We start from the raw sequence: 144,179 nt of genomic DNA, 5'->3' as shown, positions 1-144,179 counted from the left end.
CGACTTACACTGGTGCACACATGTAAAACCTTGCAATTTCGTATGTCACCCCACATAATAAAAAAAAATCTCAGTGGTGAAAATCACATTAGATCACATTTGCATGGAAAAAAACATTAACAGTGAACAGTATGCAAAAAAAATTCACATTTCCAACAATATATCCCACTACCCCCAATGTGTATAATAACACAAGAGTCACGGGTGTCCTCAAACACGTTTGTTCATACATGAGTTATAAATGACAATTTTAATGTCATACAACGAAGTACCTGCCAGGCCTGCCCGTTGAGTCTCCTCCCCTCCTCGGGTCAAAAGGAGACAGGTGGCTCTCGTGGCCCCTCCCAATACCCCCAAACTTTTCCGGGTGCAGGGTGCACTCCCCCCTGCTCTTCTCTAATGCTGGGCAACTTTTTTACATGTGCTCCCCCCAACTTCTGGAGGAACACACAACAATTCCGCTGAGCTCGCTCTCCTCGCTTCCCACGCAGATGGGATGAACGGCACTACAAGTCTCAACAAAACTTCACACATGTGCTTCTGCTTTTAAACAGTCTCTGAAACACTTTGGCACTACCACCATTTTGTACTTGACACTTTGTCCTACAGCGGAGTTACACTGGTAACTTTAAACAATGGGGTCAATCTCCGCCTCCTGAACGCTTGGTCTCGCTGGGACACCCAGAGAAGATCAGACACGGTGTCTACCAAGGGGTTTGCTCCGGCTGGATTTACTGCATTTAGTCTCTGTATCCTGCGAGCACTTGTTCCATCTTACTGTGCTCGAGCCCCACGTTGGGCGCCATTTTGTAACCCCCCTTCAGTGTGCGGTGTGATACAAAGATGTATTTGGAGTGATACACCTCCTATTGCCTCAGGCTAGCTCTCCAGGGTGTGGGCAATACCTGAGAAGGGGGTCCCTGCCCATGCAGGCTTTATAACAGTCACACATATAGATACAGGTATAGATAGACACATGCAGCAACAGTTCTTTTGAATAACTTGGGCGCCAGACCTTCTCTTACAAAAATATACCACTTTATTTCTCTCCTCCTGCACATGACTTTACAGGACAAGAATATGGTTACAGCAGCTTCTCCTCTCCCTCCAGCTCATATACTTGGCATGTCAGATGGTATAGGACAATCTTATGGATATGGTTACATTACATCACACTCTTCTTCACCTGCACAGTCTTTAAGCACAGTCACAATGAATGTTTTGCATTTTACACACACAGGTCCACCTGGCCCTTTGCTGGCTGGTGCTTGTAGTTCTCCACTTCATACATGCAGGTCCCACCTAGCCCTTCGCTGGCTGGTGCCTGTAGTTCTCCACTTCATACATGCAGGTCCACCTAGCCCTATGCTGGCTGGTGCCTGTAGTTCTCTACATTATACGTGCAGGTCCACCTAGCCCTATGCTGGCTGGTGCCTGTAGTTCTCCACTTCATACATACAGGTCCACCTGGCCCTATGCTGGCTGGTGCCTGTAGTTCCACAGCTTCACACACATCTCACATAACTTCTTTTGCACTCTGCCTCTCCTTTGTCTCTTCTAAGACAATATACAGAGTGTCTCATACCCAGTCTGCCTCTCTCTGCTCCCCTTCTCTTTCACATGGGACAGCAATATACAGACTTTTCTATTGCAGCTATCACACTCTCAGCTGCCGCCCATCCCTATCCTACAGGAATGGCTCCTATAGCCACACTGCTACCACAGTGACCCCCCCTTTAATGGCTGCTGGGGGGCTTTTATGCATAAGGGACTCCTCTGGTACCTTAACAGTAAAAGCTCCTGGGAAATTCCTCTTCCCCATCTCTTCAACACATATACTTGCGTCTTTTACCCCTCTCATGGGTGCTGAACACTTCACTGAGCGGCTCACACTGCAACCTTCCAGCTCTTTCTCTGTGGTCTCTCACAGACTTTATCTCAGTGGTCTCACTCCAGACCTATTTCTCCTTTGGCGTTAGATGGGCATCGTGGCAGTCACCACGGCCCCGCCAATCTCCCCCTGCCAGGGGAGCACGAGGGCTACATTTCTGCTTCCAGCTCTGAAGCTTCCCAAAGATGTCTGCTCTCTCCCAAATTCTTCTTCCCAACTCCCTTTGTTCTCTCCCCCTCCTCCCTCTGCTCTGCCAGCTACACACCCAGTCTTCCCACCCCTGCTTGTCTATCTCTCCAGCCCCTCCTTTACCTGAAAACTGATCCCAGGGTCTCAGGCATGTAATATCTACAACAGGAAGCAAGCTCTAACACTGAGAGGGGTGTTTTTACAAATACCATCCCTTAGAGGGTGTTACATTCTCCCCCCATTAGGTAGGTATGCTTTAAAATATATACATTATTTTGGTATACCTGGCTAATCACTTGCACATGCAGGCACAACCGACTTACACTGGTGCACACATGTAAAACCTTGCAATTTCGTATGTCACCCCACATAATAAAAAAAAATCTCAGTGGTGAAAATCACATTAGATCACATTTGCATGGAAAAAAACATTAACAGTGAACAGTATGCAAAAAAAATTCACATTTCCAACAATATATCCCACTACCCCCAATGTGTATAATAACACAAGAGTCACGGGTGTCCTCAAACACGTTTGTTCATACATGAGTTATAAATGACAATTTTAATGTCATACAACGAAGTACCTGCCAGGCCTGCCCGTTGAGTCTCCTCCCCTCCTCGGGTCAAAAGGAGACAGGTGGCTCTCGTGGCCCCTCCCAATACCCCCAAACTTTTCCGGGTGCAGGGTGCACTCCCCCCTGCTCTTCTCTAATGCTGGGCAACTTTTTTACATGTGCTCCCCCCAACTTCTGGAGGAACACACAACAATTCCGCTGAGCTCGCTCTCCTCGCTTCCCACGCAGATGGGATGAACGGCACTACAAGTCTCAACAAAACTTCACACATGTGCTTCTGCTTTTAAACAGTCTCTGAAACACTTTGGCACTACCACCATTTTGTACTTGACACTTTGTCCTACAGCGGAGTTACACTGGTAACTTTAAACAATGGGGTCAATCTCCGCCTCCTGAACGCTTGGTCTCGCTGGGACACCCAGAGAAGATCAGACACGGTGTCTACCAAGGGGTTTGCTCCGGCTGGATTTACTGCATTTAGTCTCTGTATCCTGCGAGCACTTGTTCCATCTTACTGTGCTCGAGCCCCACGTTGGGCGCCATTTTGTAACCCCCCTTCAGTGTGCGGTGTGATACAAAGATGTATTTGGAGTGATACACCTCCTATTGCCTCAGGCTAGCTCTCCAGGGTGTGGGCAATACCTGAGAAGGGGGTCCCTGCCCATGCAGGCTTTATAACAGTCACACATATAGATACAGGTATAGATAGACACATGCAGCAACAGTTCTTTTGAATAACTTGGGCGCCAGACCTTCTCTTACAAAAATATACCACTTTATTTCTCTCCTCCTGCACATGACTTTACAGGACAAGAATATGGTTACAGCAGCTTCTCCTCTCCCTCCAGCTCATATACTTGGCATGTCAGATGGTATAGGACAATCTTATGGATATGGTTACATTACATCACACTCTTCTTCACCTGCACAGTCTTTAAGCACAGTCACAATGAATGTTTTGCATTTTACACACACAGGTCCACCTGGCCCTTTGCTGGCTGGTGCTTGTAGTTCTCCACTTCATACATGCAGGTCCCACCTAGCCCTTCGCTGGCTGGTGCCTGTAGTTCTCCACTTCATACATGCAGGTCCACCTAGCCCTATGCTGGCTGGTGCCTGTAGTTCTCTACATTATACGTGCAGGTCCACCTAGCCCTATGCTGGCTGGTGCCTGTAGTTCTCCACTTCATACATACAGGTCCACCTGGCCCTATGCTGGCTGGTGCCTGTAGTTCCACAGCTTCACACACATCTCACATAACTTCTTTTGCACTCTGCCTCTCCTTTGTCTCTTCTAAGACAATATACAGAGTGTCTCATACCCAGTCTGCCTCTCTCTGCTCCTTCTCTTTCACATGGGACAGCAATATACAGACTTTTCTATTGCAGCTATCACACTCTCAGCTGCCGCCCATCCCTATCCTACAGGAATGGCTCCTATAGCCACACTGCTACCACAGTGAACCCCCCCTTTAATGGCTGCTGGGGGGCTTTTATGCATAAGGGACTCCTCTGGTACCTTAACAGTAAAAGCTCCTGGGAAATTCCTCTTCCCCATCTCTTCAACACACATACTTGCGTCTTTTACCCCTCTCATGGGTGCTGAACACTTCACTGAGCGGCTCACACTGCAACCTTCCAGCTCTTTCTCTGTGGTCTCTCACAGACTTTATCTCAGTGGTCTCACTCCAGACCTATTTCTCCTTTGGCGTTAGATGGGCATCGTGGCAGTCACCACGGCCCCACCAATCTCCCCCTGCCAGGGGAGCACGAGGGCTACATTTCTGCTTCCAGCTCTGAAGCTTCCCAAAGATGTCTGCTCTCTCCCAAATTCTTCTTCCCAACTCCCTTTGTTCTCTCCCCCTCCTCCCTCTGCTCTGCCAGCTACACACCCAGTCTTCCCACCCCTGCGTGTCTATCTCTCCAGCCCCTCCTTTACCTGAAAACTGATCCCAGGGTCTCAGGCATGTAATATCTACAACAGGAAGCAAGCTCTAACACTGAGAGGGGTGTTTTTACAAATACCATCCCTTAGAGGGTGTTACATAAAGTTAACACAATTAGCAAACGGACATTCACAGTTAATACACCTTACTTTGTTTTTAAGATAGTGTGAAAAAATAAGAACGGAGAAAACAAACACGAAATGAACAATAAAGTTTATTGACACATGAGAAAAACCTCGTTTTAAAGAACAGCAAGAGTTAAACACTTAATTAGATAATTGCCAACAAGCTAATAACAAGCTGATCGATAGTCCATATAAACATGACATGTGACCATCAAAACAGCACATACGGCTGCAAACATCAGAACATAATTAGCATACAGCGACTGACAGCGCCTGACTACGATTGACTCGATCGTTCGTTCAGATCAGTCGGTAGCTAGAGGAGGTGCAGTGCTAACAAATGGGCGTCACTTTGTTTACGATCGCCCTGCCGTACGATCGGATTTTGCGGTCGTTGGTTGTACGACCGAGCGGCCGCAACGACCGACTCTGAATGAGGTCCTTAGTCTCTTCCTCAAAGCCCGATCGTGTCATACACACAGAGGAATCAGAGCAGGCTTTCCTTAATCTTAAGGATAGTCTGACAAGAGCACCTGCATTAGGAATACCTGATTATGAAAAACCTTTTGATTTGTATTGAACGGAAGCTGATGGTTGTGCAGTAGGTGTCCTCACACAAAAACATGTTGATGCCAGTAGGCCCGTAGCATATTACAGTGCACAATTGGACACTGTGGCAAGATCACTCCCAACGTGTTTAAGAAGTGTAGCAGCAACTGCTCTATTGGTCAATAAGAGTGAGGATGTGGTACTAGGCCATGATATGATTGTCTATACTCCCCATGCTGTATCTGCTTTGCTAAACTCTGCCCAAACCAGACATGTCTCAGCTAGATTCACAAAATGGGAACTAGCCTTAATAGCACCTGCAAACATCACCATCAAAAGGTGCAGTACGTTAAACCCAGCTACGTATTTACCATATGTGCAACATGATACACAAAGGGTGGAGAGAGGTGAGTCGCTGGTGAAAGGTGAGTTCTGCAGGTATAGTGATGCACATGATTGTATGGAATATCTGAATCAAACCTTTACTGCAAGACCTGACATACGGTATACAACTTTAGAAAATGTAGATGTGACATTTTACACGGATGGGAGTTGTCATAAACAAACTGACACTGGAGAATTATGTACAGGTTATGCTGTGGTAAATGATGAGGTCCTTATAGTAGCCGAACCTTTAGGCCCACCACACTCGGCTCAAGTGGCGGAACTGGTGGCACTAAAGAGGGCGTGTGAATTAGCGGAAGGTAAATCTGCTAATATCTACACTGACTCTAGGTACGCCTTCGGGGTAGTGCACGATTTCGGCGCTCTGTGGCGTCTGAGAAAATTTATGACAGCAGCAGGCACACCAATTGCACATTCCAGACATATAATAGGACTATTGACAGCAATCCAATTGCCTAAGACAGTGGCGGTAATTAAGTGTAAAGACCATACATGTGAGGATGATCCGGTGTCACTGGGCAACAACAGGGCAGACGAAGCTGCAAAATGGGCAGCAGGATTAAAAATGAATGTACCAACTGAACAAATGATGACTTTTCAAACGATCGACATGCTGAAATTAATTGAGATGCAAAATTTGTGTTCCATTCAGGAAAAGGCAGTCTGGAGGTCCAAGGGATGTGGGCAAGAGTCTTCTGGACTCTGGAGAGATGGACAAGGTAAGCCAGTGGCTCCCAAGGCGTACTACCCAAGCCTGGCTGAGGCAGCGCACGGTCTGACTCATTTGGGAAAGCAAGGTATGTGCAAATTGGTGAGAGCATACTGGTGCGCACCGGGTTTTGCTTCTCAAGCGGAGAAGAGAGCAATGTCCTGTCTGACCTGCTTGAGGAAAAACATTGGGAAAATGATCCCTACCGAACCATCCCACATTCCTCCGACTGACGGACCTTTTCAGGTAATACAAATTGATTTAATCCAATTACCACCCTGCAGGAATCTCAAGTATGTATTAGTGTGCACTGATGTGTTTTCTAATTGGGTTGAGGCATACCCAGCTGCCACTGATACTGCTGCGTTTACTACCAAGAAAATTGTTCAGGAGTTTGTATGCAGATATGGTATCCCTAAAATTATCGAGAGTGATAGGGGTACTTAATTCACAGGTGATGTTTTCCAAAATATGTGTAAGCTGTTGGGTATTAATAGTCGACTTCATACCCCCTACCGAAGTGCCAAGGTGGAGAGGATGAACGGGACTATTAAAAACAAATTAAGTAAAATCATGTAGGAAACTGGACTGGGTTGGCCAGAAGCACTACCACTTGTCCTTCATAGTATCAGGACAACTCCTAGACTCCCTCTCAATATGTCCCCCTTTGAAATACTGTTTGGTAGACAACCTTATTTGATTATAAGTCTGCAGGAAGATTTGAAAGGTAACAACGAGGTAACTGTAAGGTATCTTATAACAATGAGTAAACAGTTAAAACTGCAACAGCAGAAACTGAAATTGTTGTCCCGTGATATGCCTGAAACAAACTGATGATGTTGAACCTGGAGTATTTGTTATGATCAGAAATTTCTTGCATTCAGGTTGTTTGACTGATCGGTAAGAAGGCCTGTATCAGGTGTTGCTGACGAGCACAACTTCATTGTAGGTGGCGGAGAGAGATACCTGGGTCCATTCCACTCACTGTAAGAAGGTCAACCAACTGGTGGAGAAACAAGGCGGAATCGAGACAGATAACGTAGACCTGTCAATTGCGAGTCTGTTTCGGGAAGTTTAAAGGTTACAGTGAGATACCTTAGCTAAAGAAATTTGGAATCTACATAAAGATACCGTGATGTGCAAGCATATCGCATGATACTGTGTGAGTGGGGTCTGCCATTAAAAAGAAACCTTTATCCACCTTTAGCATTTATTTTCTAGTGAGTTAATGGTACGCAGTACCTTTCACTGATACACAATAAATAAATAAATACTAACGCGCTGTCAATCAAGCAGCTGGTATAAGGATAGTCAGTCCCAATAAAACAAGAAAGGATTCTAATAATGTAAAGACCAGCGCTGAGAGTTGTCACTAAGGCAATAAAAGATGGTACTCAAAAATATGCTAAGATGTGGGGAGATGTCATTGATCACGATCGTATAATATCAACACGCTTGTAGTCCGGTCATATGACTGGACGGATCATGTGTTCCTGTTCTGCACCAATCAGTGTAGGGGTATGCACCGGGTCCCGATCATGTGATGTAAGTAATATTGACACCATCTTAATAAGGTTAGCCATTGTTGTTATTGGCAGCCAATAATCATAGTATTATCAAATAATCTCCATTAGAAGTTATATATAGTGTCCCGTTCATAAGAAAACATAAATAAAACGAACTCATGAGTTCTTATACTACATCAACAGATAGCGAATATAAAGTAAATCATATTCACGTTGCTTTAAGCATGATAAATGGTATTAATAAAAATGACCCCTATCAATAATATAACTTAATACAGCATAAATAAAGAGTATATATACTACCCCACTCACATAAAGTAAGATGTATCAATACATAATTGGTGTAAATGACCACTGGTATAGTGGTTCACAACCAATAAAATTCTATCTACAAAAAAAAAGGTGATATAGAAATGGAAGCTAATAAGGTTGGATCAATAGTAATAAGTCTTAATCAAAATGATTCCACAAAATTAATAGAAGATGGCAACCATAAAGTTAATGAAACCTGTACAGACAAAGGTAATAGCAGATAAAGCAGAAAGCCCTAATATGTCTAAATGATGGCAAAGAGAATTAATTAACATATGACTGAATTCAATTCTATGTATTCGTTGAGACCCTCTGGATGTAACGAATTGAATTTCAGCATCCAGAAGACCTCTCTTCTGCACAACATGTTAAACCTGTTACCCCCTCTAGATGTAGGTGGGATAATCTCAAGTCCCATGATGCGAAGACATGTCGGGTCACTATTGTTTGATATTAAAATGGCGTGGAACACTATGTAGAACATTCTTACTCATGATGTTTCTCCGATGTTCCATAAACCGGGTTCTGAGTGTTCTGGTAGTACGAACCACATAAAATAACCCGCAATTACAAGTCAACAGATATATTACATATTTAGAGTCACAATTAATGAACTTATTTATTAGATATTTGTTTTCTTGTCCGGGTATATCAATTTCTGTGGTGCGTCTAACCATGTGAGTACACATAGTACATTTAGGTTTCCCACATTTGTAGAATCCTGGAGGTCTACAGGGTAACCACCCAGATTTTATAAGATTTCTATTATTTCCTCCATCAATTTTAAGATGGCTAGGGGCCAGTATCGTTTTCAGAGATTTATTTTTTCTAAAAGTCACTATTGGTTTAATTGGTAAACCTCCCTTAATATGTTGTCTTGTCTCAATATTCTATAATTTTGAGATATAATGTTCCTAACTTCACGTGAACTATTATTAAATGTACATATAAATGCTAGCTCCCTATTAGTGTCGTGTTCTATATTATGGTTATGATTTTCTTTGGGACAAAGAAGATCAGATCGATCCATCTGGAGAACTTCTCTATATGTTTCATCCAGTAATTTCTCAGGATATCTCCTCTGTTTAAAGGAGTCTCGCATTTCTCTAGCTTGTACAGAAAAGAGATCTACCGTAGAGCAATTACGTCTAAGACGCATGAGTTGGCCCTTAGGTATATTGCATTTCCAAGGACCAAAATGAGCACTCTTATAATGTAGATAAGCATTAGTATTTACTAATTTTGCAAAATTTGACGTAATAATCTGATTTTCGTGAACTTGAAGATTTACATCCAAAAAATCAATCTTAGTAGAATTGAAATTAATAGTGAATTCCAAATTGTGAGAATTCGTGTTAAGGGAAGAAACAAAGGAAGTGGCAGAAGAAAGATCCCCATCCCAAATAATAAAAATATCGTCAATATAACGGCCATAGAAGACCAGGTTCGCAGCCCACCTGCTTCCCCACACACGGGTTTCCTCAAAGTCGCCCATGTATAGGTTGGCATAACTGGGCGCAAACCTAGTCCCCATGGCCGTTCCCATCACCTGTAGATAATAAGTGTCAAGAAAAAGAAAATAGTTATGTTGAAGAATGAACGTCATGCACTGTAAAAGAAATTTCTTGTGGTCCTCCTCCAGGTCATTGTCCTTATCTAATCTCCTCGCTATAGCTTCCACCCCATTGGAATGTGGAATGTTGGTGTATAATGCAGTGACATCCAAAGTAAGAAATGCAAATGATGATTTCCAAACAATATTTTGTATTAAATTGAGAAAATGCATGGTGTCCTTAAGGTGTGACCTGAGGGACTGAACACGTGGTTGCAAATAAGAATCCAAATAAAAAGAAAGATTAGAAGTGACAGAATTAACACCCGAAATAATAGGATGACCCGGGGGTGAAGTGAGGGATTTGCGAATTTTAGGAAGAAAGTAAAAAGTCGGAGTCGTGGGAAAATGTGGAAATAAAAATTGAAATTCAGTTTTGGAAATAATTCCAGAGGTAACTGCTGGTTCTAGTAACTGTTTTAATTCAATCAGATAAATACTGGTCGGATCCCTATTCAAAATAGAATAAAAATGGGTATCTCCCAGTTGTCTCAAAGCCTCTTTAGTATAGTATAACCTATCCATCACAACAACACCCCCCCCTTGTCTGCTTCCTTAAAGACAAGGGAGGTGTCTTGTGTAAGGGTTCTCAGGGTTAGTTTCTCCTGTTTAGATAAATTAGAGTCAAACTTGACACTCCCTTTTTTCCATAAACACAATGTTTTAAAATCATCTAAAGTGATCTTCTAAAAGGCTTCCACACTACTGCTTTTAGCTCAAATGGGAAAGAACTCCGATTTCCGTTTGAATTTATCTAAATTATTTGTTATATCAAAGAGTTTCTTTACAGAATCTTGGTCACTATTTACAGGGCCCATCACATTGTTTTTCTCCCACAATTCTTCTAGTGTGGACAGCATTATGTCATCAGTGCTGTCCAATATAATAGGAATTGATTCATCTTTATGTTGATCCAGATGTTTTTTTGCAAAAAATCTTTTTCTACATAAAGTGCGTATGAACCGATTAAAATCAACGTAAAGGTCAAAAATATTAGGTTCACTAGTTGGTGAGAACGTTAAACCTTTACTTAATAATGAGAGTTGAGAATTATCCAGCTTTTTAGAGGAGATATTAAAAACATTCCTAGTGTCTAATTGTTCTCTATTTGCACCAGTTACACATTTCTTACATTTTTCCTTTTTTCCTCCTCTCCTCCCTCTGGGCTTGAGCCTCTTCGTCTTTTTGGTGTTCCTCCATAGTGTCCCGCTATCACATGCGGATACTCTCTGTTCGTTTTCTGTCGGGCCCCTAAAAAATCCCTCTCTGTCCTATATGATCTTGTCCCTTCTTTCTGTATTGTTTTTTCTACTACAGGGTTTCTCTGGTGTGAAATGTTTTTATTTCTCCAATTATACTGTTGGGGTGATTGAACACGTTGTTCTTCCATATGGTCGGATTGAGCTGTGTATCTATTAGGGTGGGAGTAATCATATGAAAAATCTCTCCTCATGTCTTTTCTATTTCTAGAACCAGTCTCTCTATTGGTTGTTCTCAAATGATCAATAGTTTTCCTATCTTCATTAGGTATCTTGTGTTTGAATCTAAATAATCTCACTTCATTGTTCTCATAATCATTCAAATCCCTTCTAAATTTTTTCTGTTTCTGTTTTGTCTCCAAGAGATTTCCCTCAAATTTGATCACTTTATCATTAATAAGTCGTGTAAAGATACCTTTATGGGAGTTCACACTGTGTTTTCTTTGTGAGTTGGGGTACGCTTTATGCCCTCTTCAGATATCTATACATGTGAATCTTTGTCCTCCTCATCATTGTTGAATGTGTTACACACCAGTGACACTGCCATGTTCTTCTTTTTTCATGTATAAACTTCATGGAGGGAAAGATTTGAGTTTCATAAGGAAGAATATAACAAAGAAAGAAGCATACGGAGCACTCCCTAAGGGACGTTTCACGACTTGACCTTATAAGTATACACCCGTTACAGCGCCTATTTGTGTATCCCTTGATTCGTCTATTTTTCTTTATGTATATTTGTTTGGATCAGATGTTTCCATTTCAGAATTAGGGGGTCCTTCGTTTGGCTGCTGTCAGCGCATACAGTTTGAAACCCTACAACTTTTTTCATTGCGCAAGGGTACCCATGCCTCGGGAAAAAATAAGCAGTGGGGGCCACACAGGGAGAAAGTGGCTCCGCCATCCAAAAAGAAAAAACACAATATATCAAAGCCAATAAAATGTCAGAACATAGTGTGTGAACCATTGATATTTATAAGTATTAATGAGTAAAACCACACAGTGCACATGCATTGACTCTATAGTAGTCTAGTTGAAACATTTAACTGGGCTAACACAGAAAAAGTGTAAACATATTTCACGTACATAGAAAAGGAAATGGTTACTGGGAAACAGGGCCGGCGCTAGGCTTTGCTGCGCCAGCGTCGTCCTGTGTTGCCACCCCTTCCCTCCTCCGCTCCCTCCAGCTGAAGTTACATAGTCACTATAATGCAGGGAGGGAGGGTGGGCGTTTCCAGCACCCGCCGGATACAATGGCGCTCCAGGTGACGGCCCAGCTTGCCCGGGCCTAGAGCCGCTACTGCTGGGAAATATAAAATAGCTACCAGCAAAACCATAAAATATACAGTTAGCATAGAAAAAAGGGAACCTGATTTTTAGAACATGTGGGAGCGTAGGCTGCTGACAACCAACACAAAATATCTTCCATCTCAATCAGGTGGTCATCTGAAAGATATTGTTTATCTATCATAAAATAGAACCACTTTAAAGCTCTTGACAAAGTTCAAGTAGGATCAGTAGACTTTGGGGAGTCAGGACCTCTTGATTTCTTCTTTTGGTTTCGGGCCTGTTGTCATTGGTCCCTCTTCTGACGATTCAGCGGTGGTAAAGCAGGCAGCATAAACGTTTACCAATCTGGTAAGTTCCAAACCCAGCTTCGAACAAAAACAAGGCAGGTCTTCTGGAGATTGAAGGGTTAGGTTTTTCCCAGCATTGGACACTTGCAATGAGAGTGGAAAACCCCATCTATATTTGAGGTCGTGTTTACATAACGACTCCGCTAAGGGTTTCAGCAATCTTCTTTGTTGGAGGGTGCACCAGGAAAGATCCTGGAAGATCTGTAAACGCGTCCCATTGAACTGTACTCCCTCCAGGTTGCGCATCTTTCTGATTATTACATCCTTCTGAAAGAAATAGTGGACTCTGCATATAACATCTCTAGGATGGTCAGTTGCTGTTCCCCTCGGACGTAGGGCTCTATGTGCTCGATCAATCTCTACGGAATCATTCGGGTCTAATTTAAAAATTTCACCAAAAATTTTTGTAAGGGCATCAAGTAAACCCGATGGCGGGACATCTTCTGGAAGTCCACGTATCCTAATATTATTTCTATGGCCCCTATTATCAAGGTTGTCAACTATGTTCTGTAAGGCTTTCATATCTGCCGCTTGTTGAGATTCCTGATCCCGTAATAAGGATAGTTGTTCATCAGCAGACTCTCTGTCTTCTTCTAAGGTCACGATACGGGAACCTAGATGTTTGACGTCAGCTTGAGCAAGGGAAATCTGCGTTTGGAAAGATTCTAGAATTTGTGACTCTAGTGCCTGCATGTCCAGTTTAGGAGGGAGGGATTGAACATGAGTTAGGATTTTGGTGATTTCTCCTCTAATTGAGACAGTTGCGTATCAGAATCTCCCAGTGAGCGAGAGAGGGTAATAGTTGGAGAGGCTTGAGATGCAATAGGAGGTTCACCTGTTGGGGAGTCTGTTGTATTTGAAATTGAGAGATACGAGCGTAGATTTAGCTGAGATAGAGTGGACCTTGGTGTCCGAGATTCCTTTTTCTGGGAGTCTTTTTTGTTCTTGCCCATTAGTAACACTTTGTGAAATGAGTCATGAGGTTAGATGGCATAGTAAGTGAACGGATGGCAGAGGACACATCTCCCTGATGAAGAGTCTACATGGCAAGGAAAGAGCTTTTACATGGAGTAATCGGTATTAGGGGTTGCACTCCTTTAACTTTTAGCCAGAAGGTGGATTGAAGAAAAAGTATATATCTATAGGTAAATCCGGTATATAATATCTCACCGGTTAAAGCATTTTTACACCCTATATGTGGGGAAAGGGGAGCTTCAGCAGATATCCGACTAAAAGAGGATGTGAGTTAAATGAGTAGTGGGAGATAGGGTATATAATTGGTGTTATTTATTAAATATGTGAAGTAAGCTATCAACCTGCAATTGCAGCGAGCTATCACCAGAGGGAGCCAAATCCTCAAAAGCCAGAGATGTAATATTCAGAAAATCAAGACAGGGTGACAAGGTCTGTAATATAATGATCTAAGCGATGTGGTAGCTTTTGACACTTCTGATAATTGACCAAATAATTCACAGTAACCAAAGTGTCATTAACATATTTAAAATGTTGGCCCCATGGTAGAATAGAAAACTGTATAATGCCTGGTGAGGAGGGAAGGTATAATGAATGTAGAGCTCTTAATTCTCCCTTATCTGTGCAAGCGGGCATGAGGGACTGCGGATTCTGCTGGAATATATGAGCCAGCCACTGTGACCTGGAAGTCATAAGGTCACCTGATGCGTGTCTGAGCGTCTGGAACTCCGGGGCCAACAATGGCCGCCGTGGGAAGAAGCCGCCTGTGCTTCCAAGAGACGCCATCAGCAGAGTCAGGTGTCCGGCAGACTCCGGGTGTCCGGTCAGAGCAGGGTCCAGGGGTTCTCCGGCGGTCACAGCAGCAGCTGAGGAAAGCCACGTCCGGCTGCTTCCCCAACTCAAGTCCCCTGCTTTAGAAGGGCATACCTCCCAACTGTCCCGCTTCCAGTGGGACAGTCCCATTTTTCTGGGACTGTCCCATCTGCGGGCCACAGTGTCCCACGGTGGGGGGGAAGTTGGGGAGAGCACAAACCACTGCTCTGCTATGCAGAGCAGCGGGTGTGCAGGAGGAGAACAGATGCCATGCGCATGTGTACGGACTGCCTGGGGGCTGCCCAGCGTCTCGGAGAGTGCTGGGCACGCCCCCAAAGTGATGAAAACGGGAAGCCGCGAGGCTCAACCCCATTTTCCATAGGCTCCACCAAATGTGCTCAAATGCTGGGAGGTATGGAAGGGTAACTAGGTTGCAACCTGCAAACGTGCTTAGAAGCATGCCCCGGCTCCGCAGTGTGTACCCCGCAGGTCAGGCAGGTTGGGGCTCATCTAGGAGTGTTAAATGGGGCACCACGTAGGAGTAGAGGAGAGTTGATGAGGCCTATTAGGAGGCGCTAATCGAAAGCTCTAGTAAAGCATGACTGCTTTCCTTGCTAGCCAGGACACGCAACTGGAGTTTTAAACGTCACCAGCAGTCTGCCTACAGTGTGTATAGCGCTGTTTCAAAAGTCACCTACAGTCTGCCTACAGTTCGCATAGCTCTGTTTCAAATGGCACCTGCAGTCTGCCATCGGTGTGCACAGCACTCAGCTTCCAACATCACCAGCAGTTTGCCTTCAGTGTGCACATCACTAAGCTTCACACACCACCTGCAGTCAGCCTTTAGTGTGCATAGCACTCAACTGCAATACTATCTGCAGTCTACCTACAGTGTGCATAGCACTGTTTCAAAAGACACCTGCAGTCTGCCAACAGTGTGCATAGCACTGTTTCAAAAGACACCTGCCGTCTGCGGTCGGTGTGCGCAGCACTCAGCTTCAAACATCACCAGCAGTCTGCCTTCAGTGTACACAGCATGAAGTTTCACACATCACCTGCAGTCTGCCGTCAGTGTGCACAGCACTTAGCTTCAAACATCACCTGCAGTCAGCCTTTAGTGTACATAGCACTCAACTCCAATACCATCAGCAGTCAGCTTCCAGTGTGCATAGCACTAGGTTTCACATGTCACCTGAGTCTGCCTTAAGTGTTCATATTACTCAGCTTCATTACCTACAAAATGCCTTTTGTGTGCATAGTACTCAGTTTTAAACATCACCTGCAGTTTGCCTTCAGTGTGCACAGCACTTAGCTTCAAACGTCACCAGCAGTCTGCCTTCAGTGTGCACAATATTGTTTCAAAAGTCACCTGCAGTCTGCCAACAGTGCGAATAGCACTGTTTCAAAAGACAGTCTGCCGTCAATGCGCACAGCACACACCAACTGCAATCTGCCTTTAGTGTACACACAGGGCCGGCCCTAGCCCAAATTTTTTGGTAAGCGAGTAAGTTTTTTGGCAACCCCCTATGCAGTGCCCGCGGTAGTGGTCCCCCTTGTGCCCCCATTAGTAAGCTTATATAGTGCCCCCTATGCAGTGCCCCCAGTAGTAATCCTCCCTTCTAGTGCCCCCATTAGTAATCCCCCCTTCAAGTGCCCCCAGTAGTAATCCTCCCTTCTAGTGCCCCCAGTAGTAATCCTCCCTTCTAGTGCCACCAGTAGTAATCCCCCCTTCAAGTGCCCCCAGTAGTAGTCCCCCCTTCTAGTGCCCCCAGTAGTAATCCTCCCTTCTAGTGCCCCCAGTAGTAATCCTCCCTTCTAGTGCTACCAGTAGTAATCCCCCCTTCAAGTGCCACCAGTAGTAATCCCCCCTTCAAGTGCCCCCAGTGGTAATCCCCCTTCAAGTGCCCAAGTAGTAATCCTCCCTTCTAGTGCCCCCTGTAGTAATCCCCCTTCAACTGCCCCCAGTAGTAATCCTCCCTTCTAGTGCCCCCTGTAGTAATCCCCCTTCAAGTGCCCCCAGTAGTAATCCCCCCTTCAACTGCCCCCAATAGTAATCCCCCCTTCAAGTGCCCCCTGTAGTAATCCCCCCTTCAAGTGCCCAAGTAGTAATCCCTTCTAGTGCCCCCTGTAGTAATCCCCCCTTCAACTGCCCCCAGTAGTAATCCTCCCTTCTAGTGCCCCCAGTAGTAATCCCCCCTTCAAGTACCCCCAGTAGTAATCCTCCCTTCTAGTGCCCCCTGTAGTAATCCCCCCTTCAACTGCCCCAGTAGTAATCCTCCCTTCTAGTGCCCCCTGCAGTAATCCCCCCTTCAACTGCCCCCAGTAGTAATCCTCCCTTCTAGTGCCCCCAGTAGTAATCCCCCCTTCAAGTACCCCCAGTAGTAATCCTCCCTTCTAGTGCCCCCAGTAGTAATCCCCCCTTCAAGTACCCCCAGTAGTAATCCTCCCTTCTAGTGCCCCCAGTAGTAATCCCCCCTTGTAGCTCCCCCAGTAGAGACACACGAAATAAAGAAAAAATAAAAAAACACTTACCTGAACCCCCCGCTCCTGCTCCCGCCACCGCTATCAGCTACTCCCGACCATTCTCCAGGGCCGCTTTGCATTATGGGAGAGACTTCATGACGTCATGAAGTCTCTCCCATTACCCACTGCGGGAGCCATCTTCCGGAGCAGCAGCAGCCGATGAGAGTCTGACAGACTCTCATCAGCTGCTGAAGCAAACACACAGCTGGCGGCTGTGTGTTTGGCACTGTGTAGCGCTGACCGAACTCCGTCCGGTCAGCACTACACGCGCGGTGCAGCTGTGTCACAGAGACACAGTCTGCACCGCGGTAATTCTGCATGGTCGCGGCCGCGGCGCCCTTCACCATGTGGCGCCTTACGCGGCCGCGTACCATGCGTAACCATAGAACCGGCCCTGTGTACACAGCACTCAGCTTCACACATCACCTGCAGTCTGCCTTCAGTGTTCATAGCACTGAGCTTCAAACATTAACCCATACATGCCTACTCTCCCGATTTGGGCAGGAGCCTCCAGAAATTCGGGTGCTGCTCCCATCCCCCTGAAATGTAGGCATGTCTCCCTGCCCCTCCAATCCCCCCCGCAATACTTACCCAAACACCCGCAGCGGGAGGGCTGATGACGCGATTCTCACTGATGCCAGAAATCTCTGCATTTTGTAGCGGGGGCGGCTTTGCAGGCCCCACCCCCTGCTAAGCCGACCTGGCTGCTCCCTCCCGGAAAGGGCAGCCAGGATATCAGCAAGTATGCATTAACCCAGTCTTCCTTCAGTGTGCTCAACATTGCATATCTGTAAGAGATATCGGCACTGCCGCATATGCTATTAAGCTATTAGAAGAGCGTAATACTAACAATTCAGAGTCTCAGTGGAGACATCAGCATTGCTGTATAGGCTGTAAATTTATTAGATGAGCACCGTGCTGACAATTCAGAGCTCCTGTGGATATATCGGCATTGCCGTAGTTGTTATAAATTTAGGAAATGGGGGCAAAAAAGTGCAAAGTGGGGGTACAAACTTTTAAACTAGCGAAATAGACTTTTGGGGGCTCTGCAAGTAAGAAGGAGGTGTTTTTTTGATTGCAGGTGTTTGCTGAAGGTGCGTGTTTTTTTTAAATGTAAAACTGCTCTCTACTGACCTCTACCTTTCATTCTGTGGCAGCTTATCCTTAATATCTGCAACTGGGTGTCTCTATGAATCTTGGCCATGTGTCATAGATGAATTATAGAGACATCACTGATTTTTTCAACATAAAGTAAAACAAAATCCTTTATGAGAATATTCCCTATTAATTATTTTCTTTTAAAGATTTGTGATGGTACTCTGGGATGAGTTATCTTATTTATTTTACATACAACATTTACAACTTTTCTTTCCATGCAGAAGTTTTACTATGGAACAAAGCAAATTGTTTATATAAGTGGCAAAGTGGGAATTTTGAAGTGGGGGTAAGGCTGTACTTATGCGCCGGAAAAGTGTGTGTGACCACTCAAAAAAGGGCATGCACTTAAGACCCGCCCATTTTTCATCAGTGTACCACACCATAATACCCCATATACACATTATTGCACATAATAGTAGTGGCCTTTATAACACATTATGCCATGCAGTAGTAGTGCCCCTTGTAACACATTATGTCACACAGTAATGCCCCTTATACACATTATGCCACATAGTAATGCTCTTTGCAAATGATGCCACACAGTAATGCCCTCTAAAAGTGATGCCACATAGTAATGCCCTCTACAAAATTTGTTGTACAAATTTTGCCACTCGTATTAATGCCCCTTACACATTATGCCACATAGTAATTCCCCTTATAACACTATGCCTCACAGTAAAGCCTTCTTGCAGCCTCTTACTTCCCCTTTCACAACCATTCCTCCAGCAGCCTCAGTCTCAGAGAGATGACACGATGAGAGGCGACTATCATCTCCATGTGTACGTGGTGCCTGGCCCCTGTCCAGCAGGCATCCATGGATGATGAGACAGTATCACTGTTCTGCTGTAATTTCAAATCTAATGCTGTCTGTGAGCCAATCAGGAACCGCCGCTTTTGTGGTTCCTGATTGGCTGCTGCTCCGCGAGCTCCAATTGGCTCGCAGACAGTCACCATCCATGGATGTCATCCGGAGTACCAGCTGTAATCAGCTGGTGGCCTGGCACCATATCTTCCAGTGGGTGGTGAGCGGGGGTCGACTCAGTTCTTGATGTGTCGGTATACCATACCTTTCACACTAGACGATGTGTCGTCTACTCCCGCGGATCAGAGAAACATATTGGGTACATCATCTAGTGTGTACCCATGATATGCGCACTCCCGCGGGTCGCGAGCAACATCCCCCGTCGACCCTGTTGCAGGGCCAATAGCGGGTATGTCGCTAATGATGCCATGCTGCAGAATGCAGCATGACACGTAGCTCTCCCTGTCGGACCCGGCATTAGCAAGCATGTTTGCTCTTGCCACATGCAAGGTCCCGTTGGCAGCGATGTCGTGCTAGGTTCTTCGTGAAGTGTGTACCCAGCTGTAGACAAATGAGGCAGCACATCTGAAATCATCATAAGTGTAGTGACGTGAAGCTTCAAGATGTTCTCATATATTTGAAAAAAACTATCAGCTGTGATGTAATTTCATTCAGTGGTCTCTCATTCCAGTGCACCAATGATACTCACCAAGGATTCTATTAAAGACTGTACAGCAAAGTCAGTATCAATAGCCATTTTAAGTTTAATCTGAGGTAAGTTCCGTTTATTTTGGATTTCAGTTAAACCAGCCATTCTAACTGGGGAGTTTTGAAAAAGAAAAACAGTTGTCTTAACATATTGTTACATTTTAGTAAATAAGGCACCTCAGCAGTTGCTTGGGCACTAGCACGATCCAGGCAGTGGTTTATACAATGACAGTTGATCATGACTTCACCAACAATGTTGCTACTCCTTTGTGCTTCCCAATTGCACACAAGCGGCTGTGCAATTTCATCCATCTAATATGCTAATACAGCAGGAGGTGTCTGTAGGAAACAGACACTTCCTTGCTGCATCTGTGATCCCAGCATTGTGACCGAAGTCATAGCTTGGGATCACCATCACCTTTGGCCAGGCTGCGGTACGCTTATCGCAGCCTGACCGGGTCCTGGTCACTTGCGAGGCCAGGAAGTCTGCAGTCACCAGCACAGACCCTGGCCTTGCCCCTCCTGGAAAATGGGGGAGAAGTGACCCCGTTTCCTGGAACAGTGGCCATCTATGCCGCCCAAATGCTGCAGCATGTCAATTATGCTGCAGCTTGCGTGGGGGAGGGGGTCTGCGAACAAGATCACAGGACCCGTCTGCACATGCCGTGGGGCCTGCACCAATTATCCTGTAGATATGCCAATGCATTCTGTTATCTGTAACCAACAACCAATGAAATGATTTAAAGCAGTCATTGGTTACTCCTGATATGCAATGTATATTACCCAATTGCTTTTTGGACACAAATGTTTTAACAGCACCCAGATACTGCCCAATTACTCTTTGGACACAAATAATTTATCACTCAAATATCTGGCCAATTGCTTTTTGGTCACACATTTTATTTTTAACAGAACCTAGATACTGCCCAATTGATTTTTGGACATAAATGTTTTAACAGAAACCAGATACTGTCCAATAGCTTTCTGGACACAAATCTTTTAACAGCACCCAGATACTGCCTAATTACTTTTTGAACACAAAAATTATATTTTTCTCAGCACCCAGATACTGCCCAATTGCTTTTTTGACACAAATAATCTTTTAACAGCACCCAGATACTGCCCAATTGCTTTTTTGACACAAATAATCTTTTAACAGCACCCAGATACTGCCCAATTTATTTTTGGACACAAATAATTTAATAACAGCACCCAAATACTGGACAATTGCTTTTCGGTCTCACATTTTATTTTTAACAGAACCTAGATACTGCCCAATTGATTTTTGGACATATGTGTTTTAACAGAAACCAGATACTGTCCAATAGCTTTCTGGACACAAATCTTTTAACAGCACCCAGATACTGCCCAATTTATTTTTGGACACAAATAATTTAATAACAGCACCCAAATACTGGACAATTGGTTTTTGGTCTCACATTTTATTTTTTATATAACCTAGATACTGCCCAATTGATTTTTGGACATAAATGTTTTAACAGCACCCAGATACTGCCCACTGGGTTTTTATATAAATGTTTTGACAGAACCCAGATACTGCCCAATTGTACTTTGGACACAAAAAATTATTTAACAGCACCCAGATACTGCCCAATAGCTTTCTGGACACAAATGTTTTAACAGCACCCTGCCCACTGGCTTTTTAGACACAAATGTTTTAACAGAATCAAAATACTGCCCAATTTCTTTTTGGTTACAAAAAATATTTTTAACAGCAACCAGATACTGCCCAATTTCTTTTTGGATGCTGCTACTGATTCCTTACTACCCCGCTCAATTACCGTGATCTGTAGATGAAGGACTATTAGCAGTACCTAGTATCTCCCTGAATTCATCTGGAGGTCAAGCTTTTAGCGTTTTGGGCTCCAACTCTATGGACCTTGTTTCAGTTTAAGAGCCCTCTTCTCTAGAATCCTTCAAAAACAGACTCAAGACTCTCCTGTTTACTTAAGCATTTCACTGATGTCCCTTCACTAATGTTTCTCTTTTCTGTTAAGCTTATTTTGTGTTTTAAATGCAAATGTAAAGCACTTTGAATCCTGTTGGGAAATAAAGTGCTATATAAATAACATTATTAGACTGAGACAGACTGTAAAGTTTACTGGAATGAAAGGCTGGTCCAAAAGGGTTAATATTTTGGATTTTGTTGTGATGTTTACACTCTTTCCACCATGCACATTTTGCACCCTTATTTTAACAGGGATGGTTTCAAAGGCTGGAAAGTGAACATACACCTTAAAATGTACTCAACAGACAATTACAAAAATAATTAATGTGCGTCCACCTTTTTTGATGTTTTTAAACGATCCTTTAAGAAGATCCTCTGGGGGCGTGGCAATAGTGTAGAGAGCAGGGTCTGTGAGCTTTCTGGCTGAACCTCCTGTTTGCACCTCCTATGACCCCTGTATCAGCGCTGGTACCCTGCAAACTTGCTCTACACCCCCTAGTACCTGCTGGCCTGGTTTGGAGTTCATGGTGGAGTGAGAGACAGCTTTCTGCTGTATCTCATGCGTGTCCCCTTCCTCCCCGTCTCCTGGTCATGTGACACCGCCGGAGCTACTCACAAATGTCTCCCCTGCTGTCGGCTCCTGTCCCTGGCTGCCTGCCTAAAGCCAGTGGCGGGGGCTCTGCTAGCAGCCTGTCAGCTGCTGCTTCTGCATGGCTCTGTGTTCTGTCTTGGGCTGGACTGAGTTATTGCCGGGTCCCCAGTCACGTGACGACACTGGCGCTCTGCCCCGCGCCATTACTGTATCCTGCAGGGTTATATCTATTGCTAGAGCTGCTCATGCTGTAGCTATGGGACACAATACTACCTCTCATCTACTTTGTGAGTAACCTGCTGGCTTCTGGTGATCTGCTGTTGGGCTGTGACTGTTACTGCTTCTATTATACTTAATTTATATACTACAATTTGATTCCTACACTAGATCCCTACATCTGTGCCCCGTGTTACTTTTTCTATCAGGAAATCAGGTCAAGCTGCTGCAGCTAAGTTGGAACACTTTGCTCATTCATCCACTCCAGTACCCCCAGCAGGCAGTGGCTCGCAGGGTGCATCCATGCCGGAGTCCTCAGCTCCTCCAGTTGGAAGCAGTTACCAACTGTGAGACCAAACTGGCAGATAAAATTGAGAAGGTCCAATCTAATATATTTTTCCTTCATCAAGATCTCCATTGGGTCTGTGAAAAGGTTGGGGAGCCGGAGACCCATCTCTATACCCTGGAAGATTCCCAGGTCCTGTTACAAGCTCAAGTGACCTCCCTAACATCCCAAATGTCTAAGTTGCAGAATAAAATTGCTGACATGGAGGGCAGGCTGCGCTGCAGTAATGTGCAGTTCGTCGGTCTTCCGGAGAGATAAGAGGGGTCTTCCCCTGAATCATTTCTTGAAAATGGCTGGTTGATGCATATGGCCGAGATTCATTTACTACCCTGTTTGCTGTGGAGAGAGCTCATCGCTTTCCCACCCGACCCCTGCCACCTGGTGCGCCACCACGTACTTTTATAGCCAAATTTATTCACTACCAGGATAGTGATACTGTGCTTCCATTGGCCCAAATTAAAGGTCTGCTGGAACGCAATGGGGTTAAAATCTCAGTATTTCCTGACTTTGCTGTGAATGTTCACAAGGATAGAGCTAAATTCCTCCCCATAAAGCGTCATCTCCGGGATTTGAATCTGCAGGATGCTATGTTATTTCCGTCAAAATTGGGGGTGTTTGGCAGATGGCGAGCCCAAAATCTTCTCCACACCATGGGAGGCATCGGCATGGCCGGACCGGAGGGCTTCTGGGAACAGGCAAATGCCCCCGGAATGACTGAGTATTGCTCGTTCATGTTGATTATCTCTATTAATGGTGAGATGTTATCAGGGATGTTAAGATAAGGATGTCACGATCCGGTACAAGGAATTCCTCTGTGGAGGACAGGGGGTCAGGGGATAGTAAACAGCTAGAGGAGTGACAGTAGTAGTGTCCTCAATAAACATCAAACCTAGACCTAACCAGAGGCGCGGAGTCTAACACACTTGGTGGTCTCCACTAGTGACCCCTCCTATTGAGATTTGGGTTTTACCACACCGAGTGAGCAGATCGCGGCCCTCTGGTACCTGGAACTGATGAGGAGACTAGAGGATGCCACTGATAATATGAGTGGAAGACTGCATATGCAGCGTAGAGTTAAAAAATTAACAGGGGTACGTAGGCTAATGAATGCAATGTATTCTGTGGAATGATGCACTGGTATGTTCTATGAAATGTTGCAGGTGATTCAGAGGCAGGATTACACCAGGAAGTGACTCAGGACATTCAGGCACGGACTAATATGAAATCAGTATGGTAAGATCAGATACCGGATGGCTTGGGTAACTCAGAAGACCTGGACGCAGGATAGTGTAATGTAAGCTCAATAATCCAGACACAGAGAGATACTGGGTGTACAGTGAACCCAGACTCTGTAGATCCAGTTGCGGAATGGAAATAACTGTGCTGGGAACTCAGACGCAGGTTAGTGTATAGGTACTCTGTAGATACAGTCACGGAATACAAATAACTGCAGGGAACTCAAACGCAGGTTAGTGAACTTGATACACTGTAGATCCAGTCGTGGGGTAACAGAAGGTGCTTTGTGAATCCAGATGCAGGGAAAGCTACTGAAAACTAGTGCTTGGGAATGGTACAGGATGAGACACAGGAAACTGGTAAATGAGCCAGAGCTGGGTTAACACGAGGATTAACTGAAGCAAAACTTGAGGTTAAACAAAAGTAAGTCACTAGGCATCCAGGCGGTTATGCTTGGAATGGAACTGGTGTTAGAGACACGAGCTGGCTCCAATAGTACTAAATAGCCAGACACAGACTAACTGTGGGATACACTGTGAAAGTTACAGTACTTAGAGTCTGGAAAAAAACTATCATCATAGTCACTGGCAAAGCAAAGTTGAACAGCAGCTTCTTGTTCCTGGAGACAGACTAAATACCCTTAGGTAGTCGGTCATTGGATCAGAGGATCAGCTGAGTAACCACAGGACTACAATTGGGAGAGACTAGTCAGGTGATACGGACCAACATGGCTACGCCTATGCCCTCCACCACGGTAACCAGGATGCACGCACTGAACCCTAGCAGACCCCAGGGAGAATACTCAGCCACCACTCACCTCCACCCCCGGCAACTGAACACCTAAGCTCAAGGATGCAGGTGCAGAGTTGAGTAGCGGCCAATCCCAGGCCACATCCTGACAAATAAATAGTTGTTCACAAATGTACACTATGTGATGGGTAACATATATGTTTCTCCATTCTCAATATTATGCTATCCATCTATTAACAAGTATATTTTTTGGTGTTATACCACTATTTTGTTTTGTTTTTTGTTTTTGTTCCTTTTCAACGATCCATCTATGGACAGATGGCGTGAGTCTTCAGACTCTCGTTTTAAGGGTGGTGAGGGCTTTGCGAAATTTGTGATAGATTTTTGTGTTGGTTAGATGCTTGGAGTATGGCAGTTCTCCAGTTTTTCCGACACTCATCACTCCTTTTCTAGATTAGATATGGCCCTGCTCTCCCATTCAGCTGACCTCATATAACTAACATTTAATATGAGGCTAGAGGAATCTCTGACTATTCCCCTCTTCGGATAGAGCTAAATGTGTGTAGTCCTAGGGTTCTACGCCTGTGGAAACTGCACCCCTCTTGGCTGCTACAAATGTTCAGAACTAGAAGCCTTGTGGAATGGTTATTTTGCAGACAATATTGGAACTACAGTACCTCTGTAGCAATAGTATGGGATGCTTTTAAATGTTTTTTTACGAGGTTCTTTAATAAAAAGGGTAGCAAAATGAAAAGCATTCTACAGAAAAAATGTAAATGAGTTCGAGACAACCTGCAGAAACCTGGGGTTGGTATATTTGGGCAATACTCACATTTGAATTGGTTACCTGCACAGAAAGATTGGACCGATTACTTGACGGATACAGCGAACCGCAGACTGTTGTTCTGTTCTCATTTGCATTGTATGCAGGCTGATAGCACTGGTCGTTTTCTGGTGCATTTGGTCATGCATCCCTCTGCTTTTGTTTTGGAACTTACATCCACACCAGACATAGCAGAGATTTTTAGTTCCTTTTATAAAAGCTTATACAAAGCTTATTGGTGATGTGAATGTCTTGACGTCTTATGTTGCTTCTATTAGGCTTCCGAAATTGTCATCCGAGGCTCAAACCTACTTAGATGCCCACTAACCTTAGAAGAAGTAGATGGTGCAATCAGTTCCTTTCCTGGGAGTAAGGCTCCTGGATAATATATCAATAGAGGTTTATTAAAGACATTCTCGTATATTTGTCCTTCGGCTTTTAGAGTTATTTAACAGGTTATATGAAGAAAATTCCTTTTCTCCCTTTATGTCTGAATCCATAATTATTGTGTTCCCTAAACCAGGGAAAGAGCCTAGGTTTAGCCTGTTTTTTTTCTACCCAAAATTTGCGCAGCCCTTTATGACAAAGTACGCAACTTACAAAAAATTTGTTGGGGTAATTTATCATTAGGGGTGGTGTCCAAAGGGTTTTGAAAGAAATCCCCACATTTTTAGGCAAAAATAGGGATTTTACTTTTTTTTCTCCTGGTCTGAGATAGAGAAAACTTTTTGCCTGTTTCACCCTATCCTATTATCATGGGTGCGATAATATTGGGGGAAAAAATCGGCAAAAATCGGACGATATTATTGCCGCTAATTGAATCCAGCCCTATGTTGGTTAAACCAATTTAGCTATCTAGGAATTTGGAGAACCAATTCCCCAAAAGACTATATAGCGCTGGATGTTGAGCCTCTGTTTATCTATTTAAAAGATAAACTCCGGTCCTGGTGCAGGCTCCCACTCACAGTTACTGGTAGAGTTACTCTAATTAATATGGTAGTGCAGCTAAAATTTTTGTATGTGTCCAGTCTTTATTCCAGATACATTATTTAGGCTTTTGAACAGCCTTTTGTCATCATTGATATGGGCAAATTGTCGACCACGTATGGCTGTCCTAACCAGACCAAGGTCTGCGGGAGGTGTGGCACTTCCTAACTTCAAATTTTACTACTATGGAGCGCAAATGGTGCTTGTAAGCTTATGGCTTCAAGATGAGTCCCAAGATTCCCTATGCACTTTATTGGTTTCTCAGGCTTTTCCTTACTTTTACACCTGTGCAGGCCTTGCTTGCAGGTAGACTTACACGTAATGCCGCCACCCCCCCCTGACCGCCACCCCCCCACCCCCTGCTGTTGCAAGCTATTAAAATATGGGGAATGTACGGGGATTGGATCCAGACACGTCTTTCTGTAGCTCTTGCAAATATTTCCTCAGTTAGCTTCCCTGCAACCTGGGGTGGTATGGGGATCTAGAGGGGTAACCACACTGGGTCAGTTATAATTACACATCTGTTCTTAAATCATTTGCACAGCTAAAAGAAGCCCATCATTTACCTAATACATATTTCTATAGATATTTGCAAATACGCCATGCCCTTTTGGCTCAATTCTCAGATGGCCTTCCCCTAATTCAAATATCCCCTTTGAAGTAATTCCTTTTATATCTAGGTTCCCGTAATACCCTTTTGGCTTAATTCTCAGATGGCCTTCCACTAATTCAAATATCCCCTTTGAAGTCACTCCTTTTATCTCTAGGTTCCGGTAAAACTCTTTCATATTCATATTCCCATATTTTATCATCTCACCATAATGATGGTTTATCACATCTTAGATCACAGTTGGAAAAGTATATAGGCCCCATGAGTGATACAGATTTGGATAATGCTCTTGACGCTCCTCGTATCTCCACAACTGCTGTCAGATGTCAAGAGATTCAAGTGTTCATTCTACACCATACTTATTTAACTCCAGTTCGTCTGATGAAGTTTGGGGAGGGTGTCTGATATATGCCCTAAATGTAAAACAAGTAGTGGTACTTTCTGGCACCTTCTAAGGGACTGTACTGTGGTCAGTAATTTTGGGGGTAAAGTTCTAAGAATTTTGACTAATACAGGTCTTTCTCCCTCATTAGTTACACTATTAATTTGCTGCTTGGGCTCACTAGAAGATGACATATTGGACAGATATATTAAACAATATATTGTCAACATGTGTATATCAGCTACGGTATGTGTGTCACGGTCATGGATGGCCTCTACAGGACCGGAATATAATGCTTGGCTGTCCTTGGTTTGGACCACTGTTCAGCATGAAAAATTTGTTTTTATATGCCGCAAAGCTGAGATGAACTTTGATCGCATCTGGGGCAGGTGGCTTGATTCGAATTATGCCCGTACATTGTCTTATGATTGAGCTGTTTAGGTCAATAATACCGGAATTTTAGTAATATTGGTAAGTTCTGTTACTGAACAGTTATGAGTTAAGTCTGTAAAAGTATATTGCTGAGAAATAGTTGGCTTTGTAAAGCCTCCCTCTGTTTAGATGCAGCCTTCGATGACGATCTAGTACTTGCATAGTGTGGTGTCTCTTCCCTTCTCTGGTTTTTCCTATTTATTTGTTATTTTATTTATAATAATATTTTTTTCTTTTCTACTCAATGTTGCACAATTATAATATATGGATGTTATTCTATATATTTTCTTTTTGTTTTCTTTATTGGAATTTATATACTGCATTTGCTGCTTTACTATATTTGTTGTGTGAAATTTTATAGTTTCTATAAGATCTCGGTTTACTAATGCAGATGTCTGTGGGTCCATACCATTTATTTCAGTGGTCAATATTAGATTTTGTGTATCTGTATTTTTTTTCACTGTATGTTTGTATTTTATAAAATTAATAACAAATTACTTAATTAAAAAGAAAAGAGAAGATCCTCTGAGAAGTAATTATGAAGTGTTTATCATTTATAAAACACAACCTATTGTTTTTGGTATGGAACGTTTAATGATGTATTAAAAACAAAAAAAATGGATTTCCACACATTAAACATTTAATCTTATTCCCTTGTATTATTTATTTTACAGAAAATTGCATAAAATTAACTGACATAAAGCAAATTGTAGTGATATACAGTACAGTATTCTGTTATACCAATATTATACCAACAGTGATATGCTAGCAGCAGCTAAATGGGTAAACAATATGACACAGCATAAAAATAATTTACTTAGTTGTCCCATGTGTAGTATTTTAAGAAGGATTTCTAATTTGTACTGACACTTTTTCGTTTTTGTTTACTGATGTATGACAATTTGAAAAAATATTTACGATTTGTCAGTAAATTGAATGATAGTTGTAAATAGCACCTTCCTATGCTAGTGGTTGGTAGACAAAATGAAGGGTATGTTCATAAATATATTATTAATGACAAGACATTTAACAATAAGGGATCACTTTAAAAAAAGGTTGACTTTAATCGATTAAAAATCGATCTAAATTTCAGGGGCTAAATCACACATTTACTAACAAACTATTTTTTATATTGATTTTTAAATGTTAATAAATGTGCGATTTAGCCCCTGATTCACAACATCAATGTTGATCAATTTAGTTTGATTTTTAATCAATTAAAATCGAACTTTAATAAATTTACCCCAGAAAAGAAAACATCACATTTTAATAAACAATGCTGTGTCAGTTAAAGCTGTGACAGTTTTACAAGTGATGCTAAATGACAAGTGGAAGTGATGCTAAATGACAAGTGGATGAATGTAGTATAAATGTAGACAGGGCTTATATATACACAGACAGAGATTTGTGATAATAGATAATAAAATGGATATTTTCTAAATTTGATTAATTTTAAGAAATACACATTATTGTGGGGCTGTTTCTAGTTGCCATGGAGGAATTGCTAGATCAGGCATTGGAACAGCATAGAAATATAAAGACAAACATAAAATATATTCTTGCATACACACATGTAAACATAATTGGGAAACTTGATGATGCAAGGTATAAATAGAGCTGAGATTCACATTCAAGGCAGTCTAATTTTTCCACTAAAACTCTTCAACACACACTGTTTCTTTTCCCATGATTCAGATTATTGGTAAACCGAAATGATTAGGATAACTGGGGATAGCTTCCAGGAACAGTTTTTTCTTATTTGAGACCTAAAGAGGTAGGTTGATGTTATGGTCTAAGCAAACTTCTGGCCATGGTGACTTGGATTTTAGTCTTAAAATGATGTTCACTCTCATACTGTAGTCCCAAGTGAAGGAATATTGTAAATTTAACTGAAACGTTTCGAGGATAAATAGGAAACTTAAAATAAAAACTGATGAATGGAGTTATTTATCAATCGAGAGTTGTATAAAATATATAGTGCATAATGAAAGTATTAATTTAATCTTTTATGATTCAACATTACACTATTCAATATTTTCAATGGATCAAAACAACAACACACAATAACAACATCACTACACTCTGATCAAAATAATAAACTATACAGGCTGCATAGGGTACATACATTTATTTGGCACAATGACAGTGTCTGTTTCAATGATTTCTATGTAAAATGACTAATTCAATATTTTAAATATAAGTTATGTTTGTCAGTCAACTATTTAGTTTTACATTTAGAAAAATAATTACTATTACAAAACACATTTCAGAATCACTATATGAAAACTATTCATGATTATATTACATTGCTAAGGGTGATGATGCTATGAAAATGTACACATTTCCTGTGAGCTATAAGTTCTCTGTCTTTCCGCTAGGTAGGCCTGGGCTCCCCTTATAGAACTGCACAATATAACCAGAGACATCATTCAGTCTCAATCCGCTGTTTCCATGCTGTAAGCCAAAACAAATGCCAGAGACCCGTTAATTTCTAAAGATAGCCATTATGATACAGCCTCTTGGTTAACAGAAACCCCCAAGATGTTGACATCAGTATGACTTTCAGATAAAGATGTCTGCTCTGATATTTTTCAAAGCTAAAACGTGTCACATTACAGTTATGGCATCAAAAACAGCGCAGATGGTGAATTGTCACATTCAAGGAAATGTTTAAGATGTGTAATATAATTGAATCCTTCAGTTTCCTGAGTAGCGAGTAGTACCTCTTATATCAGGACTGCAAAAGTCACATTATTTCTCTGTAAATAAAAGAAAGGAAGTTTTATTTAGGTTAAATGGAATATCATATAATAATTTCTGAAAAAAACGGCGTTAGCTTTTAAGGTATTTTACCCATAATGCACTTAAAAAATTAATAATTAATAATATAACATAATCTGATTATGAATAACAATCTGTTTATCAACTGACAGATTTTTGTATGGTGAGTTTCCAACTCATTTAAATCCACCTTGATATTGTCATCCATAGAAGACATAAAATAATAACTTAGTTTAATCTTTAGGATGACTTACCTCCATCTGTATATAAGACACAGGACTTCTTGCATGCATCTTCGGTATCAAAACGATTACCATTTCCGCTACAGCCCCCATACCAAAATTGGGCGCAGGAATTGGCTTGTTTGTCATAATACCATTTTATCGTATATGTCCGACATGGACCTTGGTCTAATGGCAGCTTGCAGCGTGCGTCCTGGATGTATTCTTATAGGAGAAAATACAAGGTGTTTGAGGACGAAACTGTCATCTCAATCATGTCGTATACAGATTCCAATAAACCACATTTTATTACAAAAAACATTGGTCACCCCTTCTGTGTTTATAACTACTGATACTAAACACTGTTGAAGGAGATCACAATTCAGCTAATGACAAAACTACAGTAAGACCACACAAACAGAAAACAAACATAGGTGAGGAAATATTTTTTGCCCGAGTGTATTTACACATGATTTGTAATCTTTCTTATATTGTTCTATATATATCTTATTCATTAAGGGCACACTAGTGCACTGCTGATCGCATATTCCCGATGTTCGGGAATCTGCGCATGCGCAGAACGGGTCTGTGATCCTGCACGCAGTCCGGCCACAGATTGTCAGTGATTGACAGTCTATTGCCGTTTCTGGACATGGAGGGGGAGGCAACAGCCTCCATTTCTCAAAATGGAGGTGTTTCGCTGACGTTGGGGGGGGGGGGGCGTGGAGAGGCCAGGAGCTGACTGAGATTTCCTGGCCTCTTTTGAGCATCTGCGACGGCGGGCTTGTGTGACCCCATGGGTCACTTAGCCAGCTGAAGGACATGCAGATGATCCGATACTGAGTCCAAGGATGCAGCCCATATCAGTAATGCATGCTGCTGCATTACCATATTACAGCTATCGCAGCTACTGCCATGTTAGGTGCGATAGCATATCCGTCCTCTGCTGACTCACCCCCTAATATTGTTTATCAATCTAATAATGGCAACACATATTTTTATTTCAATAATGAGAATCTGAACCACATCCATAACTTCTGGACTGAAAATCATCTAGAAAATTATCTAAATTAAAAGTTTTCAGAGTCTCACAAGATGGAATATACTGTATATTTTCTAGAGCAGAAATATATTGCTGGAAACCACAAGATTCTGGGTTAGATGGATCTCGGGTATTTCTCATCATACGTGACATAGGTGTCTCTGCTGATAACTGGGAAGAGTTGCTTCCTATTCTGGGTCTTGTGCATGTGGAAGGGACGCCTAATGCAGATCCCTTGCACCAAGCATAGGGTAGTTGTAAGTCCCCGTTACTTGTGAAGACGGCAGGGTCTGTGAACAGAGATTGCGTGATGGAGCGATGCCTATACATGAAGTTGTGCGTATAGTTGCATTAGCAGTTGGATAGCAAAATATTCAGACTCTGATTATGGCCGCATACGGAGCGGGGTGCAACTCAGAATCAGGTCCATTATGACTTGGATCTACTTTTAGATTCCAAGGATGAGATTTACTAAAGTGTGCTTTCACCACAATGCAGGATTTCATGTTATTTGATTTATTAAATGCAAAACTGTCAAGGAGCACTAAACCCACATGGCATTTGTATTTATCAAGCAATGGTTTGCCAAATCTAATGACAAATCACTGCTATATAGTTTCTGCATTCCATTTCAGCAGTTTCGCCTGTCAGATGAGTGATGGTAACTCTATCAATGGCTAAACTCAGCTAATTATACTACTACAGGGAATAAGACGATAATAGCTACTAATGATTTTATTTTATTGGAGGCAACTAAGAATAGGCGTATGCTAGATGTTGTCCCTGACACTGCTGGGGTTTTCTCTCTTCAGCACTCCCCCTCTTCTCCTCCTCATACTCCCCTCTCTCCCACTCTTACTCCATCTCTCTCTTCCCCCTCATCTGTCTATTTTAATTTATTATATAGAGTATCCTTAGCATTCATTTTTTTTCTTTTCATTTTTGCTATTGTACTTTTTAGAAGAGCCTCACCTTCTACACTCTACAGAGTTTTTTTATTCTATCTATGTGTCCTCTGCATCCTGTGTGTCTTATTCTTTTCTTCTATACAATTTTCTTCTATACATTTTTGGTTGTGAATAATGCTTTGTTATTGGGTGATTGTCAGGTGTGTCTGAGTTTTCATCATAAGGTGGTATGCCAGAGTTAGTATGGGAAGTACAGTACAGTTTGTAGACTGACACTGTTGGGAGGGGGCCAGGTTTAGAGTAACTGCCATTACAAGCCAATGTTATAACATCATTTTTATCACTACAGTACTTAGCTTTGTATTATATGAGCACAATAAAACATTATCTCCCACTTGTGGGCTGGCAAACTATAGTGGCTGTTGCAGCACAGTATAACAACACTTGTTTTTTATATACACAGGCATGTACAATAGTAGGTGATAGGAGTAAGGTTCACCTGTTTCTGGTATTAATGTATCAAATTTCTCTGCCGAACTTGATGGAGATAGTATGATGGTAGAAGAGGAGGTTCTAGTTGAAGAGGACGATTGGGATGAAGATCCGGAGTTAAATTGTGTTGAAGAAGATGAAATTTCTGCTGAAGATACAACTACGGTAGGACCACACACATAAAACCAAAACAGGCATCGTTAGTTCATATTCACACCAAGTACTTCTACAATTTGTAACTTCTTTTTATATTATTCCACATTCAGGATTTATTAATATTGTTTATTAATCAATCGCAATAATATTTAACCCTGGTACCTAATGACCAAAGGATGCACTTCTATTTTGCAATGTGCTGGTACTTTCTTGGTGGGGGGTCCTGATAGCTTTCAGGCTTCTCATAGAGGACTGAGAGCCTGATTCAGGTTGAATCGCAATGCTGCGTTCGCAGGCAGCCGGCCGATTTTTGCATTCTGCGCATGCGTATAAGACGCAGTACGCATACCAGGCGGTGCGATCGAGAATGCGATCACAGCTAGTACGCAGACTCATCACTCAGTGATTGACAGGAAGTGCTGCTAGTGGGTGGTGGTGGGGGGAGGTGGTCGTGCGAATGCAGGCGTGTTAGTGCGTTCTAATGCCGTTGCAGGGGCGTGCATAAATTATCACAGAGAACCCATACACAGCCTGAGTACTCACTGTGTGCAGATAGTTTAGCAACTTCTGCAGCAGGGTCATGTCAACCACAAGAGTGCATGTAGCTCCGATGTTACCGATGATTTTGCATACTTGCACAATAGTACGGATGTGAGAAGAGGGTAAGGGGGCGGCATTAGGTAGTGCTGGGCGTCTCCATCTTGTGCTGCGACGGCAGTGCGAATGCCTTCATTAGCATTTTTTTGCAGCAGCCGGTTGCATGCGAATGCAGCCTTACGAACCAACTTGAATCAAGCCCTAAGCCCATTGCTGAAAATGGCATCTATTTTCCTTATTTTAAGCTGCCCAGTGTAGCTCTTGGAATGCACTTAACGATATGTACCCAGCCGATGTTTTATTGGCTGCAAACCCAAACCACCAGGACTGCTAAAGTGGAAGCACAGGTCTTTCACATCCAGTGTGCAGAGATTGATAGAGGCAGTACAAATTACCCAAGCTCTGGCCTCTGTAGGTTCTCGGGAGTGCAGGGGTGGCATAACCACATACTCCCCTATGCAATGCCACAACCACAACCCCACCCAATACCAAGGACCGCCCAATGCCTTAGCAACTCTGCCAATATTTCTCTAAGGTGCAAGTATATTTGTGATGTGCACCCTTCATCTTCTCATCAATAATAACATGATTGCCAGTTCCTGCCAATGAAAAAACATCACTATTATATGATGCTACACTTGCCATGCTTCTGTATGGGGATGGTGCTAACTTGCTGGTGTTCAGTGCTTGATTTGTGCTGCATAATACTAATTAACAGTCAAGCCAAAAAGTTTCACTTTATTCTCATCCAAATATAAGCAGCATTTCTGTAGTATCTTCTAGATGGAGTTTTATAAACTCTTTGTAGCCAATGATATTTTTGTGCAGGTGAGTAATCTTCCTTAAGAAGGTATCATAATGGTAATTTCTGTAAAATACCTTCACTTGGCATTGTTGGTCCATGTACATTATCTTAGACCACACATACTAAATTCTCTAACTTGTATAGGTTAGACACTATACAACAGCTTGCAACACTGTGCAACAGCTTGCCCGTCTTATGCAGTAGAGAGGTGGCCTGACCTGGTCAGCGTGGCTGTACAGTAGTTTCATACTTCATGCACATCTGTATAATGGTATGCACTGAACCCTTAAACGGGTGCTGCATTGCGCCAATGGTCTCTAATTGATATTGGTTATATGCATATTGGTTTGAATGTAGATAAGAGTTAAAGTATCAATGAATTGTTAACTATTATTTATATGGCTCCACCGCTTGTCCGTACCACCGTACAAGGAAATTTACAATATATCACATCACAATATGGAAAGATTCAAACAGACTACAGGGGGGCAAAGATCAATACAGTGATAGTTAAAAACAATAGTACACAATGAACCAGGGCCCTGGGAGGGCGGAGAGGTGATAGTGACTGAGTGGAGGCGCACTGGAAATAAGAATAACACAAGGTGACAACAGTGTGGGGCGACTGGTTATACAAGGCATCGATTACCTTTAGTGTTAGAAGGAGGTTGTGCTATTTCTTCATCCTCGTCATCATAATCTTCTTCCTCCTCTTCCTCATCTTCTTTTGGCACAACTTTTCCTCCCTATAATAGCAATACACAGTAGACTGACACACTATATAACAATTTTTCTTCTAGTTGTGACTTGTAACCATCAATAACTGTCAGGTTCACGCCTCAGTTAACTAAATTTTTAACGCTCACATGGAATTGTAGTCAGCCACTTATATAATATAAGACGAAGATACTCAGTAGATATGTGATATGGTGTATTATCAGCTAAGTACTGTATGTGATATGGTGTATTATCAGCTAAGATAGTGACAGGGGCCCTCATTCAGAGCCGTACGCTCTGAGCAGAGCGCACGCTCTGAATGAGGGCCGCCCTCCATAAAAATGGAGCGTCCTCCTGGACGCTCGTATAGCTGTGGGTCACCACCCACAGCCTATACGAGCGTGCAGTTTGATGGCCGCGATGGTCTTGACCATCGCGACCATCGAAACTGCGAGCCGGAGCCTGCGGTTGAGGTTTTCAACCGCAAGCTCCGGAGTGATTTTGGCTCTATCAGAGCCAAAATCACTCCCACTGACATCACTTTGTGATGTCAGTGGGCCGGCTTCTGACGGGAGGCGTTCCCGTGGGAACGCCCCCGTCAGGGAGGCACGCCCCGGCACGCCCACCAAAGGGGGCGTGCTGTCAATCAACATCGACAGCACACCCCCTTTGATCAGACACAACGAGCGAAGGACTTTCCTTCGCTCGTCGCGTCTGGCGCATGCGCACGACGGAGCTCCCTCCGTCGTGCGCATGCTCAGTGCAGAACATCGACCCACTTGCGAGCGGGTCTGAATCAGGGCCAGTATATGTTACTACTTTTTAGTGTACATCACTTGATACTAATATTGTTCTAACAGCCTTTAAGAATCAAAAAGCACCTAATGCTGTAGATCAATGGGATAATTGATCACTAAAGGGGATCTAAACCCTTGCAAAGCAATATATACCATCTAGTGCTACTAGACCACAAATGTCATCTTGCATCCAAAAGCAGATGGAGGGACTGATGCAGAGTGATGCCCCAAAAAAGCAAATGTTACACCGAAAAAACAGATGAAAGAACACCGTATTTTTGTCAATACGGTCAAGTTTCAGCTGCAACTATGATGCCCACATTGCTATCCTGTTTCTCCTTACGTATAACAAAATGCATTTACTATTTAGCATTATTTTAACTGCTAACACCTAATACAGAGAAATTTAGAGTATATTCATGAGGCACTTTACTGGTTCCTAGCAAATGATATATGTCTACCTGAAATGTGTTTAGGTTTCAGATCCATTTTAATTAGAGAAACAACTTTCGTACCGAAATGTTTGGCTCTCGCGGAACAATAAACGTTGCCTCAGGCTGAGCTATTCTTCTCCTTTCTTCTTCAAGTCTACGTCTTTCTTCTTGTTCAATCCTTTGTTTTTCTTCTAGTTCAAGTCTGCGTCTTTCTTCTTGTTCAAGTCTACGCCTTTCTTCTTCTTCAACTCTATGTCTTTCTTCTATTCGACGTCTTTCTTCTAACCTAACGCTTTCTTCTAACCTAATGGTTTCCTCTGCATCAACTCTTTCCCTGTTGATGGTGTTGGTAGGACTGGAAGACCCTTTGTGATTGTACACTGTGTTGATTTTGCTTCCGACTCGATTGTAGATAAGAGCCCCATTTTCATCTTCACAGAACTGGTTAACCAATTTAGACTCCAAAGCTGTGGAAAGTGAAGGAGACAACTAGTCATAATAACCGTCTTACTCAACTGTCGCCTGAAAGTCCCTCAGCAGCCACTATGTAGCATTTTAGCTAGCATATAGCAAGGGGGCAATGAGTCACGGCAAAAGTAAGAAAATACATGACCAAAATTAATTAAATAAACAAAGGCACTAAATAGGTTGTCTCCCTTCCTGTTATGGTCATTGACTAACTAATATAAGAATCCTGGGAAAGGAACTTCTACTAAATGCATTTCAGGACACATACTGTATAAAAACTGGTGTAAAAAAGACAATTAGGTTTTACTCATAGCAACTATTCCAAGTCAGCTTTTCATTTTCTAAACCATACTAGAAAAATATCTATTTCATTGGTTGCTAAAGGCAGTGCCTCCTTTTCACTGTGCACACATTTACTGTACCCCATTGTTTAATATTTTTGCTTTTCGGCCATGTGTTTATATGATCAAACATAGTAGCAAGGGCCTATTAGTGCCCGAGGTGTCCCGTGTGCAGTGGACCCTCTTCTCTGAGCAGTGGGCCCCGCATCTAACCTTGATTCGGCAGCGGGTCCTCCTTCTCTGCAGCGCCATTTTCCCAGTGATATTCAGAAAGATAACAAATGCGCACATGAGAGCAAAGCTCTGGCACAGTGTCTGGATCTCTGCTTTCACTGCACTGTGCCATGTTCCCAAGTATGTCACCGGGTAGGAGGTAACCATGGAATGGTATTGAAATACAGACAGCTCTTTAGCCGCCAGTTCAAATACCAACTCCGGAAGCCAGACAGCACAAGATCCCGACGCGACTAGGTAAGTAATCTAACCCTCCCCTGCCCCCTCCCCTAACCCTAACGCAGTGTCCCGCGGGTGGGGAAAATGACAGAGCACCATGCGCCCGGCATCCATTCACAGTGACCGCAGCGCTTGGGGGCTGCCCGGCATGTACTTAAGTGCTGGGCACGCCCCTAAGAGTGACAAAAAGGGGACGCATCATAAAGACATGCCCCCTTTTCACTGGTCATGCCCCCTTTTTGGGCGCGCATGGCGCAAAAGTGCCCTTGCTCTAGGTCCGGCACCCTGCCTGCCGCCAGACCTAGAGTGAACACTACTAATCCTAACCACCCCATCCCCGGCTTACCTCGGGATTCCGGCAGTCGGGATGCCGGCGACGGTATCCTGATATCGGCGTCTGCATTATGCCCACGCGCCAGGATTGTGGCATCAGTATTTCGACTGCCGGCAACAGGTTAGCCGGCATAATAACTGCATCCCGTAACCACTTTTTGGAGCAAGTTAAGTATACTTTGGGTGCAGGGTGTGCGGTGTGGGGCCCCCCTGGAACCAGGGACCCGTGCGCACCACACACGGTGCACCCATTATAAATATGCTTATGCATAGTAGTTCTTTTTTTCTGTGACACTAAAATATAGGAAAATCCCATCTGTCTTCCCTACATAGCATACAAATGTTTCCAGAAAGCGTTTTTTTGTTGTTTCCAAAGACAATGAAATTAAAATGCTATGCCTGGTCAAATAAATACATTACTGAAATGCACAGAAGGTGGAAAGATAAAACAATGTGTATAATAAAAGCTGAAGGAGGGTTTATACAATACAATACTATAAAGGCATCGAAAGGGGGAAATCTCCTTTTAAATTACTGTTACGTAGGTTTATATACATATCAATCTAACGAAGGCATCCCATGAAGTATAAATTAGTCCAAACTCAAAGTCTGTTTTAAATCATTACAAATATAGATATATAGGCCCAAAATTTAATAGTCTGCGATTTGCAGAAGCCATTTGGTGATATAGCAGCTAGATTTAAAGTGGCAATTTGTTTCAAGGCAAACCCAAACTGACTTTGCCTTAAAACTAATTTCCGCATTCAGGGCCAGCTTCAGTAGGAGCTGCACCCTGTGCAGAACGGGACTAAGGCATCTGATAACCCGCCACGCGCAACCAAAAAGGGATGTGACCTAATTACCATAGGCCACCCCCTAAATTACATTATTTGGGAGTATATCCGTATGGCACGCCTCCCGTTTTAAAGTCAGGTTGGGGCAAGCTCAGCACTCCATCAGTAACAGGGCTTCCCACAGCCTTCTCCCTGCACTGAATGGATGCAGCTTCTCCGGAGTCCGGCACTGCCCAACCTCCCGACCACCCGCGGGACAATTCGGTCTACGGGTGGAATAGCGAGACAATGCTTGAAAAGTGGGACTGTCCCGCTGAAATCGGGATAGTTGGGAGGGGTGCGCCCTCTATGGGATGGCACCCCTGTTCGACCACATGAGTCGAACGTGCCTCAAGCCGGCCCTGGCTGCATTAAATGTAGTGGCTGTATATGCAAATGGAAGATTATTACATTTAGGTCACACAGTAGGCGTAAAACGTCTTTAACACCAAGAAAGGTTAAGTATTAAATTAATATTTTTTTTTTTATTACCTGGAAGGGTGTTGAAGTCATCAATTAGGTACATGTGCTCTGCATCAGGGTCAGAAGCAATCAGATTTAACTCCCTTAAGAATTCCTGTTGTGTTGGATCAGTAGCGTTTACAATCCCAATGGCATACATTTCTATATTGGCAGCTTGAGCCTCCCGGACAGCTATGTCTAGTTTCACAGCTTCTCTCTTGTCTGTCTGACCATCTGTGAGGACTATAGCTACTTTCCGGACACCAGTCCTCGCGCCAAAGAATCCTTCTTGCGTAGCTTTCCGTATAGAGGTACCAGTGTAGGTACCCTCTCCCATGTACAGCATCTTTCTGATAGCTTGCTTTACGTCTTGCTGCGTAGTAAACCTGTTCAGGCCAAACTCTAGACGTACTTCTAAACTATACAGAACAAGTCCTATACGGGTGGCGTTTCGGCCTACTGTTACACGGTCAACAAGAGCTGTCACAAAGTCTTTGACAATTTCAAAGTTTTCTGGTCCAACACTCTCAGAACTGTCTATTACAAAGACAAGTTCCATGGGTATCTCTTTACATTTTACACCACAACCTATGGAGGACAAATATATAAATTAATTATAAGCTTAAATGTTTCCATTACTGCATTGTATTTATTTCAGGTACTTTACCATCACTTCATAGGCCATATTCAATTACCCGCAGTGCTGATCGTGGGTTTGTAGCTCCAGGATTAAGTGCCTGGGGCTATTTAATTGCAGCCTGTGGTAAACCTGCAAGCTGCACTCCCCACGGATTTCCATTCGCACTCTCCTGAGGTGCGAACAGAAATCCACGGTAAGTAGATAGGTAAGCTTTCTGCTCTTACCACGGCAGGATGTAGTTATGAGACCGGCAGCCGCTGGCCTCAATCCCGACATCAGAATCCCAGCAAGGGATTCAAGACAGGCATCGAAATACCAACGCCTATTTTAGGGTTAGGATTAGGTAGTCTAGCGGTGCTAGGGTTAGGATTTGGGGGGGAGATTAGGGTTAGTCACCCCCAGAGAGGAGGGTTAGAATTAGGCACACCCAGGGAGAGATTAGGGTTAGCCCCCCCCCCCCCCCCCCGGGAGGGTTAGGCTTAGGGAGCAGTAAGAGGGGGTTAGGCACTAGAGGGCGGAGGTTAGGGTTAGGCAACACTAAGGGAGGGTTAGGGTGGGGACAGGGGAGGGTTGGGGTACTTACCTGCCCCGGTCGGAATCTTCATCCTGTCGGGAATCCGCTGTCGGGATTTCACAAAAAGATGCTCGCGCTACCGAGTCGCACGGCGCTCACGTGGAGGTAAGATGTATGTGGTCACATCTGTAATTCGCAACACTATCCCATACTGGCTATAGAAGGGTACTGTGTTTCATTGCAAAATGAATTTCAATTTATTAATAACATATCAATTAAGCCTATTGTTGAGCTCATTTTAATCAGTTAGAAAAGACATACTACAGTATATTGTAAAAATGAAGCAGTGTTATTACTTACCACAAATCTCTTTTATCATCTTAATGATATCTTCTCTCTATATGATTTAAATAACATGATGATTTTAATACCTTATAAAATTGCTACAGTAAATATATCTGCAAACAAATTTATTTTAAAATAAATTGTCAAAAAAAGTCACTTGCATTATTTCACCACCAGAGTCATGTTATTTGGAACAAATGTTACATTATGGGTAAACATAATTCAGTAGAAAAGAACAAATGTAAAGATTAATAACATGAAACATAATGAATATTTTTATTCAATATCTTTAAAGGGCTATCTAATGTTACCATGAGAAAAATATTTTAGTATTACCCATGTGTAAGCTATTGTCCTCTGCTCTTAGTTATAATAGGTTGTAATATATTCCATGCAGAATCCTTCATAGTAGTATGATTAACCACGGTCTGTTTTTAGAGTTTTGGAAATGTCAGTGCCTGATGGAAATATTTGTACACTGGAAAGCTAATGGTCTCTTGCGTGCTTATTCAGTATTTTATTTTCAAATATTTATTATAGACTTACTGTTAATCCAGCTTCTCCTTTAACTCCAGCTCTGCCCTGTAATAAATTAAAACAAAACAAATAGACGCTTGTAAATATGGTCAAAATATGACAGGAATCAGTCTAGTTTTTATCAGACGAGCTGTAAAGTCTGTCAGTCTGCATGCGTGTATAATAGTCGTCTAACTGCTCTGCTTGGGCAAAATGTGGTTTGGCCTGACTGGTGAAAGATCGGTTCTAGGCACTTTGGTCCACCATGAGTGCAGTCAGAATAGGACTTTTAACATTTGCTGTTAACAACGCTGCCTGGGGCATTCAGTATTCCTGGTTGGAACATATACATTGAGCAATGAAAATGACGTCTAGTGGAAAGAGACATTGAGGGGTATTCAATATGAAAGGTTAACTTCCCTGGCGAAGTTAACGTTTCATATCGGAGTTTTTTTCTGCGTTAACGTATCAGGCGCACTCCCGCGTATCCCCGTATTCAATTTGAAATCGTCGAAAACGGGAACCTCCGAAGTTGGATTTGCGTAGTTACGATTTTTTCCATAAAAAATTTGTAAGACCCCCCTAAAGTTGGAAAATCATGGGGGATCACTATGGGTACCCCCGTTTTAGCCTTTAAATGAAAGTCGGGGATTTAAATAGCCTCAGCAGGTGTTTTTTTCCTGACATTGAAGTGTTGCAGAAGAGCACTTAGGTTATTTTTTTCGTTTTTTAAGTGGTCCCATCAAATTTGGGGTACATGAAAATGGGTACTAGCATATATTTAAGTCCCTAAAGGTAATTTTTAAAAATTCTGCAAAAATGCACCTGCCGCTACTTTGCGCAATGAATAAAACACCTGCCCCATACTTGGGGACCCCACCAGAAATAATTTCGTTAGTTTGGTAATTTTGTTACCTCATTTTTTTTTTCTAACCCCCCCAAATTTTTTTATTTTTTTTTAATGGTGTCCCGATTTTTTTAGGGAATTTTTTTCTTTAACATTTCCTTTTAAGGGGACATTCCCAAAACTACAGGGTATTTTTTATAAGCCTGCACCCCCAAAACCCTATTCTGCATTTTTTTCACTTGCTATAGTGATTTGAAAAATTATCCCTGTTTTTTTAAAAATGAACCTTGACCCCATTTAAGGAAAAAAACAGGAATTTTCGGGAAATATGCCTGGGACCCCCCTAAAGATGTCCAGACATGGGGGAACTGTCAGTTGCTGGAGCCAATCAGCGGGCACTCTACAGTGAGCGCTGCCGCTGACGGGACTGCAATGCCCCGTGAGGTGCCGATAGCAGGCATTCGGGAGCTATCTGTATGTGTGGCAACACACATACAGATAGCTTGTAGCGTGGATCGGCTAAATGCGTTTTTTTATTTTTAAATCCCATGGATTACTGCGGAGACCAGCGCTGGATGTAGGTGAGTATGAAATCTTTCTTGCAGGGCCATGTTTTTTGGATATTCTACTTGGACAAGGGGACCGAACATCTGGTATAGGTAAGTATGTGTGAATGGGTAGGTGTATGTAATAAACTTATACTGGGCACGGTGTGTGTGTTTTGTCTTTTTTTAACTATTTATTTTACAGTGAAATTACAGGTGCCGCATCTCTGCTGGCACTTGTAGTTCCACAAGTGCAAAATGGCAGGCATGCTGGCACTTGTAGTTCCACTGTAAATTACAATAGTCTTACATTATTTGGCCCCCCTATTACCCCCATACCCACCGCTCCAGGGGTATGGGGATGAGCCCCAGGCTTCAGCGTAAGCCTGTGGTGCTTGGGAGATGGGGGACACTTTTTTGGGGGGTCCCCGACTCCCCTGAGATCACCGGCTTGCGCTGACCGACTTGGGGTGTAATGCTTTGGACCTGGAGCCCCGGTGATTGGGTCTCCGGGCTGTGGCATTACACCCCGGTCGGTTGGGTCTGGTGCTGGTCTTAAATATAGGGGGTACCCCACGTCGTTTTTGCCCCCTATATTTAAGACCAGCACTAGTCCCTGCAGCCTTGGGTTGGTTTCTAAAATACGATGGAACCCTACACATTTTGTTCCCCGTATTTTTAGAAACCACCACTGGCTGCAAGCCTGGGGCTGGTTTGGCTTTTGTGGGGGGGGGACCTTATGTCATTTTTTTTGTAAATTTTTACTAATTTTTTTTACAGGATAACAAAAACGGGAATTTTCGGGAAATATTCTAGGGACCCCCCTAAAGATGTCTACACATGGGGTTTTCCTTAGGGTACCCCCATTTTTAACTGCTGAAGGAAGTCGGGGTTTCTAATAGCCGCGGCAAGTGCATAAATGCGACTTTGAAGAAAGTGGTGCAGAAGAGCATTTAGATTTTTTTGGGGGGGAAAAATAACTATGCCCAGCAAATTTGGGGTACTTGAAAATGGGGGTCAGCATATTTTAAAGTTGCTAAAGAGATTTGAAAAAATCGTGAAAAACCCACCTGCCGCAAGGAGCTGCAATGAAAAAAACACCTGGGCCATACTTGGGGACCCCCCCAGAGTCAAGTTCGCTATTTTTTAACTTTGTTCCCCAACATTTTTTTTTTGACCCCCAAATTCAAAGTGCTTTTTTTGGGGTGTCCCGATTTTTTTTTTTTTTTACACAGATCGTTTCAAGGGGTCATTCTGAAGGGTGCAGGCTATTTTTTTTAAACCTGCACCCCTAAACCCCAATTCTGCACTTTTTTTCGCCACCTATTCAGTGGTGAAAAGTTATCCCCGTTTTTTATCAAAGACTTTTCAAAACTGCGATAAGTCTCTGAAATTGAATACGGTGTAAAAGTAAAACCTGCGATAATGACGTCATACCTCCGATATTAACGCAAAAACTGACTTATCGCTCCTATATTGAATACCCCTGATTGTGTGCCTAAGGTCTCATCCCCATTGCTTCACTCATACCTTAACTCTGGGTGCAAAAACCTATGTATACTGTACATAATACTACCCTGCTCTACTGTAAGCTGCTGAAGCGTTACCAATTTTCAAAACTGTTCCACAAAATATTTTCCTTTTTCCACATTGGTTGTGAATGTTTCTATGTAATATTGAAGAAATAGTTTCTTTTTTTTACGCTAAATGACGCTAATTTATGCTAAAGGACCCCTAGAATATTTGTACCAGAATTCCCCATTATATCCCAGTCACACCAGTGAGCAGGATGAATTGCGGAAAGACATTATTCTATAGAGTGCCAAAGCAGAAATGGCAAGTCATGTGTAGATTTTATAGTGGAGTTTTGCCAGGGCCGCAACTAGGGGGGCTAAGGGGGCGCGTGACTTGGAGCCAGATTTGAGGGGGTGCCGAGGAGAGGCTGCCAGGAGGCTAGGTTGCTGCTTTTGTGGGTTTGTTGCCGCATCCTGGCCTTGAGAGGCACAGAGACACTGTCAGTGTAATGTGGTGCCGGTCGCAAGCCAATTAGTGCTCGCCGACTGGCAGCCAATCAGCATAATGTGTTATAAGGGTCATTACTGTGGCATAATGTGTTATAAGGGTCATTAATGTGTGGCATAATGTGTTATAAGAGGCATTACTGTGTCACAAAACCACACACCGTTTTCGTCCTCTCTGTTGTATTTTTTTTTGGAGGGGCGACAAATTATGGCCTTGCCCCGGGTGACAAAAATCCTAGTTTTGGCCCTGATTTTGCAACTGTGTGATACGGACTATTGTGCTTGTAAATCCCATTCATGCCGTTATCTCTGCCCAGTAGGTGACAAGACGTCTTACTGTTTCGCCAGGTGCTCCAGGTTCTCCGTTATCACCTTTATCTCCCTTTCTTCCTCTTTCACCAGCAGATCCACGATCACCCTGAAAAGCAAAATATATTTCCATTTCCTGATTCGTATAAATAAAGCTCCCATACCTGGAGCTGTGTACACCTTTATAATACTTCAGAAGTCATTCACTCTGCAACACCCGTAATCAGTAACTATATAGATAAATACAATACCCTAACCCCACGGATCAACATATATGTTTCTACATTAATTGCCATTTTACATATTACATCTTAAAAATAATCAGTGCAAATAATTTTCATTATTGTAGTATTTTCATTCAATACACACAGTATGTTACAGCCACCAGGTCACCTCCTAGTCAGTTGAGATTGTCAAATTGGTCAGTATAAATTGTATATTCATCACTGTGACATGTATGAATTACATTTTAACAGAACATATTTTCATTTTTAGGGGTTTAGCTTCATTTAAAGGCAAAGTTCAGCTTAAACTTCTAACATAAATGTGATTCTCACCTTTGGACCTAGAAGACCTTCTCCTGGCGGACCACGAGGGCCTGGCACACCTTGGGCTCCTTGTTCTCCCTGAAAGTATAATGTGAATAATGTGTGTAAACTAATTTCAAAAACATGAGGACAATTTAAAAGCCATTATATAGAGAACATGGCCACACAGAAGTGAAGTGAGTATTGCTTTTACCTTTGCTCCTTGTATACCTTCCCCTGATGGTCCCTGAGCGCCTGACAATCCGGGTTTTCCCACATTTCCCTTAAAAAAGAAGTTTGTTTGTTTATGAATAGCTTACGTAAAGGTTGGTTAGACAAAATATACAGAAATAATATATTTTTGTTGTTGTTTGTATCCAATATTTAGCTTTTAGCAATATCTTGTAAGGTGTACTGATCACCTAAAGACACTATAGGCAGGTAGGTGGAACCACTGCTCTGATAATGCAGCCAGGCAATTCAAGAGACAATAGTGATTTACAATGCACTTTATTCTCCAAGCCTCAGTTGTGTCACTGGTTCTTAGTAAATTCATAGATGGAACTCTAATGAATGTTCTTTCAGCCCACAAATGTTCTGTCTCCACTAAAGGGGTATTCAATTAGGCTGCAAAAAGTCGGAATTGTCATTTTTGCCTATTTCAAATTTTCAATTATCCCCGTATTCAATTTCAAAGACTTTTCGCAGGTTCGAAAAGTCTTTGAAAAAAAACGGGGATAACTTTTCACCAAGTTTTACATGGCGAAAAAAAGTGCAGAATTGGGGTTTAGGGGTACAGGCTTTAAAAAAATAGCCTGCATCCCTGGGAATAGCCCCAAAAAACGAACTGTGTCAAAAAAAGTAAAAAAAAAAAATCAGGCACACCCAAAAAAATTATTTTAGTTTTGGGGTAAAAAAAAAATTAAATGGGGAACAGTGTTTAAAAATAGTGAAATAGGTTCAGAGGTATTCTGTAAGTATGCGGCAGGTGTTTTCTAGAATAGGCTATTAGCGGCAGGTGCATTTTTGCAGAATTTTAAAAAAATTAGTTTAGGGACTTAAAAATATGCTAGTACCCATTTTCATGTACCCCAAATTTGATGGAAACACTTTTAAAAATGAAAAAAAACAAAACCTAAGTGCTCTTCTGCATCACTTCTTCAATGTCGGGAAAAAATACCTGTCGCGGCTATTTAAAAATGCAGAACACATTCTGCAGGGCTAAACGGGGGTACCCACAGTGATTCCCCCATGTCTGGATATCATTAGGGAGGTCACAGGATGATTTCCCGAAAGCTCCCTTATTTTTTCTGATCCTTACCTTTCCTCAGGCTTCTGTTTTCGCCGGCTCCAAATTGAATAGGGGGATAAAGCGGGCATGCACCCGTTACTTTATCCCCAGAAAAGCTCCAATGTGGAGCGAAAAGTCCAGCACGGACTTTTCGCCTCCAATATTGAATACGGGCCAATGTCGGGAAAAAAATATCTGCCGCGGCTATTTAAAAATGCAGAACACATTCTGCAGGGCTAAACGGGGGTACCCACAGTGATCCCCCATTTCTGGACATCATTAGCGGGGTGCCAGAATGAATTCCCGAAAATTCCCCTATTTTTCTCGATACTTACCTTATCGCAGGCTCCTGTTTTCGCCGGCTCCAAATTGAATACAGGGATAAAGCGGGCACGCGCCCGATACTTTATCACCAGAAAAGCTCCGATGTGGAGTGAAGAATCCAGCACGGACTTTTCGCACCGTAATTGAATACGGGCCTAAGTGCAGGCAGTAGGTGCACCTGATAGTGCTTCTTTCACAATTAATTGTTTATTTTAGGAGGAAGCAAACACATCATGCAGCATTTCATTGCCATATTAAGAGCTAATCAAATATGTAGAAAATTGTACAGTAGATAAAAATAATATACCATGATCAATATTATTTCCAAGAAAAATCACCTGCATTAAAACTGTAGGAAACAAACATACCAAAAGCACAGTAACAGCAAAACAGACAACAACAATCAGCCTACTATCACCATATGACCACAACAGCAATTAAACATTGTTATATATTACATAAGGAACATTCTCTGGAATAAGGCCCTCATTCAGAGCCACTCGCTAGTGGCAGTACGCTCGTTCCGAGCGATGTTCGCACATCTGCGCATGCGTACGGATCGTTATACGCATGCGCGAACCAGTCAGTGCGGCCGAAATTCATGTGCTCGCAATATAGCGAATGCCTGCTATTTTGAGTGACAGAATGAGGCGTATGTGGGTGGTAACAGGGGAAGGTGCTTGAAAATGGGGAGTGGAGATCCGAACGCAGGCGTGCTTAAAGGTCAAAACGGGCGTTTTATGGGTGTGCATAATTAATACAGCAGCGTCATTGACCACGTCACTGGGTTATTTTATAGCCAGAACTGCTCGCAAGATTGTGGTAGCAAAAACCAACCACAAGAATAGCGAGCAGTTCATACACTGGTCGATGTACTCGATTAATCTAATAAATAGCGGACATGACGTATGGTGCGTGCGGCCAGGGGGCGTTTTTAACAAATAAACGAGCGTATGTTTTGCTCGCTCATTCAGACTTAGAGGTGTGAACAGACTGCAATTTGCAAACTGATCATTTGAATAGCCACCCCTTGTTTTTGAACGAACGACCGCAAATAGCGAACGGCTCTGAATCAGGCCCTAAATCCTTATCCATGTCGCAGAACAGTGTTCATCTTGAATAGACTGGATTTTGTAAACCACTTTACTTACTTTTGGCCCTTGTAACCCTTCCCCTGGGGGACCGGGAAGACCAATAGGACCTCTGAAACCCGGGTCACCCTAGAAATGAATATATGATATTAAATAATTAAAGCATTTCAAAAACAGTCACCATTTCTGTCATTATGACAAAATCATTTGGATTTTTTTTATAATTTGACATATATCACGTGTTACAAGTTGAAGTTCTTTTAAAGTAGTTATAGTTGTCTTAAGTCCAGCTGTCATATTTGTAAAATACTGGGTGCTGTAATTGGTGATCCTTCTTTACTTGGTATATTGGGTATAACATCTCATTTTCAAATTTTGTTGAGAAACTGTTCAATCAGAATCAATCAAGCAAATGCTGGGAATACACTGTTCAATTATTGTATCGATCAGACGATAATCAGCTGATCAGTCCGATAATTGAACAGTGTATGAGCAATAATTATCAGACTGTAGGATATGCTGAAATCCTTCAGCATGTCCTAAAGATCTAATAATTGGTCGGCCAAATGTGGCACTACATTTCCCCTGTGGGAGGAATAGGGAAATGCTTCCTCTCCAGGAGAGTAAAGCAGATATTGTGGCCATAACTGAGATATATCTCAATCAGTGTGTGCCCAGCATTAACAAAGAACAAAAATTGGTAATATGAATAATTCCATTAGGCGCCATCATTATTATTAAGCAATCATAAGTGAATGCCTACTGTGTCTACAAGTTTAACTAGCATTGGATACAGTCACTAATGAGACATTTCCCTAATGCATAGAAGCTTTATCAATAAGTAACATTGCCAGTTGCTAGTGAAGTTTTATTACATCTGATTTATATGGTACCTTTGGTCCTGGTAATCCAAAGCCTTCTTGTCCTGGTTCACCTGGAAGTCCTGGAAGACCAGGCATTCCCTATATTATAATATAGATAGGTGGGGATTAGCAAGTTTGATAAGACTTTCTATATTATGAAAGGTTTTACTTTACACCTGAAAGATCATACAGAACAATTATTATGTTGTAATCAGTTCACCCATCAATTCTAATATGGTGAATCTATGGGCTGTTTTTTTTACTTACAGTTGGTCCTGCAAATCCATCTCCCTTAGGTCCGTATGGCCCGGGTGGGCCTGGATTGCCCCTATCACCCTATAGAAGATAAAATACATTTACATTTTATTAACTTTAGAATAATGGGAAACATATATTTTGTTTCCTTTGCTCTACTTAAACTGAGAGTTATTATACATGTTGTCAGGTAAAGCATATATAGAGGTATATATACCTTTTGAATGATGGATCGAATATAAAGAATATGTTAAATCACTTTAATCAGTGGCAGAAAAACTATTTTAATCCATCCAAATATAGTTGCCACTTTGTAATATTTCAAATATGCCTATTTTACATAAACGCACAAATAAATAGGTAAATATAAATATTAGTAATCGTAATAAAGATTATTAAGACATTTCCTCCACCCTCCGACCTGGGTTTTTGGACATGGTTCCGACCCAGGTCAGACCCCATTTACACTACACCTTCGATCTGGGTTACTCCCAGGTCAGCTCTGTTCACACTGAACTCAGGTCTGCCCTGCTAAATCTGTGAGGTCATAAAAAGTGGGAGGTGACTGCTCCACAACCACCAATCAGCTCATTTTAGGCATGACCCAGGTCGGATAACCCGGGTCGCACCGTTTACACTGCACCATTACCTGGGTCCATCCTGGGTCCAACTCTGGTAGCTACCTGAGTTGGATTGCTGGGTCACTTGACCCGGGTTATTTTTCAGGGACCCTTTTACACTGAGCTGCGACCCCGGTAGACCCAGCAAAACCCAGGTTTTTGCTCTGGTGTAAAAGGGGTATTAGTCACAGCATACCTCACCATCTGTCATATTACCTTCGGACCAGCAATGCCAATTCCGGTTTCTCCAATTAGACCCTGCTGACCAGGTGGGCCGAGGTCTCCCTGGAATAATACAAACATTTTATGATGTAAATATTGACATTGGAATATTGGCCAAATCCTAATAATCCAAATGTTCTATAGAACCAAGTGCAAGTATAGATGGGCTGCCCTGAGTAAGTTATAGTCTATTTATGGTGTTTGTGGCACTAGGAGTTATGGTAATATACATAATTACACATGCTGAGGTCCTTCTGCTCCTGATAACAGTTGAGATGTTAATTTAGCCACAAATGTATGTGGTCAAATTGAACAAGATCTGTCCCGTTTGGTTCGTTTGGAAACTTACCACCCATAGCTAAAAGCCCAATAATGATCCTATGGTCAGACCCACACTTTAAAATACATTAGGCCTATTAGCTGATTCATTATGCTTTGCACATGCACTCCAGTCGGTGGAATGAAGTCTCAAGTGCATAAAATTAATTTTGTGCCATGGAATATTGCTTTGACATTCCATAAAAGATACAAAGTCTTAGTAGTGATTCTATTGTAGCAAATAGCAATACATACCTTAGGACCCACAATGGCACGTCCGGGGGGACCTGGCATTCCAAGGCGTCCTGTAGCTCCAGGTTCTCCCTAACATACAGTGAGACAATCATATTCAATAATACACACTGAAAACCAAATATTAGTGTCATATTTGGTTCCTGACCTTGACTTTGTGATATTATGAATAATAATCATTGACTTACATGGTGATTTAACTATCTGGTCATACACATATGATATGTAACATGTTTCTAAATGCAAAGATAAGTTAAAATGATATCTATATCAGCACATTCAAGCTCAGTGATGTTTACTTTTTATGGTATGTTCTTGTTTGGAGTTTTCACCGCCAACATAGGTTCTCCCAACAATATCGTGCAGCACTCCTACAGGCTACACAGAGGAACTGCTGTCGTTTTGTTGATGTAGTTTTGTTAAAGACTTCTAATTGATGTTAATATGAGATCATGAGATACAACAGTAACTCTGGTAACTTTTTACCATATTATTTGTTATTTACCGTATGCGACATAGAAATATGTGTTGAAATGGAGATTTTGCAATAACAATAAGATTTAATTACTTTTGGTCCTGATGGGCCAGCTGGTCCAGGTGGTCCTGTTAACCCACGGATGCCACGTTGTCCTTGATCACCCTAAAAAAACAGCAGATTCACCACAAGGCATATCATCAAGTACATATGTATGCATCTAAACAAACAATGAATTATCAAAATTGGTGCACATGGCAAGTTCCCCTCTCCCCCCCTTCCTTTCTATTTGTCTTTTATTTTTTAGATTTACTATATTAACATTTTTCTATATTTGAGCATGTTTTATCATTAGCATTTTACATGTTTTCAATGTTTATTTCTGTTTTCGCCATCAGTGAGATATGTCTTTTGCATTTATTTTTGTCTCTGCAGTTAGTTATTATTGTAATTATTACCATTGTTTAGTTTTTTTTCATTTTTACTGCTCAGTCCAATACACTTTGTGCCTGATTCTGAGTTGCATGCAATTCAGAATGTGGACGGATCGAGGGGTTCTTTGCAAACCGCGCATACGTTGCAGGCTGTACACACATCTCAAAGTTCTTACAAACGTTTCTGGGTCCCACACATTTCGGTGGCGTTTCTCTCAAGGCTGCATGGGCGTTACTGGGTAGCAAAGGAGTACCAGGGCATTTGCACATAAAATAAAATTGCCGTGGGAATGTTGACAGAGTTGCTTCCTATTCTGTTCTGAGCTAATGCAGAGATCCATCAGATTCAGTGAAGACTAGGACTAATGCAAATGCTGATACCAGTGATGATGGCAGCTCTCACAAATGGAGGGCTGGGGGCGGTGTTGTCACATAGATACGTCCAACTCTAAATACTGGCAAATGTGCAAATATGGCTTCTGATCACAAGAAGCGGTCAGAATTGTGACCGCATTATGGGCCTGATTCATCATGGATCGCAACTGCAAAAGTGTACGCAGATTCGCCGATAGTGCGTACTGTGCATGCGTATGCACTGCAGTGCGCTTGCATGAGTTAGCATTGCGATTGCACTGTGATCACCTACGCAGATACAAAGCCATCGCAGAGTGAGTGATGGGACATCAGCGTTTGGGGGTGGTGACGGAGTAGAGGTTAGAGAAATGCAGGAGTGCCTGTCTGAATGCCGTTGCATGGGCGTGTATAAATTAGCCACTGAGACGGCATACGCAGCTTGTGTGCTTACTGTGTGTGACGAGGTTAGCAATTTCTAAGTAAGGTCTGAACTGTTGTAATTGTGCGAGAGAGGCCGATGTTACTCTATGTTCCCAATGTATACGCAGGACTGCAAGGTATTACAGATGTGAGATAGTGGTAGTGGGCAATTTTATGCTGGCTGTACGACGGCATTGCGATTGCAGTCATTAGCATATTTTCACAGCAGACCTGCGTGTGTAAACACAGCCGCGATCGCAATAGTGATCCGTAATGAATCAGGCCCTATGTGCGACTCAGAATAAGTCCCTTTGTGTACAGAATAATGACTCCATGCAAAACATGGGCTGGGGCTGCCGACCCTGGTCATACAATGTTGTGTGGAAGTGACCGAGTTAGAAAAACTAGATTCTCAATACACACCTTCAGGAAGCAGTGCTCATTGGCTTAAGCTTTAAACTGTTTCATTTCCTAATCGGTGTATATGGTCTGTGGCTTGGGATATTCCAAGTAGATTTATGACAGTGCTTTTGGTTTAGAAGTGTTCCAGTGTTTGGTTTAGCTTTTTTCTTTTCCATCCTATTTTCCAGCAATACAAGCTCACGTCAATTATTGAAATACTTGTCACGCACCTTTTCACCTTGTATTCCAATGCCTGGGCTACCTTCAGGACCCCTGATACCCGGAAGTCCTGACTCACCCTATATTAAAAGAAAAACACAACCTTGTCTTATTCTTGATATCAAATGTATTTTTTTCTATTTTAAAGATCTTAATAATAATAATTTCTAGAAATGGAAATAATTTTTTAGAACAAACTTGAATATAAGAATACTGCTAATTATGTATTATTTTTAATAATCATTATTATCATCACAAAACATGTTTGCAGCTGGTTTCTAATTGTATCAACCAGCACAGGAAACTATTTTCTATATGTCAGATACAGAAGATTTATATGAAGATAAACATAGTTTCAAATGATAAGTTTTACCAGCAATAAAACATGGTTAATAACTGTAAATAAATGAGGCTGAATGTCTAACAGAAAAGATTACAAATATTGTTAGACAATTAAACCTTTTGTCCTGGGGCGCCATCTTCTCCTGGTAAACCAGGTAAACCAGCCAATCCTGAAGCCCCTGGTTCACCCTGAAATACAAATACATATACGTTTAATATATGATCTTTATATGAAAGAGAGTTCCATAATACATTTTGTTGTGTATAACAACCTGTTCGCTGAATGATTATTATAATTGTTGATTGACTCAGGGGTAGCTCTAGCCCTGCCCACTTCAAATTGGATTATACACAAAATGTATAAGGGGAAAATTACAACAGTAGTAAAGAAGCTAAAAATTTAGCTTATTTGATTTTATGGACATTGTACTGGGTGATTAGGCACAAATGGTGTGAACGTTAAAATGTATGATTTAATATTATAGATCTTTTAATAAAGTTGCTGTTAAAAATAAAAGCACTCACTAGAACCAATGTTTTGTAAAGCTCAGTGTTGCGGACACACAAACAGGCATTTAGCATAAAACATCGTGAGATTATTTCTTTTCTAGTAACTAAATCCATTAGCACTGAAGGGCATGATGTCCTATTATGAATACATTATAAGATGTTTTTTTAGCTGTTGGCACCAGACATATATTATACAATCATCTTTCACTATAAATGGATTGTGGGGTCAGGTCTGGGTAAGTCAGGGTAACATGGAATTTACAACTGAAAGTACACTTTGTTGTCATTATCAAGGCTGCCCATTACCCAGCAGGACAGAGGCCTGATAATAAACAGTAATGGTGTTATATGCTAGCCGTCTGTACCATACAAAGACAGCTGACCACTTGTTTCAAAGAGGGCAGTCTCCTCCTTTTAATACGTTGTTTAAGTGAATTAAGAGCTCCTTTAACTCCTAACTCTTACATAGTCCTAACATTGGAGTATGTCATCATTTGAATGTTCCCCAAACATTAACTGTACACATTAGCCCACCCTGAACATATCCCGTTTCGCCAGCTGCTACATGGACTCACAAATGTGATCGTTGACCTGGTCCCATTTATGCCTTAAAGCTGCCTGATCTATTATAGATAATTATAAGCAAATGCATTGCAACCTTTATTTCAATCATTTTGTTATCTAAACCCCATTATTTGGGTTTTTCAAAAAAAAGACATGTAATCTTAACTTGTTCTGTATGAAGCAGTGTTTATATTCCAGTCAAGACAATAAAGTAGCAATAACACCAAAAAGCAACTGTGACAAATACTTTATATCATACCCTCTTCTAGCTCATAGGGGGCAATATAATTAGCCACAAGTCCCTGTACGGTGTGAGTAATTGTGGCTGTATGCCGCGCTTACTGTACCACCGGACACGCAGATTTCTGTTTTCAGCAGCCATTTTCCCGGCGTTTTGCGAGTGTGCAGTAGGAGATCACTGGGAAAATGGCTGCTGCGCTATTTTCCCAGTGACCTGCGCATGCACAGTAGACTCCAGGCACACACTAGTACACCCGGAGTCTACTGCTGCTGTCAGTTCACTGACGGCAGCCGGGGGGAAAAGGGGGGGCCTGGACGGGGAGTGAGCACTGGCCAACTCCTCTCTTAATATGCCCCTGTACTAGTTACACACATACTGTAAGTATTTAGGTTATAAGGAAGTGTGTGAGGACTTGTCATGTATTATATTCATTTATTTTAGTCTCATTGTCCTGGCGAGGGTTTCATATTGGGTTATAGCTCAGGTATAATCAAGTTGAATAGCAGGTAAAAATGCAGAATGAAAGTGCAGGTATAAAAGACTCAGGGCCTGATGTACACAAACCCAATTTACGCACATCTCCGATGTTTTTCAATCTACACATGTGCATATGTGCAGATTCGTATTGCAATGTCGCACTCAGTGCCTTAAATGACGCCGCATGATTGATATGTTTCTCTAGTTTGGGGCGGCGACAGAAAACGGGGGAGTGGACGCAGCAGTGGATCACAGAAGCTGGAAGTGGCAGTCTTTTGACTCAAGATGCCTTCCGCGGCTTTTGCATATTTTAGCAGAGCCGCACCTGCCTCCATCTCTGAACCAGACCCTCAGAACAGCAGTTACTGGGTGCTTTTTACGGTACCTTTGCACCAGTTTCACCGATCCCTCTTTCTCCAGGTATACCAGATTCTCCTGGCAAACCTTGATCTCCCTGAAATGAAATAAGAATGTTATTTGTGATGAGATGTACTGTACATGTCAGGGTGTCCAATGCTTAAAAATATTCTCTACTGATACATTTCTAAATATTTACTGATAGAAAATGCTTTTTCACTGACATGTTATTTATGGTATTGTATCAAGAAATGAAAAGATTAGTCTGCAGTGGAAAATGGGGTGGTGAATGCTATGTGATAGTTGTTATTACAAGAGACTGTACTATTGTCTTCACTGAGAGCTATTTTATTCCTTACTGACAGGCAATATTACAAATATGCGGTGAGGTCAATGGCTGGGGAGGCACTAGCTGGTATCAGAGCTATATTTACATACAGTACATGTTTATATGAACCTGCCCCACTTGCACAGATCTCCACCCTCACACAGATCCCCCCTACACAGATTCCCCGTAGCACAGATTTCCCCTCACACATGTTTCTCAATAGCACAGAAGATTCCCCTTGGCACAAAAGATGTCCCCCCCCACACACACACACACAGATCTCCCCCTAGCAGAGAAGATCCCTCTCAGAGTCGGATACGGGATGCCGGCACTAGGGGTCCCGACAATCAGAATCCCGACGCTGGCATCCCGACTGGGTTAGGATACCGACACCTGACGGTAATTACCCTAACCCTACTCCTAAACCTTACCCTCCCTCCCCACAGCCTAAACCTATCCCTCTCTCCCTGCAGTCTAAACCTAAGCCTCCCCCCCGCAGTCTAATCCTGCGGGGAAGAAGGTGCTCATCAGAGCTCAAGACATGCCCCCTCACAGTGAGGCATGCCTCCATTTTCTTTTCTCTGTGTTTTATTGGCTGCTTTGTGGCCCAGCCCCCAGCTTCAGGAAGTGTCTGAGCTATCAGAGGTGAGGCTGAGCTCTTCATGACTCATCTCTCATCTCTCCCTGTATTTCCAGGGACTGCTGCAATTTTACCTATAAAAACGATCAGAATTATACAAAGGAGATATTTATAAGTTATAAATATTTTCTTTGTATTATTCTAATTATTTTTTATAGTCAAAACTCTGCAGTCTGAGTGGGAGTATGACAGGGGAGGTTCTGCCTCCCCTGCCTACCCTGACTGCGCATCCCTGCTAATAGGATAACATCCAGTCTGATAAACTAAATCTAAGCTAATTGCAAATAATCACTGAGGAAAATAACAACAAGCAAAATATCCCTGGTTGTAATTGTAATATAAAATGCAAAACAAGATTATGACTTTTTTCTTTCCATCTGTCGTACATCCCAGTCTGATGGTATAACCTGCTTGTACTGTATATTCTTACCTTAGGCCCCATGAGTCCTTCTCCTGGTGGTCCCCTCATTCCTGGTGGCCCCAGAGGACCCTGGACTCCCTAAGAAACAATATGAACATTTTTACTTTGCCATATAGTATAAAACATACTTAACGTACACACCTTGCTTATACACAGTGGAGGCAGTCTTGTGTGACAGTATATATAGATTAACCATGGTGGCTTTAAAACATATTCTACATTGGATAATACACTTCCTACTGTAACTTATATGGATATTATAAGTCACTGAGGAGTCATGTGTCCACAAAAGGGCATGAGGCTATAGAGAATTTATAGTAAATAGAAAAGTGCTAATATCAAAGGCTTGGTTATGAGGGTCCCTTCATAGACGACGGTACGGGAATGACAGACAACCTTCCTTCCCCAACATTTGAGAGAGGCGCCGGGGCTCACTGAGTGCATTGCTGGGAACTGTGTAATTCCCATGAGACTTTGCACAAAAGATCAGAGAGGCATGTGCGGAGCTGTGATTGGTGGGGCTTATCACGTGCTTCTCTGACTCGTGGAGGAGATCAGCAGCCTTATGGGAGGGATTGATCAGAGGAAGGCATCAGGTTTAATGTTTGCTGAATGCTGAGGAATGAACAGAAGCAGTGAGATAGATGCGCCCATTTACATGTGCATACATTGTGCCATGCGATTTCCCATGCCTGCATGCGCTACGGTACGCTATGGCGCACACTGCAATTGCACCATGCATTCCTATTGAGGTGCAAACGCAATGTGTTTATCCGTTCGTGGGCGCGTGTCTTGCGATTTGCCGCGCCAGTGGCATGGATGTAGCTGGGCATAACTGTATGTACAATGTTGGATACACATACAAACTGAGTTTGAATATTTGTTTATTTTTACCATATTTGCCAAATGTGCAGCTATTTATATCGTACTGGAATCTGGGGGGGGGGGTTCTAATAACTTTTTGTTGTTGTTGGTTTTTGGTCATTAAAGGTGAAGGCTGAGCATGTCTTCCTCTTCTGGGTGTAACCAGCCCAGCATATTATGTGTAGTGGTGTCTGATAATAAATCCCATGTATGGCATGGATGCAATGTGTACTGCACCTATTGTGCTAAACCTAATGCATTATTAGTTGTTGCATGAATTGATGGATTGGAGGGATTAAGAGTCCCTATGTCTGTATTTGGATGAAGTCTGACGTTGTAGTCCTTTTACACAGACATGAAATTGCCGGGTTGATGCACAGGAACATGCATCAACCCAGGATTTTTGGCAGTATAAACGGATCCAGCTCAGGTAGCTTGCAGGGTTGGGCACGGGTTGTTCCTGTGTCACCCTGCAGTGTAAACGTCACGATCCGGGTCACGACCCGGGTCATGCCGCATGCTACTCAATTGGCCGGCTTCAGTGGCGCTTGGAGATGACATCATCTCCAAGCATCCATTGCAATTAGGGCCGGCCCGACAAGCACGGAGCAGTGCAGCTTTTTTTCCTACCCACCCTCCCTGCTTCTGGACCCCTGCGGAGAGAGAATAGGCAATTGGCAGAAGTGCTGATTACTTGACCCGGAAGACCTGGGTCACTGCAGACCCGGGTCCGGTGTAAACAGTGCCGACCCGGGCATGCCCCGGGTTGGTGCCGCAGTGTAAAAAGGGTCTGTCTCGGGTCTGATCTGACTTGGAAATGTGTTCCAAATCCTGGGTCAGACCCGGGACTTTGGTGTAAAAGAGGTATATATGTACGTGTTCTTGTCTGTACATAGGGCGACCAGATGGAGCAAAGTCTGCAGCGTTTGATATGTATATTTATTTTTCATTCTTGAATTTACTTCTTGGTTTATACCTACAGAGTATTTGCAGTAGTGTGTGTATAGTACAGGAAATAACAGGGGGCATACACTAGGCTCGATCCTATTAGGTGTGAGTAGGGTCCTGCGGGCCATTCTCACAGCGAACTTCTGTTGCATGATGGTCTCTGTACAGGAGCATTTTAAGAGAGGAAGGGGCTCGTGTGCAGCCTCCGTGTGGGCCCCTCCTCTCTTGCAATGTAGTGGATTTTGGCTTAATGCTAGAATCTTCTGCGCATGCACGGGTCTCCGGGAAAATGGCGGCTGCACCTTATTCCCGGTGACATCTCTACTGCACATGAGCAAGTCACCGGGAAAATGGCCACCACCATTTTCCCTGTGACTTTGCTTCTTACATTAGTATTAGGCTCTTTAGTACATTAGTATTGTGGACCTGATTTAATGTGATCAATTCAGTAAATGCACCACTCTTTTTTTTTTCTTTTGCACTGGTTTGCTCCACATAAACTATTGCATGTTATTGCAATTGTACCAGTGGAGACCATAAATTCTAAATATTGTATATGCCTGTAACATAGCATTACATATATCTACTTAATTTGTTGGGTGTGATTTATGTTGACATGCATTTGTTCTTATATTGCTACATTTCTCCTTATCTCCAGTGTATTTTTTCAAGCAAGCCCTTTTTGTTTTACTTAACTAGAGTGTAAGAACCTTTATATAATGGGAAGTCTTACCTTTTCTCCCTGTGTCCCAATGCCAGGTAAACCAAGTGGGCCCGGCAAACCAGGAGGTCCAAAGTCTCCCTAGGAAATATGGTGCTGATGAGAATGTGTATTTCATTTATAGTCAGCTACTAAGATACAGTGCTATCCACCTCCTTTCTGTCTCTATGCAGCATGCACACATGATACTTAAAAAAGATTTGCAATGTTTATATGCTCAACATTACTATTGCTTTAGTCTGTCACATTATCCTCCCAAAGCCCACTTGGTAATACTTTTCATATGTGAGAATCATCTCCTAATACCCCACCTTCTAACGTGGCCTAAAATCATCCCAAAACCACTCTGACACCTGATCAGCTTTTTGTTCTGCTTGTTGGTGAATCTGCCCCTAAAACATGACCACAATAGAGTATTTGTGCTGTCACCTTCTGACAGCAATATCAGGCACCAATAATACCACAGCAGACCTGACTATCAGCCTGTGTGGCTTTTTGCCCATCTTGGTCTGCTCTTATGGGCCATTTGCACCCTGATGCTGTATCTTGGGCTTATGTGCGGCTAGCTTAGTGATGGAGAGAAAGGACTACATCACCGGGGTAGGGTACAATATAAATGGAAGCATAGTTATATCAGTAGAATGCTATGGGGATATAGTTACAAACCCTCTAAGTTTCCTTGCTGGCTGTGTAGTGCTGTAATATTAGTGGAGCAAATGTCTTCATATAATCTGCAAAGAATATGCTAAAGGCCACAGTGTCTTTACTTCTCACTTTGTCACCCTTAATACCAGCGCCTGTTTGCCCCCGAGGTCCTTTGGGTCCTTCAAATCCCCGATCACCCTAGGAAAGAAACCGTACGTATCATTTTAATCAGATGAAAACACAGTAAAGGTACAGTAAGCTGTTATATTACATAAATCATCAGTTGGGTAGTTATGAGGTACAACTATCTCTGATTTAATAACTAACATTGTTTTTGCGAGATGTAGTTATGAGACCGCATGGCCAGTTTTGCCTTATGTCAGACAGAGGATTACTGTATATCCTTTTGCATATTTTTTTGATGGCCGCAGACGGTCAATATATTAAAGTAATATTACACATTTCATCTCTCCTCAAGGAAACAATTGATGTATTTAACATTACTACTTCATATATACTAGTATATATTTTAATTGTAGTTATACTTTCAAATGTGACATAATACTAATATCAAAGACAGATAGGTTGATGCTCAGTAGGATGTCACTTGCAGGGCCACTGAGTGAAACGTGGGGCTGAAGGACAGCAATTTTTTGGGCCCCATTAGCTCTAGGGTGTGAGTGCTATCTCTGCATAACTGGTGCTGGGTGGTTCCTGAGGGAGTGTGACTGCAAGCTCTAATTGGGAGGTATTGGTGCACTTAAACAAGTCCCTCCTCTTCCCCTATTTTCTGCCCATCCATAATCTGTCTCTGAATATGTCAAAAGCATTTGGGCCAGAGTCTTGGAAACTCTGTTCCTCGAGTGTTTACCCCATTTGCCCCCACTATAAGCCACCACTGCTGGGTCCTAAGGCAGGCCTAGGCCCAGGTAGCTTATGCCTCAACCTCAGTACCCCTGCTAAAGTGTGGGGCATACATTACCTTTGGTCCAGGTAGTCCTTCTCCTGGTTGTCCTCTCTCTCCTGGAAGTCCCTGAGCTCCCTGAGGCCCCTGTTAGAATGGAATCATTAAAATGTATGAGGTTCAATGAACAATATTTGCTGAGCTGGCATCATAATGCACATACACTTCAGTCTTTGTAGTCCATCCAGTTGCAACACGTTATACAATAATACAGCAGTATTACTTCAAAGAATAGGCAAGACTAAAGCGGCATGGCTGGGAGCTAATATCTTCTATTGTTTTACTGCTAGTGTTGATAGGACAGAGACACTTAAAAATTTTTTTGTCATCTGACTTCCCTAGAAAAAGGTTTTGGTGTTGGTGTTAATTTATCACAGCTTTTAATAACAATTTAAGATAACAAATTATATTGAAAAAAATACAGACAATATTTTGTTTCTTTCACTTTTCTAACAGAAAATATGGTTTCTCATAAAGAACACTTTTTAAAGACCTGTCAGACACAAGATAGATTACTGCGAACCTGCCTCAGCATGATCTACATTTAGTTGAATCATTGGGATTTTACATTCCATACAAAAGGTGTGCTGAGAAGACTGGATTGCAAGTATCTTTATTGAATGGAAAGAGGTTTCAATGTATAATTATATACTGTAGGTCATTATTCCACAGATTACAAAATAGATAATTTTTAAAATCTGAATTACTTCAAAGGAAAAGTATGCAACATGAGTAAATACATTTTATTTGTATTTTTTTTCCTGTAAATGTACAGACCGCAGTTCCATCTAAGCTGTTCCCATGGAACTTTGAAAGTTAAATGGTTAAGGGGCTTATTCATCAAACGCTAGTTTCCGCATATTTAAGTTACCGGGCCATTCATCATCAGGGGTCCAATAGGACCCCCTTGGTATTCAGCAAACTCCGAAAACTGAAAGTTTTCGGAGTTTGCTGCTGAGAACAAGCGACATCTTCTTCAGACGGCGCTTGCTCTCATAGCCCCGATCCTTCCTATGGGAAGTAATTCTGGGGATGCGAAGAGGGAGCCGAGCGGATCCCTCCGCCGCCTCCTCACTACCTTCCCAGCGGCTGTGTGCATGCGTGACCCGAGGTCACGCATGCGTAGCCGGGATGACGGGGAGCAGGAAAGTAACACAGCTACATCTGCGATACTAACCACGGGGACAACTGCTTTTCGGAGCAGTTGCCCCCTCTCCGGAGCAATGATGAATTGCTTCAGGTATCATGTTTCCCCCGATGCGAGTTGGATACTTAAATATCCCTCGCAGCGAGTTCAATACTTAATATCGGAGTCTTTACGGCCTTCCATTATGAATAGGCCCCTAAATGAGGACTGCACCCTAAAAGGCTACATTGAGAATCTGCTGTTCAGTGCAACCCCGCACAATCAATTTTTTTTAATAAGTTCTACTTTTAAATTGAATAATTTTCAGATCACACCAGCGTACATTTATTCTGCAAGAAGAGATTTCTGAAATATCTATATATCTATACTTTTTAAACTAAGAAAAAATGTTGCAGTCTACATATTGGCAGGAAGTCAAAGTTTTATCAGGGACAGTCAGCTGTTAAATGTTATACAATATATTTCAGGAGGTATAACAATCGTTAACCTCAATGTACCTATAAGTTTGTATCTGGCATATGGTTTTGATTTGTTTATTTTTAGGTTATACTAATATATATATATATATATATATATATATAAAAATATATATGGATACAAATAGATGTCTGTGTTACAACTAGAGCACCATGGTAAGAATCAATCTGCAAATGTCTAGGAGTACTTACTGCTGGTCCAGGTTCTCCAACTCCCGGAGGGCCATTTGGTCCTGGTCTTCCTTGTAGTCCAATGTCTCCCTAAAACATTGATATTATTAACACATCAATCATAAAAGGAAAAGATTTTGGATAAAAGATTTACTAAAGCTAGACGATAGGCTAAGATAATGAAAACAAATTACATTGGAAGCTGCTGTATAAAAGTGACTGGCCGTCAGAACAAGTCAGCCGGGTCCAGGAAGTCTGCGTCCGACAACGCAGACCCTGGGCTTGGCACGCCCTGAAAACATAGGCGACGTCCCTGTTTTTTAAGAATGGTCCTGGTCTCTGCCCCTGCTCCCCCACACAAAAACGCAGCAGCATGCCATTCATGATGTGGCTGACGGGGGACTGCAAGCGAGCTCGCAGGAGCGATTCTGAACATGGGCAGGTCCCCAAACATCGGATTTATACATAAACAAATCCAAATTAGGCTCACAGTGTGGAATGGAAGAAGTGGAACAAATGTGAAGATAATATCGCCACAACAACATTGCACGTCTGTGAAACTGCAGGTTCAACAACAAAACTTGATTATCATGAACTTTTTCCAGATTTTTGCTGATATCTACTCACTGGCTAAAGAAGAATCAGATGTGGTGAAAAGCAGGCAATATACAGTATTACTGAGAAAAACAACCGTAAAGACAAATTTACCACTTATAGAGGATAGAGCCAATTCTTGTTTTAAGTAAGTTTGGGAGCAGTTACACAACCAGGCCCGGTGACAGGGGGGTACAAAGGGGAAACTTGTACTGGGCCCCAAGATTCCGAAGGGCCTCGGTCCCTCTGGAATCTTATGTCAACCTTGCCTCTGCAGGGCACAGACAGTGAGACACAGACAGTCGGAACAGGATGAAGACGCTGGAGCTGTGAGACACAGGGGCTGAGCGTTGTGAGACACGGGCTGGGTTTGAGGATGAGAGACGCAGGTGCTGGGTTTGGGGCTGAGATGACACGGGGCAGGGCTGCCTTAACAGCAGTGTGGGATCTGGGCAAAGCAATGCACTGGGGCCCCTACCCACCAATTCACAGGAAAAAAATGTAAATGGTCAATAAAATTAAACCTTTAGATTTAGTAGTACTTTCAACAAAATCAGTCAGACATTTGATTAAAAAAATAGAAAGGTTTGGCTGACCCTGGCCCTCACTATACTGTGTCTGGGTAATTGATAGACTGCAGCTGCCCAAATAGAAAAGTTGTGCAATCTTTCCAAAATGACTGACTGTATATATAAAACATAGGCGCTGGAGCACTAGTGGTTGCTCCTGGTAACCAGAGGAGTGGAGTTGGAACTTAGAAGCCATCCCTTGCAGTCAAATCAAGTACCTGCAACTTTTTTCGTCCCCACAAGTAAATAAATATACCACAGCAGCACTGGAGATAGGCTGGTGTGTATGAGCAGCTGTATCTCTCACACTGCCCCGGGGCTTATTGCTCAGCCGCAGCGCAGCCCTTACCTTTGCAGTGCGGGTGGGTGCGTGTGCCTGTGGCCAGGTTGGGAGTTAGAGGCAGTGGCAGAGGAGTCTCTGAGAAGGCAGAGATAGGGATTAGTCCTCCAGGTCCGGGAGTCTATGCGGCTGGGTGGCACACAGCAACAGCTCTCAAGGCAAGGCAACACCCAAACTGCCTGGCCTGGGTGGAGCTGCTGCTGCTGCTCAACAACCAGTCAGCAGTCATCTTTCACACTCAGAGAGACTCTGTCTGACTGGTCTGAAGCTGGCGGAGGAAGTGGAAGGACTGAGGTGAATACTGGTCACCCGGGGGGAGAGCGGAGCAGCGGAATACAGTGCGCCGGTGGCCAGCTTTTAAAAATAACACTAATTTACCAACTGTCCGCGGCTGCAGGGGGTGGGTTGACGGGCCCCTAGAAGCTTCAGGCCCTTGGGCAACTGCCCAGCAAGCCCAATTGAAAAGATGGCCCTGACACAGGAGCTGGGTTTGGGATTGAGATGACCCAGGGGCTGGGTTTGGGGCTGAGATGACACAGGGGCTGGGTTTGGGACTCGGAGATGCAGGGTCTGGTTTTGAGGCTGAGAGACGCAGGGTCTGGGGAATGAAGCTGGGAGACGAAGAGTCTGGAGGATGAAGCTGAGAGATACGGGTGGGGAATGAAGTGATGATTGGAGAGGAGATGAGTGGATGGCTGGAGATGGGGAGACATAGGGGGAAGATGCTGGAGACACATGGATGGTGCTGGAAAGACAAGGGTTGAGGCTGGTGCAATCCAGGCGAGAATGAGGCTGGAGAGACATGAGAGGATAAGGTTGAGAAACAGTTGGGAATGAGGCTGGAGAGACAGTTGGGGATGAGCCAATGGCCAACCTGCATGTGCCTACTGGGAGGGGATAGGGGGCCCCAAAAATATGAATGTGACGGGCCCCAAGATTTCTGTTGCCGACCCTGGTTACAACTGCAGATATTTTTAATCAGGTCTTTCCCAACTTGATCCGTATATACTTAATTTAAATCTCTGTGGGGGCAATTGAATTGTTTATGAGGTGGCTACTTTTTTAGAGCACCTGATGGAGCAATTCCATTATTGCTCCATTGGCATTTTTGCTAGCAGCCTCAAGAGGGTGCGAGCAAAAATGTGTGACAATACTGTGGTTTGGGCTCCCAAACCACAGTTTGTGCGCCCTAACCAGGACTTTAGACAGGTTTATCCATTTTACACTGCTAAACCCGGTCTAATAGGGTGGTAATTAATTGGCACCAAGAACAATTGAATTGTAACACTGGGCACCCATTAATTAATAAATTATCGCTGCTTACAAAACAATTGAATCGCCCTCTCTGTGTCACGTTAATTGGGGATAGGTAATAGACAATAATGTTGACTTTGTGGTACAGCTTTTCTATAACTGAAACATTGAAGATCTCAAGTTCCCATGGGCTTTTTGATATCGTATCTACCTACAATTTGAAAATGACAATCAAATCTGATTAATTTTGTAAATCATCATTTGAAGCTCTGAACCTGATTGTAATGATTGAGTATGTGTGTAATGAATTGATTGTGGTCCAATAACAATATAAAACATTAGATGACCCAAGGTGAAAATGCATCTTTTATCATTTACAAATATATATGATAAACATGACATATTAGTATAGTATATTTTATGCAGCTGATTGCAAGCTATTGCCCTCTGATGTCAGACAACTGAGAGCTCATTTATATCCCTTTCACATGCAATCACAAACTGGGGTTTTGCATGTGAACGTGCATCGACCCGGGTCAGGCTTATGTCTGAAAAGTCTGACCCGGGTTGACAGTCCCGGCCAGCAAGACATGCAGGGTCACGCCTTAGAGAAGTCATTGGCCGGGGACAGTAGCACTTGGAGATGACTTCATCTCCAAGCACCCATTGAAAGCCAGAAGACTCGGGTCACTGGGAGCCCCGGGTCCATTGTGAATGGTGACGACTCGGGAAAAACCCGGGTCGTCAGCCATGTGTGAAAGGGGTAAGTACAGAAAACCCTAGCTTCTACCTGTGCTTAGTGTCCCGGGTCCGAGCTGGGTTATAGCCGGGGTTTTATGTCTGAAAGGGGTATTACACATGTTTTGCCCATTGTGATCCAGGTTGTTCTGAACTAAAAGCACATTTTAATAGCAAATCTGAGGATCATTATAATGTATGCAGCTGTTCACATAAGCATTTCAATACAATTTACCACTTTGGACCGGTTTATAAATGATCATTATTAGGAAGAATCACATAACTAAAGCACCATTACTGAAAGTACATTAATGTGAGTGTAAATCCAATTATGCTATGTTACCTTGGGGCCTGGCAGTCCTATTCCTGATTCTCCCTGAAATCCTGGTGGACCGGTGAGACCTCTATCACCCTGTGAAGAAAATCCAACAAATACAATTGCTGTGGGATAGGGAACGTGGAAATGTAGCAAGCGTAAAGTGCACATAAGTTTCTCAAAACAAGGTAGACTTATAATGTATAATCTATTGCCTAATTTAATGGAATCAACTGCTTAAAATTAATTTAAAACAGCAATGACGTAACAAAGCCAACATCAATGGGCTGTTTTTGGGCAGCAACAATGTGAGCGTATGGGACCACCCTAACTTGTGGGACTGTCATGAGAGTGTCATAGGCGTGTATCTAAAGCTCCGTGCCATTCTGAATTGCGTACTTGTTGAAGGGAAACCTGTTTTCGAAAGATCTCTTGCACCCATCATGGGACTTCTGCATGTGCCGATACCAATGTCAACGGTTGTGCAACCGGGGTAAAAACAATGGGCGGCACTAGTTTCCTCTTGCAGACACACACACACCCTGCAATAGCCCTATGGACTCCTGCATTAGCACATGATAGTAAGTCTAGCTTCCGTGGCTGCCCGCGACTTCAGCCGCTTCCAGTGCGACTCAGAATCGGACCCAGAGTTGCTATTTTTTCACACACGTCTATACCATTGAATTATTTTATAAGGTAATTAACATAAAGTTTGATATTTACTTCAGTTCTTTCTGCATGCTGCATGTCATCCTATGCAGCAAACTCTACAAAATGTTTCACTGATGATTCCTGCTTATTGGTATGGTCAACCTAATGTTGGTGCCTGTAACGCAAGGAAACTAAGGTGTTGATGTATCAAACAGTGAAAAAAGTGAAGTGGACTAGTGAAGAAGTTGCCCATAGCAACCAATCAGCTTCTATCATTTTATAGATTGTACTTGATAAATGCTACCTCAAAGCTGGTTGGTTGATATGCGCAACTTCTCCACTGGTTCACCTAAATCACTTGTTTAGGGTTACAAGGAGCTGACACTGGGATTGGAAGTGTTGTCTCTGGCAGATGTCTCAGTGTCATGGTTGTTCTACCAGTGCATTTAACCACTGAGCCTTATTTGTGAGGTAGATGAACATATATCAATAAAAGGAATTGTACTGTTTCACTTAGTGTATATATAGAATAACTTCAATGCTTATAACAGGAATTGTACAATTTCACTTAGTGTATATATAGAATAACTTTAATGATTAATGTCTGATCTGATCTATGTGTTTATTCCTATTTTTATTTCCTTACCTTTTGTCCTTGAAATCCTTCAGGGCCCTGATCTCCTGGGGGTCCTTGAATACCCTATTAAAAATTAAATTTGTTACAATTTGGTTATTTTTGGTTATGACACCCAAACCGTTAAATATTTGTAAATGCAGAGGGGAATTACAGGGTTGTCTTGAAGACCTAATGTAATTTTTGTTGTCATTTTCATTCTTCCTTAAATAAATGAAACCTGTAGATACTATGTCATCCCTCTTCCATACATTGTTCTGTAGCTACAGTATGTCAGTGTGCTACAGCAGGGCCGTAACTAGGGTGGTGCGACGTGCCATAGCACAGGGCACCACAGGGCAGGGGGCACTGTTTGGGTCTGTCAATGTTCCTGTTTATTATCATTCTCACTTGTAGCTTCCTCTTCTTTTATCCCCAGTATCTCCTGGCCTCTCCTATCTCTTCCCTGGCCCTTCCCCAAAAAGTCTAGTTACGGCTCTGTGTTACAGCACATAGCATATTACTACCCTACACAATTCATCCCCATGACGTACAAGTAAAAATATCAGAAGCTACAATTCTGAGAGCCAATAAATTGAGTAAGTAATTAATAGAATTAACAGGTTATATTCTCATCATTATTGTTTTTTTAGCCCACAAAAAAGATTCCCCCATTTGTATAAGGCAGTGTTTCCCAACTGCTGTCCTCAGGAACCCTTAACAGTGTATATTTTTTAGATCTCCTAGCGAGTGCACAGGCGGACAATGGGCCTGATTGATTACGGATCGCTATTGCAATCGCAGTTGCGATTACGCACGCAGACCAGCTGCAAAAATATTAATGAATGCTATTGCAATGCTATCTCACAGCCAGCATAGAGATGCCCACTGCCGCCCACTACCGCTATCTCACTTCCGTAATACCTTGCAGTCTTGCGTATACATCGGGAACATCGAGTAACATTGGCCCCACACGCACAATTGCAACAGGTCTGACTTTACTCAGAAATTGCTAACCTTGTCGCACGCAGTGACTACACAAGCTGCATATGCTGTCACAGTGTCTAATTTCTGCACGCCCATGCAACGGCGTTCAAACGGACATACACGCCTGTATTTCTCCAACCACTCCCACCCCCAAATGTCATTCACTCTGCGATGGATTCCTATCTGCGTAGGTGATCGCAGAGCGTATGCACCATAGTGCGCATGCACCACAGTGCGCGGTATGCACCATCGTCCGATCTGAGTATGCTGCTGCAGTTGCGATCCATAATGAATCAGGCCCAATATCCACAGGGATAGCGAATTATATCAATTGTGATACTGAGGGGAACTGTAAAACATGCACTGTTAGGGGTCCCTGGGACTGTACTTGTGACTAATGAACAGTAAGCCATTCTCTCCATCAGTCTTTGCCTAATAGGTAAAGCATTTAGATTCAAATACAATATTTTTGCTAAAGCGTTTTCTTACCTGCACACCTCTCAGCCCTCTAGTGCCAGCTGGACCTTCAGGACCCTATATAAGCAAAATAAATATGTTAAAGTACAGTTTAGCTACAACGGCTGCAATAGAGCTTTCCATACCAATGTCATTGTTTTGTTACATACCCGATCTCCCTTGATACCAGGAATACCACATTCTCCTCTCTCTCCCTACAAAAATGATGGGAAAAAATTGGCCAATGGTAATTCTCTTATTGGAATCTCATTATTTGAATTGTGAAATAAAATACATAATAATCTATACTTATAATAAAGTTGCAATGGTTGTGTCTGTACATAGAATTTTTTGGGGAGAAATTAACTATGTATGAACTATGGAGACAATTTTTTTTTTTCAGAATTTTTGTTTGTCTGTTCGTCCCGGCATCACACAAATACTACGGGATTAATTTTGGATTGTGTTTTCAATAATATATAGCTTAGTCACCTAGAAAGAAATTGAGGTATGGATTGTGACATCAGGGAGAGAAGCAAAAAAAAAAACCAGATGCTTGACACACTTGGCACATGTAGTGTGCAGGCTCTTCAAGCCAAAAATGACTAGATGCATATTAATATAATTTTTTGGGGACAAATATACTTTTAGGGACTGTTTATGAACTATGGAGGCAAAAAAATATATATATCAGAATTTGCATAGGCCCCTCAAGTACAAAATTACTATATGTACATAAATATATATATACATATATATATATATATATATATATATAAATATATATATATAGCACACCTCAAATGCAAACAGTTATATATGTAGTCATATATAAATACATAGATATATACATCTCAAGAACTATTTTTTTGCAGGAAACTATATATTAAGCACTAATCAGGCAGCGTATCTTGACTCATGAAGTTGCAGTATACATGTGAATCCAGTAAATGGTGCACGAAGATGAATACTACATATTATAGAGTTGCTGCTCATGTTACTTGCAACCTTTCAGTGTTACTGTAGTTTATGTGTCTTGCTCACAAATTAGTAGCCCCAAGCATCTTTTTGTGTTAATCCCTGAAGGAAAAACTGCAAATTTTGTTTACAAAGACATTTTGTGATCAATGTCTACAATATAAAATATACATCACAATATTAGATGCCACTACTGTTTTGTAAAATTAGTTCCATTGAGCAATAACAGACATCCACGCGAGCAAAGCTGCGGACAAATGCTAGTTAAATAATAAAGAGGAAATCCAAGTATGGCATTGGTATAACAAGTGTAACATGTAATCTACAGTAGATGCAGTGGACTGTCTACATTACCTGCTCTCCTTTATACCCAGGTTTCCCCTGTAAGAAAAAGAATTAAACTACAGTATAATAATAACAATAATAATAATAATGACAGAGCATACATTTTACATTGTGACTAATCTCATATATATTGTTTTTTTGTATAATTAATAATAATCATTCTGGAAATATAGCAGAAAACATTATAATGTGGAAAGTGCAAAATTGTGTGTCCACAAATGTGGACTCCTTACCCATAAATACTTCCATAAGATGTCAAATAATTTCTCAATTTTCATTTTTTTTTAAATACCAAACATACTCTTAATTACTTTTCCTATGCTCATGGCACAGACTAATTACTGCTGTCTAATGGGAAATTCATCACTGACTTTGTGATTTTGCCTAGTTAATAAGATAACTGTAAAGACCCCTACACATGGAACAATATTGCCAATGATCCGACGGATTGGAATGATAAATCAGCAGTATCGTTCAGTATGTAGGCACGATATTGTGCATTGCGCGTTCCCATGGGGTCGTCTGTTGCTTCGCCTGATCTTTCTGCATGTTCAAAAGATCAGGTGAAACGACTGACGATCCCATGCAGCTCTTTGAATGGGGGGCAGCATATCGGGCAGACGGACACTGGATCTCCCCGTGTGTAGGGACCACCCAATATGTCGACCCTTGGATCATCGGTTACCCACCTTAAGAGACAGGACTGATATGTGTGTTAAATAAGTGGATTTGACTCCTGGTACTAACTTCTTAAGGTCTTGCACAAATCCCAGTCATGGAAAATGCAGTATTATATTAAAATATGTGTCCTTCAAAGGTTTCTAATTGTGAGCTACTGTATTATACTATTACTGTATACTACACACTTTTGTGTGTGTTTACTATTGCACATACTGTTGGTATTGCTATGCCAACAGTACTGTATGTGCAACAGTAACCAAGAAAAAAGTGTCACATGCTCAATTGTTCTGCCCATTTTTTCTTCAGTAATGACTTTGGATGATTATACTTTGCTAGATTTTACTACCCATTGAGAGACTTCTCAGTGTCCCACCACCCATTGTATAAAGCAGTGGTTCCCAAACTTTCTTGTACCACAGCGCCCTAGAGTATCAGCATAGTTTTCATAGCCACCCTGGGCCAAAAGTTTGTTATTGAGAAATTCAGAAAAAATTTAATAAAGTAGTAAAGTGAAGTAAATTGTGCTTACCTGTCATCCTTAGGGTCAGTTATGGGGTGGTGGACAGGTTTGAACTTCTGTTTGTCCACATATTTACATTACACTGACCATAAATAATTTTATTTGGTGCTGGACCACCACCCTGAGGCACCCCTGCAAGTGTCCCAAGGCACCCCTGGGTGCCACGGCACACAGTTTGGGAACCACTGGTATAAAATGTAATATTCTGCTATTATATTTGTATTTGTTTATAATCTATATGAAGCATATTGTATTGGTTTTACAGTCTTACCTCTAGTCCATCTCTTCCAGGAATACCGTTAAGTCCAGATTCACCCTACAACGAAGAAAGATGTAACATATTTTACATAGAATTCATGATTCCCATACTGTAGAAATTAGATGAGAACACAGAAACAATCCAATAGTAGAAAACAGGTATTATATAGATCACTTTGGGCAATCAGTAGCTTAGCTCCAAGGACATGTTATGGCTTGCTCATATACATGTGATAGAAAAAAGCATGAAACTGTCTGAAGACACAAGCACGCTGTAGTCACATTATGTCATCCTTTTCCATGCATCGTGCTTTACCTACATAATCCATCATGCTAGAGTGTGATCATTATTGAATGAGAAATTGCCAATGCTGCCTTCTACAGTTTTAAATGCAGCATTTCTATTTTAGAATACAGTATAATTACACCATTTATAATACACCATTGTCATTTATTTTCATGCATTTATTAACACAATGAAAGTTCACTGAAGGAAGATACTGTATGTTAGAGCAAGCCCTTTAGGTGGGAATTCTTGGGATAATTCTAATTCCTACCGCAGAAAATAAGCAAGATGAAAAAAAAAAGAGTGAACAAGATGTATATTATATTAATATAATTCTATGACCGTCACGCCTGCTCTGCTGCTCCCCGTCCCCCATTCCGTAGTGGCTCTGCCCTCTCTGTCTAGTCTCCCTCGCAGTGGCAGCCGTTGGGGACACGCCCAGGCTTCCACTGCGTACATTGAGGAGACAGGACAGACCTTCTACACTACAATTATTATGTAGATAATAATAATAATAATAATAATAATAATAATAATATACAGGTGACACTAATACATATGGCTCAATGCCCCCCTATTGTGAAATATAAGACTATTAAATGTCAACAAGAGTTCTTAGAACATATAAAAGCAACACTCCTCTCAAGCCCAAGGTAAATTCTAATATAATTATGTTTCAAAGTAAAAATGTTTTATCCTTATAATATAGAACTGATAGATTTTGTCCATGAAATTAAACATGGTAGTTTGTTTTTATTATTTTTTAACAACATTTTGGTATGCTTATTTTATAACAGAGAAGCAATAGGTACTGTTCAAATACACAAGTAGAAGTACAGTAAAATTAATTCAGCTAAAGGCAAAATGAGCCAGGTGTCTGGTACACAGGTAAACAGCGGAAGCAGTTCAGAAGCTGGAAGTCCTGGATGATCACTAGTCTGTCACAGGAAAGTAGGAGGCATGTGTCTTTATAGCGCTTGCTCCAGACAAAAATTCTCGAAAAGGGTCTATCTCTAAAGGAATGAAAAGTGGAGCTAGATGAATTGCTTTCCTGCAGAATTGATGAACTTGACTTCTAATCGTGAGCACAATTGGATCAGGCCTAACAGGTGCACACATTACACCTCAAGCCAAAACAGTTTTCTAAATTATTGAGAGACATAATTCAGGACCTTGATTCATGACATAACCTCCGCTCCTCCACCTTTACCAGGAGAATGTTCCTGGTGCAATCCAGGGCAGGATCTTCAAAGTGTTCTTCTATCTGCCTAATCTCTTGGTACTTGGTCTTGAAATAATGGTACATCTCTGTCTTGGATGCTGGCAAACTGCACTAGCAGTGTAGCATTGATACTGGGACATGCGTCCTTTGCTGAGAAAGCACTTCTACTGCTTTCTGCTACCTGGTACCTGTAGTATATCTTGAACTGAGTCATTTCAGGCATTCCAGAAAGAATGGTGATGGTTTCTGCAGATAGCTGTAAATTAATTGGACAGTCCAGGAAAACATAATCCTTTATAGACGGGATCCGGTCTATTGATCGACAATACTGTCGACCTTTTTACTGTCTATGGACCAAACTCAATTAGCCGCGAAAAGTGCCATTTGGAGAAAAGTTTTCTCCGATTTCCACTTTTCGCCTGTTTTCAAAGTATCTCCATATTCAATCTCCAGGAGTTTTTGTCTAGGCGAAAACTCCATAGGCAAAAACAGGCAAAAAAGTTTCTCCAGAAAAAGGCAGGAGAAAATAAGTGCAAAATCCATATTTGGGGTAGAAATGTGGGGATTTGGTTCAGAACCCTTTGGACACCCACCTAATGACTAATTAGTCAAAAAAAATATTAAAAATATCTTAATTCACCCCAAAAAAAGGACGTCGTTTTTGGGGCAAAAATGTAGAAAGTATTGGAAAAATGTAACAAAGTGGGGGACCTGGTATTTTGGGAGCTATATGGATGAGACAGGTGTTTTCGAGATTGCAGGAGGCTGCAGCAGGTATACTAGTACCCATCTTCATGTAACCCAAAGTTAACTACGGTACTTAATTTTCTGAAAAAACATTGCTTTCAATAATTTTTCCACACATATGCAAATATGCATATAAAAGCCCTTTGCCTCAAAATAAGTTCACTAAATACCTTTAATAGGGCTACTACTATTATTCTATATTGATTCCCAGGGTCACCAATGCTTTTTATGGGGTACAGACTGATTTCCTCCAAAAAGATGTCCTTTTCACTAGTTTCGCTTTGTAAAACATTTGCCTATTCGCGTTTCCGCCTGTTCTACAATTGAGTAGGGCGAAAAGTGGGGACATGCATGGAGCAAACATCACGTATAAACAGGCGAATGAGGCGAATTCAGTCCGCTTTTTGCCAGACGGCACTTTTTGCAGCTAATTGAATTCATCCCTATCTTTCAATCCACACCCTTATATACAAATCCCTATACTGTAATTAATTAGCAACAATGATCATTAAAATAAATGTTCCCTTGTATGACATTGTTTTTTATTATATGTTCGTTGGCCCCTAAATGATTTCAAACATTCACCTCTAAATGACTATGAACTTTCTTCTATGGTGCCTCCTCTTTTTAATGTTAAAATTGTCAGCATTGAAAACAAGATGCCATATAGGGAAGATAACACATTTTACTAAACAATTACTATTTTGAACTAGGGGTTAATTATGTCACATGATATATATAAAAAAGAAAGAACATAAAAAATGTACCTTACTACCCCTCAATCCAGGAATACCATCATCACCTGGCCGACCCTTTTTACCCTAGAGAACAGAAAAGGCAGCATTACAATATAAATCATCAAATCTATGTTAAGATACAACATGCTATATACAGTATAGTATATGTGAATTTCATATCAATAAGTTGACACACCACGATGTCTACATTATGTCGACATTGTTAAAATGTCAACATGCAACAAGTCGATATTGTCAGAATGTCAACATTAAGTTGTGGCTGCAGACGAGAGGGTTAGGGGGAAGTTAGGGTTAGGCTGCGTGGGGAGGGGTGGTCAGGCACTAGAGGGAGGGTTAGTGTGTAGGGGTTATGGAAGGAATCCTCATTGGAATGCAGGAGCATCAGAGGTCTGACCCAGAAGTGATGGTCACATGACTGCTGGGACCCGGAAGCCGCCATGGAGCCGCTGCAGCCATCAGAAGCAAATAAGTGATTGGGTGACCAGGGACAATATGTCAACATTCTAATATGTTGACATTCATCAGTATCTACATGATGAATGTCACCAAGATCAATACTGACATTATGACCCTGTCGACATTATCATGTTGACATTATGACTGTTGACATAGAATAGCACACGCCAGTCTGTATAATGAAATTCAAGTAGGAGGCACTCCAGGAGTAATTATGTATTATTAAAAAAAACACCAAGACTTTACACATCCAACGTTTTAGTTATACTGTTACTTTCATCAGGGTCATAGAGGTGAACATCAATGATCTATGTGGTACCATTATGCGCAGATATGTGCACAGCCCTACACTGATACGATACTAATTGAAATGACCACCTAGCAAGGGTGTAGCTATAGTGGGTGCCGGGGGTGCCATTGATGTGGGGCCCAGAGGCTTTGGTGGCCCCGAACCCGTCATATAGTTGTCAATCAAGTTATGCAATTGGCTGATTAGCAAATTGGTCTCAGCCTGAAAAGGGTTACTTATAAGCGCTCATATAGGTGGCGGTCTCTATTTCTGCTTCTCAGTAAAGCTCTACACTGATATGATCCATCCCCCATGCTCCTGTTTCACCCTCACAGCCACAGCTGAGCTAATCAGTGTGCCTGTGGGTCTGCCATGCAAGCTTCCAAAGTTGCCCGTAAAGTTGGAGCACTTGAAGCGTTACCTACGGCATCTAATGTGCAAAAATTAAACAGGACACTTCTATGGGGCATAAAATGAACAACCACTGTGAAGAGAGGTGTCTCTGATAAACATTAGGGTGGGGGCCTCTTCAAAGTGTTGCTATGGGGTCCACAAAGTTCTGGATATGCCCCTGCCACCTAGAGTTAATAATTTTAACTATTATTTGAAATTCAGAGTTCTGTATCAAATGATGGTAGCTACAAGTTGGAACTCCCTTATCCTGCCATGATGGGAACATTGTGGAAGAAAAAAATGGTAGATATATAATAGATAAATAATCGATTGTTTTCTTTAAACAAGTGAACAGAATATTTATTTGCAAATTGTTGGGTCAATTCAGAGTTTTATGCAATAATGCAAATATGCCACAATTGCACTTGGATCTAAATGCTGATATATTTGCATGTATGCAGAGTTGTATGCATCTATATGACCGCACCGCCCGCAGCCATATAGCCATCATCATAATTACTGCACCAACTATGCCTGATGCAAGAAATTTGTCTGAAGAACACCCCCACAATTCTAATTACACACCATTGACGCGCCCACACTCATATTACATGTGAATGCCACATTGCCACCCCGTTATTCCCATTGGTGATGATGTGACTGAAAATGCGAATTACTCTGAATAGTCCGTTGATGCGTGCGCTCGGCTACAGAGCATGGCCAGAGCTAGGTATTGCAGGATCCATCTGCCGAACAGACTTGTGAGCAAACTCTACATCACACCCCCTTGTGTTATAAGCATGAAGGTAAATACATTGGTATATCTGGACTCTCCCTTAGTAGTAATCACCATAGGCCTATTTTTTATAATCACAAGAAGATACTTTGTAAAAATATGTTTACACTTGTTTAGCAATCAGTATTTGCATTAATGACAGGATGTACTTACAGCAGGTCCTGAAGGTCCCTTTTCACCTTTCTCGCAGGTACAGGCAGGTGACTGCCGACACTGGAAAAAGGATGACACAATGTGATTTAGAAGTTACATTTTGTTTATTCTTAAATATACTGTATACAGGAGAAAACCAATTCAGTCTATATTTATTTTAAAATGTAATTTTAAAGTGTCTTGTAATCATAAGTTATATACATATACAGTGCTGTATTTCAGGGGAAATGCTCAGGAAAGTCGCAGGAACCAGTTGTGATGTCATTGTCGCTGGTTCCTGCAGCCAGTATATGGGTTGGTCACCTGTACACAGATCTGCACGGTATATCTTTCGGATATATCGCATCTACCAAGCTGCCTGGTCGACATGATACAGTATATCTATGAACTACGTGGTTCACAGATGTATTGTGTGTATACATCGGCCGATGGATAGATCGATATATCGTCCAGTGTGTATAGCCAGCATAAGACATCTGCTGCAGCTGAGACCTGCTGTTCCCACGAGGACTGGAGACCTGCTGCGCAGCCAGCCTCCAAAGAGAGGAGTCTTGTGAGAGGTAAGATGATTCTGATGCTTATTGCATGTTTAACACCGTAACAAAAAATAAAGTAAAAAAATAAATACGTTTTTAACAACTCCAATGGAAAATGAAATCATTTGAGAGGAAATTATTATCCTGCTCAGACAGTTGTTTTAGATTCCAGAACTTGAAGCAGCCACAAATATTTAAAATTATTTAATTTTTTATTTTTAGAGCAAGCAGAAGTATAGCTAAGGGTCTGCTCTGCCCCTTGTTTCAGTATCAACAAAAATAAATGATTGTATGCTCAGTCCCCTCCTTGAAATCTCAATTAAAATATAAAAGGAACGGTTAATAACACTTGCAGATTGTATGTATTTGTGTTATACAAACAAAATGTGCTGAAAATAATTTGATTTGTTTGTCTGCCAGAAAAGCTAAAGTTATATAGCACTGTAGGTCTTGTAGTTGACAACTGGAGTACTTACCCCTTCCTCTGCAAGCTCTTTCTGTAAAAAAAAAGACGTAACGCAAATCAGTGAATAGAAATATAAATAAAGTAAATATTGACTTTTATATAGTACTTCACATGCAGTTCTCACTACAAATGTTAAAATGTTTTTATTATAGAAGTTAAACTTGAGCAGAAATTATGTTTTTTGTATCAATTTAGTTACAATAATCCTACTTCTCCAATGGATGACACCTAATTATATTTTTTTATTGACTTAACAAAGTGTAGACCTAGCCTATTTTAGCTACCCTACATATCTTGTAAAACATCACCTATGTAAAGCCCAAGAAAAAACTATTTAAAAGGAACAGAGGTAGGAATTTTGAACTGTCATGACAATTTAGTAATGAGCACAATACTGTAATCAACCAACAGATAACACATAATGTCATTATCTACTAAAGTCTCTGCAAATCCATGATCTGTTCTATCTTCCATTTCACGTACTGTATACATATTAATATATTTTGCAGGGCATGACTCTATGAAGAATCCATTGCACTATAAGCAGGATGGTGACATAGTGGTTAGCATTTGAAAAACTTCTGGTGTTAAACTAAACGCATCAGTTGCATGTACAGTATTTGGAGACACCATGTGAATGCTATATTATCAGAAGGAGTAGCAGAGTTCATATCGCATATATGTTTGACCCTATAGGGACAACTTTGGCTATTACCAGAATTCCTAGGGTAGCCATCACTTTAATGAACGTTTAGTATGGAGGTTGCTGACTTTGGCTCAGATTTGACACCAGGAGGAGCCTGTATCTTGATCGGTAAGACTTTGGTTCTTAGTAAAATTATGGAGATATGTGAGTGAGAGGAGCAGTTACTCTCTTGTTGGGACTGTTTTGTTCCTGAGGACTTGGCCAGATACGTTATAACCATTGTATTGAATATTGGTGCATTATATATTAATATTAGCTGATGTGTCTGGTTTCCCCTTGGTAGACTTTAGATATTTACTATTTCCATTTCCTTCATCCCATTTTAACTTGACATATGCTTAGTTCATTTTATGCCTCTGGGGTACAGGAACGCAGTAATATCTATTTTAATAAATTTAGTTTTTTAAACTTTTTTTTTAAATATGAATGAATTGAAGGTGGGTTATAAGACCTTTGTAAAGCTTTTTTTTCTCTACTTAAGTATTTCTTTGTAGACCACATTGGTGGATCTCTCCTCAGGTGCAAGGATCAGCAAGCAGCTGGGTGAGTTCATTCTGGAGCAGGCCAAGTAGAACTGTCCATGTGAGAAGCAGTCTTCCCTCAAGTCAATCCCTGCCACCTTCAGAGACTGCCCCTGGGACTTATGGATAGTTATTGTAAAGCAGACCTTGATGGGAACTGTAGCCTCTTGAACTGGAAGGGGTACTCTGATGATATGAGTGGTATGCATGGTATGAACACCCACTCCCCCCGAGCATAGACGGTGAACCCTGTGGCCTCGATGATATTCCTGTGGATGGCCTTTACTTGCAGCCTGGTACCATTGCAGAGTTTGGGCAGGTTGCAGTTCCGCAGCAACATCACTGAAACCTTGACTTTGAGGAGAAGTTTGTGGTCTGGAAGACCAGGAGGGTTGAGGGTGTTGAGGACCTCCATGGGTTAGTGGACTACCTCATTCATTTGCACTACCGGGTCCACAGACCTGTACCCCGTATCTCACCTTAGAAGGACTGAAGTAGAGTGCCATTAATGATGGTAGCTGTGTCGTTCTTGGGGGTTAGAATGGCATGCTCGCAGAGCCAGTCAATGGACTTTTTTTATGGATATTGGCAATATCAGGGTATATCCTGGCTGTGAGATCTGCTAGGGTCTTCACTACTGTGCCTAGGCCTGCATGGATGTCACCTTTCCCTCAGACTTGGGATACTCTGTGTCTCCCATTTTAAATAGGAGTTCAGAGAATTGCCCAGCGGATACATCACCCCTCAGGTGGACCCTCATGTTCTTCCTGAGAGAGAGTTTCTAAATGAGGTGCCACAGATATGATGCCTTGACGTACATCTTAACTTTGTCAGCAATAGTTCCTCGGTGGCATATAAATACATAAGGGGGGCTCTGGTATGGTATTTAAATAAATAAGGGGGGTTCTGGGCTGGCATATACATACATAAATGGAGGCTCTGGGCTGGTATATAAATACAGAAAATAGGGATTTGCCCCCCAGCACACTGTAGCTAAATCAACAAAAAATACTTAAATCCTACATGATAATAGAGATTCAGAGGTATTAGTTACATACATTTGCAAATATATAAATAAGCGCCAGGCCAATCGTCAAGGCTCCTCTATACTGGCGTCCCTAACATTAAAGGGTTCACGTCCAAGAATATAAATACATAAGCGTGGCTCTGGGCTGTTATATACATACATAAGGGTGGCTCTGGGCTGGCATATAAATACGTAAGGATGGCTCTGGGCTGGTATAGACATACATAAGTGGGGCTCTGGTCTGGCATATACATACATACATACGGGGGCGGTTTGGGATTGAAATCCAGCCCGGGAATTTTTTTTGGAAGCAGCCCTAAATGAAGGGGAGGGGGGGGTCTATTTAGGAGGGTGGAGTCTTTCTTGAAAGATGAAGACTTTTGGACTTTCTCTGCTGACTAGCCCCAACATTATTTAGTTGCAACTTGATTTCAAAATTGTCCCAATTCCCCCAACTAGCCCTGTCATTATTAATCTCCCGGCACCTACACATCTTTTGCATCACTTGACACGTAGCAGTGCAGTACTTCCGTTACAGACTGCTGGATAGAAACAGGGGAGATAGGTGCATGCAGGACAGTCATTTATAAAGGAACCATAGCTCATTTCAATAGTATCCAGTGTAGTCTAATAAATAGTTTAGTGTTTCAGTGACCTGGGAAACGTTAAATTAATTTTTTTTGCTGTTTTTATTGCCACAGGCTTTTGTTTATTTTGTAGTCATTAGGTTCATTTGCAGCCCTCCAATTGTGGCTTCATCAAGCATATTCTCCATATCTGTGTGGTTTATTTCAACTCTCCTCATACACTGCAGTGTACAGAATATTAGACAATCCTGCCCAGATCACCTGGGTGTGGCAAAGGCTGGGGATTTGGAAGTGGTTATGATGTCCCAAAGCGGTTTGAGGGTTGAAACTAATGCAGTGACTTCTGACTGTGATATAAGCCAGAATGGACCAGTATGCAAAGGATGGCCAGCTTGGAGGGGAGAAAGGTTCAGTGTGGGAGGGAAGGGTCGGTATTATTATTACCAGTTAATTATACAGCGCAAACATATATTGCAGCACTTACAGAGAATATTTGGACATTCAATCAATCCCTGTCCCAGTGTAGCTTACACTCTATATTCCCTACCACATGCACATAAATTGTGAGAGGATACCAGAGTGCCCAAAGGAAACTCATGCACATACAGGGAGAATATACAAACTCCACACAGGGCCATGGCATGAATTTAACCCATTACCTCAGTATGTGAGGCTGTAATGCTAAACATTAGATGAACTGTAATGCCCAGTAGCTTCTCATTTGTCAGGGTATGTGGGGGGGATTGGATTTCACTTTCAGTCCAGAGCTGCTGTGGACCCCTCACAACTCTCTTCCCCATCACCCCTATAAGGCCATGCCCTGCAGAGCATCAGAGGAGTCCTGGGAGAGAAACATGACTGGCACACAATTGTGACGTTAACTAGTTATCTTCTATCTCTTCAGCTCAGGGGTTCGCAGGAGGGACACAGCCAATTTGGATAATACAGAGCAGAAATGGATTTAGACCTCATGGAGCCCTAAGCAAGATATCAGTTTGGGGCCCCACTCCCTCAACTGCACACAATTTTACATACACTGTCCCCATAGCCGCACACACACACATACACACACTGCCCCCTAGCCGCAGACACACACATGGCCCTCATAGCCACACATACTGCCCCATAGATGCACACACATTGCCCCCATAGCCACACACACACACACTGCTCCATAGCCACACACACACACACTGCCCCATAGCCACACACACACACACACACACATGGCCCCCATAGCCACACACATACACACACATGCCCTTCATAGCCACACACATACACACACTGCCCCATAGTCGCACAGACACACACATGGCCTCCATAGCCGCACACACACACACACACACACACACATGGCCCCCATAGCCACACACACACACACTGCTCCATAGACGCACACACACACATGGCCCCCATAGCCACATACACACACTGCCCCATAGCTGCACACACATGACCCCCATAGCCACACACACACACACACTGCCCCATAACCACACACACACACACTGCCCCATAGCCACAGATACACACATGGCCCCCATAGCCACACACATACACACACTGCCCCATAGCCGCACACACACAGACTGCCCCATAACCGCGCACACACACACACACGGCCCCCATTGCCACACAGACACACACTTCCCCATAGACACACATACACAGACATATGGCCCCCATAGCCACACACACACTTCCCCATAGACGTACACACACACTGCCTCATAGACGCGGACACACACACACATGACGCGACCCCCATAGCCAAACACATACACACACATGCCCTCTATAGCCACAGACATACACACACTGCCCCATAGTCTCACAGACACACACACACATGGCCTCCATAGCCACATACACACACATGGCCCCATAGCCACACACAAACACACTGCCCCATAGCTGCAGACACACACATGGCCTCCATAGCCATACACACACACACATGGCCCCCATAGCCACACACAAACACACTGCCCCATAGATGCACACACACAAGGCCCCCATAGCCACACACACACACACATGGCCCCCATAGCCACAAACACACACTGCCCCATAGCTGCACACACATGACCCCCATAGCCAAACACACACACACTGCCCCATAGCCACACACACACACACTGCCCCATAGCCACAGATACACACATGGCCCCCATAGCCACACACATACACACACTGCCCCATAGTCGCACACACACAGACTGCCCCATAACCGCGCACACACACACACACGGCGCCCATTGCCACACAGACACACACTTCCCCATAGACACACATACACAGACATATGGCCCCCATAGCCACACACACACTTCCCCATAGACGTACACACACACTGCCTCATAGACGCGGACATACACACACACGACCCCCATAGCCAAACACATACACACACATGCCCTCTATAGCCACAGACATACACACACTGCCCCATAGTCTCACAGACACACACACACATGGCCTCCATAGCCACATACACACACATGGCCCCATAGCCACACACAAACACAATGCCCCATAGCTGCAGACACACACATGGCCTCCATAGCCATACACACACATGGCCCCCATAGCCACAAACACACACTGCCCCATAGCCACACACACATGGCCCCCATAGCCACACACACACACGGCCCCCATAGCCACACACATACACACACTGCCCCATAGCCGCACACACACACACACACATGGCCCCCATTGCCACACACACACACATACACTGCCCCATGTACACACACACAGACACATGGCCCCCATAGCCACACACACACTTCCCCATAGACACACACACACTGCCCCACAGCTGCAGACACACACACACACGGTCCCCATAGCCACACACACATGCCCTCCATAGTCACACACATACACACACTGCCCCATAGTCGCACAGACACACACACATGGCCTCCATAGCCATACACACACCTGGCCCCCATAGCCACACACAAACACACTGCCCCATAGATGCACACACACTGCCCCATAGATGCACACACACTGCCCCATAGCCGGGCACACACAAACATGGCCCCCATTGCCACACACACACACACACACACTGCCCCATAGACACACACACACAGACACATGGCCCCCATAGCCACACACACACTTCCCCATAGATGCACAAACACACTGCCCCATAGCCGCAGACATACACACACGGCCCCCATAGCCACACACATATGCACACATTCCCTCCATAGCTCCACACATACAAACACTACCCCATAGCCACACAGACACACACATGACCTTCATAGCCACACACATACTGTACACAAATACCCCCCATAGTCACACACATACACACACTGCCCCATAGTTGCACAGACACACACACATGGCCCCCATAGCCACACACATACACAGCCCCTATAGCCACACACATGGCCCCCATAACCGCATACACACACACCCCATAGCCACACACTGCCCTACAGCCTTCAAATGCTTACAGCAATACAACCAACAAGGCACAGTGACAGGACAGTTACAAAGATCTAATTTTACCCTTCCCCTGAAGCTCTGCAATTAGCCACACACTGAGTTGTATACAGCACTGCTCTGTGAGTTCAATGCTCCAGTCCTGGCAGTGCCAGCCCCGGGGATGTTATCACCCTGTGCAGGTACGGTCTGTAGGAAGGCGGCAGTGCGCTGTGCCCTGTGCGGAACTGCTGCCCCTTCCCTCCCCTCTCCCTCCAGCTTAAATCTTCACTGCCAGCGGATGGGTGTAGGACAGGAATCTCCTCCAGAGGCCTGGTAACACCGGTTCCCTGAGCTCCTTACCTCTCTCTCTCTCTCCCTGTACTACTCTGTGCTCCAGCCGCGGCACTGCCGTAGTGAGCACCTGCACCTACAATGACAGTAGAATGTGAGCTCCCATCACACCAGCTATAATATTAAATGGCCCGGCCCTGTGTAAGCTACTGAGAGGTGGCGGCCCAATGGGAACTGTCCTGGTTTCCCAGCAGCCCAATCCACCCCTGCATACATAAGTGGGCTATAGTCTGGCATATAAATACAATACATAAGTGGGGACTCTGGGCAGGCATATTAATACATAAGTGGGGAGCTCTGGGCGGTATATAAATACATAAGGGAAGCAAAGAACCCTTAAGCATACTGTGATAAAAAAAAATGTGACCCTCTGTTAATTTTCTTAATTTGACACTTCAAGAAAATAAATTTGGACGCCCCTGCTATAAACAGATGATATCTGGGGTTATATTTACTAAAGTGTGGGTTTTTAGAAGTGGAGAGGTTGCCCGTGGCAACCAATTAGATTCTAGCTATTATCTTCTAGAAGGTGCAAGATAAATGTTAAGTAGAATCTGAATGGTTGCTATGGGCAACATCTCCACTTCTAAAAACCCGGCACTTTAGTAATATACCCCTGGTCTTCATTGATATATTAGGAGAAATTTGCAATTTCTTAAATAAGGATTTAAAGAAACCTGTCATGTCAGGAAATCTGTTTCTGCACGATTGTGTTGCCTCAGCCAGATTGACTTTCATGGTTGTTTGATAAATTGACACAAAATAATAAAAATAATGATCATAATCCTAATAATAATATACCCATTATCATACGCACAGTCAATCCTAATAACCCTAATAGTAATATGCCCATCAGCATATGCACAGTCAATCCTAATAATCATAATAATATGTCTATCAACATGTGCACAGTCAATCCTAATAATCCTAATAATAATACGCCCATCAACATATGCAGTCAATCCTACTAATAATATGCCCATCAACATATGCACAGTCAATCCTAATAATCCTAATAATAATATGCCCATCAACATATGCACAGTCAATCCTAATAATAATATGCCCATCAACATATGCACAGTCAATCCTAATAATCCTAATAATAATACGCCCATCAACATATGCAGTCAATCCTACTAATAATATACCCATCAACATATGCACAGTCAATCCTAATAATCCTAATAATAATATGCCCATCAACATATGCACAGTCAATCCTAATAATCCTAATAATAATATGCCCATCAACATATGCACAATCAATCCTAATAATAATATGCCCATCAACATATGCACAGTCAATCCTAATAATAATATGCCCATCAACATATGCACAGTCAATCATAGCAATCCTTATATTAATTTGCCCATTATCATATGCACAGTCAATCCTAATAATCCTAATAATAATATGTCCATCCGCATATGCACAGTCAATCATAACAATCCTTATAATACTATGCCCATCAGTAAAGGGATCAGTATGATTTACCGCCAGCAGCATGGCCGGCGGTTCAAATCCCGACAGTGGAAGCCCGGCAGTGAAGATCCCCACAGGTAAGTATTTTTTCTATTTACTAACCTAAACCCCTTCCTAACCCTCCCTTAGGGGTGCCTAACACTAACCCCCCCCTCTAAGTGACTAACCCTAACCTACCCCCAGGGGTGCCTAACCCTAAATCCCCCCAAGGAGTCCCTAATCTAATCCTTACCCCCGGGCTGTCCGCACCCGGCGCCCAGCTTACCTTCGATCAGTATCCCGGGTGTCGGGCTCCCGGCCTAGGTCCAATGACAGGCATCGGGAATTCGATGCCTGTCGGAAGACATTTGCCGGGATTAGGCAGTCGGGATGCTGACCGTCGGCATCCCGACTGCATGCCGTATATGCACAGTCAATCATAACAATCCTTATAATAATATGCCCATTATCATAAGCACAGTCAATCATAACAATCCTTATAATAATATGCTCATTATCATATGCACAGTCAATCATAGCAATCCTTATAATAATATGCTCATTATCATATGCACAGTCAATGTTCTATAAAGAATGTCCACCCAATGAAATATAATTTTTTTTACTATGTAGAAAACATGTCCTAAATAACAGAAGTTGGTGATAGAAGTTATTCACTGCATATACAGTACTGTAGGAATATTTATAAAGTAGTGCACAGGACACCTTTGGTGATGCACATGGAAACCATTCATAATGTAGCTATCATTTTTGTAGTGCAGTATACAATAAGATATCACACATCTGGTTGCTATTGGCAACATCAGTTTTCCATGTGCACTAATTTTATAAATGTCCACAGTGATTTTTTTCTATCAAAAAAGGTATTGGTACTGTGGTGTACCGGGCGGTCCTGTTCCTATATACCGTTAACAACTTCCACTAACACAAGACTATCCCATGTAAATATACACAGTACTATTAGTTCCGGGACTCAGGGTCTCATTCAGACCCGCTCGCGAGCGCAGGACGCTCGCAAGCGGGTCGATGGTACCCAAATGCGCATGCGCACGACGGAGACTGCTCCGTCGTGCACATGCGCGAGACCCGGCGAGCGACGGGGAAGCCGTCGCTCGGGGTCTCGCACCAAAGTGGGCATGCTGTCGATGGTGAGTGACAGCACGCCCCCTTTGGTGGGCGTGCTGGGGCGTGGCTGCCCAGACGGAGGCGTTCCCATGGGAATGCCTACCGTCTGGGTCCGGCCCCACTGACATCACTAGTGATGTCAGTGGGAGTGATTTTGGCTCTGATAGAGCCAAAATCACTCCAGGGCTTGCGGCAGCGAGACCCTACTGCAGGGTCTCGTCGCAAGCCCGATGGTTGCGATGGTCTTGATCATCGCGACCATCATCATGGACGCTCGCATAAGCTGTGGGTGGTAACCCACAGCTATGCGAGCGTCCAGGAGGCCGCACCAGAAAAAAAAAAAAAACGCCCTAATTCAGAGCGGGCGCTCGTTCAGAGCATCCGGCTCTGAATCAGGCCCTCAATTCAGAATAGTTTTTCACAGCCCATTAATTATGAGTTGTGTTTAATTTAATTTAAATTTAAAAATATATGCATCTTAATTGTGCTAAATTATGACCTGTCATTATGCGACAGGGACTTCCATTTTCCACATTGCCTAACCCTAGTGGATGCATGCATATTGTGATTTAGGGCTCTATTTACTGCAATCCGCATTGGTAATGTAGATTGCAACCCCCCCGGCACTAAGCCCCGCCCTCGTCACCAAGCCCCACCCCCCACATTTGCGGACCCCCCGCGACCCCCCCTCTCCCTTAATTACACTTACCTGCATGATCCGGGCGACGGTGATGTCTTCCATGTCCTCCAGTCAGGTGATCTCCCATACTGCACCCTGGGACCCGATCACCTGATGACCGGGCCACAGTGCAGCATGGGAGACCAGCTGACCGGATGGGAGACATCACCGGAGCCCCGACCACCGGTCCATGGAGTCAGGTAAGTTCATTTTTTTTTTACTTTTATTTACAGTGAATCAGCGTCTGGTCTATTTAGACCACACAGCTGATCACTGGGGCCGGCTCCCGGCTCTGCTCTGCCTTTTAGAATAGAGCAGGTGTCCGGTAACCGGGGGAGACCCTGGATAACGCCACCTCCAGGTGGCGTTATTATCACAGGGCTTTCCCCGATATTCTTTTACAATTTAATTTTAGTAATTTTGGCCGGATCACATTTCCCATTACAATTATGGGAAATGCGATCTGCTTACTAAAAATAAGTGATACTTAGGGGTTGGAGTAGAATTTTACGAATTGTACTCCAATTGCCCTTTATTAACTTTAGGTGATACTAAAATAATGTGAAGGGGGTGTGAAAAACACCCTTTTTCACTTTATTTTAGTAAAAATAATGTTAATAAATAGAGCCCTTAATGCTGTCCCTGCTGCCTTATAAGTTAGTGAGCTCCATATAGCGCACCAAGTGGCTGCTACCACACTGTACTGTAGATGACAGGCCCTCTTAGACACATACAATAATGATAGCTATAGTCATAAAATCCATACATACCACTTCCTTCAGAATTGAATCCACCACAGTGGTTTCCTGTAAATGGAACACAAATCTGGTAGCAGGCACACTGGCCAGTAAGCGGAGCTTTGCGGAATTGGACGTTTCCTTGGCTACCGATGTCATTCCAACAGTGAAGAGCTTAATGTCGTGGTGTTTTGCATTAGTAGTAGCAGCAAAGATATCAGGATTTCTCGGATGATCTACCCCGTCCGTTAGAAGTACAGCCACTTTCACACTTTTGTGTGTCCCTTCATTCATATACAGTTGGGTTAAGTTGGTGATGGCATAGGATGTGAATGTACCATGACCAATGTATGCTATGGGCGCAACGTGAGCTTTAAAGTTCTCAGGCCCTTTCCAGTCTCTGAATGTTTGTTCTATGAGCACAGTGCTGCTGTACTGTAATAAGGCCATCCTCCAGCTGAACGGCCGCTTGGAGTCCAGTTGAATGCCTTTCAGCTTGTCCACCATCTGCAGCACAAACTTCTTCTCCTGGTTGTGATTATAGTCCTTAGCACTTTCGGAGCTGTCCAGAAGGAAAGCCATCTCCAGCAGGCAGTCTTCATCTGATATAAGAGATCATATGACATGTATTGAGTAATGTATGACAGAAACAGTTATGACACCTACAAGATTATTACTGATGTCTAACTTAAGGGATATGTATTTGTGAATCTATTACAAATCAGTGGTTGTATACATAATTTTGTGCAGCGATAGCAGAAAGGTAGGAGCAGCCTTACATTTTTTGAAATATCAAACAGGACAGGGGGGGCAGAAAAAAATAGAAAGCCAACAAAAAAAAAAAACAGAAAAGGAGTGGTGAAAACATAGAGAGTCCACCATAATCAAGGGTGGGGGATAGACCCTAGGGAAATTGAACACTCCTGTAGTATTTGTTCATTTAACCCCAAGGATGAACTCACCCATATCAGCTGTAACATCATCAGGGGTTATAATGAGGCCTCGGGATCACCAGACTGTCTAAACTCCACCAATTATAACTTTTCTGTAGCAAACTTTGCAGACATTCCCCTGACAGAGGCCATGCGAGCCTTCATAATCATTACATTATTAATCCTCATGATTGAGGAGAGATGACTGGAAATAACTTGTTTCACACACAATACCAGCAGTTAAGGATGTTGTTATAGCCCGACTCTTGGGGTAGATTTAAGCTGCAGTTTGTCAAAACATCAATAGAAATAAATACTAGACAAGACTGATTTACCATTCATTCCTTTGCCGTTTTAAAATGAATGGTCAAAGAGGCAGATGACAAACTGCAGCTTAGTAAATTTAAACTTAGGTCCAAATGTTCAGGGCATCCCGTCTAGGGAAGTCCACCCTGTTTATGTGAGGAAATGTCTAACTTGAAGGTGAAGGCTCCCCATGTCCAGACTGGAATGGCAGGAGGACCACAGAAATACCCAATATGTGGTTCTTGGATGAGGGAAAAGGTGAGACATTGAATTTTGTGTGTAATTTTTTGAACCAAGTTAGTACTAGGTGATCTAATTGCATGTTTACATGACAGTGAGGCAGTTTGTTGCCTGTGTGTCCCCATTGCTTGGAAATCTTTGTATCTACAGTACATAAGTCTGCTATCCTAGTAATAAGCCTTTGTACATCACCCACAGCTTCTGTAAACTTATTTGGATGGTCTGATTGGATGTTTGTTAACCCACATATACCTGTTCAAAGTAGAATTGTAGGGTTTTCATTATGCTCCCAGGTTGCAATAACAGTCTGGACAAGACATTCATTTTGAGTACATTACATTGTCTAGAGTCCAGACCAAGTGGAAGCCATCTGGTCCCAGTGCTAGATATCTGTTTCAAGCTTGCTCAGGACAGAAGAGAAAGTTAAAGAAAGTAAAGGCCGTATTCAAGTAGAGGCGAAAACCCGTAATCGTCTAAAAAGTTTTGCATATTGTCGCTTTTGGTCTGGTTGGAAATTCAATTCCAGCCAGATTTCACCTACGCGGAAACTCAATGCAGGCAAAATGCACATGCACAACTATGACCAGCAGGAGGTGCTGGAGAACCTTAGCAGACTGTACATACACAGTGGCTGATAAACAAGATTTATGTTTTAGAATGTATAATACTGTAATGTATAATTGCTATATGTGTTAGATATAATATGTGAGGTCAGTTTAGGTATCAACGTTGAACATGGTCCTCTAAGAAATTCCCTTCTGCCATGAGATTCTTTTGAAATGCACATTTTACACATTTAATTAATTCTGACATGGACAAACACAGGCACATGTATATTTATAATGACTACAGATAATTCATATTAATAGCCTGACCTATATGTAGAAAGAAATATCAATCTGCCCTTGGGATAAAATTGCAGCTAATGGTGAAGGAACTTTGGTCAAAATCAGTATTTACAAAATATCATTCCATTGTAATGATAGAGTATTCCATTTTATTCCACTTTGGCCATCAAATATGGGGAACCCCTACATGTGTTGTTCCCTGTATTTTTTGAACCAGGGCCAGCTCAAAGAGCCCGGGGCTGGTTATGCATCTGTGGGGGGAATATTTTGGTTTTATTTGGAAACCTGAAATCCGGTCATGTTCCAATTACCATGTTATTAATTCTCAACCTCCCCCTCTTCACCATTATATAATTAATTAAATTCCTCATTAATAAATCCTCTTTCCTGCACAGATGAATGTATTTTTTCAGCAGACTGTTTCACAGACACAGATTGGAGGTTTGCTGAAAAATTGGACAAGTGAGTAGTGCGGATTGGATGTACTGTACAATCTGTGAGCAGGTCTGCAGTAGGGTTGTGTAAACAGTCTGATATGCGGTCTGACTTGCCATGGTTTGGATAAGTGTGTACCCAGCATTACTGTTCACCAGGCAAGTCAGTCATCAATCAATCAGCTACCCCTGAGACATCATGAGAAATTGGCGGCAGCTGTCCATAATAAATACGCTACCCCATGCTTGGCTTGGGGAAGCATCATACCAGGCCCCCGATAATGGCTATTGCTGCGATAAACATTAACAGGAGTGGGCAGATGCCCTAAATCCTACAAAATAGACGTATTAGTTGACTGTTCTATGAGGATTTGTCCAAACCCAAATTTCACTGAATCCCGAACACATCCAAGGTTTGGTTCATCCCCAAACAGTTAGTTAATAGTTAGTAGTACGAAATTAGCTTTCAAAGAAAATGCCATTGTTACCCATATTTTGGATCCCTAACCATTTGTCATGACTTTCTGAATTAAATCCTCACCTTGTTCACTGAGGTTGGGAATCTTGTCCACTGTACCTGACGTTAAAGCTCTGGGCTTGTATCTTCCAACTCTTTTCTCTTCAAAGAAATTCTGTGCCACATAAGTCTGGACATCTAACAAGAACAAAAGCCACCAGACCCGAGGAAACATGCTTGACCTAAGATGGCAAAAATTAATGAAAGTCAGTAAGGGTTATTTAATGATAGCAGACAATCACAAATTTGCTTTAAACTTATAACATCCCTCTAGCCAGATAAATCTAATTTCTGATTTCTGGTTGGTTGCTACGGAGTACTTTAGATTTGTACCTGTCAGCAATGTTAGTAGATAAACCACCAGTATGTTATTACAGTCGAGTACAGTTTCATTTTTCAACTTTTTTTTTATAATATATAAATTTAAATGAAGATACATACAATTATTACTGTTCCACAGCAATGGGTCAATTCTGAACAGGGGGGAGATGTACAGTATGAATTGTGATTTAGTGGTATCAGCACACATGTGCACTGATACTGCTTTTCCATCATGTATTAATGTGGGGTTGGCTGTTAAATTACAGGGGCGCTATGCACCCCGTCATTATTGGCGCTGCTATCTACAAGATAGCCGTGCCAATGTGCCACCCAATGTATAAATGGTCAGTGTCACTGACAGTTCTGACAGCTGCAGCTATCGGAACTTCAGCAGACAAGACATTCATGCATCTTGTCAGGACTGCTTCCTGCTTCCTCGGTAAAGAGGGGACGCTGGAAGAGCTATATCCGTGCCGCTATAATACATCTCCCCTAGTGAACTTGTTCAGGTAAATTTACTAAGCATTGATTTAGGGTCAAATTCGACCAGTATTTGCAAAAACAAAACAAAACAGAGTTTAGACGGCAAAAGTCCATTGGAACAGCTGTTGATTATTTAACAAAGACAACAATAGAAACACCGGATTTACTAAGCATTGGATTTAGAACCCACTGCACAGCTGACAGGAAACTTGGCCAAATAATAGACCTACCTACCTCTGGCAGGCGAGTTGGTACAAAGCACTGCACAGATCCATATAATATGTGCAGGCTTTGTTTTTGTTTCTAAATAAGTTTTATAATTAACCAGCCCCGGACCTTTGATCCTAGGCTGGTATTGAAAAATAGGGGGAAAAAACTGGGTGGGGTTCCCCCTATTTTCCAATAACCAGCACTAGGCTAAACCTGCTGGGCTAGAATTGCTTTATAAGTGAGGATCCCCCAAAAGTGATGGGTACGGGCAGGGGCGCTGAGAGGGGGGGGGCGGGTACAAATTACCTGGGCCCAGGTTTGCTGGAGGGGCCCGGCGGGGGCCCGGGTCCGGCACCGCTCACCCCCTTACATCACAGCAGCCCAGCACACGCTGATGTGTGCTGGGCTGCACTGGGAGACTGCTCACGGCTGCTAATAAGCAGCCACAGCAGTCTCCTATGCCTGTGGGGGGAGTGATCAAGCTGATCGGGCCCCCCACTGGTTATGCGCCAGGCTGCAGGGGCTCAGAGTGCCCCCCTCGCCAGCACACAGTGCCGCTTCCCGGCGCAGCAAAACTTTTTATTTTCCTCCAAGGGGGCGTGGCCATGCCTCTCGAGATTAGGCCACACCCCCTTTACCCAGACCCGCCGCTGCTCTTGGAGGGCCTGGGTACGGGATGCCAACACTCGGGATCCCGGTGGTCAGAATACCCACACCAGCATCTCGACAGGATTAGGAAACCCACACCTGTCGTTCGGTATCCTACCCCTAACCCTTCCCCCCGCAGCCTAAACCGAACCCTTCCCACCTAGTGCCTAACCCCAACCCTCTCCCTAGTGCCTAACCCTAACCCCTAACCCTCCCACTAATCCCAATACGTACCGTTGGGATGCCAGCGGTCAGAATGCCGGCGCCGGGATTCTGACTGGTGTTAGGATTCCGGTGCTGGCATTCTGAGCTCTGAGGAAGTGAAGGTAAGCGCAGATAGGGACAGTTAGGTTCTCACACACGCTACCTTCCACTGCACGTTACATTGTTTATGGCTACAATCGGAACCCGGATACAACATAACACTGACTGTTCACATCTGCAAAAGCAGCTATAAACATACTATATTAACCTTTTTTTCCACAGGTATTGAGCTACACATTTTTAAACAGATACAAGCACTTGATTCTATTTTTATATCATTGGAAGTTATTAAATTAAGCAGCTATGCAGATATACCATCCATTAGCGCAGTGATTTTTACTTTAATACTATTCTGAGCTCTGGCATCCTGACAGCTGGCATAGTGACTACATCACCCCCAAAAATGGGGTCATCCCTACCCAAGGGCAACCAGTACCCCACCCTCCCCTACAGCTTTGGGTGTTGATGTAATAGTATAAATAATTTATTAAATAATATTAAGGTTGATGTACAGTATCAAGCAGTTCTTTACAGGTGGACCACAAGTGCCAGCATGGAACATGTAATGCAGTCTTTGAATAAAACACCCCCACGCAGCCCTCGTTTACCCATTTATTAATCACAAAATGTCAGGGCATTATATAAAGTAAAGATTTATCGAGTTAGAGTAATGCTGCAAACAGGGAAAGGTTGCAGTCAGGATTAGGGTTTTGCTACAATTAGGTTTAGGCTGCAATTGGGGTTAGGGTTTTGCTGCAATTTAACTTAGGATGCAATTAGGGTTAGGCTGCAATTAAGGTTAGGATTTAGCTAAAATATGAGTATCGACATCCTGACTGTTGACATATTGAACATGTGAACATTTTGTCAGTGTCGTCATTGAGAATGTCAACATGTTAAATGTCGACATTATGACCATGGTGATGACATTATTGTATCAGCATAATGAATATCTGAATGTTGAAATCACATATCACATACATTGGTGCTATATAAAATAATGGTTAACTGTACTAATAATTATATTCTATTGAAAAGTACAAATAACTACTTTTAATTAATGTACTATTTAATTTACTGACTCCTGCTGTAATGAACTATTTAGCTTTACCATGTGTGGCTTGCTCTGTTAGCTGAGGTCATATATAAGGCCAAAAACCTTCGGGTCATTTACACTATACATGGCATAGCTAAACATAACATAGGTCTGCTTCTATTGGTCCTCTGCTTATCTCTACACATTCCAGTCATAAGATGGTGCTGAGGAGTTCAGAATGTTCTCCCATAAATATTCCATTCCCTACACAGTATATAATCCAGGTAACAGAGATGGTCAACCTTTTTTATCATGATAAACTAAGTGTTACAGTGTTGAATTAGAAATGTGCTTCCTTTTAGTTTATTTGCTCTTATCCATATATTAACATAATTACTGTTAAGTATAACTAACAATTAGGAAAGCAGAAACGTATGCAAAATATATTACTCAAACTCCACAACCGTGCAGCTTAATTAGTCCATAAGAAGCCTTTTGCCTTATTTTGGCTGGTAGAATAACAACTATGAGAACCTATTCCCATTAATTATCTTAATCCACATTCTGAAGGAATCTGAATGAAAGTAAAACCATAATTCTAAATTATATAATTTCATTGGTAGAACTGTATGTGTCCTAGTGCCACCAGCTATATCTGCAATAAGAACTAGTGTAAGGACTGGCTTACACACAATGTGATTATTTTTTACTCCTATCGTAAAAAGCATTGCTATTTTTTGCAGCTGTAAAATAGGAATAAACTTAGTTCCCCTGACCTTAGAGAACTGTAGCCCTGAATTCTGACCATACAGAGTCTAATCACGGGGGTATGGAAATCATGATAACATGTTAGTTAAATCTGTATATAGTATGTGAGTGCAAAAATACACACAAACATTGTATTGCTATATACTGTATAATAGTACTGAGTATTTCATGGTATTCCAGTGCTGCTACTTTTAGGTACTATGGGTAGTTTTTTAATGTCAGGTACTCACCCTTACAGAGTGTACCGGTATATGTCTGTTAATAGTCTCTTGAATGTGCCACATACGTGCTTAGTAATACAATGGTGCACATATTTCAGTACACTGCATGCAATAAAATGTATTAGATACTTAATCTCCAGTTATCAGCCCTAGGGATAATCTTCATTTCATATGTTTGAATGGTCTCGGGGGCAGCTCGTACGTTTTACTAGGAATGTCTCAGAGCTGTGGAAACTTTTAAATATTGAAAAAATGTTTTAAAATGCTTACATTGTCATGTTTAAACCTGTATTAGCTTATGTCCTATAGAAATATTTTCATGATATCAAGATTATATAGTGTAATTTCACTTTATGTCTAGCAATCCCCCCAAAAAAGGAAAAAAAGATATATAATGATGAATATTTATATAAAATGTTAAGTACAGAATGTAATTAGTGTAATGCAGAAGAAAAGTTAATATTTATACATTTACAAAACACTTGTGAGTCACAGTGATTTATTTGCTAGTTTACATTTGAGTATTGTATTTAGTATTTAATTAATGAGCTAGTTGATTTCCATAGCCATTCAAGCTGAATTCTAGTAGAATGTACAATGTACATCCTATGCCGGCAGCACCCAAACAGTGGTGGAATATTAGAATGTACAGCAGGCTGCACCAATATTATAATGTACAGTATATAATTATGTACCATAATGGATGTCACATGATTGTGATATAGAATACAGATGTTACTGGCATGAGGAACCAGAGCTGGCATATGCCCTTAGAGGATATAATAGCGGAAACTCTATTGCCCCCCCCCCCCCCCCTAGTTTTCTATCAATGAACGAGACAGGAAATGTCCAAAAATGCATCTGTGCTGCTACCAAATGCATGTGCAAACACAAATGGGTAATTGGAATTAATAGGACCAATCCCCATAACTATTTAAAATATTTTACTAGCATTAAAAAATACTAGAAATACTAGTAAATCAAGATTGTTGATGCCAGTGTGTAAGAGACCTTAATGACAAATATAAGTTTTGTGAACTCAGAGCCCAGAGCCGTAACTAGACTTTTTGGTGTACTGTGCCAGAAAGAGCATTGGCGCCCCCTCTAATTTTCAAATAGGGACATAATGCACACGAGAAAGGGCCATAGCCTCATGGGGAAGGGTCAGGGAAGACATAGGGGAGGCCTAGAGATGCCGGGGATAAAATAAGAGGAAGCTACAAGTCAGAATGATAATAAACAGAAAATTGACAGGCCCAAACAGTGCCCTCTTGTCCTGTGGTGCCCTGTGCCATGGCACAGGCTGCACTACCCTAGTTACAGCCCTGTCAGAGCCCCATGGTATATTCATCATATACTGTAATGGCCACCATATGATCTAGAACTAGGTCTTGAGAGTTAAGGCCCCCATACATTTGCGATGGATTGGGGCAATTTGGCGATGACTGTCCCAATAAATCGCCAATGTATGTGATTCCCCACTTGACGATTGCGATAATCGCAATAGTCAAACTAGGATGTCCAACATGTTGAATTTCACTGACCAATCGGGGCTGTAGATTGCTAGTGTAGGATTTGCCGATCGTTACTAGTAAAAATTATGAGCCTTTCAAGATTGGCAGATCTGTCTTTCCTGAAAAAGATCTGCAAATCACTGAAAACTATCTGAAATGTATGGGCACAGATTGTGGATTGTGGAAAAAAAATCACAGGATCTGCGAATTGTTCATTTACAAATGCTGATGTATGGGCCCCTGTATATATTGTCCAATTAGATTCCCAGTGCTGGTATTATTTCCTCCTAAAAACACTGGTAGATATATAAATTGGTTCTATTAAAGAGCACACTCATAGACAGACAGGAATTTCTGAGACGCACCAGACAGATTTCTATCACTATCAAAACTCCTGAATGATTTGTACATTTTACAAAGCAGCCAGTCATTTAAGAGTCCGACTAAAGGCCCCCATACATTAGCAATCAGAAAACCACAATTGGACAATTTGAAGATTTGTTGGTTAATTTTAGGATTTCCCAATCTAGCAATCTGCCCCCATACATTACGGATCTTTTTCAGTGATTTGCAGTTCAGTTTCAGCAAATACAGATCTGCCAATCTTGAAAGGCCTGCAAATCTGCTGATCATCTTCATACACTAGCAATCTACAGCCCCAATTGATATGTGAAATCCAACATGTTGGACAACCTGCTTTAACAATTCCAATTACTTTTTGGTTGCAATCTGTGATCTGTGAAGCCCCTACATTGCAGTCTTTTTATATACATCTGTAAAACGCAGAATTGCCACAATAGATTGCTGATGTATGGGGGCTTTAAGGTAGGCTGTTGCAAGCACAGTTACAGTCTTAAGTACTCTTTAAAATTTAAATATATTTGCACAGGCTTATTTAAAAATGTGCTTTAAAAAATGTGTTAATCTGTTACTTTGTTGGATAGCGCTGCCTCTTGAAGAAATAACATAGCGCTTTGAATAAAGATTACCTATCTTATCAAATAACAGTGATCACGCAACTACCTATTAAACATGAATTTGAATGATATTTTCAGCAGTTTTGGAAGCAGTTGTCAGGTCACCATCCTTGCATGATATCCCCCCTGAAAAACACCATTCTGTTTCCGATTTGTGGAAAGTTAGATCATTTTATAAAGTAATCTTTCATTACTTTATAACCAACTGTTTTTGTATGGTAATACTGTATATAACAGTTATAAGAATACAGAACTCATTAGGAGTGAACCTAATTGGCCCTGGCTCCCATGTTATGAGTCATACAGTATTCTAAGGACCCCACTATATCAGTTCTTACTCTTTAAACAGAAAATGTATAATGCTAGATTTATATGTGTTCTAGAGTGTGCAGACTGTAGTCATTACCTTTAAATTAAAACTGAAAGCTACTGTACCCAGCTGGTATTTTGTGTGCATTTGAAGATGGCACTGCCTTCTTTGTGGTCCAGCAACAAACCCATCAAGCCATAGTAATAGCCAGCGATTTGCAAAAGCCAGCGTGATTACAGCATGATAGCCACTAGATTAAAAGCAGCAATTAGTTTAATGGCAAAGTCAGGTTGGTTTTGCCTGTAAAACTAATTGCTAATTGCTGCTTTCTACAGTATCTATGGACTATCTTGCTGGAATCACACAGGTTCACACAAATCGCAGGCCATTACATTTGTCCCTAGCTATTTTTAATAACTAGCATACAGTTTGGTCACCAGCAGTACCCTTTGTAATATAGAGGCACAAACAGAAATAAATATAAGTTATTAGTATGGGGATCCATCTGCATTAGGTGTCTTTGTTGTGGGCATCACAGTTTGACAAAAATATGTACTAAGAACCTTTAAGTAGTGTCACTTACAAAATGCTTTATTAAAATATATAAATATATGAAAATATTTTTCTACATATATATATTTTTAAAATAATATATTTTTTTACATACTCAGCGGAACCCGGATTCCGGTTCCACTGCACATCTGTGTGACCTGGAAATCATGTCTCACGTATGTGCAAATGCTCCCTGCACTGGTCTGGTAAGTAATTAGTGCCAAGTAGCATAAAATTATACATTTTTATTCACATTCCACCATTACTTTCTCTACAAATAGTTCTCTTACTACTAATGACCATTAATTTTTCACCTTAACCACAATAAATCCAATTAGGGGGTGATGCTGAGTTGCTAGTCAGTTGCAAGTGTGGCAGTATTACACGCATCACTACCAGCACGCATTTGTACCAGTCCTGTATCTGGTGCAAGAGATCTGTCTGCAGTGGCAAACGCAGGATTTCTACAGAGGGGTTTCCAAATGCTTGATTTTAAAGCAAGTGTGGCCAGTCTATGAAGAGGGTCAGGGCCATAGAGAGCTGACCCGGGGAAGGGGGAGTGGCCTAATTGTGGGAGGTGTGGCCATGCCCCTTTAGGACAAAAACCTGTTTGCAGCGCAGCACGCAGGGGAGGGGGCACTGTGTAAGCCCCTCAGCCGGCGCAAATCCAGGGGGGGGAGCACGATCAGTGGAAATAACCCAGCGTCATCCCCTTAGTGTGCTGAAGTCACATTCTCCAATTCATGTTATACAAAAGTATATTAAGCATTTAAAATATCTAGTAACACTTTTGGAGGGGTATAGAGACCGTAATATGCAGTGGAGCAAGTCTGGGGCAAAAAAACATTTTTGGTTGAAGAAATTAATTATTACTTCAATGTCATTCACAGACTCTCCAACATGACCCCTTCCATCCGGTACAAAAAGCTCTGCTCCTGGATTTCTCTCTTAATTGATGATTGCAGCCACCTGTGGTGATACACCTGCCTCATCTATTAACAAGCTCAACACAGGTGTCTGCAATCATTAATTAGATTATCAGTTACTCCCATACATTACCAGATTTTCATTCCAACCAATCAACTAGTTGGCTGGTTGGACAGATAATCTTTAGATGTGTGGCCATCTTTAGGGGTCCCTGAGGACAGGAGTTGGGACACACTGCTGTAGATGTTTGCATTCTCCCATCCGCATTTTACACTTATTTGCTTTTTGTCCCTCTTGTTGCTGTTGTAACCAATGTAAGATTTTATTTCCATAAAGAGCAATATAGAATTACTTATCTGTGATAAAAGTGACCGTATAATCTCACTTGTGTTTTTATAGTGTTTTATGGAGACAGTGGAATGTGTTTAACATGTGTCACTATTTAATGAAGAGGCTCATTAGAATATTAATTGTGAGGAATTTAGTGTCTGTGTTGATTAAAATGCGACCATATGCAAAGTACCAACTATCTTAACATGTGTGCTGGTCAGCAACAGTAGCATAAGTGCCTGGTTTACAATACGCACACATCACAGACACTTACAGTAAGTCCCATGTGTGCAAGTGTTTGAATTTTTTTTTTTGTGCAAAAAACGTGTTTGCTTTTATGCATCAATTAAACTAAAAAAAACCTTCTGTATTACAGCAGAAAAAACCTCCCTGTCTCGAGTGAAGAAAAAAGGTTTTGCTTAAACAAATGCAAAGGCAGCTATAGAATAATCAAGGATAACTGTCACGTCTTTGTCATGCGCAGTGAACACTACCCACAACTGGCAACGGAGGCAGGACAGACCAGGACAGGGGTACCCGCCACAGTGTTAAGTATAGTGGGATGTGGACATGGTGGGGGCGGACCCAGACACGTCATAAGACAGCTAGTAATATATATATATATATATATATATATATACACACGAATGTCAAGGTAACACTCAACGGAGCATTCGCAAACAGCCAATCATTCTCCACTATATGCACCTGCCCTGACCACTTGCAAATTATTTTGCTTTCTCAAATGCATATGTGTCTTTTTCCCCAGCTCCATGTCACCACAAGCACATGAACACACCCTACTGTACCCCTCATATATCAGTGTGCCACCTATTCAGGTGTAAGTGGTAGAATAATACAAACTGCATGTGTGCGAAGAGGGAATTCACACATGGCACCATCATAGTATTCACTTTGCATTATGCCTACAGTCCTATCCTATATTATCCTATCTAATTATAATGTATTATTTTTTTATCAGAACCAAATTCTCAAAGTGCCACTAATGAAGATTAGAAGATGTTACCATGGGAATGCATGTATAGTATCAAGTTGTTCTGTATCTAGTAGCCTATATAACAATCAGAATAAATATACAATGGAAGAACCTGCATTTTGTAGCTATATCTGGACTTGCTGAGGCACTTCGGTTTGACAGATTGGCTGGCAGCTGTTAGTTGGTCTCCTTATGGTAAATCATTAAATATTTAGGTGTGAAAAGAGATTAATTGTTTACAAGTATTAACCATAATAATATAAAAACTTGAACTACTATAATCATACCATTATAATTGCATTTGCAGACATCATTTTACACTATGCTCTTATTAGTTGGAGATTGTTAGCTTGCTGACTTTTCCAGATTCTGCAGGACATTGCCCTGTGTACTACATATGTCATACACATCTAGTTGTATACGACAAAACACATATACTTGAAAATGAACAGGCAGAATGCAATTGCTACTATAAAGTAAGTGTGAAAGGCTTTACCTGTAAGGTGATTATGCAGATGCAGTGGAATGTCAGGCTGATCAGGGGCTGTAGTATCGCAGAGCTGTGCTGCAGATGTTAATAGCCAGAGGGTAGCTTTCCCATGTTACTGCAAATACACCCTTCTTACATCTGAACTGAAGTGTTCTCCAAATGTAGTCTTATAAGTGGGGGCTGGACAACTCCTGGAACTGTCATGAATTGAAGTATTATTGTTATAGGGGTTTATGCAAATAAACAAGTGGGAAGGGTCTTTCCATTGGAAGGTGTGAGGTTATTGTGCCAAATAATCTTTGCACTATAGCTACATTCAGGTATATGAATATCTACATTTTTCTGAGTAGCGAAAATATGGATTAAAAAAAACCCATACATTCTATTTATAAATGTACAATGGGTTACTTTAGATAAAAACAAAATGTGCAATACCGAGGTCTAATTTAAACATAAGTTAAGGAATACTTAAAAAAAATTCCTTGCATTTAATCAATACATAATAAAGCCTGCAAAAGCAAATATTTTAGTAGCAGAACTAGAATTAGTCGGTATAAGCCATCCGCCATTTTCAATGTGTTTCTGAAAATAGGGTGTATTTAACTCTAACCTAGGAGAGCAAACACAATAGCCTATAAAGAGGGGGTGTCACTCACTATCAATAAGAAGTAGAAATATATCCTCAGTAATAAGAAATATATCCTCAGTGAACTGGGTAGGGAAATTTGTAACCCTTCCTATAACATAAACTAACTGCACACATATGCAGATGGGATGAGTACAGGATGCCGGTGCTCGGGATCACAGCGGTCAGAATCCCGATGCCGGCATCCCGACAGGGCTAGAAACCTCCGACTCCCCACACACACACTAAACCTAACTCTCCCCCTAGTGCCTAACACTCATCCTAGTGCCTAACCCCTAACACTAACCCAAACCGCACTACATACCTTCGGGATTCCAGCGGTGGGAATGTCGGTGCCGGGATTCTGACAAGTATCGGGATTCTAGCGCCGGCATTCTGAGCATCGGAATCCCTGCAGTTGGGATATTGACTGCATCCCCTGTCGATGTTTATCTACAACACATTTTGTAAGATTGCAAATTGGAACGAAAATCTGGTAATGGAAGGGAGCAAATGACAATCGACCATTTGCTCCCAAATATTGGAAAACAGATGAAAACGGTCATTCAGACAAATTGGTTAAATCAAATACAATCTGAAAGAGGGCTTTGGTCCATTTTTCCCGTGTTTGGGAGCAAATAGTCAATTGTCATTTGCTCCCATACATAACTGACCATTCCGATCAGCCAGGAAGCTGGATGGTTGGGTGTCATGGATTTGGAGCAAATAGTCAATTGTCATTTGCTCCCATACATAACTGACCATTCCGATCAGCCAGGAAGCTGGATGGTTGGGTGTCATGGATTTGGATTCTTGAGACTGTGTTCCCGGGCTGGGTCTTGGACTAGTTTTATTCAACTCAGATGCTCTCTGGAGGAGACTAGGTTTGATGAAGTTCCTACGCATGAAAAAGTATACAAGGCCAGAAGGAACTTATGGGTGTGTGAAGATAGTAGATAGAGAACTACGACAGCACGGAGTTGTGCCGATGTTACAGCGATGGTGCTGATGTAGCTGAAGAAGTGATGGCAACTCAGGAGCTGCTAGGTGTGGCTAGGAAGCCGAAAGAAGGATGATGGTAGCACAGAGCTACTTGGTGCAGTTGGGAAGCCGTAGGGTGACGGATGGTAGCACGGAAGCTACTTGGTGCGGCTAGGGAGCCGTAAGGTGACTGGTGGCAGTATAGAGTGCTTTGGAGCGGCTTAGTAGCCGTAAGGTGAACAGTGGTAGTACGGACTGCTTGGAGCGGCTTGGGAAGCCGTAAGGTGAATGGTGGCAGTACGGACTGCTTTGGAGCAGCTTAGTAACCATAAGGTGAACGGTGGCAGTACGGAATGCTTGAAGCGGCTTGGGAAGCCGTAAGGTGAATGGCGGCAGTATGGACTGCTTGGAGTGGCTTGGGAAGCCGTAAGGTGAATGATGGCAGTACGGACTGCTTGGAGCGTCTTGGGAAGCCGTAATGTGAAAGTAATTACTTGAAGGTAGCAATTACTTTGGGGAGCTCAGTGAGGCAGCTCACTAGTGACCTAAGGGACTAGTTGCACTGGCAACTTGAGAGTGCAGCAGGGGATTATTTTATAGCATCCACAGGATGCTGATTGGCTGAGAGAGAAGGAGAAGCAACCTCATTGGTGGTAGTGGAGTCACATAGACAAAACCAAGGTGGCCACGCCCATGCACCGCAGGACAGCGTTTCCAGTATGTGAGCCCTGGAGCCGGAGCAGTCAGCAGGAGCCGGCGTGGAGGCGAGAAGACAGCGGGACCCATCGGAGAGGACAGCAGCGGGACCTGAACCAGAGGGAGAAGACTCTGCAGAACAGCGCGGTACCCGGTGAGCGCAGCGGGACAGGACCCACAAAGGTAAGTGCCGGGGTCTGATTCTGGGGTCTCTTCTGTGGGCTGTGACATTGGGATACCTGTTGCACTTAAAAGGTAATGCCCTAGATTATAACCTGCCAGGTTCAAAACAATCCAGGAATGCTGGGATCAAAATACCCTAAAATGTAAAAACATTGTACCACAAATGTCAACAACTGATGGTCTAATATTTATTTTTTTCTTAATGTGGGGATTACCAGGTTTTTGGCGGTGAGGATTGTATGGCTTAAAATGGCAGCCTCAGGGCCAGGTTAACAATGGGACGGATGGAGCTCCAGCTCCAGGCTTCCACATAAAAATAGGCCCATAGTCATGACAGCATGATGATAACCAGTCATCCAACTGGTCACGTGGTTGGCCATAAATCATATAAAGTATTACAACTGTATTTCTATTTTTCTCAAAAAATTATGCAATTATTATACTTTTACATATTTAGGGAGACTTTGGTGTATGCGCCCACATGGCACTGGCCTCACCCACACAGCATTGTTCACACCCACATGCCACTGGCTAAACCCACACAGCACTGATTACAGCTCCTCTATGTCTCAGAATAAGCCCTATGCCATTTTGGCTCTTAATCTGGCCCTGGGCAGCCTACTTTCCCTTTTTTTTCTTCGTATCAAACTCTTGTTTAAATTGTAACATCATAAAAAAATGAAAGGCATAAAAGTCCACCACTTTATTCCACAATCAGTTAGGATCAGACCATTTCGGGGAAAGCTAAAGATCCTTCACAGAAGATGAAATTTTAAAGGCATTGTAATTTTACCCAAAATGTCGTTTTTTCTTGCTTGTGAGAAAAAGTAGGTTTATTTCCCTTTCAAAGACTATGAAGTGTCCTTTCTGTTTTATATAAATTATGCATAATTAGTCACCAGGTACCCTTAGATTATCATTTGGGCTTGCATTGCAACATGGTTTGTTCAGGTTCACAGTTGAGAGAGATATCTCACTATATTCCCAACTCTGAATCAGGCCCTTATTTTTTATAGTAATGTTGGGTAAAATGATAGATTTCAAGGCTCGCATGTTAACTTTAATTTCAAGAATGAAAAGAGACAGAAAATTTCCTTTACACAACTTCATCATTCATTCCAATATGATTCCAAAATACCACACAGTGGGCCTGATTCAGAGCCGCTCGTAAGCGGCCGCTTGTTCGCTCTGAGCGATGTTCGCACAACTGCACATGCATATGGGTCGTAATGCGCATGTGCAAACCAGTCATTGCGGTCGGAAATCGTGCGCTCGCAAAACAGCGAGGGGCTGCTAATTTGATTGTGACAGAATGTACCGTTTGTGGGTGGTAACAGGGGAAGGTGCTTGAAAACAGGTGGAGATCCGAACGCCGGCGTGCCTAACGGTCAAAAGGGCGTTTAATGGGAGTGCATAATTAGTAAAGGAGCGTCATCGACCACGTCATTTGGTTGTCTTCTAGCCTGAACTGCTCGCAGTGATAGCTGTAAGAAAAAGCTACCACAAGCACTGCGAGCAATCTGATGCCTTTCAATGTTCCCGATTAATCTAATAAGTACCGGAGATGACGTGTGATGCGAACGGCAAAGGGGCCTCTTTACAAAATAGCGAGCACATTTTTAGTTCGCTCGCACATACATAGAGGCGTTAACAAACCACAAAGAGCGAGCGCTCAATTTAAATAGCCAGCCCCTTTTTTGGAACGACCGTCCGCAGATTTCATACTGATTTAAATGGCCGCTCATACCCTCGGTCCCCCAATTGCCACAACCTGCATGCAAATGCACTGAGACCATCTACAAACTCTCAGATCACACATGTACTTCAAAACTCCCGCACAGGCCACTGCTCACATGCCCTCATAGACTTACCTAAACAGAGAAAATTCCAAGCAACCTGCGCCCCACCACTGCAGCTTAGTCCACACTCGAGTGCACCACACCTCCATTCAATCATATCAAAATATGAGTGGTCCAAATATTAAGCGCAGTCTTCTCAATACTCTAATGTCCTCCTTGATAAAACACTTCAGCTCAAGAATAGAAGAAATAAGACATTGAATTACCCCAATGAATATATTTCATGCAATAAATAAATATAAAGGTAACTTTACATCAAGTTGGTAAGCTATTGTATAACCTTCCTTCACATAACCCCATACGAATCCCCTTAAAGATAACACCTCGGACCAGGTGTTGGCGTTCCTATAAAGGTTTCTTTAATCTAGGGGAAGAAAACAATCTCATGCAGCCAAATATGTATATAGCGCCTCCCTCAATGCCAAAAATCAACAGGAAATATTCTTCCAGTATCCAAAATAAAAGTTTTTGTTCCATAGGTTGAAACATGATAAAACATTAAAAAAGGATATTCACATTGCAAAAACTGGACAAACAAGATACAAAATAACCTCCTTCACTCCCGGGTAAAGTGGGAGGTAATGTCCAAGATGTAGTAGCAAAATGTGGGTCCAGAAGCTATGTAAAGTCCTTCACAAAACAGACACCATCTCGCAGGGCCGTAGCTAGGGTAGTGCGGCCGGTGCCATCGCACAGGGCACCACAGTTCAGGGGGCACTGTTTGGGCCTGTCAAATTTCTGTTTATTATCATTCTCACTTATAACTTCCTCTTATTTCAACCCCAGCATCTCCTGGCCTCTCCTATCTCTTCCCTGGCCCTTCCCCATGAGGCAATTCCCCTTTTTTGGGTGCTACATGTCCCTTTGAAAAATGAGGGGGCGTCAATGCTCTTTCTGGCACAGGGCACCATAAAGTATAGCTACGGCTCTGCCATCTCGTTTCATTAAATCCTTCTTCAGGGTGGACAATATTAAGACTGTGCATAATATTTGGACCACTCGTATTCTGGTTTGCCTACATTCCCTGTCAAATTGCCCCACCTGCCCCTCAGACCTTCCCACATGACCCTCACATGCCCATCAGACCTCCCCATGTGCCCCTTAAATGCCCTTCAGACCTCCAGGCTCCCACACACACTTCCACTACATGACTCTTCACACCTTTCCAAATTCTATTTGCTTTTACAGCTAGTTCAACTATCTACTTTTTCTCTTGTCTGCAGAGGAGGGATGGAGAGTATATTGCACTCACTCCTCCTCTGGTGATTTGCGTAACCTCCCTGCCTTGTGCAGAGAAGGTCATGTGAAACAGAAGTTGTCTGCTCCATTCAGTCTCCAATATTTGTGTGGGATTCTCTGGATGTTCTTGTTTCTCCCACACAAAAAACCCCCATATTAATACGTTAATTACATGCTGAAAGACATGCACTCTAGCTTGTGTCTGTGCTCGTATTCTATGCACTAAATGTTCAAATTTGAGATGAGTGGTTTGATTTTGCTTAAAAACAAACACACTCAAACTTAGGGGTTCCGAGTCCCAAATCAAATCACTTTGGGGTTCCAAGTACTGTAGCGCCAAGTTCCAACTCGCTTCTTTTTGCCAAGTTTGGAGCTCAGTTCTAAAAACCGCATCTAGCACATTTTGGAGGGCATTAAAGTCCTTCCCTCATGATTTCAGGTGCTATGAGGTGGTCAAAATTGACTGGAAATGAATGTTATTGATGTTAATAATACTATAGGAACAAAATCAGGTCCAAATTTTACAGAAATCCAAAACCAAAACTGAACCAAAACACTTGAGTCTGGTTTTGGCAAAAACAAAACATTTGCAGGTGGTTTGGCCCAATCCAAAACATGGGGGTCCGCGCATATCTCTATTTCAGATTGGACAGAGAATGATGTACTGTAGGTGTTAAAACAGTCTATGTAGTGTGGATTAAAGTTGTAGTACTATATAAATAAATACTAATAACTAATATAATAACTCACTATGAGTATAAGTCTGAATTATGCTGAACGCAGATTCCCGATTATCGTGAATCTGCGCGCGCGCAGGACCCATTCTGCGAGTGTGCAGAATGAGTCCTGCATAATCCACAAGCAGCCCCTTCTTTGCCTCTGACAGAGGCTTTAAGGGGCGGTGGCGGGCGCCGTTACTGGAATGTCCGCCCCATTTTCCGGGAGTGGCAAGGCCAGGGACTGCATCGACCGATGGTCGCGATGGTGATCCCAGCCACACTTTCTGCTGCATTTGCATATCTACAATGAAGGAAACTGCAATTCCTTTCAAACCTGAATCAGCTCCTATGTCCACTAGAACCTGACTAAACAAATTGTCTGTGAACTTTACTGTTTGTTTATTAGCAAATATATTGTTTGGTCTCCGGTTGACCATGCAGATAGGGTCAGCTGGTATGGCAGCAGGCTCATCCCTCATTTCTTTGCTGCAGAATTATGGCCTTCTATCGTATTTGTGACAATGGGGGAGATGTATCAAACCTTAAAGGAGGATAAGTGGAGAAGATGCCCATAGCAACCAATCAGCATTCGGCTATCATTTATTAAGTACATTCTATAACATGATAGCTATAAGCTGATTGGCCGCTATGGAAAACCTATCCACCTGTCCTCTTTAGAAATTTTGGTACATCCCGTCCAATACTTGTTAAATGTATACATAACACCAATAGAAATGTTTATGTTGATTGAGTGATGAGAGGAGCACCATTTCAGATGTCACCTGAGGCAGAACACTAGCTAGCCCACACACATGAATAAAGCTGAACTATTGAACAACGTGGAAGAAACAATGTATCATCTGCGCTGCAAGCCAAACTCACATTAATTCTACTTCATTTCTAGTGGAATTCCCACAGGTACATCTGATCAGGGAACAATAGGACTGATTCATTACGAATCGTAACTGCGATCGCAGCTGCGATTACGCACACAGTCCTGCTGCAAAAATATGCTAATGTCTGCGATCGCTATGCCATCGCAGCCCAACATTAGGACGCCCTCATTCCCTTACACATGCACACATCCATAGTACTTTGAAAGTCTCCAAAACCATCATCGGAGCCTCCCGCACACTTGCACACCTTACTCAGAATTTGCTAACTTCATCACAGGCAGTGAAAGTCCAAGCTGCGTATGGCATCGCAGTGGCTAATTTATGCACGCCCCTGTAACAGAGTTCATACGCACTGGCACGCCTGCATTTTGACGACCACCCCCAAACGCTCACTTCCTGACAATCACTCTGCTATGGGTCTGCGTGGACACTGCCATCGCAGTTCGATTGCATGGAGAAGCGTTCGCGCACTGCGATGCATACGCTTGCGCAGTATGCAACAATCGGCTGTCTGCATGCATAAGCGCTGTTGCGATCGGTAATGAATCAGGCCCAATGTGCTGAAGGACAGAATTGAATAACTCGGATCTGAAGACACTTGTAGCATGTGGACAGTAAATCTAAAGAACAAGTATATACCTATAAACATGTGTATATGTTACAGAAGTTTTTAGAAATAGAATATATATGCAGTGCCGTACCAGGGCTTTAATGAGCCCCGTGCTGTCCCCGCCACTTTTACGCATGACGTAATAAAGTCGTGCATAGGGGGCGGGGCCAGACAGAGCAGCTGAAAGTGCTGCAGAACACAGAGCGTCTAGAAGATATACTGTATACTGCCTGGAGCGTCCGAAGGATGCTACCGATGGTACTGCCTCAGCATTACTGACTGGAGGGCGCCGTTCCAGACACCCTGTTAGCCAGAAGCAAGGGCCATGGGGGAGCGATGGTGTGGCGGCACAAGTGAGCTGTGACTGTGGAAGGAGATATTTTCCTACATACAGCAATTTCAGTAATCCAATTAAACGGCACTGCAATTACCCTCCTTTAGCCAATACGGCAGATAGCAGTGAACAATAAATTGCAATTAGAAATCTTAATAAACTGCTAAATATAGTAAGGTCTGCTAATGGATAAGAACTTTCACATACATACTGTATGGCCTGCACAATGCATTTGCACAGTCCTTGTAGGCTGATATTGTTATGAGTTATCAATAAGTACAACTAATCTCTACAATATGTCCCATCACATTCTGAATCTCTCACCATGGGCGTAATTCAATTCAGCGCAATGCTTAATAGCCCTGGGAGGGTGCTCCCAGAGCTATTTAATTCAGCGCGCTGTTAAGTCGGAGAATGCTGGTTCTCTTAACCTGGGCGTCTAGTCGCGAAAACCGGAATTCTCCGACTAAAGTGCCGAACGCGCGGTTGTTAGCGCAAAGCTAAGCCGGCATGCAGCCGGAAAATAGAATTCTGAACCATTTTAGGTACTAACAATAATATGCTGAGCCATATCTGGCACCAACAATAATATGCTGAGCCGGGATGTAGTCAAGACCCTGACGGTCTAAATGCCGACCGCCGGCTTCCCGACTGTCAAATCCCGGCAAGGTACTAATGACAGGCGTCGAAAACCCGACGCCTGCCATTAGACCTACGCCGGGAGCCTGACACCCGGCATACTGAACGAAGGTAAGCCGGGAGCCATATCACCCGCTGAGACATATCTGATACCAACAATAATATAATTAGCCATATCTGGTAATAACAATAATATAATTAGCCATATCTGAAACTGACAATAATATGCTGAGCCATATTTGGTACTAACTATCTGTACCAACAATAATATGCTGAGCCATATCTGTACAGACAATAGAATGCTGAACCATATCTGGTACCAACAATAATAGGATGAGCCATATCTGTACCAACAATAATATGCTGAGCCATATCTCTACCAATAATAATACGCTCAACCACATCTGGTACTAACAATAATATGCTGAGCCATATCTGGCACCAACAATAATATCCTGAGCCATATCTGGTAACAACAATAATATGCTGAGCCATACTGTATCTGTACCAACAATAATATGCTGAGCCATATCTGGCACCAACAATAATAATACGCTCAACCACATCTGGTACTAACAATAATATGCTGAGCCATATCTGGTAACAACAATAATATACTGAGCCATACTGTATCTGTACCAACAATAATATGCCGAGCCATATCTGTACCAACAATAACATGCCGAGCCATATCTGTACCAACAATAATATGCTCAGCTATATCTGGCACCAACAATAATATCCTGAGCCATATCTGGTAACAACAATAATATGCTGAGCCATACTGTGTCGGTACCAACAATAATATGCCGAGCCATATCTGTACCAACAATAATATGCCGAGCCATGTCTGTGTACCAACAATAATATGCCGACCCATGTATGTACCTACAATTATATGCAGAGTTATGTCTGTAGCAACAATAATATGCTCAACTATTTCCGGTCCTAACAATAATATGCTGAGCCATATCTGGTAACAATAATAATATGCTGAGCCATATCTGTACCAACAATAATATCCTGAGCCATATCTGGTAACAGCAATAATATGCTGAGCCATACTGTATCTGTACCAACAATAATATGCTGAGCCATATCTCTACCAATAATAATACGCTCAACCACATCTGGTACTAACAATAATATGCTGAGCCATACTGTATCTGTACCAACAATAACATGCTCAGCTATATCTGGCACCAACAATTATATCCTGAGCCATATCTGGTAACAACAATAATATGCTGAGCCATACTGTGTCTGTACCAACAATAATATGCCGAGCCACATCTGTACCAACAATAATATGCCGAGCCATGTCTGTACCCACAATAATATGCCGACCCATGTACCTACAATTATATGCAGAGTTATGTCTGTAGCAACAATAATATGCCGAGCCATACCTGTACCAACAATAATATGCTCAACTATTTCTGGTCCTAACAATAATATGCTGAGCCATATCTGGTAACAATAATAATATGCTGAGCCATATCTGTACCAACAATAATATGATATCTGGTAACAACAATAATATGCTGTGCCATACTGTATCTGTGTACCAACAATAATATGCTGAGCCATATCTGTACTCACAAAAATATGCCAACCCATGTATGTACCAACAATGATATGCTGACCCATGTATGTACCAACAATGATAAGCAGAGTTATGTCAGAAGCAACAATAATATGCTGAGCCATACTGTATCTGTACCAACAATAACATGCCGAGCCATATCTGTACCAACAATAATATGATATCTGGTAACAACGATAATATTCTGAGCCATACTGTATCTGTAGTACCAGCAATAATATGCCGAGCCATATATGTACCAACAATAATATGCTCAACTTTTTCTGGTCCTAACAATAATATGCTGAGCCATATCTGGTAACAACAATAATATGGTATCTGGTAACAACAATAATATGCCGAGCCATACCTGTACCAACAATAATATGCCGAGCCATATATGTACCAACAATAATATGCTCAACTACTTCTGGTCCTAACAATAATATACTGAGCCATATCTGGTAACAACAATAACATGCTGAGCCATACTGTATCTGTACCAACAATAACATGCCGAGCTATATCTGTACCAACAATAATATGATATCTAGTAACAACAATAATATTCTGAGCCATACTGTATCTGTAGTACCAACAATAACATGCTGAGCCATACTGTATCTGTACCAACAATAACATGCCGAGCCATATCTGTACCAACAATAATATGATATCTAGTAACAACAATAATATTCTGAGCCATACTGTATCTGTAGTACCAACAATAATATGCTCAACTATTTCTGGTCCTAACAATAATATGCTGAGCCATACTGTATCTGTACCAACAATAATATGCCGAGCCATATCTGTACCAACAATAATATGATATCTGGTAACAACAATAATATGCTGTGCCATACTGTATCTGTACCAACAATAATATGCTGAGCCATGTCTGTACCCACAAAAATATGCCAACCCATGTATGTACCAACAATGATATGCCGACTCATGTATGTTCCAACAATGATATGCAGAGTTATGTCTGTAGCAACAATAATATGCCGAGCCATACCTGTACCAACAATAACATGCCGAGCCATATATGTATCAACAATAACATGCCGAGCCATATATGTACCAACAATAATATGCTCAACTATTTGTGGTCCTAACAATAATATGCTGAGCATATCTGTTAACAACAATAATATGCTGAGTCATACTGTATCTGTACCAACAATAATAAGCTGACCCATGTATGTACCAACAATGATATGCCAACCTATGTATGTAACTGTGTACCAACAATTATATGCCGACCCATGTCTGTACCAACAATAATATGCTGAGCCATATCTGTGTAGCCCTATTAACACTAGGGTAAACTAGAATAAGTACATATTGGGGTTGATGTGCATTGAATGCATTGAGAGTGCTGTCTGGCACCTTGGTGCATTTTGTGACACATTGATTTGATACCCACATATATATGTGTATGTATATATGTATATATATGTATATATATATATATATACATATATAGGGATAGGATAAGCATACATTGATTTGTTTATATTATAAGGTTGTATATGAAAGTGTATATATTTATTGTTAAGAATGTGAGGGGAGGGATAGAGCCACAGCAGGAGCAGTGATGGCGTTTTGGAGCACCTACATTGGGCTGGTTTGACACAGGGAGCGCGAGCACTGGAAGCGTCCAGATGCAGCGCGAGCAGGGAGAGAGGGAGCTCGCGCGGAGAGCGGGAAGGCAGGGAGGTCGCGCGGCATGAGAGAAGGTACTTAAAGGCTGCACTAGCGCCACTGAGTCAGTCTGCTGTTCCCCTTCCAGTGACCGCATCGCACTGACCTCTATGAGCATAGGCGCTCTGGTCGGTGATAGCGGTGCCAGCGTGGGGCTTCTGTGTGGGAGCCAGAGGCGATCCGCAGCTCCAGCGGCAGGGCGCGCTGGTGGGGTCCGGCTCCGGAGGATGGGGGAGTGACAGGAAGACCTTCCCCGGCTATCAGCCGCGCTGAGAGGCGGCGGAAGTGGTCACAGGGAACTCTCTGTGATGGCCACAGGGGGATTCGGCCAGCAGCCAATAGGAGTCGGAGGCGGGGCTCTGAAATACTAGAGCAGCAGTAGCAGCTCCAAGCCTTGCTTGTAGACAAGGATTCAGAAGGCGATTTCTCTGTGCCCAGCAGCGCTGCAGTGATAGTGAGTGAGTAATCTATTCCTGCATCCCCACATATATATATTCCATGGCAGTAAAGGAGAAATATATATAGCCCCAGGATTAAAGCAGCAACAGGGCATTCCTATAGACTGTCTCACTGTATAAGCCAGGAACATTGACAGTGAATATAGCCCCTGAAGTAAAACAGCCACAGGGCATCCATATAGACTGTTTCACAGTTATAAGCAGGAACGCTGAAGTAAAAATAACTCTTATCATTTAATCTAAGGATCTTATAAATTACAGGTGTTATATTAACGGAGGATTAATATATACAAGGGAGCAGACTAAGGTGTACAGGAAATGTAGGAGTGCACAGCCAACATTAAGAAGAAATTTTATAACAATTTAGCAGATTACACTAATCCTCTTTACAACGGCAGCCCATAATACCTACTCGTGAATCCAGCCAGTACTGCCACCGGGGAATTATTGTCACAGAAAGGTGGGAGTTTAAAGTCCCGGGTAATATTCCCTAGCATCCTATAACAAATTGAAATACTGACATATCATATCGCTTACTACTCTGGCTCTGCCCCAATTCCCACAGGGGAGCATTTTCCTTTCAGGAAGGTTGAATTACTTTATACCTATGAGTTGCGGAGCAAGATAATCCCGGAGAAAGTATAATAACTTTGCCGAAACTTTACATCAGTCTAGGGAGACGTATACAAGACTTTGTGTTTCCATGTAACAAAGTGACATTTTACCACGGGATATTTATAAGAGACATTCCCTGTGAGGTACAGCAGAACTGGATAGGGGTAAAGGACTCTATAGAAATGCTAGATGAGAATAATATTATATTCTGTAATCGATACTGTATTGCAAGTGTGTAATATCAGTACATGTCTTTGATTTATTATCCTATAAAGACTAAGAACTGCAATAGGATTGCATGTTTTACCATTATACATCACACCATTAATTTACCAGGTTTCCCAGACGACCTATAATAGTTTGGGTGGAGGCACTTATATCCAAGCGAATAGTAATCACCTTATATCCTGTCTGTAGTGGTAAAAAGGAGGGTTACATTTGGAGGCATACTGCTGAGATACGAGTTATACCCAGTAAGCAGTAAAAGGAAAGGAAAATGGAATGTTTTAATGGGGATGAACTGTACCTATGGTGTCAGAGTAAAGGGGTAGATCCAAAAAGGTGTTTTGCAGTGGGAGGAAATTTCTCAGAATTCACAGATGAGTACATAATTAAGCAAGTTAGAACACTATGTGGGATCATACAACCTCTAGTGGTAGATAAATGGAGAGGAGAATTAGGGTTGGTATGCGCCATATTTATAGAAAATGAAAGGGAGTTAGACCCTAACCTGATCCCTGTCATGATGATCACAGATTATAATTCAGGGAGGAGATGGAGCATAATATGGCCAAGAACAGGAGAATTGGAGGATACCGGTCTACCGACACAAAAAGTCAGTTCGACTAAAGGAAGTAATGAGGGAGAGAATGGAGGAGACACGGGTAATAGTGAGGAAAAATGTGGGAGTCAGTTTGAGAACATTATGGAACGGGTAGTCACTCAATTAGAGAGATGGCATTATGAGGGAAGCTATAGGAGGTTAAGAATCTTTTCTGGTATACAACCAGTACCTGCTGGGGAAGAACAATATGATGCATGGAAAGAGGCGGCTGTGCAGCAGACTGAAGAGTGGCAATGCCCTGATCACATAAAAAAACAAAGGGTAGTTGAAAGCTTGAGGGGACCTGCCATGGGGGTCATTCAGGCCGCTTGGAGGAGCAATCCTGATGCCACATTAGATATCTATTTCGAAGCATTAGACTATGCATACGGGACACTGGAAGATGTAGGTGATCTAATCTCAAGGCTCCATCACACATTCCAGGAGCCAAGAGAGAAATTGAGCACATACTTGTTTAGATTGGACAAACTTTTGTATAAAATAGTGGAGAAGGACGGAATAAAAAAAGAAGAAGTTGATGAGAGTAGAATGAGGCAGTTACTGAGGGGTGCTCTAACATCAGACCCTGTAGCCCAAAAACTTAGGTGTTCGGAAATACGGAAACGACCCCCGACTTTTAATGAATTAATGAAAGACGTTAAGCTGGAGGAAACAATGATATAATTGAGAGAAAACACTGTAAAAAAAAGTAAAAGTGGTAGTACCCGCCGTAGAAACCCTGTCATTTGAGTCAAAAATACTTAAAATGATGGAAGAACAGAATGAAAAAATAGATAGGTTCATAGCCTCACAAAGTGCCAATTCAACACGATGAGGGGTGAATACTCCTATCACTTCAAGTAGAGGAATGGGCTGAGGAGTCCGGCCTATAAATAGGGGGTGCTATAGATGCGGAAGAAGGGGACATTTATCATATGAATGCCCCCAGAATATTGTGCACAATGACAATTTTCATCCAAATCCTGAACAGGGCAGAGATCTCAGGGAGCCAGGAAACGGACGTGGGAGGTCTGTGACCCCCTCACAGGCCCCCTAGAAATTAGTACATGCACTATGGGGAACACTTGGTGGAATGGCGCTCTACCAGAAGGCTTATTAGGACCCACCCCAATTGTGTCTGCAAAGGTAAATGGGAGCCCATGTAATGTATTATTAGACAGTGGCTCCCAGGTGTCTATAATATTTGAATCATGGTATCGGGAACATATGTTTGAAATCCCCATCAGGCCTTTAACCGGACTAGTAATTTGGGGTTTAAGTACGGAGAAATACCCTTATCTAGGGTATGTCCACGTAATATTGGAAGTGACCAGTGCTGATGGCAAAGTTCAGATACCGTTTATTGCCCTAATATGCCCAGAAATCCCAGGAGGGAGAAGTGAACTTCCTATTATAATTGGAACCAACACCAACATATATAACAGGCTTGCTGAATGGTGTCAAGAAAATGAGACAACACCTTCAGTTAATACATGGAATGTGCAGACAGGGATGGGAGGTGTAGAGTGTGATGGACAGAGTGGGTTTACTGAGTGTTTCCGCCATAGCGACATTTCCCTCTCAGATATGGAATACTTAATATGTGAGTTAGAAAAAAGGAGATCAGTTTTCTCTCTAGGGGAATGGGACTTGGGAGTAGCAAAAGGGGCAGAACATCAAATCAAGTTGACGGATGAAACACTGTTCCGAGAACGTTCCCGGCGAATTCCACCTGCAGATTTTGATGACGTCAGAATACATTTAAAGGGGTTGCTAGAGAATCAAATAATAATAGAGTCCCGCAGCCCATATGCATCTGCGATAGTGATTGCACGAAAAAAAAATGGTGATGTACGCATGTGCGTAGACTACAGGACGTTGAATCAGAGGACTGTGCCAGATCAGTATGTGGTGCCACGAATTGATGAAGCCTTAGATTGTTACAAGGGAGTACTTGGTTCTCCGTATTGGACCTTCAAAGTGGGTTCTACCAAATACCCATGTGCCCAAAAGATCGGGAGAAAAACGCGTTTATATGCCCCTTGGGTTTCTTTGAATTCTTAATGATGCCCCAGGGTATCAAGGGAGCTCCAGCTACTTTTCAAAGAACAATGGATCGGATCATGGGAGACATGAACTATAGGGAAGCCATTGTTTATTTAGACGACATAATAATATTTGGAAACACACTCGAGGAACATAATCAACGGTTATTGAAAGTCCTTGATCGGCTGGAAGAAGGAGGGTTAAAACTGTCAGATAAATGTAGACTGTGCCAAGAGTCTGTAAAATATTTGGGCCACATCGTCAGCCGGCATGGAATAGCCACAGACCCTTCAAAAGTTGAAGCTGTTAATAATTGGCCCATACCCACCAAACTGAAAGAACTACGTTCTTTTTTAGGATTTTGCGGATACTACCGCCGATTTGTGCCTAATTATTCCAAAATAGCCAAACCCCTGACCGATCTAACTAAAGGATACCCACCTACAGGTAATTCTCCGAAGAAATCTCCGCAAGAGCTCAAATTATACCACCAAACAAATGAGCCCTTTGGGAGCAGATGGACCCAAGCATGTGACGAATCGTTTGCGAAACTTAAAACCTGTCTAACAATGGTGCCCGTATTGGCGTATGCTGACCCCCTGCTACCCTATACTTTGCATACGGATGCTTCCCAAGAAGGGATAGGGGGGATATTATACCAGATCCAACAAGATCAGTTAAGGCCAGTGTCCTTTGTAAGTCGAGGATTGTCACCCAGTGAAAAAAAATACCCCACTCATAAACTTGAGTTTTTAGCACTAAAATGGTGTGTTGTAGACAAATTCCATGATTATCTCTATGGTGCTTCCTTTGTGGTCCACACGGATAATAATCCGTTAACTTACATTCAAACCACTGCCCGATTAGATGCCACAGGGCATAGGTGGTTATCAGCATTGGCCCTCTACGATTTTAAATTGAAATACCGGCCTGGAGTCAATAACACGGATGCTGACTCTTTATCCAGAATCCCAAATCAGGCTGCAGAAGAACCCAAGGAAGAATGGATAGAAGTTCCAGCCGGGGATGTCAAAGGAATGTGCCACCAGATGAGAATTGACATAGAAAATTGTCAGGAAATGTTTAGTAGTCTAGGGGCGTCTGATAAAGTTTTGCCCCTCTTATACTGTTGGTTAAGTGTGGATGAGTTGGAAGGAATACCAAAGATTAACCATAAAAAATTACGATGGGAACAATTGAAAGATCCAGAGATAGGACCTTTGTGTGAAGAACTGAAACAACATACAGCCAGTTTCACTCAATCTTCCCATTCTTCCCAAGGAGCCCAGTTGTTGCGTAAACAAAGAAACAAATTGTTTATAAAAAATGGACTCTTATACAGAATCGATTTAAGGGTAGGAAAAAGCCAGAAACGTCAAATAGTACTACCTAGTAAATACAGGAAGACAGTGATGCATGCTCTACACGATGACCATGGCCATTTGGGGGTGGAGAAAACCTTTGGGTTAGTGGCAGATAGGTTCTATTGGCCCAATATGCGAACTGAGGTTGAAAAGTACTGCAAATCGTGTGGAAATTGTGTTCTACGGAAGACCTTACCAAACAGATCAGCACCATTGGGACATATCCACAGTACTGGTCCTATGGATCTTGTATGTGTTGATTATTTGACCCTTGAAGTTGAAGCTGGGAAGAGGTGTAATGTGTTGGTGGTCACCGACCATTTTACTCGGTATGCACAAGCTTACGTGACACCAAATCAAAAGGCTATCACTGTAGCTAGCACCCTATGGGAAAAATACTTTGTACACTATGGTCTTCCAAATAGGTTGCACTCAGATCAAGGGAGAGATTTCGAAAGCAAGTTAATCAAGGAACTCTGCAACATTTGTGGCATAAAAAAATCCAGGACCACACCTTATCACCCTCAGGGTGACCCTCAACCCGAGCGGTTCAACCGCACGTTACTAAATATGTTGGGCACGTTGAATCCATTGGATAAGAACAAGTGGAAAAAATATATTAACAAACTTGTACATGCTTATAACTAGGGGTGAGCGGGTTCGGATTTCTGAAATCCGAACCCCCCCGAGCCCCCCCGATCCGAGTCCGATCCGAATCAGGCTCGACTTTTCCCGCCTGACTCGGATCTGAAATCGAGGCAAAACGTCATCATCCCGCCTTCCGAGTCTCGCGGGTTTTGGATCCTATATAAGTACTCGCGTCGGCGCCATTTTCTCACTCGGCTGTGGACAGTGAAGAGGGAGGGTGGGAGTTAGGGCTGTGTAGTGTAGTGTAGTGTAGTGCTGCTGTTGTCCACTACTTCAAAGTCCTTAGGGGCTGGCTGTGTTGTGCTGTGCTGCTGTTGTTAATAGGGGCTGTGTCCACTACTTCAAAGTCCATAGGGGCTGGCTGGGCTGTGTTGTGCAGTCAGTTCTCCATAGGGGCTGTGTCCACTCCAAAGTCCTGTGCAGTGTCCCAGTCCTAAAGGGGTGCTGTAGTGTTGTCCAGGGGGTGCTCTGTCCATCAGGGGTGCTCCCCCCAAGTGCTAAAAAAATAATATATTTTCTGTGTTTGTGAATTGTGTGCGCAGTAGCCGCACGTGCATCAACAAAGTAGTGCCAAGCGTGCGCCTGTGTCATAAGTAAAGGGCCGGCTGGCTTGACCGTTAAGGGTGCTGTAACCCCCGAAAGTACACTCCAGTCCAAACCAAAAAAAAAATTATTTTCTGTGTTTGTGAATTGTGTGCGCAGTAGCCGCACGTGCATCAACAAAGTAGTGCCAAGCGTGCGCCTGTGTCATAAGTAAAGGGCCAGCTGGCTTGACCGTTAAGGGTGCTGTAACCCCCGAAAGTACACTCCAGTCCAAACCAAAAAAAAAATTATTTTCTGTGTTTGTGAATTGTGTGCGCAGTAGCCGCACGTGCATCAACAAAGTAGTGCCAAGCGTGCGCCTGTGTCATAAGTAAAGGGCCGGCTGGCTTGACCGTTAAGGGTACTGTAACCCCCGAAAGTACACTCCAGTCCAAACCAAAAAAAAAATTATTTTCTGTGTTTGTGAATTGTGTGCGCAGTAGCCGCACGTGCATCAACAAAGTAGTGCCAAGCGTGCGCCTGTGTCATAAGTAAAGGGCCGGCTGGCTTGACCGTTAAGGGTGCTGTAACCCCCGAAAGTACACTCCAGTCCAAACCAAAAAAAAAATTATTTTCTGTGTTTGTGAATTGTGTGCGCAGTAGCCGCACGTGCATCAACAAAGTAGTGCCAAGCGTGCGCCTGTGTCATAAGTAAAGGGCCGGCTGGCTTGACCGTTAAAGGGTGCTGTAACCCCCAAAGTACACTCCAGTCCAAACAAAAAAAAAATTATTTCCTGTGTTTGTGAATTGTGTGCGCAGTAGCCGCACATGCATCAACAAAGTAGTGCCAAGCGTGCGCCTGTGTCATAAGTAAAGGGCCGGCTGGCTTGACCGTTAAAGGGTGCTGTAACCCCCGAAAGTACACTCCAGTCCAAACCAAAAAAAAATAATTTTCTGTGTTTGTGAATTGTGTGCGCAGTAGCCGCACGTGCATCAACAAAGTAGTGCCAAGCGTGCGCCTGTGTCATAAGTAAAGGGCCGGCTGGCTTGACCGTTAAGGGTGCTGTAACCCCCGATAGTACACTCCAGTCCAAACCAAAAAAAAAATTATTTTCTGTGTTTGTGAATTGTGTGCGCAGTAGCCGCACGTGCATCAACAAAGTAGTGCCAAGCGTGCGCCTGTGTCATAAGTAAAGGGCCGGCTGGCTTGACCGTTAAGGGTGCTGTAACCCCCGAAAGTACACTCCAGTCCAAACCAAAAAAAAAATTATTTTCTGTGTTTGTGAATTGTGTGCGCAGTAGCCGCACGTGCATCAACAAAGTAGTGCCAAGCGTGCGCCTGTGTCATAAGTAAAGGGCCGGCTGGCTTGACCGTTAAAGGGTGCTGTAACCCCCAAAGTACACTCCAGTCCAAACCAAAAAAAAAATTATTTTCTGTGTTTGTGAATTGTGTGCGCAGTAGCCGCACGTGCATCAACAAAGTAGTGCCAAGCGTGCGCCTGTGTCATAAGTAAAGGGCCGGCTGGCTTGAACGTTAAAGGGTGCTGTAACCCCCGAAAGTACACTCCAGTCCAAACCAAAAAAAAATTATTTTCTGTATTTGTGAATTGTGTGCGCAGTAGCCGCACGTGCATCAACAAAGTAGTGCCAAGCGTGCGCCTGTGTCATAAGTAAAGGGCCGGCTGGCTTGACCGTTAAGGGTGCTGTAACCCCCGAAAGTACACTCCAGTCCAAACCAAAAAAAAAATTATTTTCTGTGTTTAGCCGCACGTATATATCAAATCGATATAACATAAATGGAGGACCAAACTGTCTCCGATAAAAATAAAATAGAGAAAGATCAAGAACCACTTCCTCCTAGTGCTGAAGCTGCTGCCACTAGTCATGACATAGACGATAACATGCCATCAACGTCGTCTGCCAAGGCCGATGCCCAATGTCATAGTAGAGGGCACATACAATCCCAAATGGCAAAGTTCAGGAAAATGACCTTGAAAAAGACATTTAAATCAGCTGAAGAGAAACGTAAACTTGCCAATATGCCATTTACGACACGGAGTGGCAAGGAACGGCTAAGGTCGATCCCTAGTATGTTCATGACTAGTGGTTCAGCTTCACATGACGATGGAAGCCCTCCTCCCACTAAAAAAATCAAAAGAGTTAAGCTGGCAAAAGCACAGCGAAGAACTGTGCTTTCTAAGAAGATATCACAAATCCCCAAGGAGAGTCCAAGTGTGGTGGTGGTTGCGATGCCTGACCTTCCCAGCACTGGATGGGAAGAGGTGGCTCTTTCCACCATTTGCACGCCCCCTGCAAGTGCTGAAAGGAGCACCCACAGTCCACTTGCTGATATGCAAATTGAAGATGTCACTGTTGAAGTACAACAGGATGAGGATACTGGTGTAGCTGGCGCTGAGGAGGAAGTTGGCGAGGAGGATTCTGATGGTGATGTGGTTTGTTTAAATCAGGCTCCGGGGGAGACAGTTGTTGTCCGTGGGATGAAAAAGCCCATCACGGTCATGCCTGGGCAGAAGACCAAACATTCCACCTCTTTGGTCTGGCAATATTTCTATCCAAATCCGGACAACAACTGTCTTGCCATATGTACCATATGTAAAGGTGAAATAAGTAGGGGTAGGGACGTCAACCACCTAGGAACATCCTCCCTTATACAGCACCTGCAGCGCGTTCATAAAAAGTTACTGTCAAGTTCAGAAACTTTGGCTAAGACCGTAAGCAGTCCAGGGACACCTAAATCCCGTTGTCCTGTTGTATCCAAGCGCCTGCAAACCACACCGTCAACTCCCTCCTCGTCAATTTCCTCCTTAGTTAGGATCGGAAGTAGTCCTGCAGGCCATGTCACTGGCATGACTGACTCTCCTATCCGGGATTCCTCTGGAGGATCCTGCATTGCTACGCCTACTGCTGCCGCTGCTGCTGTTGCTGCTGCTGGGAGTCGTTCATCATCCCAGAGAGGAAGTAGGAACACCACTACTTTTACTAAACAATTGACCCTCCAACAGTCCTTAGCGAGGAGGATGAAGTACGACAGCAGTCATCCTGAAGCAAAACGTATAACTGAGGCCTTGACTGCTATGTTGGTGTTAGACGTGCGTCCGGTATCCGCCATTAGTGCAGTGGGATTTAGACAATTGATGGAGGTAGTGTGTCCCCGGTTCCAAATCCCGTCTAGATTCCACTTCACTAGGCAGGCGATACCGAGACTGTACAGAAACGTCAGAAAAAGTGTCCTCAGTGTCCTGAAAAATGCCGTTGTACACAATGTCCACTTAACCAAGGACATGTGGACAAGTGGAACAGGGCAGACTAAGGACTATATGACTGTGACAGCCCACTGGGTAGATGTATCACCTTACGCAGCAACAGCAGCAGCGTCACCAGTAGCAGCATCTCAGAAACGCCAGCTCGTTACAAGGCAGGCTACGTTGTGTATCACCGGTTTCAGTAAGAGGCACACCGCCTACAACCTCTTAGAGAAACTGAGGGAAATCATCGCCCAGTGGCTTACCCCACAGACTCTCCTGGGGATTGTGATATCTGACAACGCCACCAATATTGTGCGGGCATTACATCTGGGCAAATTCCAGCACGTCCCATGTTTTGTTCACACAATAAACTTGGTGGTGCAGAATTTTCTGAAAAGCGACAGGGGCATGCAGGAGACGCTTTGGGTGGCCCGAAAAATTTCTGCCCACTTTCGCCATTCAGCGACTGCGTGCCGAAGACTGGAGCGCCAGCAAACACTCTTGAACCTGCCCCGCCATCACCTGAAGCAAGAGGTTGTGACGCGGTGGAACTCAACCCTCTATATGCTTCAGAGGATGGAGGAGCAGCAAAAGGCCATACAAGCCTATACATCCACCTATGACATAGGCAAAGGAGGGGGTATGCACCTGACTCAAGCGCAGTGGAGAATGATTTCCGTGTTGTGCAAGGTTCTCCAGCCCTTCGAACTTGCCACACGTGAAGTCAGTTCAGACACAGCCAGCTTGAGTCAGGTCATTCCCCTCATCAGGCTTTTGCAGAAGCAGCTGGAGAAAGTGAAGGAGGAGCTAAGACGGAGCGATTCCGCTCGGCATGTGGGACTTGTGGATGAAGCCCTTCATTCGCTTTGCCAGGATTCCAGGGTGGTCAATCTGTTGAAATCAGACCACTACATCTTTGCCACCGTGCTTGATCCTAGGTTTAAAGCCTATGTGGTGTCTCTCTTTCCGGCCGACACAAGCCTGCAGAGGTGCAAAGACCTGCTGGTGAACACACTGTCAGCTGAAGCGGAACGTGACACATCAACGGCTCCTTCTTCATTTTCTCCCGGAACTGGGGCTGCCAGGAAAAAACTTGACAGAATGGTGGAGGATTACATCGGTGACAGCATCCAAGTAGGCATGTCAGACAGTCCATACCTGTACTGGCAGGAAAAAGAGGCAATTTGGAGGCCCCTGTACAAGCTGGCTCTATTTTACCTGAGTTGCCCCCCCTCCAGTGTGTACTCCGAAAGAGTGTTTAGTGCAGCCGGGAACCTTGTCAGCGAAAGGCGTAGGAGGTTGCTTCCACAGAATGTGGAGAAGATGATGTTCATCAAAATGAATTATCAGCTCTTCCAGGGAGACCAGCCTCCAGAAGGTACAGAGGGACCTGTGGTGGTGGATTCAAGTGGGGACGAGTTAATACTTTGTGAGGATGAGGATGTACACACTGAAGAGGGTGAGGAATCGGTGGATGAGGAGGATGAGGATGACATCTTGCCTCCGTAGAGCCAGTTTGTGCAGGGACACATTAATTGCCAGCTTGTTTTGTGGGGGCCCAAACGAACCAATAATTTCAGCCACAGTTGTGTGGCAGACCCTGGCGCTGAAATGATTGATTTGTTAAAGTGTGCATGTCCTGTTTATACAACATAAGGGTGGGTGGGAGGGCCCAAGGACAATTCCATCTTGCACTTCTTTTTTTTCTTTGCATTATGTACAGTTTGGGGCCTAGTTTTTCTAACTGCCATCCTGTCTGCCACTGCAGTGTCACTCCTAGATGGGTCACGTGTTTGTGCCGCCCACTCGTGTCGCTTAGCATAGTCATCCAGCTACCTCGGTGCAACCGTTTGGACATAAAAACACTATTGTGAGGTGTGAGGTGTTCAGAATAGACTGGAAATGAGTGGAAATTAAGGTTATTGAGGTTAATAATAGCATAGGAGCAGAGAAACCAACAAATTCTGTGATTTTAGCTGTTTTTATGCTTTTTTAAAAAAAAATACAGATCCAACACACAAAACCCAGAACCCAAAACACGGAAGGGTGGTTTTGGCAAAACCAATCCAGATCCAAAACACGAAGAAAGATCCAGATCCAAAACCAAAACACAAAACACGAAAAGTGGCCGGTGCACACCCCTAAAATAAATACATACATACATACATACATACATACATATATAACTGTTATATTCTGACTCTATTTACCATGTCAGTGCATAAGTAGTTAGTGCTACCACTGGCTGCTTTCTTCTAACAGCTTGCAGCCCTGAGTAACAAGGGAAGAGTCTACAGATGCTAGGGGGAAGATTCAGGAGTGAGACTGCCTAGTTGGTGATTTTAATTGGGATTGTGTTGCCCTAAATGGACAAGATACAGTACACATGTTCTTTAGATCAACTTGTTTTCAATGAAAGGTTTATTTATCAGCATATTTTAAGATTCATTCTTTAATAATCTATTGCTGCATAAACACATAGAGATTTTCTGTCCAACCATTCAACTAGTTGGTTGGAATGAAAATCTGGTAAGGTATGGGAGTAAATGACAATCAGCAATTTACTCCCAAATGCCAGAAAATGGACAAAAACTGTTGTTTGAACAAATTATTTAGATCAAACATTTAACCAACTTGTCTGACGACCATTTTCATCTGTTTTCTGGCATTTAGGAGCAAATTGCTGATAATCAGTTACTCCCATACGTTACCAGATTTTCATTCCAATCAATCAACTAGTTGGATCATGGTTGGACAGAAAATCTTTAGGTGTGTACCCAGCTTAAGTCTGTTGATCTAGTTGGGATATTCTATGGAAAAAAGGATACGCCATTACAGATGTTGGATTAATAGTTTAATATCATGGTTCAAAACATGGCAATTGCTATTCTATTCTCTAAATACAGATTTATCATTTTTCCCAAAATGCTGAATTAACCTAATTCTACAAAACCACATGTTCATTTCCCCAGTATTTTCTGTTAACAGCTCTTGCCTTGCTTTGCTGAATCTGTTGGGTCGGCCTAAATTGGAGTCTGTCTTGAGCTGATCAGTTTGTTGAGTTTTTTTTAATTTATTTTTGTCCTTCATCAGCTGTCACTAGCAACCTCAAAGTGTAGGACGAAAGTGTTGAACCACTTGTGATTGGCTGTTTGTGAAAAGTCTGTTAATTCTGGTGATTTTTCATCCCTTAGGTATATTTTGTTTTTGTGCGTATGTTTAAGAAAAACTTTTTTTCCTACATTAGACGTGGAGTTTTTCTGCTATGTTAGCAAGGTTTTTACAGTTTTATTAACGTCCAATATTGAATGTGTTTGTTGCAAATAAAGTACCTGGGTAAAACATGGTGGGATTTTTTCTCATACCCTCAGTACTCCTTTCTCATCACGATCCGGATCACCCTGTGAACGAGAAACGCTGCCACTCAGGGTACACCTGAGCCATTTCTACCATGGACAAACCAGCCCGCAAGAATGAGAGCCTAATACCATTGTGCTGCAACTAGCAGATTCTCCACAGAGAGAGAACAGCATGCAAGCTTTGGACTGCCGCTAGTGCTCCCACAACCGCCCGGCGCTCTTTCTCATATTTACCGGCAAACAATTATTAAAGGTGTGCACCCTGTCCGGGTTGGAAGGCGGCTGTCTATTACCATCCACAGCTGCTCCCACTGCACACAGGACCAGTGCAGCGACTGGTGAGTATTAGATACAAAAAAAACTCTTTCAGTATAAACGATCAGTTAGTGTTTCGTACTGGGTACATTGTAACAAACTCTCAGGTGCGTAAACACTGGGCGATTAAAGTGGACGACTTTATAGTCCATTTTTAACACAAAAACGATGAACGATAACGACGACGCGCGTTCCGGCGGGTCGTTCGTCATTATCGTTCATCGAGTTAACATGCAGGCCAACCTGACGATGTCGTCAGGTTGCTGCATGTTATGGAAAGGGGGAGAAAGCCCGGCGCTGAACGATATATCGTTAATGATATTGTTCAGTGGGTGTGCTCAATGTCATGAATGACATTGAGCACAGCCTGCCGGGGACACACTAGACGATATCGCTCAGGGAGCATATCGTCTAGTGCAGGGGTGGAGAACCTTTTTTCTGCCGAGGGCCATTTTGATATATAGAACATTATTTGTGGGCACGGAACAGGCCACACCCCCTCCATGTGATGTTACACAGGGACGTGGCCACAATTGCCAGTGATAACAGCAATGCCTGGAGCATCCTAGGGTTGCTCCGGGGAGCTGCAAGGGCTGCAGTGTGATTGTCTGAAGCATCCTACGGATTCTCCAGGCGGCACTGCTGCATAGATTCTGGCTGCAGGGTGCCATTCTAAGCACCCTGCTATCCAGATGAGGCTAGCAGGAAAAAGCTCAGAGGGCCAGACCAAATGATTACGGGGGCCTTATACGGCCCCCGGGCCTGAGGTTCCCCATCCCTGGTCTAGTGTGTACGCTAAACAATTACATGTGGATCTATATCCAAGTCCGCTACTTGAATAAAGACTCTTTTTTCTGAAAACAACTACACTAATACCCTAAGGAGACTTGATCATCTACGAATTGTTATATACTATTTACAGGAGTCACCGATGTTTCACTACCCTACACGTGATTAGTCAAAATACTTTTTTTCCACTATTTTTGTGGCTTTTAATTTATTTTTTATCTTGTACAATATCCTATGCTGCTATCATTATTGTGAGTGTTATTTTTGACTGTATACTGTACATGTTTAGTAATAAATTGTTATGTCGAATATAGCCATTCCTCTATTTTGAATTTGTTATCTGATTTTCTTTTGCTTTATGTTCCACTGGCGCAGTCTTCCCTTTAAATAAAACTTAGTATTTTCTTACCAGATTATTCCCCCAGCATTCTCATAAAGTGTACACTGAAGTGCCAAAAGTCATTGGATAGAAGCCTAGCATTGTGTGGGACTCCCTCTAGCCCTACGAAGTGCAGCAATTCGACGTGGCATCGATTCCACAAGTGGACGGAAGACCTCTGGAGATATGATGACCCATGCTTTCTGGATAGCTTCCCACAACTCAGATATTTGTAGGTGCAGGATCATTAGTGCGAATGGACCTCTCCACCACCCCTCGACAGACCCCCACCTTCTCAACAGACCCAGCCCGCCTTAGGGCTGCTTCCATAAATTTCCTGGGCTGGTTATCTGTCCCAATCCACCCCTGCACACCTATACAAGTAGATAGAGAACACTTTTTCGTCAAACTTAATTTGACAGGTACCACGCCCCCAGCCCCTCCCCTACTAACTCCGCCCCTGTCACTCCCACTTTTCCTCCCCCTTTTGATATCGTTTAATATGAATTTTATATGAATTTATAGTTTTTAATATTAAATGAATATAAATTTGATATGGACTGATATCTTTTTGATATCTTTTTGATAGGGTTTTGTTATAAAAATTTAAATCAAATGTATATAAATGCGATAGGATTTGATATAAAATGATATTGGGTTCAATGCTTAAACAGGCTGTATTGTTGTTAAACCTTCGTGATAGCTATAAAAGTAAATACATCTTTATTTAGCAGGCAGCCATGCCTACGAACAAAAGAAACAGTGCGTCGCACTGCGCCGCTAATCGAAAAAAGCGGATGAAAAACGCGTATTACACGGTATTGTTATAGCGGCTTTGATAAGTATTATAAGGCCAATAAAGACGCGTTTAAAAGAAATGAAATAAAAAAATGGATGCAAAAACAAGACACGTATACGTTACATAAACCTATAAAAGGAACATGATCTGCGTATCCGATATAAATCAGCAATGACAATGTGATTTGGTATCGCTGATAGATATATTCAGTAAGAGAGCCAGGGCTGTAAGCCTAACGTCTAAGAGCGCAGCAACCGTCGCTAGCGCTTTTGAAAAAATATTTAAGCAGGGCTGCGTGCTAAAGAAGCTGCAAACAGACCGCGGTAAAGAGTTTCTAAACAAAATCCTAAAGAAACTGTTAGAAAAATACGATATATACATCATTTTACAGCCAACAACGACGTAAAGGCAGCGGTTATAGAAAGATTCAACAGGACTTTAAAAACATGGATGTGGCGCTATTTCACAGCGCAGAATACCTACAGATATATAGATGTTTTACAGGACTTCATATACAGCTATAATAACACGTATCATAGAACGATTAAGTGTACGCCGTGTGATGTGAACGCCTCCAATGCTTTGAGCATTTTTAAGACGACGTACGGCGAATACTTTAAAGCTAATAAAATACAGCCTCGATTAGCCGTCGGTGCGCTCGTACGCATCTCCAAATATAAGGATATATTTCAGAAAGGCTATGAACAGAATTATTCTGAGGAAATATTCGCCATACAGGCTGTGAACAGTAAAGGTCTTAGGCCGCTTATACTTCGGAGGATCTGTACGGCGAAGTTATAACTGACAGTTTTTACCCCAAAGAACTTCAAAGCATTCCCAAAAACTATAACAGAACTTACAAGGTGGAAAAGATTTTAAAAAATAAGACGGTCGGCGGTCGGAAACACGCGTTGGTCAAGTGGCGCGGTTACCCCGCAAAATTTAACAGCTGGGTCGCAGCGTCTGAGATAAAAGATATATAAAGCGCATCACACTCTAAACAGGGTGAGAGATGGATGATTAGTCGTTCTACATAAAATTGCCCAGTAATGCGTCGGCGGACACATTCCCGCAAAATCAGATTTCTAACTATACAACAAAATTTGCAAAGCCGATACACTTAATCGTTGAATGGGAAGTTGCTCTTACAGAGATACAATACCCGCACACGTGGAATACAATCGATATACGCGATTGTGTGTTGAAAATAACAAGGTGGAATGGACCGAACACGGATGTGACAGGGTGACGGTTTTTATGAAACAATCGAGGCGCTGGTCGAAGCATTCAATGCTGAAATTGAGCATCATAAACTGGATGGAAGATTAAAATTATGGTACGATCACCTCGAATGTACCAAGCCGATGTACCAGATCACAGCCGGTGTTAAGCTGACAAGAATACTGGGTTTACAACCTAAAATTAGGTTTTTAAAGCCATGCGCAGACATCAACGGGGGGCAATATACGTTGTACGTGTACACAGACATTATCGAACACCAGAGGGTCGGTGATAGTTATGTACCATTGCTACGGACTGTTGAAATTAAGGGGCGTAACAACGAAATGGTCACAATTCGTTACGAGAAGCCAGATTACGTACCTTTGTGCAAAGCGCATTTTGACACGATTACCGTAGAGATAAAGGCCCTCATTCAGAGCCGTACGCTCTGAGCAGAGTGCACGCTCTGAATGAGGGCCGTCCTCCATAACTATGGAGCGTCCTCCTGGACGCTCGTATAGCTGTGGGTCACCACCCACAGCCTATACGAGCGTGCAGTTTGATGGCCGCGATGGTCGTGACCATCGCGACCATCGAAACTGCGTACAAAAGCCTGTGGTTGAGTTTTTCAACCACAAGCTCCACTAGTGATGTCAGTGGGCCGGCTTCTGACGGGAGGCGTTCCCGTGGGAACGCCCCCGTCAGGGAGGAACGCCCACCAAAGGGGGCGTGCTGTCAGTCAACATCGACAGCACGCCCCCTTTGAAGAGACACTACGAGCGAAGGAAAATCCTTCGCTCGTCGCGTCTGGCACATGCGCACGACGGAGCTCCCTCCGTCGTGCGCATGCTCAGTGCAGAACATCGACCCACTTGCGAGCGGACAGCCACTCGCGAGTGGGTCTGAATCAGGCCCAAAGAACGATCAGAATGAGAACATAGCATTCAAGTTTGGGAAAGCGATCGTAAAACTACACTTTAGACGTCGCAAAAGCAATCTTTATTAACCGGGCAGAATGGTCGCTGTTAAAAATTATGGCGATCCGGCGCTGTATGCGCAATATTATAAAGCGCAAGCCGGTAACGGATTACCTGGTTTTCACGGCAGCGCTTACATGTACGGATGCGGTTTAGGCTGTATTTTTCAAAGCCTTTTCAGAAAAGCAGTGCCTCTTTTCCGGAGAGGTCTAGAGTTAGCTAAACCGCACATGAAGACTGCGGCGCGCAATATCACGAAAGACGTTATTGGACATGCCACAACGGCGGTGGTGAATAAAATACATGAGGCGAACCAAACCAATCAAGATGGTTCAGGAGTAATATATACAAGAAAAGGCGTGTCTAAAAGAAAACGGAAGAGCACAATAGCATTTCCGCCTTGGGGCATCCCCTTTTTAAATAAAAGCCGGAGACGCCGCAACTTAAAGAAGAAGAAGAGAAAACCAAAGTGCGGTGCTGGTGATATTTTTTAAACAGCATGTCTTTCATACACTCCGAGTCCGTCGAATGCGCAAAAACAGAGCTGGATCTTTTTGACGTGCCCCCGACACAAACTAGCGTAGAGAAAAGTCTATATGTCGAAGTTCAACCTTTAGCGGCATTATCCGACACAGCGCCACTTGAATTTTATATAGCGGCCAGCGGCGAACACTACTACGATCTGAACAACACCCTGCTGTACGTGACGTGCAAGATCGTACGAACCGATAACACGGCGATAGCCCAAGGGGCCCGGGTCGCCCTTATTAATTACCCCATAGTGACATTATTCAGCCAAGTGGATGTTACTTTGGGCGACAGACTCATATCACAATCCAACAATCTTTACGCTTACCGCGCGTACATTGAGACTATATTGAATTATAGTTCTGACGCTTTGTCAACAAAGCACACCACAGGATTATTTTATAAAGATGTGGCTGGAGAACATAACAACAGGGTTCTGGACGAGAACGAGCAGAAAACGAGCAGGAGCAACCGCGCAGAGTCGCACGGTTGAATTGCTAGGGCCGCTTCACTGCGACCTTTTCCACCAGCATAAACTAATTTTAAACGCCGTTGACCTGAAGATTAAACTCACCAGAAACAAAGACTCATTCTGCTTAATGGCGGCTGAAGCGGATGCCTTTAAAATACAGATCGTCGCAGCGTCCCTTTTTGTGAAAAGAGTGCAGGTTTCACCGGCCGTGCGCATTGGGCACACGCAGGCGCTGCTAAGCGGCAACGCGAAATACGCGATTGACCGCGTCGGAATGAAAATCTACAGCGTACCTACCCGCAGGCAGTAGAGTGTTTAATCTATTTTTAGGTCAAGTGCCGAAAACGGTCATAGTCGGGTTTGTGGACAACAAAGCATTTTCGGGTGCCCTTGATCGGAACCCCCTTTGTTTTGAACATAAAAATGTGAACTTTGCATCCCTTTATCTGGATGGAACGCTGCATCCGGCAAAACCATTTCAACCAGACTTTGAACACGGTAATGCTGTAAGAGAGTATATGTCGCTCACTAGGGCCTTTCTGAAATATATCCTTATATTTGGAGATGCGTACGCGCGCACCGACGGCTAATCGAGGCTGTATTTTATTAGCTTTAAAGTATTCGCCGTACGTCGTCTTAAAAATGCTCAAAGCATTAGAGGCGTTCACATCACACGGCGTACACTTAATCGTTCTATGATACGTGTTATTATAGTTGTATATGAAGTCCTGTAAAACATCTATATATCTGTAGGTATTCTGCGCTGTGAAATAGCGCCACATCCGTGTTTTTAAAGTCCTGTTGAATCTTTCTATAACCGCTGCCTTTACGTCGTTGTTGGCTGTAAAATTATGTATATATCGTATTTTTCTAACAGTTTCTTTAGGATTTTGTTTAGAAACTCTTTACCGCGGTCTGTTTGCAGCTTCTTTAGCACGCAGCCCTGCTTAAATATTTTTTCAAAAGCGCTAGCGATGGTTGCTGCGCTCTTAGACGTTAGGCTTACAGCCCTGGCTCTCTTACTGAATATATCGATAATAGTTAATATATACTTAAAACCATCGTTGTACTCCGCAAGGTCTATCAGCGATACCAAATCACATTGTCATTGCTGATTTATATCGGATACGCAGATCATGTTCCTTTTATAGGTTTTCCTAGCCGGTTTATGTAACGTATACGCGTCTTGTTTTTGCATCCATTTTTTAATTTCCGTTCTTTTAAACGCGTCTTTATTGGCCTTATAATACTTATCAAAGCCGCTATAACTGCCGGGGTTCAATACCGTGTGATACGCCTTTTTCATCCGCTTTTTTCGATTAGCAGCGCAGTGCGACGCACCGTTTCTTTTGTTCGTAGGCATGGCTGCCTGCTAAATAAAGATGTATTTACTTTTATAGCTATCACGAAGGTTTATAAACAATACAGCCTGTTTAAGCATTGAACCTAATATAATTTTATATCAAATCCTATCGCATTTATATACATTTGATTTCAATTTTTATAACAAAACCCTATCAAAAAGATATCAGTCCATATCAAATTTATATTAATTTAATACTAAAAACTATAAATTCATATAAAATTCATATTAAACAATATCAAAAGGGGGAGGAAAAGTGGGAGTGACAGGGGCGGAGTTAGTAGGGGAGGGGCTGGGGGCGTGGTACCTGTCACATTAAGTTTGACGAAAAAGTGTTCTCTATCTACTTATACATATAAACACACATGTATACACAGACACATACATACAGTATATATTCACACACATATGATACATACACATACACACACATACATCATACATATATATATATATATATATATATATATACATATTCATACACAAACACACTTAAACAGACACACACATAAATCATTAATGGATTCTCCTCACCATGAAAGCCATTAAAGAAATAACTGACCAGGCTCCATCCATCCACATGTAGTGTTGGGGGCGGAGCCTGTGACTGACAGACTCAGGAGGACCTGAGGGAAGAGGTGGCCACCACACTGCCTGCCCAGCTCTAAGCACTGTGACTGATCTCACTGACAGGTGAGAGGGCGATGCTGGGGCCAGAGGAGGCGGGGCCTGGGAGGAGAGCCACTGGCAGTCTTTGACAGGAAAAAAAGTGTTTTCCTGTCAATGCTGTCAGTCTTCTCTGTGGGCCTATTTTCAATGGGAGCTGCATCCACCCCATTGTTAATCTGGCAGGATGCAGGTCTAGGGATTTCCAAGATGTCACTGTACTGTGACACCACGAGTGGCGGACAGGACCATGAAGGGCCCACAGGGGAACGCAATAATAGAGGCCCACAAAGAGGTGTGACCAGTCACTGAAGGGGGTGTGGCCAGCTATACTGGGAAAAAGTACTGGTATAATTTATGCAGAGTGGTAGAGGTCACTGCATAGGGGTCAGGGTGGTAGTGCAGAGAGATAATGTTTGGTAACGAGGGTTCAGGAGGATAGTGCAGATAGGTAGTGGTGAGTATGGAGGGGTCAGGGCAGGCCTGGCGAGAGGTGGGGGACTATGGGGAAACCCATACCGGGCCCCGATGTCCAGAGGGGACCCAAGGACTGGATAGCACTGGCACAAAATGGAGTCCGCGGACGGCGGTCTCTGGGCCTGATTCAGACCCGCTCGCGAGTGCTGAGCACTTGCAAGCGGGTCGATGGTGGGCAAACCGTCGCTCCGGGTCTCGTACCAAAGGGGGCGTGCTGTCGATGTTGAGTGACAGCACGCCCCCTTTGGTGGGCGGGCCGGGGGTGTGGCAGCCCAGACGGAGGCATTCCCATGGGAACGCCTACCATCTGGGGCCTGCCACACTGACATCACAAGTGATGTCAGTGGGAGTGCTTTCGGCTCTGTTTGAGCCGAAAGCACTCCAGGGCTTGTAGCAACGAGACCCTACCACAAGGGTCATGTCGCAAGCCCAATGGTCGCAATGGGCTTGACCATCGCGACAATCCTCCTGGCCGCTCACTATAGCTGTGGGTGGTCACCCACAGCTATGCGAGCGGCCAGGAGGCCGCTCTGAAATTCAAGAAGGACGGCCCTGATTCAGAGCGAGCACTCTGTCAAAGCATCCGGCTCTGAATCAGGGCCTCTGTTCCAGCCCTTTAGGTGAGCAACGCGGCAGCGTGATGTCATAGGTCACATCGCCACACGTCAGGCAGGCAGCGCCGCTGCAACGATAGAAGTGAAAGTGGATAGATCCCCAGCATGGTGAGCCTGAGGAATAGGTGCTGGGGACAGAAGAAGTTGAAGGGGCATAGGAAGCTGATTGAGGCTGTAGGCAGCGGAAGGTGATGGGAGCTGGGGATAGAGAATGATGAAGGGGCATAGGAAAATGATGAGGCTGGGGGCAAAAGGTGATATGGGCTGGGGGCAGAGGAAGGTGAGATGGGCTGGGGGCAGAAGTTGATGGGGGCTTGGGACAGAGGAGGTGATGGGGGCTGGGGATAGAGGAAGATGAAGGGGCAATGGAAGGTGAGAAAGTGACAAGGGCTGGGGACAGAGGAATGTGATGGGGCTGGGAATGGAGGAAGATGAAGGAGCAGAGGACGGTGCTGGGGGCAGAAGATGACACGGGCTGGGGGCAGAGGAAGGTGATTGGGGCAGAAGGTGACGTGCTGGGGTGGAGCAAGGTGATGGGGGCTGGGAAAGGAGGAAGATGAAGGGGTAGAGGAAGGTGCTGGGGGTAGAAGGTGATACGGGCTGGGGGCAGAGGAATGTGATGGGGCTGGGGATGGAGAAAGGTGAAGGGGTAGAGGAAGATTATGGGGGCAGAGACAGGTGATAGGGGCTGGGGGCAAAGAAAGGTGATGCGGGCTAGGGACGGAGGAAGGTGAAGGGGCAGAGGAAGGTGATGGGGCTGGGACAATAGGTGATGAAGGCTGAATTTGAGGAAGGTTATGAGTACTGTGGATGGCTGGCTGCAGAAACCATGCCATCCACAGCACTGTCATCAAGAAGACCTTGCAAGAGATGGCAGATAAGAACTACAGCCTGTATTATCCATGACAGAGAGACAGTGTGGTAAGTCATAGTGTATTTTTACTTTATTTAAAGGCTGGCAAGCTTTCAGTTAACATTCTCATGCTTCACATATCACACATGCAGGGGAGGGATGTGCGGGATCAGGGGGTCATGGTGAGAATGTGGGGCCCCCAGAGACATCAGTGTACCGGGTCCCAAGATTTCTATTGCCGTCCCTGGGTCAGGGAGGTAGTGCAGAGTGATCGTGTTTGGTATGGAGAGATCAGGAGGTATGCAGGCGGGAATCCGGCGGACGTCATCCTGATATCCAGCTTCCCAGCTGCTTTATCCCGGCGAGGGTTAAATGATAGGCGTCTATGTCTAAACGCCTGTCATTTACACCATCGAAGGGATGCCGAGCGCCACTGCAGACAGCCGCGGGGCGGAGGGTTAAGTTTAGGGCTCCTGGGGGGGACAGGTTTAGGCAGCCCCCCGGGAGGTTAGGGTTAGGCTAGTGGGAGGGAGGGTTAGGGTTAGGCACTCCCGGGGGGCCTTAAGGTTAGGCGGCGGGGAAGGGGGGGTTAGGTTTAGGCACTTAGAGGGGGGAATAGGGTTAGGCACTGGGGGGGGAGGTTAGGGTTAGGCACCCCTAAGGAGGGTTAGGGGGGGTAGGTTAGGTTAGTTAATACTTACCTTTCAGATGATCGGGATTTTCAGCCATGTCGGCCAGCTGTTGTTGGGAATTGAACAGCATCCGGCAGTAATTCATACCGATTCCGATCAGGAGGGTAGTACAGATATGTAGTGGTGAGTATAGAGGGGTCAGGGAGGTAGTGGTAAGCTGCCCAGTAACCCGCGCAATGCAGGTCAGTTGTGGATAAATGAGACCACTACATATTTACTAACATTATATCACACTGTAGTGCTCTCCATATTATACCCTACTGCAAGGGTGTAAATTCATCCCAGATGCCCGGAGGCAAATTAGTACATACTTGCAAATTTTCAGCTCCCTCCTTCCGGGAGGGAGCTGTCAGGCTTCCACGGCAGGGGGGGAGGGGGTATTGTATCACGTCTGAAAGGGGGCGTGATGCGGGTGATGATGCTCCATTGGGGGTGGAGCATGGGGCATCACCGCACAATTGCGTCACTGCCCCCCGCAGTAACAATAGCAACCGTCGCAGCAGGGGGGGCAGTGACGCAATTGCACGGTGGCGCCCCATGCTCCACCCCCAATGGAGCATCATCACTCGCGTCATGCCCCCTTTCAGACGGGGTGGGGTCGGCGGACGCTGGGAGGCTTGCCTGTGTTCCCGGGGGCCGGAAGTGGTGCCCGAATCTGGAGGGTAGGCAAGTCTGAGTTAGAGTTCGGTGACCACCCTCGAAAAAAAGGAAAATCAAATATGGTGTGTGTGCAAATACTGGGATAGGAGATCAGACAGGTGTCTCGGGTCCCAGATCACTGTCCAGCAGCAGTGGCGGCTGTACCATTGCTTGCTGCAGCTCAGGGTGAGGGTTATCAGTAGGAAGCCTTCCTATCCAGGTATTAGAGGGGCGGGTGCACCGCTGCAGAGCTGTAGTGGAAAATCAATGGTTACACTCATTTTCCTCTGTGAACTACACAAGTGCTGCTGTACATGCTATAGACGGAGGGTCCCCTTCAGGACTTGGCACTCGGAGGCAGGTGCCACCATTGTCTCTGGGAGTTATGCCCCTGCCCTACTGTAGTGCCCACACATTATAAATTTTAAAAAGTAATGGATTGCGCTGACCTTATTCTGTATATTGACAAATATGTTGAGCCAGGATTGTACATAAAAAGATATTCACAATATATTCAGAGCTAAGCAAGTTATACATATAGACAAACCAACACTTATAAAATCATGTAAAAGAGTGCCCACACATTATTCCACAATGTAGAGCCCACACAAATTATACCACACTGTAGTGCCCACACACATAATGCAGTGCTGTAATGTCCACATATGCCACACTGTAGTGCCCAATACCCATACATTATACCCACAGTGTCCTCACCAGAAGCACCAGCAGCTGGCAGAGCAGCAGTCACAGGCAGCCTCAATGATTCACTCCTATGAGGCAGCTGTTGATCTTCATGGGTCAGAAGAGCATGTGATGGGCTCCTCCGATCAGAGCTCAGCACATCCTCCTCTGACTCCTTTGCAGAGACTACTGGGATTTAGTACCCAGTAGTGCACTGCTAACTGCACTGTGGCCCTGTCCTCTGTGTGTAACTGCCGACCGGGTCAGTTACAGTTTTTATGGCTGCCCGGCAAGCAGCTATCTGTCATACCCAACCACGCCTTTGGCCTCTCCCTCTCGCGATAGAAGACGTGGCTTAAAATCACTGGGGCCCACCAGAGATTTCACCAAGCCTGGACACCATCTACCATTATTTTTACATACTGCTATCCCATAACTTTTAAAACATAAAATACAGAGCGCTTATAAGTCTGATATAAATGTGCAAACGCAATACCTGTGGGAATAAATAATTAGCAAGTATAAGCAATGTTTATAGTCCGTACAAATTTGAAGGGTTCCGATATAACGCCATACAGTGCGATGTATGATTAGAGACAGATCGGGTGCTCTCACTAACTCTCCCTGATACTGCCTACCTTGCAACTTCTGTCTATCGCTCCGTCCAGCTGGTTCCCTCTGATAGTGTCCGTCTTGTTTGTCCGTGTCAAACGGCGCAATGCTGTGACGTCACTGTCAGTACGGTGTTGTCTAAACAAACGCGTTTCAGATTCCTGGCCCTTTGTCAAGGATAGTGCTCCTTGCTTGTGATCTCCACTTTACAGAAGTATGGATATGATTGTGTGCAGTATGTTAACTAGGGTGGTACGGCCGGTGCCACCGCACAAACCGCAACAGCCCTGAGGGCAGAACATTGGCCGCTGCTTAAAGTGCGATGCGCGGTCACGTTGCCCAGCAGTGTACAGGAGCGGAGGACAGTCAGCCACAGTCTCCCCTATGTGACATTGTGACTCAGTCTCAGTCTCCACCTTCCGAATCCCGGCGCTGGCAACCCAAAACCCTGACTGCATCTATTGGGATGGGAGAGAGATGTCATTACATCATGACGTCTCCCCGCCCAGGGCTCCTGCAGTTCCTTCTCTGAGGAGCTGCTGCCGTTCGATGAGTCGGGCAGAGAGCGGTGGGCTGCGCAGCGTTGTGTGGCACTCAGTGGACACTGGACAGAACCTAAATGTGTAAGAATGTAAGCTCTTACGAGCAGGGCCTCTACCCTCTTGTGCTTCTCCTTACTTTACTTTCACCTACTTCTTACCCCCCACCAGGCAACCTAACACTTGGTTGCTTATGCTCTGTTGGTCACTAATGTAGCAATATATATTATCCATGTCCTTGTCCTATTTTGTACTGTAAGTCACTTGTCAAATTATTTGTTCATGTACTTTGTAAGGCGTTGCGGAACACTTGTGGCGCCATATAAATAAAGGATAATAATAATAATAAGGGGAGGCTGGGCTTTGTATTGTGTGGCTTAATGTGTAAGGGGAAGCTGGCCTTTGTACTGGGTTTTCGACGTCTGCCATTAGCACCTTGCCGGGATTTGACAGTCGGGAAGCCGGCGGTCAGCATTTAGACCGTCGGTTTCCTGACTACATCCCGGCTCAGCATATTATTGTTGGTACCAGATATAGCTGAGCATATTATTGTTAGTACCAGATGTAACCCTCCTTTTTACCACTACAGACAGGATATAAGGTGATTACTATTCGCTTGGATATAAGTGCCTCCACCCAAACTATTATAGGTCGTCTGGGAAACCTGGTAAATTAATGGTGTGATGTATAATGGTAAAACATGCAATCCTATTGTATGTGTACATTCATTTAAGATGCATATGACATATAATAATACTTTTTTTTTATGATTTACCACCGCTGTCCTTTCTTCTTTTGTAGGAGGCCGCCGACTGGGATCCTTCCTGACTTTCACTTAAGTAAGTATAGCTCAACAATTAACAATTACCAGTTCTTAGTCTTTATAGGATAATAAATCAAAGACATGCACAGATATTACACACTTGCAATACAGTATCGATTACAGAATATAATATTATTCTCATCTAGCAGTCCTTTACCCCTATCCAGTTCTGCTGTACCTCACAGGGAATGTCTCTTATAAATATCCCGTGGTAAAATGTCACTTTGTTACATGGAAACACAAAGTCTTGTATACGTCTCCCTAGACTGATGTAAAGTTTCGGCAAAGTTATTATACTTTCTCCGGGATTATCTTGCTCCGCAACTCATAGGTATAAAGTAATTCAACCTTCCTGAAAGGAAAATGCTCTCCTGTGGGAATTGGGGCAGAGCCAGAGTAGTAAGCGATATGATACATCAGTATTTCAATTTGTTATAGGATGCTAGGGAATATTACCCGGGACTTTAAACTCCCACCTTTCTGTGACAATAATTCCCCGGTGGCAGTACTGGCTGGATTCACGAGTAGGTATTATGGGCTACCGTTGTAAAGAGGATTAGTGTAATCTGCTAAATTGTTATAAAATTTCTTCTTAATGTTGGCTGTGCACTCCTACATTTCCTGTACACCTTAGTCTGCTCCCTTGTATATATTAATCCTCCGTTAATATAACGCCTGTAATTTATAAGATCCTTAGATTAAATGATAAGAGTTATTTTTACTTCAGCGTTCCTGCTTATAACTGTGAAACAGTCTATATGGATGCCCTGTGGCTGTTTTACTTCAGGGGCTATATTCACTGTCAATGTTCCTGGCTTATACAGTGAGACAGTCTATAGGAATGCCCTGTTGCTGCTTTAATCCTGGGGCTATATATATTTCTCCTTTACTGCCATGGAATATATATATGTGGGGATGCAGGAATAGATTACTCACTCACTATCACTGCAGCGCTGCTGGGCACAGAGAAATCGCCTTCTGAATCCTTGTCTACAAGCAAGGCTTGGAGCTGCTACTGCTGCTCTAGTATTTCAGAGCCCCGCCTCCGACTCCTATTGGCTGCTGGCCGAATCCCCCTGTGGCCATCACAGAGAGTTCCCTGTGACCACTTCCGCCGCCTCTCAGTGCGGCTGATAGCCGGGGAAGGTCTTCCTGTCACTCCCCCGTCCTCCGGAGCCGGACCCCACCAGCGTGCCCTGCCGCTGGAGCTGCGGATCGCCTCTGGCTCCCACACAGAAGCCCCACGCTGGCACCGCTATCGCCGACCAGAGCGCCTATGCTCATAGAGGTCAGTGTGATGCGGTCACTGGAGGGGGGAACAGCAGACTGACTCAGTGGCGCTAGCGCAGCCCTTAAGTACCTTCTCTCATGCCGCGCGACCTCCCTGCCTTCCCGCTCTCCGCGCGAGCTCCCTCTCTCCCTGCATCTGGGAGCTTCCAGTGCTCGCGCTCCCTGTGTCAAACCAGCCCAATGTAGGTGCTCCAAAACGCCATCACTGCTCCTGCTGTGGCTCTATCCCTCCCCTCACATTCTTAACAATAAATATATACACTTTCATATACAACCTTATAATATAAACAAATCAATGTATGCTTATCCTATCCCTATATATGTATATATATATATATATATACATATATATACATATATACATACACATATATATGTGGGTATCAATGTGTCACAAAATGCACCAAGGTGCCAGACAGCACTCTCAATGCATTCATTGCACATCAACCCCAATATGTACTTATTCTAGTTTACCCTAGTGTTAATAGGGCTACAATATCTCCCCCTGGTAATCTATGTAATTCCAGGGAGTAGATTACCATCACCTAATATTATTCTAGTGACTACTAGTAGCTATCCCTATCCTCCGGTCTCTGTGTGTATCCAAAATAGGGCCAATTAAAAACTATACTGGGATGTATTACTCTATCCACCCTTCTGGGCACCCCCAGCTGATCATAGGTCAAAATCACTGGTGGCCTTCTTTGCCTTCTGAACCTCATTCTATCCCCTAATTCTTTCATGTCACTTTCCCCGCAACCCGAGCAGCTTTCTTGTAAACTTCCTTCATCTTTTTCCATATGAGGCTCACTATTAGTTTTACAATTATTTGTACTATCTCCTACACTCCCAACGCTTTCTGGCAGAATCTCAGGTAAGTATTCCATTTGAGGAGAGTTCTCCACATAAAAGTATCCATGTCTCTCATCTTCAATCTCGTGTTCTTCGGTATCGCTTAGGTCCAAATGGCTTAGCGTTTGTTTTATCGTCTTCTCTTTTGTTTTTCTTTCAGACATCACCACCTCTGAAGGCTGAAAACTATCCAGTCGAATTTCATCTCCAATAGGAAGCAAGTGTTGCCTATGGTAAGTATATACTTTGTTAGATCCGTCTTCTGGTATGATTTTATACACAGGCAAATCCGAAAACTTTTCCACCACTACATAAGGCTCTTCCTTCCAACGGTTACCTATCTTAAATTTTCTAGGTACCCCCAATTGTCTAAGAAGTACTCTATCTCCAGGAGCTAACTCCTGGTTGCGAACCCTTCGATCATATAGGGTCTTGTTTTTCTTTGCAAGTTTATTAGCTGTTTTGTTAGCTAATTCAAAGGCGGTTTGCAATTCACTCC

The 144,179-nt window shown here is 43.0% G+C and overlaps 2 protein-coding genes across 2 annotated transcripts; one reads left to right on the top strand and one right to left on the bottom strand.

Annotated features, from left to right (window-relative positions):
* Positions 1–28,694: 28,694 nt before the first annotated feature.
* Positions 28,695–103,043, bottom strand: COL28A1 (collagen type XXVIII alpha 1 chain). Its single transcript, XM_088474856.1, has 37 exons — positions 102,926–103,043; positions 92,896–93,053; positions 89,628–90,196; positions 78,927–78,947; positions 77,915–77,974; positions 75,837–75,890; positions 72,828–72,872; positions 71,365–71,391; positions 70,203–70,247; positions 70,066–70,110; positions 68,623–68,676; positions 67,353–67,421; positions 63,536–63,604; positions 61,739–61,807; positions 60,886–60,954; positions 60,124–60,192; positions 57,588–57,656; positions 56,218–56,286; positions 54,158–54,229; positions 53,710–53,778; positions 51,963–52,034; positions 51,398–51,466; positions 50,819–50,887; positions 49,995–50,063; positions 49,758–49,826; positions 48,925–48,993; positions 46,373–46,441; positions 46,189–46,257; positions 45,660–45,740; positions 41,940–41,975; positions 41,409–41,445; positions 39,925–40,482; positions 37,086–37,471; positions 35,706–35,802; positions 33,506–33,658; positions 31,090–31,281; positions 28,695–30,813 (listed from the first exon to the last, which is right to left on the bottom strand). Exons 2-37 carry the CDS (start codon positions 93,044–93,046, stop codon positions 30,806–30,808), a joined length of 3,798 nt encoding a protein of 1,265 aa, XP_088330982.1. The 5' UTR covers positions 93,047–93,053; positions 102,926–103,043; the 3' UTR covers positions 28,695–30,805.
* Positions 103,044–116,564: 13,521 nt separating this feature from the next.
* LOC148521652 (paraneoplastic antigen Ma1 homolog) lies at positions 116,565–117,575 on the top strand. The gene has a single exon (XM_088474769.1). The coding sequence runs from the start codon at positions 116,565–116,567 to the stop codon at positions 117,573–117,575; it is 1,011 nt and encodes a 336-aa protein (XP_088330895.1).
* Positions 117,576–144,179: the final 26,604 nt, after the last annotated feature.

The sequence above is a fragment of the Taudactylus pleione genome, unplaced genomic scaffold (assembly GCF_031769625.1).
Source record: "Taudactylus pleione unplaced genomic scaffold, aTauple2 ptg000156l, whole genome shotgun sequence".
NCBI lineage: Eukaryota > Metazoa > Chordata > Amphibia > Anura > Myobatrachidae > Taudactylus > Taudactylus pleione.
The sequence above is the reverse complement of the archived record's forward strand: the minus strand, read 5'-3'. Positions and strand labels throughout refer to the sequence as shown.

Bases quoted from the DNA above. Each gene is read 5' to 3' on its own strand.
- COL28A1 (XM_088474856.1), bottom strand. From the start codon at position 93,046: ATGTTTCCTCGGGTCTGGTGGCTTTTGTTCTTGTTAGATGTCCAGACT. The intron at 70,111-70,202 runs GTATGTAACAAA...TTGCTTATATAG, and splicing joins CTGGTATCAAGGGAGATCGG to GGTCCTGAAGGTCCAGCTGG. The intron at 68,677-70,065 runs GTAAGAAAACGC...AATTTTTAATAG, and splicing joins GAGGGCTGAGAGGTGTGCAG to GGTATTCAAGGACCCCCAGG.
- LOC148521652 (XM_088474769.1), top strand. From the start codon at position 116,565: ATGGAATGTTTTAATGGGGATGAACTGTACCTATGGTGTCAGAGTAAA.